This window comes from Lepisosteus oculatus, chromosome 6 (assembly GCF_040954835.1).
Source record: "Lepisosteus oculatus isolate fLepOcu1 chromosome 6, fLepOcu1.hap2, whole genome shotgun sequence".
In the NCBI taxonomy this organism is placed as follows: Eukaryota; Metazoa; Chordata; class Actinopteri; order Semionotiformes; family Lepisosteidae; genus Lepisosteus; species Lepisosteus oculatus.
In genome coordinates, this window is record NC_090701.1 from 59,089,751 (window position 1) to 59,233,929 (window position 144,179).

General features: G+C 39.6%; 3 protein-coding genes across 13 annotated transcripts; 1 reads left to right on the forward strand and 2 right to left on the reverse strand.

Moving 5' to 3' along the window:
* Window positions 1-8,227: 8,227 nt before the first annotated feature.
* On the reverse strand, window positions 8,228-73,263 carry LOC102684937 (transcription initiation factor TFIID subunit 4). Of its 4 annotated transcripts, XM_069191648.1 has the most exons (16): window positions 73,139-73,263; window positions 71,297-72,602; window positions 69,080-69,222; window positions 68,632-68,742; window positions 68,066-68,218; window positions 65,667-65,789; window positions 64,638-64,727; window positions 64,233-64,382; window positions 59,591-59,729; window positions 53,699-53,804; window positions 53,221-53,390; window positions 27,415-27,545; window positions 25,085-25,207; window positions 24,592-24,648; window positions 22,130-22,249; window positions 8,228-9,693 (listed from the first exon to the last, which is right to left on the reverse strand). In XM_069191648.1, exons 2-16 carry the CDS (start codon window positions 72,561-72,563, stop codon window positions 9,550-9,552), a joined length of 3,027 nt encoding a protein of 1,008 aa, XP_069047749.1. In that variant the 5' UTR covers window positions 72,564-72,602; window positions 73,139-73,263; the 3' UTR covers window positions 8,228-9,549. The 4 variants fall into 4 exon arrangements, with proteins under 4 accessions (XP_069047749.1, XP_069047753.1, XP_069047750.1 ...); XM_069191652.1 differs by lacking the exons at window positions 8,228-9,693; window positions 22,130-22,249; window positions 24,592-24,648; window positions 27,415-27,545 and having other exon boundaries at window positions 25,118-25,207; XM_069191649.1 differs by lacking the exons at window positions 8,228-9,693; window positions 22,130-22,249; window positions 24,592-24,648; window positions 25,085-25,207; window positions 27,415-27,545 and adding an exon at window positions 50,045-50,547.
* Window positions 73,264-75,640: 2,377 nt separating this feature from the next.
* LOC102683736 (proteasome 20S subunit alpha 8) lies at window positions 75,641-84,022 on the reverse strand. Its single transcript, XM_006634040.3, has 7 exons — window positions 83,796-84,022; window positions 81,846-81,972; window positions 80,037-80,161; window positions 78,809-78,931; window positions 77,335-77,454; window positions 77,162-77,224; window positions 75,641-76,018 (listed from the first exon to the last, which is right to left on the reverse strand). Exons 1-7 carry the CDS (start codon window positions 83,895-83,897, stop codon window positions 75,923-75,925), a joined length of 756 nt encoding a protein of 251 aa, XP_006634103.1. The 5' UTR covers window positions 83,898-84,022; the 3' UTR covers window positions 75,641-75,922.
* Window positions 84,023-84,931: 909 nt separating this feature from the next.
* On the forward strand, window positions 84,932-107,994 carry ss18 (SS18 subunit of BAF chromatin remodeling complex). 8 transcript variants are annotated; one of them, XM_015353826.2, is made up of 13 exons: window positions 84,932-85,026; window positions 85,126-85,204; window positions 88,512-88,588; window positions 89,753-89,837; window positions 94,151-94,186; window positions 95,849-96,002; window positions 98,871-99,092; window positions 99,420-99,578; window positions 100,600-100,677; window positions 102,121-102,213; window positions 102,919-103,044; window positions 104,492-104,622; window positions 105,991-107,994. In XM_015353826.2, the coding sequence occupies exons 2-13, from the start codon at window positions 85,136-85,138 to the stop codon at window positions 106,015-106,017; spliced, it is 1,257 nt and encodes a 418-aa protein (XP_015209312.1). In that variant the 5' UTR covers window positions 84,932-85,026; window positions 85,126-85,135; the 3' UTR covers window positions 106,018-107,994. The 8 variants fall into 8 exon arrangements, with proteins under 8 accessions (XP_015209312.1, XP_015209311.1, XP_015209314.1 ...); XM_015353825.2 differs by having other exon boundaries at window positions 84,934-85,031; XM_015353828.2 differs by lacking the exon at window positions 84,932-85,026 and adding an exon at window positions 105,079-105,140 and having other exon boundaries at window positions 85,038-85,204.
* Window positions 107,995-144,179: the final 36,185 nt, after the last annotated feature.

The following is a 144,179-nucleotide window of genomic DNA, read 5'->3' on the forward strand; positions in this document are numbered from 1 at the left end:
TTGAAATTTTAGGCAGTGACTGTAGTTGCTTCAGGCATCTTTGTATTTAGCTTGGAGTGAGTCATTTATTTTTTATTCTTAGGTAATAGAATAATATAAAACTGGGAAACAGCTGAAACATTTCTCAGTACAGCTTCGAGCATAAATAAGAGTTGTCTCTGTAGGGTCTTTTCTGTTTCTGTATTTTTTAACCATTTCTGTGTGATTATGCAAACATTATTGATACCCTTCTCAAAAGTAATGAATTTTCAAAGAAGAATAAATTATACAGAGCTCTACTACAATACAATGTACAGTCTTCATCATAATTTAGAAATACTGTGTACTTAACAAGTAACAGCAGCACCCAAGAATTAAACGTGAAAAATGTTGGTAATTACAAATTTAAAATAGCATTTAAATGGGCATAGTTATCTCAGGCTATTGCATTCTTTTAGGTGAGGCATGTTTATTATTATTTTATTTTCCTAAGACAAATTAAATGACAATATGACAGAAATACAGTGATGTACTATAAGTAAAGGCATTTATCAGCGTTTATGGGCTAGAAGGACTGAATGGCCTCTTGTCTAAGGATGTTTAAGTTCTTAGGTTTTTACTGCCAATGGTTTGCCCTGCTCTGCAGTTGTTGGAGCAGTGTCTGAACGCCCCAGTGTTTGGGGACTTTCCCTTAGGCAAAGGGATGACTATGCCTAAAGGTCCCTTTCTGTCCCAGCAGGAAGCCGCCCTCATACAAGGAATAAAGATGAAGTCTGTGGGGCGAGATCCCAATACCCAGAGGGGAAACAGCTGGAAACACTGGGAGAGAAACAAGAGGCCTAACAAGGATCAGAGCTCAGTGTTATTTTACATTTGAGCATGTGAGTTGTTTTTCTTCAGAATGTTATTAGGATGTGCTGCTTCCTTCTGATATTAAGGCATGGGGGCAAACTAAACTATTTTTTTAAACATCAGTATCTTTATTGGTCTGAGTTCTGATGAAAGACATCTGCATTGCTGATTGAAAGGCCTGACATCAGCAACATCATTCACAAATGGGCATTGTCTAACCAGCAAAACCCTGTGCTTCATTTCTGGCTTAATGCTTTTTAGGCGTTCATTTTAAAAGTAACTATCTGTCCCTGTGATAAGCCAGGGGTTAATAAAACGTGGAGGACAGACACAGTTCGAGGCAATACGGTGTACAATAGAAGTCTTTCAATAAAACTATAAATACATTATTGGTTGGACCTGCTCTCCTCAGGCGTGTTGTGCTTTGTTTTCGCTCCAGGCAGGCATCACTTATGTTAAGCTATGCACTTGCCTCAGGCTAGAGCACAGGCTTAGTCGAATGCAATACTTCATCTATTCAAGCTCAGCCATGTGAATCAAAAAGGTGTTTCATTTTTTTCAATAAAGGGATAGATACAGTAGAATCTTGAAACTAGATATTATGAAAAAGGATTTCTAATTATTTAAATTATTTTGTGGTCAGGTACATGTACCTAAAAGTAAGCTTTTCATACAACAGCTCATCACAAGCCTATTGGCTTTAGTCTACATTTTAATGGTGTAAGACATTTGTAACGTCTCTACTGTATTATACTAAAAGCTGTAAATTACAAAGGGAAAATATATCAATTTTAACTGATTTATTTACTTGTAATTCTTAATTTAAAATAAAAAAGCAGAAGTAGTAGAAGACATCCAAATCTAGGTTTCGTTGGAAATCTAACACTTCTAAAAGGTTAATACCTGGAGTTCATAACCCTTCAATATGTGGATGAAATTCACCCACCTGATGATGAGTAATGTTCTTTAAATATCAGTAGTACCCAGAAGGGCTGGTTACTGCAGAGAATATGCATAGCCCGTTATTTTGTGATGTCTGCAATAGGGTCCTACAGTGGGTGCTTTAAAATGAGCTTCTGTTGCACGATTATCACAGAGATAAATAATGCATTTCAATTAACTCTAAGACAAAAACAGAAAAAACATTATATTTGTCTCTCTAGTTTCATAATCTGAAGTGTTTGGTGTGCATCAAATATCCTTGTTTTGATTAAATGTGACAAGGGAACATTAGTCTGGCCTTCTGGAATACTACGTTGTCGTGGTAGTAGCCTTACTCTTTACATTCCATTTTTCTGGATTAACACCTCACCTTGATTAATTCTATCAAATTCTTAGTTTTACAAATCAGAGAAAGATCTCCTGAAGGAGCTAGTAAATTGTAAAATCAACATACTGTAACAAAATCAGTTATAACACCAACACACTATTTTAAGTAGTAAGGAGCTACAATATTTTAAATCCTATGGGTAGTTAAAAAGTAGAACCAATAAGGCAGTGGATATATTTGTAACATTATAAAATGTAGGCACTGTTCTGTATTCTAACATATAATTTATCTATAAATAAACATGTAAATTAAACTACTGTTTAAGAGTAGCATACTTTGCACAAACTAAAATATAGAGTGGGATAATCAACACTCAAACATTTACAATCCTCAGTAGTCCAGAATATGCCAAGAATTTACACAAGTAGAAATATTGATTATGCTTTGGTATTGGATTGCATCTCTACATTCTGGAGCCCTTGCTCTGACGGGAAATCATGAGCTCCAACATGTACTAGGACATTCTGGCCTAAAACATACTCACCTGTGCCAAAAGGCTCAGGTTTCGTGGACATTCCAGAAGACAACAATAGACATCCCCACATACTTTATGCATATGTTACCCTGCCGTAATGCTTCCCAATACCAAGCAGTAGTGCTAGAATATCTTGACTTCCCCTGCTCATGGATTTACATAAATCGGTGAGAGCTTGGTACTGAAACCGAGTAGTAGTTTGCGATGCTGCATTGCCTAAAAGAACTACACTTTCCATAAACCTACTGGACAACGTCCTGAAGCACGTTTATGTTAGCCCTGGTGGCTTTACCGGTAATGGCCTATTGTGTCAGGAACGGGCTGAGAATCAACATCAAACTTATTTAAAGGTTTCTTTTCTAAAATGAGAAAATATAATGGGAGGGTTTCCACGCATTTTCTCAGGATGGTGCGGACACAGGTACCATTCCCCATATGTCACATTCTCCAGTTTGCAAACTTTCACATATACTATAATGCACAAGATCTTGACATAAAACAATTAATTATGACATTACAATTATATTACACTCGACTCGCATCAAATACTATCAACCTGACACCTTAACATAACAAACCAACGGAGTTCAACGTTCACATGTGACCCCCTCCACAGCCTCCCATCTGTATGTTTTTCACATTCAAAGCACATATAAACACTTAAACCTTAACCGGTGAACCAGTGGCATTGCCAAACAAAACTACAGACGTAAACAACTGGGCCTGAAGAAACGCTCAGAAATTTTCCCTCAGAAGTGTGAAAGATTCATCCTACATGAAGCACAGTATCTTGTCAGGGTAATCGATGGAAGGAGGATTCACAAAATACAAAGTACAGGAGTATGAATAGAAATTGTCCCTTGTGTTTTCTGGACTTTATGACAGATAAGATACTTTGCTCTGTTGCTCTGTAATCCAATTAACATTTCTGTATAACATATTACCTGATCTATATATCTTTATGATATGGTATTTTATATCTGTTTAATTAGTGGTATGAATATATTTGTAGGGCACTACTTTTATACCTACATACAATATATGTCACTGATACAAAATCACTGCTCTCTTGCTCTATTTAAAAAATAACTGAGAGGTGCTTAAGCAATGGTGGCAGATATTTTTATCCATAAAGTTCATGAGTTTGGTTCTAATTTTGACAAAATACAGATTTCAAAAGCTGAGCTAAAGGAGAGTTGGTTTAGAATATCTAGAATATCTCACAGGAACCAAGAGAGAAAGTGTGCATAGCATAAAATGAATGAGAAGTATAGATGATGAGGTTTGAGCTTGTATGAATGACTAAGGATATACAGCGTTTTGGAGGAAGACCGATGGAAAAATGAAGTCAATGACAAGCATGTATGATGCAAATCATGGATAAAAGTTAGCATTAACAGTTGCTAGCTTGTGATAGGAACTCTGTGGTGGGCTGCAGAAGAGAAACAGAAGAGGAGCCAGACATGGGATTAAGAAGAAAAGGGTAGAGAGTTACTGCTTGCTGAAGTTGAATTGAATGGATGAGGATGTATTACAAGCAGAATCACCACAGAAAGAAAACAAAATCAGCAGCATTTGCAGGTGGAAACTTTGTTAGGGGATAAAGTTGAGGGCTACCACTGTACCAGTCGGACACCAACCAACTAAAAGGATGAGGGGAGAACCCATCACTGTTGCAGGCACAACAGCAGCTGCAATTTAGCACCAAGGGAAGCAGAAAATAATAAAAATTGATACTACTTAATGGTAAGGCCACAGGACCAGATAACATCTGTCCCAGAGTTCTGAGGGCCTGTGCTGATCAGCTGAGCGGAGTGTTCCAGCGACTGTTCAACCTGAGCCTGCACTTGGAGAGAGTCCGGGTGCTCTGGAAGACATCATGCCTGGTCCCGGTACCAAAGAAAGGGCGCCCCTCTGTCCTCAACGACTACAGACCAGTTGCACTGACTTCTCACGTCATGAAGACACTGGAGAGGCTGGTCTTATCCCACCTGAGACCCCTGGTCAGCTCATCACTGGACACCCTACAGTTTGCCTACCAGCCCAGTGTTGGTGTGGAGGATGCGATCATCTACATGCTGCAAAGGGCCTACTCACACCTGGACAGGGCTGGCAACACTGTAAGGATTAACACTGACTTCTCCAGTGCCTTCAATACCATCCAGCCCTTACTTCTAAGGAGGAAGCTGGAGGAGATGCAAGTCAGTGCCTCCATGACCTCATGGATCACTGACTACCTGACAGGCAGACCACAGTCTGTGAGACTTCAGAACTGTGTGTCTGAACAGGTAGTGAGTAACACAGGGGCACCTCAAGGGACAGTTCTTTCTCCATTCCTCTTCACCCTCTATACTTCAGACTAAGTACAACTCAAAGTCATGCCACCTGCAGAAGTTCTCAGATGACTCTGCAATTGTGGGATGTATCAAGGGTGAGCAGGAGGAGGAGTACAGAGGACTGGTCAGCAGCTTCGTGGAGTGGTGTGGGGTGAACCACTTGGAACTGAATGTAACAAAGACAAAGGAACTGGTGGTAGATTTCAGGAGGAAAAAGGTCAAACTTACTCCTGTCTACATCCATGGAAGGAGATGGTGGACTCGTACAAATACCTGGTAGTGCACATCGACGATAGACTGGAATGGTCTAAGAACATCGAGGTCATCTATAAGAAGGGACAGAGCCGACTTTACTTCTTGAGGAGGCTCAGGTCCTTCAATGTGTGTAGTAAGATGCTACATATGTTCTATCAGTCGGTGGTAGCGAGTGCCATTTCCTATGCAGTGGTGTGCTGGGGCTCTGGGATTAGAGCAGTGGATTCTAAAAGGCTGAACAAGGAGAGCAAGCTCTGTCATTGGGTCTGACCTGGACCCCTTGGAGGTAGTGGCTGAGAGGAGAATGGTGTCCAAACTAGAGGCCGTCATGGACAACATCTCCCATACCCTCTATGACAGGCTTGCAGAAATGAAGAGCACGTTCAGCAATAGACTGATTCATCCACGGTGCGACAGAGAGCGCTACAGGAGGTCATTCTTGCCTTCTGCCATAAGACTGTACAACGCATCCACCTTGCGTCTGGGCAGAGGCAACATTGATAGTGACCTGTTTCTGGACTGAACGCATCTACTGCTACATCTGTTCTCTTTCTTTTTCTTTTCCCGTGTACAACCGTTTTTTGTGCAATATATGCCAGGGACCAGCGCAATACATCTACATCTATATTTATATTCATATGTGCGATACGATTTTTCTGTGTACTGTTCTGTTCTAGTCCGTTCTTTGTGTGTCCGGACTGTGAGTAACTCTTGTATTGTATGTATTGTACTATTATTATATAATTTGTTACACTGTGGCTGTGTTGTGTGTGTTAAGCTGCTGTTGCACTGCAATTTCCCTAACGGGATCAATAAAGTATCTATCTATGAAACAAACACGACCAGGAGGATTAGGATTGAAGTGACAAACCACAAAGTTTTCAGTTTACAGTTCTAACTGGCCAGGTTGTAGATTTTTAGGTGTTTCAGGCATATAAGAAGTTTCCTTATTCAGGAAACTTCTCATATGTATGCTCACTGTTTTGTTCCAGAAACTCGTGTATATTTAACCAAATAAATTCAGTATTGTATTCATTGTGATGCCATGGGGGTAGCGGTCACTACTGTGGGCAGGAACAGGCGTGTCACATGTGGCCACATACTCGGAGATCTCCGACTCATCCATGCCAGCATCCTCTATAATCTCCTCCAATATCATCATGCAGGTCCCTCACTTCACCAACCCCTTCGCTTGTGAATTCCAGGGCTTGACAAACTTTACTTTCAACTCTTGATCTTACCCTTCAGGCCCTTTTGGGGAGATGGCCCTCTCTTGCTAAGAGCCTCCCTGCTCTCACTCACCTGTAGCCGTCTGCTCTCCCGCTGTCACACACCACAAGGGCTACGGCCACTATGCTCAGTCAGGCCTCAGACTTTCAAGGTCCTTCTCCAGTCGCCGACGTTGCACCTGATGCCACCAGGCCGGGTGGTGTCTCACAATCACCAGTCTCCCGTGCCTCCCACCTGCACAGACTTGAACTCACTCAACACCAAGCCTCACGTAGCACCTCTGTGCAGAGACTCAAAATACTTTCCCTATTAAAACTGCTCACACAACTGCTCCGACTTCTCACTCATGTGACCTAGATTGCGTACTCACAGGCACTGGTGCATCGTTTCCTTGTGCCTGATCAACACTGCGCTTCACCACCACACCATACAGCATCAGTAGCACCCTTGCTGTTGCCACAGCACACTCACCACCAGAGGTTAGCAGCTAGACCGACCCTACTCTCTCCCCCCGTACCTCTGCTGCATCTCACACTCTGGTACTTACGCTAAAACACATGAACACTCATTCAGCAGACTTCCTGCACAGCCACTCAAAACAGGCTGCCCATCCCTTTAAATAAATGGATCCTAAGCTAAGCCCCTCTCTGAAGGCTCTCCTCCACAATCCGCTCCGGGACTCCGCAGTAGCCCCTTTTCAGGGATTAGCTGCAGCCACTACTCTGCCTTCTCCTTCACTTTCATAAGGCAAACGCTCACCTTAAACTTGCATCTCAGCAGCGTCACATGCCCACTGCTAACCAAAATCCAGCAGGGCGCTCTCACTTCTGAGCCTGTCTGCGGGAGACCTTATTGCATGTCTGCTCTCCCCTGCAGCCAACTCAGGACTGATGTCCTGGCTTGAGCTCCTCTGTGGGAAGTTTTGGTCTGCTCTTAAAGTCCTCCCACAGCTGAGCTGAGGCTCATCAGCACTCACTCCTCTCAGGTGTGGTTGCCAAGGCAATGTGTTGCTCTATCGAGAGCTCCACCTCCACACCAAACGCACCTTGTGCGGTTCCACAACATCAATGTCCCATAGGAGAGGCTATATTAGGACATCAAAAAATACACCTGTTTTAAAAATAATAACTGTTATAAAAGCAATTCAAATTTTAACTTTTCTAAAAAGCTTCTCATCAGAAAGTGTACACAGTGCCTCTGTTTTATAAAAGGTAAAAATTGTGGGAAGTAGAGAAAGACGCAAGTAAAAACTTGCAAATTTGTAAATTTTAGTACCACTGTTGCATTAAAAACAAAAGAATTTGATTATGTGTAATTCTGTTTCATGAACTATCCACACAAATACCGGCATTAAATCATTCTTAAATTACTCTGTGCTGAAAAACAGTGACCTAAAAATAAAATTATAGCTTAGATTAATAAAATCCTTTATTTTAATACAATATAAAACCATTTTAAGCCCATATGCTAGGCATATTTTACAAGTACCAAAATTGTCATAGCTTAAGTGTAAAAACTTAAAAATTAATTCAGAAACACAATGTATTGTATTATTTCCAGTTGCTAGTAAAAGATTTTCACTTACAACACTGCAAAGTTCCAGCAACCTTGACCTCCTTTATGTAAATATAAAAATATATTCAAGACTATTAATACAAATCAATATATTACTTTGATTTTGTACTTAAACTATGAAAATGGAACAGAAAAGCATCATGATGATGTGCAGTACAGTTGTCTGTAGCAAAGGCAATATCTCTTGTAAACAAATCTTAGAAAACAGTTTATTCAACAAATTTTAAATCCCAAAATAGATTTCAAGTGCATACTTCAGTAATTGATCAACTGAAATTCATAAGACTAACAAAAAACAGTTGAATTAACAGTCAACAGCATAAACACCACCACTCCTGCATACAAAGACATACAAGAGTAGTCTTCCCTGACATGGAAGAAAAAACAACAAATACAGTCTAGAAACACCCAGATTTGGTTTAAATAATTGTCAAAGTCTAGATATCATTTCAGGAAGTTTCTTAACATCTTAACATAACATTGCTAAACGTCAAGCTAACTTTTAACATCAATGTTAACTTTTAACACGTTAAATGACGTCATTCATAGTAATTAACTATGTTAATTTCACCTGGGTGAAAGTCTTTTCAAATATTTCTGCAGCACTTTCTCATGTGAGAAAAATAGGAACAAATTCAAATTAATTAAATCGCCACTGAAACGTTTTTTGTTCTCGTACCTTATGCGTATCCCTTATGGAAACACAAATAATTTGTCTTCCACTGGCCAAACAGGAGCCGGAATTCAGAAATAATCTTAACCATCATATAATCTCTATTTAACAGTGGGTCAAAATAAAAAAATGATTAAAATGCAAAAAAATCATGGGAAACAATCCTACAATTTATTATGAAATCAGTATCATTTTCTTTACAGTATATATGTAGTCTACTAATACTATGCAGGCACTGCCAAATTTCTTATTTTCTTTGACTCACAATACTTTTAAATTGTAAAAATGGACAAAAATATTAACACTGATTTTAAAATCCTCCTTAAAGATATGTTCAGAAACAAAGGTTCAGATTATGACAGGAATCCTGATCATCCTGAACAAAGATCTAGACAATTTAAAAAAAATCAAATCTGAGATTCGAAATATTGATGGTCTTGTAGAGCAAATTCCCCACTGCCAAAAGCACAAATTCTTTTCAAAAATCAGTGTTGCCTCCTCCTTATTTTACGACTGAAAACAAAAAAAGTATTTGAGTATTTGTAGAAAAGCTAATCTTATACTTGCAAAATACCGAATGGACTTGCTCTTCTGCATAGAGCAGATACAATCTTGGTTAAAAAAAAGCTTTTTATCAAGTTACATGAATAGTATAGAAAACAAAGTGAAGTCATCTTGTACTTGAGACATATTCAAGATGGCAAAAGAACAACAGAAAAACAGCTGCAGACACTGTGCATATATTGCATGTAAACATTGTACAGCATATAAAATAACAACTGGAACTCGGAATAGTGCAACCCAGCTGTTTAGCTTCGTTGGCAGCAGCTGTGCTTGAAAGTTGCTACTTGAGCAAGGCACGGTAGAGGGCGAGTGAGTGCCGCAGTGATGGCTGCTGCTCCATGCAGAACAGGAGATCCCTGAGACTGGCCCTTGTGGTTCGCTGAAGGAGCCAAGACTTTGGAACGGCAGACAGCCCGGAGGAGCCCTGGAGAGAGAGCAGACACAGACAGGAGAACATTCAACCAGGCGTAACGAAATGTGATTTGGACTCAAAACAAAAAAAGTGACTGATCATGAAAAACAAAACCCATTATACCACTGAACTGAGCTACCTTATCCATTAGCAAATTCGAGCATCATCAGCAGACATTGCTTTCTTTCAACTCAATGCTCCACGCTATTCAATTATTATAACCAATGGAGACTCTTCCCCCTGAGAGCAGATGTTTGGTGAGTGTACTGGTGCACTCTGGCTGCCATCGCATCATCCAGGTGGGGCTGCACATTGGTGGCTGTGAAGGCATTTTCCATTACCTGTAAAGTGCTTTAAGTGGAGTGTCCAGAAAAGCTCTATATAAGTATAACATTTCAGCAATACTTTAACAAATAGTCTTCTGGTTGCTTTCACTGAGTAAGTGAACGTTCAAAGAAATCTTTCTTCTTGGACTCATTCATTATTCATCAATGTAGAGAACCGACTACCCTGAACGGTCAAGATCCAGACAAGAATTAGAAAACACCGCCAGATGAGATGCAAGAAATGTCACACATGGAAGTACATAAGGCTTTATCTTTATATGTTGTGTACAGTATACATTAATATAGCCTCTCATAAAAAATTAATTACCAACTTGTACACTTCCAAAGCGTCTCAGTTTGTCCATGTATCATTTATCAGTAAAAATGAAAGCCCACAGCAGCTGTGCTCGTTTCGTGGCGTATTGAAATAGAATATCACATGGCTAGTTACACTCTCTCAGGAGTAGTTTAGCATTCATACAAATTATTTCTTTAAAAAAAAACTAATATTAAATGATGTATATGACAAAGCAATAATTATATAATAATGTCGGCCCACCCGTTAGTGTCCTGGTCCGAATTTTTCACACATTCCGAATCGACAACTGTTACGGGACATTATGATACGGGACATGGACAGGGTCAGCTGACCTCCGGCTTTGTCCCAATGGAGCATGCAATGAAGATGATCCCGAGACAGTACCGTACTAGCTAGTACTCAGCTTCGTATGCAGCTCTGTACGAAATCGTAAAGTTCTTTGCAATTGACTCATTTCATTTTAATTATGCTTCAAAGACAAATATCGTACAGCTATTTCTTAACTCGAGACACAGTGCAGTATGCCTCAGTCATCTTTTTTCTTCATCTTAGTGACAAAACCACATCGGTCGAGAGCAATACAGAACCTGCAGCTACCTCTTTCAAACTTTCAAACTGGCAGCACTTTCCGAGACCAGACTACCACCTTCCTGATGGCAGCAATGGATGCAGTTGTAACTCTCCGCTGCGAGAGGACGGGGCCCAAAGTGCTCCTCCTGCCTGCAGTCAGGCCTCTCACGCCTGCTCTGTCACAGGCTGAAGCCCAGCCCGCAGCCTTCTGGGAAACGCATGCTTTAGCCTTCAGCACAAAAAAACGTTTGGGCACAAGTACTGCAAAGCCATCTGGGTAATCTTTTCAAAGGCTTTGGGTAATATTTGCAGTTTATATAGGCAAAAAGTAGTACTTAATTTCCATACCTACAAGCCTCAAGGAAATTTAAACCCTTAATTAGAAACTAATTAAACTAAACTAATACAGAAAATTACACATTTTTCTGCTTTTGTTTTCTTTACTCTTCAGATGCTTGATTTTTTTTTCCTCCTATACATCACTGTCATAAATAATTTAAACCCGTATGGAAACAAATTAGCTTGCGTATGTTTTCTGGCTATCACAAATGCAAGAAATCCCAGTGAGAGGATTAAAAAGACAAACTGAATTCAATACAAAGAGTTAAGAAGAACAGCTGTGTTTATTGAAAAGGTAGCTTATTATTTGTAGGCTCCCAAAGTTGTTTAACTTTTTTTTCAGAAATTAGTTTTACCAGTTTTGGACACCCAGCAGCAATATGCAATAAAGACCATTCACACTTAGAGCCAATCATGGTAGAAACTGCATCAAATAATCAGTTATAAAAATTGCTCAAATTAATACCAAAAACCAGTGAACCCCTTATATATGTAGTACTTCCATTTCCGATTCACTTATAAACTAATGTTTGTTCTTCATTTTGTTCCAAGTATTATCATGTGCCGACAGATTAAACCATTTTAATAATCACAGACCGTCTTGTAAAAGAGAAAGTAAAATGAGAATCTTGCACTGCAGAAGTGCTGGAAATGTACAAGCATCACCTTGTGATGCAATTAAGGACAGCCACAGAAGGCATATCCATGCAGCTCTAAGTGCATTTACATGTGCAGGAGAGAAAGACAAGGCATTCGAGTTCCAGATAAATATTCCACAGAAGGAGAACTTGAGTCGTTCTTTCTTAACCAAGCATGCCATCTTGATGGTTGCTTCCTTGATGCCTGAGGCTCCGTCTGATCATCCCTGCTGTGTACAAATGTGTCAAGACAAACCTGATCTGATCTAAGATCCTGACAGGCCATTCCAAGCTTCCCCTTGCCTTTTAAAACTGCTCACAAGGGACTGAAATATACAATTGAAAAGGCTTCACGTGTATTAATATTTCAATGTCAATGTTCAAATCCTTCTGTGTTTTCATTGGAAGCATGTCATGTATTCAAACACTAAGAGTCGATACACTGAAGACACCACGTAGAAATAAAACAAAAGCACACTAAAAACTGATTTACATTAAATATATATATATATGCAAAACATAAAAATAAAAGTATCTAGATTCAGACAAATGGTCAGAATTACAACTGTCAGATTACATAATTGGAAAATGTGGAAAAAGCGGTTTCTGAAGGTTGCTGTTTTCTTATTGCATTCTACAAATAAATACTTCTCGGTGCACAAATTACATTCTTTGGCTGTGCCTAAATGGTGCAATACTCTCGCAGTGAACATAAACACATTATACAGCACTCGGTACTGTCTCCCCAACAGACACACATGCAGAAAACACATCCCTCCAGGGGCTGGGGGAAGGGGTTGCACACCGAAAGATGGGAACATTTCAGAGGGGATTAGAGCCACTTGGATGTGCCTTGTGTGCCGAGTGCTTCATTACACCCTTAAGGGCATATCTCACGATAACCTAACCCGTTCCTGCCCTACTGCAAAAAACAATCCGTGTTAACGTGTAGGTTTTGCCTCTACCCATTCTTGCCCAATCGGAAATGTCAATCTTAAATTGTCTTTTGACACACGGTCCCCTTTGCATTGTTTATTTACTTCAGAAACGAACTAGCCCGATGGAAGAATACATCCCTGGAATTCAGCAGAGAATTATTCACTTTATTAATTAACCCAAGTGGGGTTGCTGTGAAGATACACAACACCTAGGAGTAACAATGTTTCTCTAAAGACAAGATACCAAAAGGGGGAAACATGAGAAAATGATGGTGCCTGTACTTTGACGTTTTCAGCTCTAAACCCACAAGCAATAACAAAGACATCAACCTTAATCCATGAACCAAACCATCAACCTTGGCTTAAATGTATGAGTAAAGACTCTAAAACATAGTTTATTAATACCACAATACCTTCCAAGATTCCTTCCAAGATTTCAAACATAATCCTATGATCTATGATTCCTATACTAACATTTGTAACCTTGTCTACAAACTTTAGCAGTACAGAAAGCAAACATTTCCCCCATGTTCAACCTTTTAAAGTGATGAGCTTTGATTATTTAGAAAAAACGTTACCTAGAAAAAATGTAGCATCTACATAAGCGGTTTTATGGCTTAATAAAATAAACCTTTATTTAACAAATTTAAGAACAAATTCTCATTTACAAAGATGGCCCGAATGCTACCCATGTAGAAAACAATTCTGTTTGGGGCATCAGAGTAATGTAGCCTGCAGAAGGACAGTACTGCCCTACCTACAATTTGAACCAACACCCTAGCAGTGTGGATTCAGGGTTTATTCAATGATAAATCTTAAATTTCCAAATTTGTGCTACCAGATATGTTCGGGTGTTTAACCAGAATGACTATTAAACCAAAGTGCATGAACTACAGTATTTGCATCTATTATTAAAAGCATCAAAAATAAATCTCTGAAGCTTCACCAGGTGCTGTATTCTATAACTGCAATGGCTAATGTCAGCAATATCACTTCACCACCTGACTAAAGAAAAGTACCACAGGACCTCTTTGAGAATGTGAACAATGTAGTTAAAGATATATCTACTGCATAAATGAAGATTTCCATCAAGCTACAAAACAAAAATAAAAATCCATTGGCTTTTCGAAGGTTAACTCTGTGCTGGTGTGAAGACCACAAGAGAAGAGAGAAAACTTAATTTCAGAAATAAACTTTATAAGAGTATTGTTCCTATGGATGCATCTTGCCCGTGGCCTAGTTTCCACGGCCCAGGTCCACACGGCGGTTCCAAAGGCCCGCGGCCCGCGGCCTCCAGCCTCAGTGTGCCTGATCCGAGCAGGTTCTCTGGGTTTCAGCTGAACCATCATGGGAGTCCAGTTCACATCGTCCTATGTCTGGCTCCTCACCTACCACCAATTTTATTGAGGGTAACCCTACCAGGAGCACAAAGCCCCCTGCATCTCTCTCTCAGCTGGCCTGAGGGCTCCTGGGAGTCCCTCAGGAGAAGCTGGAGGAAGGGAAGTCAGGTCCGTGCTGCTCAGCCCATTACCACCGAAACCCTCTGGTTCGAAAATGAATAGATGGGTGTTTCTAGTTACTATATAACGTATTTCAATAGGATGCATATAATGAAGAAAGTCAATAATTCAGTTGTGCGCTTGGAGCCTGCTATCATCTCCAACACCATCTGAAACTCACCTTCTGGATGAAACTCTTAATACATGGTGTATGAGAATCTGTGACTGTCGTGTGATTCCTCATCATAGACTAACCATTATAAACAAATCAATGCAGAAAGCTGGCTCAAGTGCCCGAGCGCCAGGTTGCAATACCTCATCAAGCAGAGGAAGCGATTTTCTGTTTTCTGTCTGACCTCTTAATCCAGCCCCCTCACATAAATATTTGCTCTAATAACCCTCTTACACAATTGGAGAAAAAAAAGGATCTGCTGCAGACCAACTGGAATAAAGCCCTCAGCCAGCCACTGATGTGTGACTTCACTGCCCTCCGGAGGTACAGAGGACCTGTTTGCTTCCATAGAGAACAGCCTTCTGTCTATTATCTGCAATTAAATCCCTAGGCAATAGCTTTTATTCTTCTCTTCTTCATAGGAAAATATCCAGTTTCATCAGCTCAAACACAGGTACACTGCAAAGGCAACTTCTGATAAAAAAACACTCATTATGGAGGAAGAATCACTACTAATGTAATCTGAGAAGGAAGGATGGCGGCACTTAATTTCTCACTCATTAAAATCAAAAATAAAAACTGAGAGGCAATAAATTAAAAGACCAGAATGAATAATGTCTTTCACTCAAGACATCCAAGTAACAATTAACAATCGAAGGCCACAACCCTTTTTGCTTTCACAGGCCAGTAATGGTTTTGCACGACAGACTGAGGCCCTGTTGCCAAAGTAAAAAATAAACGGCAAGAAAAAACAGGCGAAGCCGCATCTTCACCCCCTCCCGGCTCCGCGCAGAGAAAAGGGCAGTTTGTGTCCCGGTCCTGCACGGCAGGTCAGAGTTCCTGAGAGTCACATGGCCGGCCCGCAGGGCCTGGGGGGGAGAGGAGAAGGCTGCTCCGCAGTGCAGCTGCCAGCTCTGAGTTGAAAAGGAGGTCAATTCAACAGGATGCAATGGAAGGGCCTGAGGCCATGTTCTAAATGAAACAAACCCCTGGGGACTCGCAGTAACCCAGCAGCGACGTCCTTTATAATTCGCAGGAACTTGCGGGAGGTGAAAGTATGCCTTTTATGTAGTCATTAGCCTAGGAACCTTTTATAAAAAAAAATAAATAACTCAGGAAAAAAATCCCCTCTAGCGGTGTTCAGTACTAAAATCCTTCACCTTCGTCTCTCAGAAATAAAAAGAACCTTCTATCCTTCCTTCCCTTTTAATGAAGCACTTTATGGCTTGTCAAAAGGAGCTGATGCGCGGATACAAACTAGCAAGTTTACTTTTCATTTTTACATCATCATAAAAAAGTTTTTTTTTTATATACTGACTCCACGGAGAAAAAAAAAAAAGAGCCAACGTCCGCAAGTAACGGCAGAACAGCTCATTAAACAAAAAATAACCTTAAACGAAGTCCCTTTAGGAAAAAAAAAACTTCATTAACAGGTTTTGAGTCTGTCTTTCAATGTTAAAACTGCCAGAAAGTGTTCTATTAACACTTGCCCCCTTTCTTAAACAAAGCAAGGAGGAGCCCATCTGTTATACTATAATATACATTTCACAGCATGTCTGCATTAAGTGAAAATATAAGCAGGCTTATAAACATTATGAAATGTGGCTGTGCAGATGATAAGATCAGGCCTTGTGATTAGAAGAACCAGAAAAACCACAAATGAGAGGGGAGATTTGGCTGGTTTACAATAGGCAAGTAGGTAAACATGCAGCTATCACGTTGGTATGTACAGATCACAAAGTTAATTAAAAAATCACCTATCAATGCAGTACATGGACCTTATTTCACTTATCTGCACTAAAACATGACAGTTATTAACAAAGCAACTTGATGTATTTCTTCTTCTAAAGCGTAAAATACCAGATGTAAATAATGGGGGTAACCATATCCTATTAGTATTATAACAATGTAATCAACACTTATTAGGCAGGCTCAGGAAATATATTTAAAATGCAGCTGTTATTGTTGTTTTAATTTGTTTACAGATATGTGCCAAATGAGAACAATTGCATAACAAGTATTTTCAATACCTTAAGACTTTATATGGTTTTAGTTACCATGATTACTCAATTACTGTTCTAGCACATAATCAACACTTTATAGTAGAATAAATGGAGTGTGTGTTTCTGGGTTTTTCTCCATAAATGTGTTGCAGACCACTTTCTTTAAAAAAAAAAGCAAATATGGCACAACTAAGTGACAATGATAGTATATATTCTATTTAAGGGACAAGATATTACAGTAGATGAGGTAAAAACATATTCCAACAGCTGTGGTTACAGATTCTGGTGAACATTATACATACAGCAATAAAGGCTAATGGTGATTATTCACACCAAGGAAAGGCTAAATTCTAGTTTATAGAAAATGTAATGCTGTAATAACACACAGTGTCTAATGCTTGGTAACATGCCTGTGCCTATTCTTATCACAAGTCTTTACATTTAAGATATGAACTCACTACACAATTTCTAGAGAACAGTGTCCATGCAGGGGTGTGTCAGACAGAGTAACCTTGAGGACATCAGAGCTGCTGGATAAGCTACAACTACATGTGCTTCAATCAAGGTTCAGAGAAAGGCCATTTACTCAGGCTGCTGCCAGCCATATCAGACAGACATCAGCCTCAAAGACAGCATGAATTCACAATTATATCTAGAGTCAGGTGTGATAAGCTTACAGATTCAAGAACTTGCCTGGGTACAGACAATGAAATGAAAAACCAAAACCACTACTTCAGTAGTTAGATACATCAGTCTGGTTCTTTTTGGAACCTGGGTATTTGTTCTGAAGAACAGTAGCATCCATCTGCTTTTGGATGACACCTTCTGAGGAGCAAATCAAAAAGCAACTCACTGACACAGAAACTCAGGGACATAAGCTCTCACCAGACACACACATTAAAAGTAAAGAACAACACATTACCTTCATTGCAAATATCACTCAAGGACTGCATATGAAACGCACAGAACACAAGGACTTTCATGCGTAAATTTAGGAGCCTCATTTGAACGCTACCTAAAATCAAAGAAGTTATGTTGTAAAACCATTTTTCTATCACAGGTTGAAAATTCTGCACAATCTTGGATGCATTTTCTTACTTCTCTGCTTTCTTAAACTCAGATATAAGGTTATCACTTCAGAATTTAAACACAGTGAAAGCTTAGCTATGATTATCTTATTCTTGTGTAGAAAGGTTTACTCTGTGTCTTTAGATCACATACTTAATCTTTTCCTCAAGGATACATGAAAATAAGAGTGCTGTACCCTGGAATCTTGTGTTTTTTAGCATTAAACCTGTCTGGCCTTCAGCATTGTTCTAAACAAATCAGCTACACTTATCTATGGCTCATGTCTTCACAACTTATTCTGCATCTTCAGCTGAGATTAAAAATGTTAAGCCTAGAGTCACAGTATGTCATTTATTTTGCTTCAGCTTTTTTCACACAATTACCTCTGCAATTAAACAAATATTTTTGCTTGTAATCATGTATGGCAAATAACTGCCATCATTATACTTTAATTTGTCAAGTTAGGAGGAGACAGAGCAAAAATAACTTTGTCAGTGCATTCACAATTAAACAACATACATTTCTTAATTTCTTGGCAAATTGTAGCCTATTAGTCTTGAAACAATTTTAATAGGATCTTTTTTTAGGATTTTTCAGGTATCATGCATTGTAACATGCACTGTAAATTACAGACACTGCAGAATATATTTCAGGGATACAAACACTATTTACTGCTATTAAAATAAGCAAGGATACTCAGTGCAGTAGATGCAAAAAATGCAACTGAAAACTGTAATCAATATACCCTACATACACACAGTATCTGCAAATGTTCAACACATTACTTTGACAACTGATCAAATTTATCAATCATAAATTTACAAAAATATACTGTATTTAACAGTATAATAAGGATTACAAACAAGAGTAGGCCATTTGACTTATTTAGGTTGTACGTTGGTTAGTATATAATTAATCCAAGGATCTCATTTCCTGAAAGAAGGAAGGGTACAATCTTCAACAGTAAGACTGTGCAGCTTGTTACCTACCCCTACAACTGTTTGGGGATAAGAGTGTCTCCTGTTCTCAGTTTCAAATGAACTTTTACATTTTGTTCTGTGGTTTCCTATTTAACCTGAGTAGGAGATCACTTTATTATCCATATACAATTTCTTGCATTATTAATCTGTCTTTTCACATACCCCAGCTTGGTCTCCATGAGACACACACAGACAGGGAGAGAAGCTTGGGGTCAGAGCGCAGGGTCAGCCATTGTACAGCGCCCCTGGAGCAGCTGGTGTTAAGGGCCTTGCTCAGGGGCCCAACAGAGTAGGATTCCTCTGCTGGCTGTGGGATCTGAACCGGCAACCTTCAAGCCACAGGCACAGATCCTTAGCCAAAGTGCCATCGCTCCTACCTCCAAAAAATATGGAACGCTTCACGAATTTGCGGTGTTTGTCGAAAGCCGAGAGAGCCCAGGTCTGTTCTTCTCGCTCGAAACTCAGCGGCACTCAGAACGGTCTCAGTCACAGTCGGCTCGTGACATGGCCCAGGATCGAGTGCACAACGCAGGGATTGTGGCAAGTGTCTTTACTGGCTGAGTCACTCTGCAGGCCTCTCATACCTCTCTGGCTCCAACCCTGCTTGCTTACCGATGACCACAGCACATGCGCTTACATCTTTTAGAATACGTCTCTTATCCAGTATTGCTGCTCCCGCAACAACTAGAAATGCATGTGGCATTTTTAAAGACACGTTACTTCTATATTTTAAATGGGTGACAGTTATGTGTTTTTACATTGTCAAAAGAGTGTATTGTGAAATAAAAGCATTTTTTAAAATTTTAACTAAACTAATAAGATAGTTGCATTAAAAACATAACCTCTTATGTCTTACCAATGCTTTAATTCTATTACCAAGTCAATTAGGGAAGAAACACACATCTGTTATGAAGATGGAATTTTCTTGTTTCAAAGCTAACATTTACTTCTATATCTTCCAGATGTAAGTGAACAAACCTATCACATTTACACAAAGAGCATGGGATAAAGATTTACACAATTTCCTGTAGGTCCAAATGCAACAAATCAAATCAGATACAGCAAACACCTGCACACCTCAGACTCTGACCAGCTAGTGCTTGTTGCGTGTACTGCCACAGCTGCTTCCTTCTCAAACCCAATGAGTAACAAAAATTTAAGCACCAGACTTCAAAAAATATAAATGTTGAATATCTGCTCTTCATCTGAGGAGAAATTTAAGAACATTGGATTTTTAATTTAAAACAAACTAAGGTCTACTGTGAAGTCAATTCCATTTTGTTTTAACTACAGCAAGCACTCGAACGATATAAAATTATTTCTGACGTTTCAAAAACTGAAGTATTAAATACTAGCCGATGTACAGTAAAAATCAAAGAATCCCGTTTTGTGGCACAACTTTAAAAAAAAACTATCCTTTAAAATGATGCTTAGAACACCACCTCTTTATCTCAAAGGAAACTATTATCTCGAGTCTCTCTTGAGTCCTTGGTTAGGGCCAGAACTTCCAGTTCCCCACTGCTTGTTGTGCAGAAATGGAGTGGTGCCAATATGTAAAACTCAACACCTGTGAGCTCCCATTTTCAGTCCAAGTCTTGTCTTTCCAGAAGGTGGCACTGAGCGGTATTAAGTTTACAGCCGCAGGCAGCTCATTGGATAGGCATGGCTCAAAACAAAGGGGAAATTCAGTGTAATTGATGTGTTCTTCTTTTTCTTCTGCCACAAGTCCAGGGTTGCCAAAAGGACTGACAAAGCAATTGGTACAGGTATTACAATAAGACATTACAACAATAACAACTGTAATAATAATTCCTAGGGTTTATACAGTTGTCTTTCAATACAAACGGATAACATAAAAAATATTTTCATTAATCAGTACTGTGAATATTTCTATTTTTCCATCACTGACTGAAAACATTCAAAATGTTATGCTAGTTCCAATGCCTCTGGCATACAAAAGAAGTTTGTAATTTTTACTTTGCAAATAAAACAATGACACCCAAAGAATAAGAGCTATATTACTAATCTACAGTAAAGTACGTTAAAAACTACACTGTTAACCAAACCAGTGGACTTGCTGCTTCCCTTGGTCCTGTCTTAGCTCTATGTATGTAACTGCAACCAATTAAAGCAGCTATATGCAAAATTTCCTATCTAGACATCTCAAAGCTCTTTACATTCGTAATGAATCATTAGAAATCGGGTAGAAAGAACATGCTGAGATGAAGAAAAAAGCAGTACTTCTGTATTAAAAGTTAGGAAAGGCTAGTCTGACGAAATGTGTTGTTAAATAGTTTGTGAAGTCATACAATCTTTCTCCTCATCTAATAGAAATAAATGCTAACTGTCTATATAAACAGAGTAGTGCAGAATAAGCTGACTCTTCAGTGAACTATCACGTTAGAGATGCAAAGAACTACTGCATGAACCAAGTAAGCAGATGGGGATACAGCAATGTCCTTGAGGATTAGGGGGGGAATGAAAAATGCAAGTGGAAAGGGGAGGTTAATCAGACTAACGTGAACAGAACCCCATTACCAAAACACAGGGCTCCTGAGATCCAGCCCAACTGGCTCGTGCCACACAGATTTAAATACCAGCAGCACGTAAGACAGCAGAGCTGCACAAGAGGCACGCATGAGTAGGTCTGAACTAAAATGCAGAGCAGAAATGGAACAGAGGATTTAAAAACCATCTTGCTATGAAGGAAGAAAAAAAAACACTTGTTACAATGACCTACTTTAAAGGTTTCATGCTTGGAGAGTGTTTAAAGCAGACACTAACTCAGACATATAAGAAAAAAGCATCCATGCAAAACAGTACTGGCTCCTACTTTCTGCGACCTTAAAAAAGCACATCGTCCATAAGATCCACTTTGTATTAGAAAGAAAAAAGGTACAGGATTCAGACAACCATTACAGTTAAATACACTATTTTTCACACAGTAATTTTTAAAGTAGCTGTGCCAGAAGGATAAAGTATAAAACTAATTGGATATTTGTGTGACCAGTGTTTGTTTTTAAATCATACATTAAATGTATACTACAAATAAATATTTTAAGTAGAGTTCCACAGCATTACCAGCTTGTAGCCTGATCTTTTTATAACTCAAGGTAAGCAAGGCTGGCCTAGTTAGTTGCAGGATGGGAGGCTGCTGCTGCAAGAGGTGACGATAGACCAGTAGGTGCCACTCTTCCCATCGTACCAGTATTTCCAAAGCACAGGAGCGCTAATCTCAGTGACCTGCCTAAAGTCCACTTTGGGTTTGTATAGTCTGATCTACCCGAAGTTCCCCCGTTATTCAATTGATGAAAACTTCTCACTTCTCTGCCTGATCTGCTGTGTGTTGGGGACACTGGGGCCTAACGGCTGACATTTATTACTGAATAACACCAGATTCGTTTTTAGAAAAAATAAAAGGACTGAATATTAGTGGCAACTGAATATCTATGATTAGCAATTGTTTTAAATTTATTTTATTCTAAAATAAATAATTAGATAAAACGAGAGAATACTAAACAAAATCATGCAGATCCACTTAACAGTGGAAGAGACGCCGCTTTTATCAGAACAGTTCATGACGATGCATTTAGTACCTCGCTTCCAGATCCATTGACTTGAGAATCTAGGGGCCGCTTCTTCCTGGGCCCAATAGCTGCCAGTGCTGTCAGATTTGCATCTCTCTGCTGCATCTGAGCCAGTTCCAGCTGCTGCATCTGTTGTTTAAAAAACAATGTGTTAATAAGCAAAGTGTCCAGTGTTTCATGTAGGGTCTTTTCATTGGTTGCAAAGCTGAATACTGAGATCATGCAGCAGAGGCTTAACCACAGCCTGTACAAGCAGACTTACTTCTGACCTGTCAATATATATATTATACAAATATCTTTAACTTACAGACTTACAAACACATATTACTGACCAAAATTATTAAAAAGCATGCTGTTAAAGATCACCTAAATATTTTCTTTTCAGAAATGCTAAAATCCTAATGAAAATACATAGCTTAAGGAAAGAGTGGTTTATTAATGCTAGAAATACTGAGCTAGTGTCATAGCCACAGCTGTGTTTGTTACCCTCCTGTAGTTTCTAAGCATATGTGTGTTTCCAAAGCATTCTTCGCCACTGTTCCAACAATCCTGTAATACAGTCTGAGGTCTCTTCTCCGATCTTTTGTTTATAGTTATCAACGTGACATCACATACACAGAGCTGCCATCTGAGAGAGCCGCTCCAGGAACACAAACATTCCTGATCCTTTTACACTTGTAAGATATCTAAGAGAACTGAGTCCAGTCCAGGGTGTGCCCTGCTTGTGCCTGCTGCTCACCAAAATAAGGCCCAGCTTCCCCATGACCTTGAATTGAATGAAGCGTTTAAAATAAAATGGATGGAGGTGTTATTCACATTTATGAAGATAAAATAAGAATTTTAAATGTAGATATTTACCTACAAACTATTATCAGCTTCAATTAATCTTGAAAGAAGATTTACAAAATCCTAAGGTTAACAGACAATAGGAAATTACTGGACCAACGTAGGTCGCCTGGTTTTGGGTACATAATTGACCCAAGGATGTTCAGTCACTCCTTGACAGAAGTGATGGAAACAGCTTCCTGGCTGAGCACCTTGTTCCATGCTCCCACCATCTTCTTACTCCTGACTCCTCCTCTTTCAAACCCTTATTTTGGATTGTGCACAGTGAACAGTCATTATTCTGAAGTTCAGAGATCAGAATAAAATAAACATTTTATATGTGCAACAGCATAAGTGCACATCACAAAGGAGTAAACATGAAATAGGTTTATTCCATGCTGAAAAAAAGAAGAAAGAAAACAACGTTCCGGTCATGGAGCCTTCTTCAGGTAATCCTTCTCCATGGCCGAAACGTTGTGTTTTCTTTCTTCTTTTTTTCAGCATGGAATAAACCTATTACTTGTTCCTTTGCAGCCTATGCATGCTGACGCAGCTACCCACCTGAACTAAAGAGTAAACATGTTGGGTATTGAGTAATCATTATTTCGAGATTTGCCTTTCGTATACATTCGTATAGAAATATACCATTGCATAAGTTTAACACAAGAAAACAGGACCTCAGAAGTGCAGTACATGTAACTCTACAGTTGCATACTGTATAGCCTTCATCTGTTACTGCATTTGATCAATTTCATTAGTTTTCAGTGGTAAGGAGAATAAATACCACAGATCCACAGCAACATGTCAATAAAATACAGACAAATCTAGTCTCGCAATAACATATGCTTTTCTCCTATGCAGCACACTCACACCACCCAATCTTACTCAGACGCGCGCACACACACACATCCAACCTCAGGTGCTTTCATTTGATTCTATTCCCCATTTGCCAAGGGGCCCAGCTCTAGCTAGCTCCAATATTAGGCTCAATTAAAATAAGCTCCAATTAGTGGAGCTTTTTCTCTAAGGCAAAGAAAGTCAGGAAATGGATATTGGGAAATGTAAAAGTCAGCTACTGTGAGGAGGCAGTCGACGTAAATGAACTTATTTGTTGATTTCTACAGTTGCTATGTGGAGACCTCTGGGAGTTAAAGCTTAACTAGTCTAAGCTATAAAATAAAAAGCCCCCGAGCTAAACATGAACTGTGTGAAAACAAGGGCTCCATCACAGAACAGAAAACTGCTGGGCCCAGAAAATTAAAAGCCAGAGGCATTTTCCATTTACAACTAAATCCCAGTACCACCTTGAAGCCAAAGAATTATAAGCAGTATCAGATTTACAAAATGAACAATTATCCTGAAAAATTGTAGCCTATTGTAGAATCCCCAAATACTATACCTCAAAGTTTTAATAAAAACTTAAATGTATTTGCTACCAACATATACATCTTGAATTTATTGAGCTGTTGCCGAAGATGAAACCGTGTCGAGGACTGCCCTTGCCGGGAGCAGTCCACGTCCTTCCCCTGGGCGACTGCAAATGATATGCGATAGCAAAGCAAACCTTGACCTAATTGCCAGGAGACTGCACCCATGCCCAGGAATAAAACAAAGGAAGCTGCAGTGTTGTCGTGCTTCATCCCTACCTCTTTGGCTTTCTGTTTCAGCCTCAGCTGCTCTGGATCTTCTTTATTGGACCGACTCTGTCAAAGAAAGAAGACGCAAATCCTATAAATATTGCAGGTTTTGCTAAACACTTATTATAAATAACAGCCTCTGAAGTATTGCTTTTGAAAGTCTTTGGAAGTGGACATGGACGCAAGCTTTTAGCTTCCCGGCTTTGTTCAGCTGTCTGACTGGCCTTGAGGAAAGCGGCACCTAAAAGAGTCGTCCACGTTATCAGCCAGGTCAAGCCACTGAACTACGCCTCTTGGGTCATCTCTCCAAATGACAAATCGTGGAGCTGTTGAATACAACTGCGCTTTTTTTTTTACCAAGCAAAATTAAAGTTTGGCTCATTATGGAGGGCACAGCCACTCCAAGGCATGAAGCACACAGCAGAGGCATGACCGTGCAACCTTTCATCCAGCAGACAGACAAGCCACCTGAATTCCCCCAGCCGTGAAACGGAGGCCTTACTCTTGCAGCTCGTAAGAGCACTTCTCTTTCCTCCTCATCTCTCTTTTGTTTCTCCAAACGGTCCAGGTGCCCGAGAAACTTCAGCTGAGAACGAGTGTCACTCTGTTGTACATATCCGTCATCCTAGAAAAAAAAAGGTTACTATCAATGAAGGAAAATGTATTGAAAGAAAGGATCCATCCAGTTTCGGACAAATTCACAATCCATACACAATGAGAAGGAAATGGGTGCAGACTAGGATTAGAGGCTATAAGATCGAAATTAATTAATTAAAGCTAGGAGGCAGAAAGGTAGATGATCAAATTAACTCAACAGAATCTGACTTTTAGGAAAATTCAGAATGTCCACCAATAATCCAGAACACATAAGGGGTAAAATTCACAAAGACAATGACAGGTCTATAGGTTTTATAAGCAATAAACAATCTTTAGTCATTTGTCTAAAAACGAAGGTGCTCCTTGCTTGTACCCCAAAAAGCAGTGTTCACTGTACACATCTCCCATGCAAATAACCCATCTGTGTGTTTTTATTAAGAAGAGAGAAAAAGATAGCTTGTGGTTTCTTCCTCAAGTGTATTTTTGACATGAACATCAAATTGTGGAGAGAAATCTATGTACTGCTAGTGTTTAGAAATAGTTGACTGCTGTCACAGTGCAGTGTGTGAACAAATTGAGAAATTAAAGAAGGCTTTTATTGAGCAAAGACACAAAAGTAGACAGAAAGAACTTGGCAGCTGCTGAATGCCATATAAACAAACACCTGAATTATGTAAACTGGAAAGAGGTTTTCTCTAGGACTTGATGTAGAAAGTTTCCAAGCTGTAAAAAGGTTAAGTTTTACAGTGAAAAAATATTCTGTGCATCTGGTTATTTCTTAATATACTGAGTATTTCCTTACATAATCTGTGAAAAATAATACATTATCTGTGAAATAGCCATGATTTTTTGTAAAAAATCTGGAACTCTGCTTCTCTTGAACGGTTTTACCTTTTCCTGGCAATGCCAAAGAAGATTTAAAAAATACACAACTAGTTATATTATGTTTTTATTAAGTTTATTCAAATTCTGTTCAGGTCTTAAAATACAGACCTTTCAAAACGCTATATTATTTATCTTTGTTTTTATGCCAGGTGTGATGTTTAAAGTCTGCAGCATTTGGTAAGTTTGAACAGCAGACAAACATTTCTATGCCACTCCAAATAAAATACTTTCCACTAGTGTTTGTCTGTCAGTAAAGCAAATATAAGCCAAATGCTAATGCACCGCAAATGTGCTAGGAAAATATCCGTACAATTGACCCACACATGAAACCAAGTTTTCTACTTGTGCACAGTACAAAAGAGTTTAGAGAACTTCATCCACTGTCTCTCTTTTCAAAAGAGAAAGGCTGCCATAAATCTACACATGTAAAGGATTGCACATTAAAGCAAATGCTTCCCGAACATTGAATGACTTACAAATAAACAACCAAATGCACTTTAGTTTTCCCCAGTTAAGTTACAATGATTCAGAGAAAGTCTGTGTCATCAAAAACCTCATTTAGAGTTTCTGATTTGTATTTTAAGTATACGTTAGACAAGGACAAATGAGAAGGGTATTTTAAGGCAATAATCTGTTGTATTCTCATAGGTATCATTAACCTTCCTAGGCTTTCACCTTAATTTCCTTACCATTTGCAAATTATATTTTCAAGCATGTTGCCCTGTAATATTTTAGAGCAAAGCTTCACATGATCATTGAGAAACCTGAGCAAAACAAGAAATATGTCATATTTACCTATGGTAACATCAGGCTTAGGATCATAACCACTTTAGTCAAATATTATAAACACATGCATTAGAATTAACACAAAAATAGAGATTTTATCTAGAATGCAATGATAATATTGAAAATGTTAAAAATTAAAAAATAATGTGAATATTTAAATTCAGCCTATTGTGATTATGTCTTAGTTCTCTAATTCATAATGCTTTTAAATAAAAAAGGAAGTAGAAGGTGGTTATAAAAATGTTATTTAATTAGACATTTTGGTAATTAATCCATTGTAATGACAGATACTATTTATAGTAAGTATCTGTACATGAAGATCATTTCACATTGTCATAGCCTGATGGCCAAAAATACCTTTTAAACAATATTTTAAACTTCTTAACCTTTCAACTTATTTTATAATGCACAATCATAATCATAGCTATGCTCATCTTAAGGGTATTTTACCACTGATGTTACCATGAAGGTATAACTGAAGGCATTAATAAAGGAACATGAAGGTACTGATCTGGTTTTGCTTCAAGAAAACAGTACACAGGTGCAGAAAAGACGGAAAGATACCTTGTACGTTATCTTGCGATGATGTGCAATGACTGTCAGCTTTTCTATCAGCTCCCTCAGGTGCTCCTGTGCGGCATGGGAGACAAGACTCACAACATCCAACGTGACATCCGAAATGCCATATTTCTTACCTGAAAAAAACAACGAAATCAATAATCCATATCTGAGAGGTAGCACATCAATGAAATAATTAGCACAGCAGGTATTCTGTTCCCCTGGAAGTCATACACATTAATGAACAAAGGTAAGGAAATTAGGATTTTTCTCATAAAATCACAACTTCAAAGATCTCAGGCATTACATTAATAAAACCTTGCCTGCAGCATCAGAAAATATAGACACCATTTCATTTAGCCCCCGGAACTCCTTACTCTTTCTGAGGTCATTCTTAGGACAAAGACAACAGGACCACAAATCAATGAAAGAGTCCAGAGCAAGAAAAACAAAACTAGAATTTGTATGAATACCACAGACTATTAATATTTATTAAAACATTTATTACATTATTAAGTGATAAAAAATGTACTTCAGCTGAAATGCAGCACATTCTTTCATAATGTATATAGCCTTTAAAATGTTTCCCAAGAGGCTATTTCAGGGAAAATTATTGGAATAATATGTAAACTCACTTGGACTGTCTCATAAAAACCTGTAATGCAGCTGATGAAAATGCTCAAGCAAAATCTCCAAATCTCAATTTTTGCAAGCCTAATTATTGCTGATGAGCACTGCTTTGCACTTTCAACAAGCAAGAATTCTGGGCTTGTATTTCCATTTGCATTAAAAAGATGAAGTCATGATTATATCTCAACAGGAAGTTAAACCATTTCAATAGTTAAATATAACATTTTAAAGCCTATCCACCCTAAAAAACACAATGACCAAAATTCTAGAAGGGCAGAAATGTATTCATTCGTGCCACTCTTCAAGGTTTACACTGATTTATTTAAACAGCAATCAAGATTTTAAGATGCGACTGAAGGTGGAGGAAGTGGAGCCTTTTTCAACATTCTATTTATCCACTGAAAGACTAATCAAACTCTTGGCCTAAAAATTCAAGCACCTGATCAACAAAAACTGTGTAATATCGAGCACAATTTCCTAATGCTCCACGTGCTTTTTTGCTCGTTTAACTAGCAAACCTAATCTTCTCTCCTATTAATCCACTAGTACCCTAACCAAATTATTCTGTCAATTTTCCATAAGGCATCAAAACACATACACAGCTGGTTGTGTAACAATGGAGGTGGAAATAAGTCTCAAACTTCTTTCGTCAGACCTCATGTTTGAGACTTTTGCATAAGCCCAATTAGTTGTATTACACAAACTATTTCTAAACGTAAAAAAACACTATGACTGCTTGAATAGTATGTCACACTTTCTAAAGATCCACAATTTGGCCTGTAAAATCAGGTTCCCGTCAACTTGGGCATGTACAAAAACAACATATTTTAAAATGCATAAATCAAATGTGCATGCATTTAAGACTGAAAAGCTACATATTTTGCTAATCAAGGATCACACATTTTTAAATACTTAACCAGGGAGGCAGGCAGAGTGCAGGGCACAAAGGTGAGAAGAACACTGGACCTCCACCAGATTGATCTACATATTTCTTTATTTAGAAACACAAACTATTTTAAATAGGCAGGCTACCATTTTTTCAGTTTTGAATCGTAAAATTGTAGTAAATTATGAATTTATATCACAGTTCGCAGCACCTTCTCATTCTGCCATTTCTCATTCCAGGTTCCCAGAACTCCTGACACGCAGGCAGGTTTCTTTAACTAACTCGTCTATTCATTTTACGACGCACTGCAGGCTTAGCAGTGATGTGCAAGAGCTTCTGCCAAACTGAGGGCTGCTACATGCCCACCAGCATCACCTCAAGGCTGCGGGCACAGGACCATGATGTGCCTGCAGTCAAGGCAGTCCTGACCGAATCATCCAAACCCAAATTCTCGTGGTGCCAATTCTTCACTGCTGCTCAAGGAATAAGGCCTATATATTTTTTGTGATATCTAAAGTTAGGGCTTCAGAAAAAAAAATTGTTGTAATGACAAAGCTTTACAATTCCTCCGTGTTCATATATCTTACAAAATTACTGGAAGCTGGAAATGTCCTTGAACTGTTTCACTTTCAGAAACTGCTTCACAAGAAGCTCATAATTCACTACTCCTTTTATATAAGAGATTCTGTCAATAACCATCTGTTTTTAGCGTGAGGTGGAAAAAAAATAACACTGAGCAAGAAAACAGTGAGGTATTAGTGAGGCATAAATCTAAACCTCAATAGCAGGCTTGGACTACAACATAGAATTACAGGGCTCAAATGCTGAATTAACAATAGACCTGGACTGGTAGAATTTTTACTTTTGTACATTTCCAATACGCGTGACCAATTTAGCCTGCGGGTTATAAAGGCCCTGCAGCCTCAGACTGTCCTACAGCCACACCAGCTGGAGAAGGCTGTGGTGGCACATGTGTCTCCTGTTCTCCCAGCCGGGGATCCTCGGAGCCGAGACTGAATCGCCAGCCTGCCTCACTGGGGCCCACGACGTTTCTTGTGCTCGGTCTAAACTCGGTACTTAACTCACAGGAAGCTTTCAGAAATGTGCAACTAACATCAAAAACCGACAACTGAACTTTAGTCACAGCAGATAAGAGATGTTGTTAACAAGTCCTTTGCTATCAGATGTCTTCTGTGTACTTTTATCACGCACACCTCTGGAAAAGAATGTAACAAAGAAAAGTGCTTCAATTCGCTTCAGACCTTAGTGATACTTCAGGTGAAGGCCTAAAAAAATAATCTACGAAAACAGAAAAAGGCACGAAGGAACAATAAAAAGATTTCCAAAACTCATTACAGTATAATCTTGGCCCCTTAAAATAGGCACTGTTAGTATTTCTATTTTTTAAAGTAACAATGCATTTATGAATTTCAATTTTTACAAAGATAAGCAAGAATTTACTCTTTCATTTCAACAATGCCACTACTGTGTTTAGTGGGTCCCCAAGTCCACCCTCTGGTCTTCACCACGTCGACTAACACTGTGTAATGTACGGTTAGCACTGACAGTGAAGTGACTGATGACAGAAGCTGTAGCAAGAGGACACTTTCAGTCTCCTCGGTTTAGATCCTGTTAGCTCAAGGCCATCTTCTTTCAAGGTGTGTGGAAGCTAACATGCAAAGGCTTCTCCACAGTTAAAGATACCTAGCGCTGGCATCTTCCATCCCCAGCATGTTCTCCAAGACCTCCTGTAACCAGCTAAGGGACAGAAAGTGTCACAAAGCTTCAAAAAGTGGGCGTAAAAGTGATGGCTGGATGCTCCTTCGCATGATCTGATAGAAGCAACTGTTAGAAGACGGGCATCAATTATCTGGGTTGAGGTTAAGTGCATTTTAGCACCAGGGTGCGCTTTTTAGGATTAATTTTGCTCAGACCTCTTGGGGTGGGAGTTAGAAAACCACCTCTAAACCTAACCTGCTTGATTGGATAACTGTGTCAGGAAAGACCACCCTTTTTATCAAGTAAAAAAACGAGTGTATTTCAAATTGGTTTCTCGGCTTGAGAAATTGAGAAATTGGACATCCTTTTTGACACCCTGCATCAAAACACAACAAACTGGAGAAAGGAACTCAAACAAAATATATACTTTCTTTTAAAATTCAGAGGGTGAACATCATAATCATGATTACGATTGTGTATTTGTTGTTTACAAATTGCCCTTAAGATTCTTCTAAAAATCAATGATTGCTTCATGACGGTCTCAACTGAACACAGTTACCAAAAATTCCTATGCAATTTTTACTCATACTCATAGTCCAGCTCAATCATATCCTTTTTGGTCGGGCTCAGAAAACTTTTGCCTCTTCCCCTACGCTCTCCTTCAGTTTGTCTGGGAAATGTTCAGCATTCACTGCTTTAACCTTCAAGGGCAAACTGTGCAGGTCAGTTAAAACATTCAAAACAACATTTATTAGACTGAAGATCCTTCTACACATTCTCAGTCCCTTAAATGTTGCACAATATTCCTATTTTTCACCAAATCAGGATCAGACTCAGCAGCACCTTATACATAGATATAAGCAGTTAAACTCTTCTTTGGTGCTTCTTGTTTCCAGGCCTATATACTACAAACCTGTACAGGTAAAGCAACTCCACGGGCACCTTCACAAGGGGCTTCTTTGCAGCTTGCCCATGAATACCACCTTTATGCAGACAACTCCGCATTGGAGATCTCCAGGTTTTGCCATTGGATTAACAGCAGCCCCCTGAACCACAACCCTTGATAGGAAAATACACCTATGTCTTCTTCCTGGCTGGGGTGCCAAGGTACAATCCAACCACCCATGTTCTCACTGCTTTATCCAATACAGTGTCACAGAGGAGCTGGAGTCTATCCTGGCAAGCAATACCAATAGTCTCAAATCTTTAAATAATGAAATAATTCTACCACGAAAAGAGGAAAACTCTGCTTTTTGCAAGTTTCTTTTAAATCTATTCCCCAAATCATGGAGATTCTTTAAACATCTGCAGAATCCAGAGGCGTCCACTGCACTTCCAAAGAACAGACTTTGTTGGATTTTATTAAAAGGAAAACTTAAAAAGTGCAAATAAATGCAAACTTCGTGTTTCCTGGAATTCAATTGTTTGACAAATATGACTTTCCTTTGTATTATATTATGTTGTTAAGATTATAATATAACAATTTCAGATATTTTTAGGCAAGACATTATCCAATCCGTAAAAATATTTTTATTTTTTTTTCATTCCCATTTCATTGTGTCCTCCTTATTTCTTCACATACTCTGACTTCAGAGACAACACCAGCTTCACGTGCCAGAGAAAGTGGAGGTTCAATATTGGTCTTGCTAGCAACCCTGTGTTCATGGAAGAGCATAATTCATTTCTGACTGCGAAAAATGGCAAAATTATGAATGCTTTAGACTGATGTATCTCATGATCAAGACGAATTATGTATACTCTCACACATCTTCCAGCAATACATTATAAATTCTTTCATGAGCACAATTCAAAACTTACAGACACTGAAGACAAAAAAAGGAATACAGAAGTACCAACGATGGGACAGTAGGAGAAAAAGCAACCTGAATACTGCCACTTTTTGGTTTTATGATGCAGGAGGAGGACCTCCCCAAATTCTCTCTACATTTAAAACAAATGATTTAAAATGACAGATGTTTAACCAGCAAAATATGACAGACAGTGATAAATGAATACAATTAAACATTGATAACCAGAACACAAAAATCGAGTGGAGGGATATCAAACAGGTTTAATAAACAGGAATGCATTATGCAACTAGGGCACATCCCTAAAACACCAAGAGCCTGTGACAGAAAACGTGATCTGGAGACACAAACTAGCACCAGGTAAAACTACAGGAGTGCTTTGTCCCCAGGGTTTTGGCAGCATTAAGTTGGGACTAGAATGATTCGGCTCCCAAGTCTTAAAGCCTAATCATTTCGCCACACTACTCCTCACAGGTTACAGTCGAAACAATAATTCATAGCCTTTCCTTTGTACTGAGCCTGACAAGCAACACAAGCGGCAATGACAAGAACATTCATCTTGAAGTATTGTGCGACTACAGTGAAAGTGTATTTACCTAGCTACATTTAACCACTGTCATTGTCAGCCATCCCTGCCTACACTGCAGAGACAGAAAGAGGGGATTTTCTCAACTTCATGCCCTCAGAAGCTGGCAGCACTCTTGGCATGTTGCTCAATGGGCAGATTTTACCATATATAGCCAGTGGAGAGAAGACCACTGAATTGGTTCTAATGAGTCTAATCAGGCTCCCGGCGAGTTAAGATGCAACTGGGCAGTCTGCAGATTACAGCACATTTCTTAGAAATTGTGAAACCGACAGCCTTGTGTAGAAAGCACTCATTCCAAGTTAAAAAGGTATATCTCTCTCCCAAGATCACACTACAATAACTAGAGCTCCTCATGTTTCTGGGTGTATAAGCATGACGTGACTAACCAGTGTTTCATTGTGAAATCAAAGGCTGTCACTCCACCCAATCCTGTTTAAATCATAGTTGAGTAGCTTTAGCAGCACTTTAACAACTAGTAAATTCTGAAATAAGACCACATAACAGGGGCTAAACAATGCAATGGAACCGTGTAACAAACTAACAAGCTTTCCCTCGTGGTTACGGGCCAAAATAAATGTTAGTCATTAATTTTACATGGGAATGACTAGAACTTCCACTTTATCTCCAATAAATTTTTAAAACTTCTATTACTAGTTCATGTGAGTAGTACCTCCAGCTCACAGTGTTGAGATCACGGGAGACCCATAAACCTCATCATGGTATATGGATCAACCGCACTGGGCTGCACGGCCTCAGAAGACCAGATGCTAGGATACCACTTATATCTACAACCTATAATCAGTCAGCATCATAGATAAGCCTAAGTTATCCTTTGGTCCCATAGCATTAACCTGCTTAATATGGAGAACTGATTGTATATTTTATTTTTTCATCATACATGTATTTTATGCATCTACCATGCACACCAATGACTCAATTTCTTAGTTTTTTGTAAATTGTGAAGATTACTGAAGCTGCTAACTCGCATGTAGCTTTATATCTTGTACCTGCTGCAAACCTATCGCCCGTCATCTGGGACAATAAAAGAACTAAGCAAGTAAGTGGAGTTTACAGCTTAATTAAAAAAAAAGGGTCTAACCTTCAATAAGCCAAAATAAAAAATAAGATCAATGGCAAATGTTAAATCTGAGCCAGTTCACATTGTACAATTAAGGACAATCCACACTGTTTCCTTTTCAAAAACATATCAATTGCTTTTACTTTCAGGTAACACTAATTTTCTAAAGCCTCTTTATCATTTCTGTTGAAACCACTGGAAGCACTTGTGCTCTGGATTTTTCAGCCTTTGCATTAAATGATCAAGATTTTGAAATACTGTGGTCAAAGATGAAACATAAAAATTACTCTTTTTTGAAAGGTTGCCAATTCTTTCAGATAGGTAAACTGATACCACCCCCTGACTGAACCTGGTAGACAACTGGGACGTAATTTCCAAGACATAACTCATACACATAATTCTGTGTGAACTGCAAAATTCACATCATTTGTACATAAAAATATTACAAATGATTACAAATCATTAACAACTACTCCATTTTACAGGACGATCCCTCCATCAGTACCCTTTTTTCGACCGCCCTATCATCTCTTCTCACCGACCACCCAATCTACATAAACTTCTTGTGCACAGCTCCCTTGACCACACTTGGCAATCATCCCCACCAGGCACCTTCCCCTGCAAGTACATATCTAACAACACGCTCATTCAGGGCCCCTCAGGTCAATTCCAGATCACCCAGATGACATCCTGTATCTCCAGAAACCTCATTTACTGTATCTCTTGCAAAAACAGCCCAGCCATCTATGTTGGGGAAACCAGAAGGAGACTAGGAGACCGCTTCAGAGAACATGTTAGGGCCGTGAAGATTAAAGATCTCCCAAGCCCATAGTTTCTCATTTCACCTCAGACGGCCCTGATCACACTGATCTCTCTGTCTCTGTTCTCAAAGAAGGGTTTCTCAACTCCCACAGCAGAAAGACAACAGAAACTAAACTCATCCTGAAACCAGGTTCACACCTTCCCCCTTCTCTGAATGACTGACTTATTTTCATGTAATCTTCTCTATTCTCATGCAGGTTTTGACTCCACACCTTTCTCCACCCCTCTCCACTTTGCACTTCCTGAGTGGCCTTTCCCCTCTCCCTCCTCCTCCACCTTTCCAGCTTTTCTTCTTCTCTGCTATTTAATCTTTGCTGTCTTCCCTGTCTGTCTTTCTCACACCCGAAGAAGGCTCCACAGCCAAAACGTTGTGTTTCCTTTCTTCTCTTTTCAGCAGGAATAAACCCACTACTTTTAGCCTATGCATGCTGATGCAGCTCCCTAGTTGAATTAATAAAAATATTACAATTATATGATTTACTTCTAACCGGTTTAACAAAGATATCCCCCCAAAAAAGCAATTACGTTGTCATTTAAGGAACTGATTTATGTGGCACCACCAAAGTAAAAGATAAAAAAAATTAAAATACTTCAAAAATAGTATTTTTAACAGCCATTGAACAACAGCAAGATTATTTAATGAAAAGTAAAAATGACAGGAAATACATAAAAATTAAAGCAGCACTGAAGTTTTCAAGAAATCCTTAAAAAGGAGGAATAATGTCTCTAACTGTAAGCACACATCCTCTTGTCATATTAGTGGCAAACAATGATCTAGTGAATTAGCAAAGAAAAGATTTCTTAAATTTAAGAGTAAAATTGTTTGTTTTTTTACCCTTTCTGTCTGTTCATTCCCTTTCATCCAATCCTTAATATGTCAATATACAATTTAATGTGTGATATTACCGACATTGATCAATTCTGTAATAAGATAATATCACAATTTTGTTGTAACAATTTTACAAAATGTCAATATTAATGAATAGACATGACATTCTGGAAATGTTCCAATGACTCTATTGATCTGAAAAACTAATGTATTACATGTCATTAAATTTTAGCCAAAGGGATTAAAAGTATTCTCTTGTTATACAGTATTACTAACAAGCCACTGAAAACAGGCAATGAACACTTAATATTCTAAATCAACATCCAAGTATCGGACAAGGCTATTGTTCAGGGTGTTTAATTAGAATATTAATTATGGAACAATGCAACATCAGCATAACATTGAAACCTTTTTAAAACGCATACATTTTTATTTGAAATAATAATATTAATAACAATGAAAGCAGCTGGGTAAACTGCAATTTCATGGCACATATGAAAGTTGTCTATCATGCACTATTGTATTAAATAAAAACATTTCTACAATCATGTCCGTTTCTTCAATTTGAGGAAGCCTCCAATAATCACATTTCTTAATTTAACGCGAAGCTGCAGGTGGGCACTGGTGTCGCCCGTAAAGTGTGGGAACATAAGAACAGTTTCATCTGGGGTGATAAAATACAAAACTGTTTTTCCACACACTAACATTATTTTACCCTAATTGGGATTGTAGCCACATATATGAAAGAATTCTTACATACAGAACTGACTCCTTTTATGCATCACAACCTGCCTGTATGAAGGTAATTGCCATCGTGCAGAGCAGTGGGCACACATCTGTCAGTTAAGTTAAAACCACAGAAAAACAAATATACACTGTAGCCTGTTTAGAAATAACACAACATATTTAATTAGAATTTTTAACCAACTACGAACCTGCTCTGACCATGAAGAATAGAAAGCTCAAATGCTTAATAGAGAGCTTTAAATGCTTTCTGCCAGATTTGTTAACTACCAGGAAGCCGTTCATCCAGTTCTATCACATTACATATACTGTGTTCTCCAGTTGTGGAGAATACACGTACGGGAGGCTGTGTGCTCTACAAATTAGCCAGCCTGTCTGCTGCCAGACATGTAAACTAGCAAACACACTACAGAGAACTGAAGACGCCTGGCGATTCCTGGATTGCGATGGTCTCGCGTCTCGTTTGTGACATCAGACACATGAATGACTGTAGGAATATCACATTTTGCTGCAGGTATGGTGAACAACTGAATTCCCAAACTATGAGGAGAGGTGCTGACAGTAAATTCGATGCAAATTCTTCATTAATAAATTTCTTTGTTACAGGATGAACAATAGAATTACTTTTGATTCATCATTATTTGCTCTTATTTTTTTGCCATGTATAGTTAATTAAAGTAATTTACTGGGGGGGACTAATTTATCATAGGCTTGTATTATTGTTAGAAAGTTGACCCAAATGTAACATACTGCAGGGGTCACACATTTACACAAACATTCAAGTTAAACTGCATTCAAATAAAAAGCATGGTTTTAACGGAGTTATTTCCAAGTATGATCGACTGGATAAAAGGCCGCTGTCGGCTGGCACGTTTGTCAGGGTGTATCCTGCCTCGTCACCCACCCACTGCCCAACGCAGGAGTAGCCCAGGTGGCAACTGATGGAGGATGGAGAGAACACTGGGGAAGACGAGGTTTACATGCCTAACAGCAAGGACAGTAGCTTTACCTACACAGCCCAGCAGGCCCACTGCACCACCTGCTCTGAAGGAGTCCCGCAGCAACTGGGAAGAGCAGAGGGCCAGTGACCGTCTCTGTGGCACTAAGACAACGTGGGCTTTTATACAGGTAGCTGCTAAAAATTGGCTTCATTACTCTGCTCTCCTCCCCACTGATAGCTGATGTGTATTGAGCGTTCTGGTGCACTATGGCTGCCGTCGCATCATCCAGGTGGAAGGTGCACATTGGTGGCGAGTGGAGTGTCCAGAAAAATGCTATATAAGTGTAAGCAATTATTATTATAATAAAAATGAGAGAGGATACAGTTTTACCAGGGAGATGCAATGGAAAGCAAAACAAAAACCAAGAGCCGGACTCCAAACTACATTCTGTAACTTCGCCTGCTTCCCACACATGAATTTATAGTTGGCAAAGAAAAAAAAGACTGTTTTAAACGCTCAACAAATATGCCAAAAAAATAACTTCATATTACTGATAAAGAAACACCGCATATACTCTTCCATTAAAGAGAACCGATTATTTGTCATTGATTTGTATTCCCTCTGATGAAGGGAGTAAATCCACTGAATTATCAGATCTTGTTTCAGTCATCCTTAAAATTTAAATAAAAATAATTTTGTAGGGGAGCAGAATGTTTGCCTTCCAGAAGACTGATTTTTTTAAGTTTACAAACGGATTGGAAAAGGAATATAATGCAGAACTGGTAATCAATAAGTGCTACATAACATTGTTTATTCAGATAACTTATTTAGGATTTTGCGATAAGTGTTTTGGATCTTTATTCTGGACTGTATAAAAATCTGTTCTAAACAAAGAAATAAGTCTTTAACATTCCACAAAGGAACCTCCAGTAAATGACAATTCATTTGTTCACTTTTGTTAGAAATTAACGTTAAAATATCTAGAAAAATGTGACAATGTAATGCTATACACGTTTAACACACTTTTTTCCAATCCAGCTAATTTTTAAAACCCTTCACAACCAACACAGGCAAAATACCACTAATCTGTGGTTTCCTTATAAAATTCATTCCCTTTCCTCAACAACTTCCATTATGAACCCATTTCCACAGGCTAGATATTTTTCAAAACTGCTGTCCCAGGTGTTTTTCTTTCTAATCACTGTTTGTTTATTAAATTGGCACTTTTGAACAGCCACAGTCATTTTAATCATGTTTCACTAACATTTTTCCTTTCCACTGAATTTAGACAGTTTTTTCCCCAGTCTCCTTTATTTACCTACTTTACTTTCTACAACATTGCTTTTTTAAACCCTCCTCTGCACTACTTTGCCCTGAAGCTGCTTTGCCTTCCTTTAGCTCGATCATCACAGCACACTGGATTCTTGCCACATTGGCAAGTTTATTCAATATTGCCTATTATTTCCATATTGCTTAACAGTACTGCATTTGTTAATATCTCTGGTCAAAGTGATGTTTTTTTGTACTGTCATCTGCAAAAAGATCCAAATGGTTAATACAATGACTTTTGCTGTCTTTTGTAAGAACAAAACATGATAATTTTAGTACTAAAGAAACCAGCATCTCAAATAATAAGCATGTGTGCCCAGGAGACAGACTCAATGGAAAAAAACGGTATGCTTTCTAAAATATGGTATCCCAGGAAAGAAAAAAAAATGGTTGCACAGCCTCTAAAACAACACGAGGATTAATCTTACTTCAGCATTAACATCAATATTAAACCTACCATCCCAATTCCTGACTTTAAGTTGACAAAGATGGGAACTATCGTATAACAAACTCCACCCCACATTTAAAATGAAATCATTTAGTTCAGAAACAGTTTTTATCATCTGTTCTCAAGCACACTGAAATTGTATTGATTATACAAATATGGATCAAGGAAGGCAATAAAAGTATGCTAAAAGCAGGGCTAAGCCTGCACACTGTTACTCACCATTTGGGATGTTCACATCAAAAACCTTCCAACTTGGCAAGACATTACAAACACAATCAATAAACAACCGTCTGGGAGTTGCGACTCCTCAACAAGACAACAGGAAAGTCCAAGCGTTAATATCTGGGCAGAAGCATACAGCTGCTTCGGAACTCCTTGTACTCATTGATGGCAAGCTGACTGCACTACATTGATCAAGTCATGATGACTTGCTGCTCATCCTGACAAGTCCTGCTGGAATTCGGATCATCTTCATGCTACTAGTACAAAAATGGCTTTTTTGCAAAATGGGAATGAGACAGTTGTATGAATGTAGTGGACACACTACTCGCCAGACCTGCGAAGCATGGAGCATCTTCAGGACATGCTGGGATGATGGGACATTGAACAGAAACGGTCTGGTGTGTTTCTGACCCATGTGACTCACAGAGGCTAAACAAGACATATCTGGAAGCTAGTGCAAGGCATGCACACAGATGTCTAGCCTGCCACACACAAAACTTGCTTAGGAGGTCCAGAGGTCTTCCACATTAGACCCAACATTTCATGAGAGATGTTCATCACCATTTTAATATTTAGAATCCTGCAAAATGTCACCTAGTAGTGACAGGTCTGTGTGACTTCGGGGAAGGTCTAATTGTTCCAACAAACATCAAAACAACTATGATGTTGAGACACTAAATGTGAATCAAAATCTCTGCACCTTTTTATAACTAAATCAGGAGATGAGGATAGAGATTTACACCTATAAATATGAACTTCTCCCTGTATCGCACCGGTGGGCTCTCCTGCAGTCAGGGTACAAGCCACAATGCCACAGAAGCTGCTAGAGCACCTCCAACAGGAATGTTTCAGCCTGCAGTTATCAGCCCAGGAGGCTGGTTGATCCCTGGGGAGTCTGTACGTAGGAGACAGATCAACCCAAACCCCCCAAAACCACCCTCTCATCATAAAAAAAAAAGGTTTCTGCTTTGTTGCCTCTGAAGCACAGAGCCCTGGAAAGGAGGATGTGGCATGAGGACAAAGGAAAGAACAATTCTGTGTCATTCCCCCCCCTAGAGGACAAGAGACACCGCAGGCCCCATTTCAACACTCCCCGCAGACATCCATGCAGATGCTTTTATTTACTTAAGCCTTTTAATTTATTTTTTATCACTTCAATCACTGCACACACATCCTTTATCAGACATTCAAAAATCACTGTGTATTTTCTCTGTAGGTTAACAAGGACATCTACATACAGAATCGAGGTTTAATATTTCATGATTTCATAAGTGGGGAATTGTTTGACTCTGCAGGAAATTGTGTATTCAGATAAATATTCCTGCCAGCTGCAGGACATATCTGTAAAGTATCTGAAAGGCATGTTTCAGGACACCCAGAAAATAAGGAAAACCATACCAATCACAATAGGCAACTCAGGTCGACTTCAGAGCTGTTTAGGTGTTGAAAAATCAAGAAAAAAAAGCTTTTTCAACCAGACAGAGAAATAAGCCTTCATGTTTTTTGCTTACTGCAAATGTTTTCAGGATAAACCAATTTAAAAAATCCCAAATCTTCAATGAAAAACAAAAAATGTTCAATATGTACAATATATGTATTAGATGTAAAGATACACAATCACTATCTGAAAAACCGCTGTAAGGGAATGACTTTGGTACCTCTGGAGGCTTAACACTAGGTTGAAGTACAATTAAAATAAAAACATTTACAATGAAACGTTCTGCACAGCCTCCATGAAAGTGAAGCGATCTGTGAATAATAAGGCACAAAATCTGCTCTACATCTGGGCCCGTGTTCTTGAGTTGAGACATCTTCTAACCAGCACAACCAACTGTGCAACGAAAGTGTTTAACAGAAGGATTATTTTTGGCACATGATGTCAGCATTTATATTCATAAATACATATGCATGCTACTGCGGAGAAACAGGACCAAGTTCTACCTTTGAATAATTATGGAAACATTTAAATAATAATAATAAACGATGAAGAAGGGTGGGGGTGGAAAATGGGAGCCGTGGGAACACAAGACTGTTGCCTGCAGGCAATCAAATGATCGCACGGACCAACGGCCTCGCCTTATGTGCTGACATTTTCATGTAACATCATCCTGCAATGTTACATGATGTCTGGGAATGTCTAATGTTCCTTCCCGGGTCCCAGGAGGGCTCTGGCTTCAGGGCCAGTATTTCATGCCCCAGAGCGTTCAAGGGCTTAGTGATTAAGTTTTCATCTTCATGTCCTTTTTCCTTTTCTGCAAGCAGAATGTTTATTGTTCGACAAGACGAGAACCATCAGGTTACTTAAGCACTGTAACTCAAACCAGTCCCTTCGTCAAATGTTTGCAGAATAAATACACAATTATACTCAAGCCGGGCTTTGCCACTAAACAAAAATGTTTTAAAATTACAGTGCAGCTCGTGTGAGTGCGCTTGCTTTCCCTGCCCAAACAGAACTCTGTTTAGTGGCTTTCAACTCGTAAAAATCTATAGGTTTGCCTGTGAAGACACACACAAGCGGATATTCTACACAATAAGGATAACGGTAATATTATATTAATAAAATTCCAATAAAGGCCAAATAAATCAATGGCTTAAATAATTTTAACCACTTCAAAAGATAACATAACTAACACCTTACAATTGCCTTTTGGGTCAGCTACTAACATGACGTTTTTAGTCTGTAGCAAAGAGCACATGTGCGAGAACATGAAACAGCCCAGCAGACCATCCGCTCAAGCAGGAGTTCCTAAGACAGACAGAAAGAAGTGGTGTAAAACCAGTCAGTCACTGTGGTACCAATGAATGAGATAAAACACGGTCTTCATTTCCACAATCACCAATTTGGGTGAAGAGATTAAATTGTTCCATTTTCAATTAAGTAACATTCCACACAGCTAGACAAATTACAATACAAAATATAATTACGTGCATTTATACAGAGAGATTGGGATGATCACATCACGTAGCCAGTACACAGGGGTTAACACCCCTACACTTAAAAAAAAAAAAAAAGAGTCCTACAGAATATTTAACGACCAACAGCAGGACCTTGGTTCCGAGGCTCATCTGTTGAAGGGCACCTTCTACAGCACACTGCCTGCTGTCACCATACTGGAGCACCAGCATGTAAAATTCTCCTTCAGTGGGAAAGTGCAGCCTTCTGGTCCACCAACACTTACAGCAGCGCCTTCCACCCTTTTCCAACCGATGCAGAGTCCCAGGGGAGCGGGAGCCTATCCCAGCAGGCAATGGGCACAAGGCAGGATACACCCTGGATGGGATGGTAGGCCATCGCAGGGCACACAGACTCAAACACACTTGCAACAGGGCCCATTTCCCCCAGAAGACAATTAACCTACCAGTATGCCTTTGGACTATGGGAGAAAAGCAGAGCACTCAGGAAAACTCACATGAACAACAGAGCACCACAGTCCAGAATTGAACCCTAGTCCTGCGAGCCAGCAAGGCTAACCACTGCGTTACTGTGCTGCCCTCGGAATGGGTAATGTTGCTCTGAAAGTAAGCCCAAAATGTGAATGAATTTGGAAAGTCACGCACTGGCTGCCTCAGTCACCTCAGCCTTAAACAGGGGGTATCAAACAACTCCTGGAGGGCCTGGCATCTCTTTCACCAAACCAAGTAGTGTATTAAACAATTAACCTAATTAGTTTCTTAGACCCATCTAGAATTTTCTTAAGGTCTTTTGCTGTTGATTACTCAGAACATTCACTTCTATAGTTAACATAACCTCTAATGAACTCAAAGACTGATTAGAAATATTCATGTTAATGACCAACTACGTTCCTAAAAGTGCAGGTGACAAAACACAGAAGACCTCCATGAACTGAGTTTGACACTTCTACACTTCTGCCTAAGCCCAGTGAAATGTTAAATAGACAGAAAAACAAGGCTGCAACCAGCATACATCCAAGGAATGCTGACCTGATGGCAAAAATAACTACAAAAGTCAACTGAAAGAATCCCCAAAACTGAAGATGGGTAATATTGAACAGTTTGTGTTGATTCTTTGCGTCTGTTTTTAGTGCAGATTTCCAGTTCCCACAGTTTTGATGGCCAGAGTAAATGGCGTTCACATTCCTATACATCAGTTAATACATGACCTGGACTACAGTGGCAGGTAATCAATCATTCATTTCATAATTTAAATACATTGTTATATTGAGGGAAGCCTTAAGCAAACCGTGTGCATGAGAAACTGTAATATAATGAAAAACATTTTTTTTTCTGTGCAGTGCTGCATTGCTGTCAAGAATTGCTGGTTAACAATGTATTATATTTTCTGAATATCTACAATACATTACATAAAATATATTTGGAAATGAGAAAAATAACCTGAGATTAACCAATATCAAAAAAGTCAACAAAAGCCAATATTTTACAGTTTTCTTCTCCAAATATACACGAGCAGAAAAGGTTTTGAAAGGGATATTATGTTATTAGTAATTAATGATCATGGGGACCAACATTAAAACATTGCTGTGGTCCTATAATGCACTTCATATACCGTGGTTTCATATTAGGGTTCTAACACACCCGGAAAACAGTCTTTGCAGCTCTGAAATTATAATTTGGAATTGTTGGTTAAATGATTAATCACAGAATACAGCTTATTACAGTAAAACTGTCATTTTTTTACAAGAAAATTACAAGAAGTACCATAATGAAACTGACTAAGGTATCAGACGAAACAATGAAATGGATGTTAACCATAACACGAAAAGAAAAAAAAACAATAGCAAATGAGACTGAAAGTGAAAAGGCCTTAATAACTCAAGCTGCTCAAGCAACAAGGAAGAACTATTGCTTGAGGCAATAAGCTGTATTTGAACAACTTTTAACAAAATTACATTGGGGAGTTAATCTTATTCCAAAAACAAAACTAACGCTTGGCTTTTCTGCTGTTTCAGATGATAAAAAAAACATAGCAACAGCAACAAATTCAGGATATAGCATGTTCTGTACTGCTTTACTGTGTTGGTTATCTATGCATGAATCACTATACTGTATTACATGTAGACAAGCCTTAAAAGAAAATGAAAGAATTGAGGTAACTATTGTTTTTATTCAACAGTGCCACCTGCTGGAACCATGCATTCATAACACATTGCTTAACCAACAACTGCACAGAAAATAACATACAAATATTTTAATAAGAAATTCATCTTGGGTGCATAACTCCAGCAAATGAACATCTGAAAAAGCAGCATATAAGTAACATCCTCCAGAGAGTTCCTTAAGTACAGCCCTTTGGTAAAGCACATTGAAATCCCACCTGATTCTTCTTATTTGAAGAATTAACCAACCGCTGATAAGAAGTTAAAAATATTTAGGCATACACGACAGTGCTGGCCAATTGCTGCTTTGTTTGATAAGGAAATTAAGTACGGCAAAATGAAAATGAACCCTTGCATTTGCCAACTTTCATCAGCTCCACACCCTTATAAATAGAAAGCATTCAGAATTCTAAAAAGCCCCGACAAAAAACAACCTTTTAGACTTCAAGACAGACAATGAAACAAAAACCAGAGAACATGGAAAGTATGGAGGAGAGCGCTTAATACCGAGAAAACTCTTATGAGAGTCTGTAACAAGCTACCCACCGATGTTGTCGAAGTCAATACTCTCGCTGCCTTGGAACAATTCCTGAGATCAATTCTCTACTAAGCAACCAAAGGTTTACTAAACCCACTCACTTCAGACTAAAGACACTCCAATCAAAAGCAAGATTTTTTTTCTGCAAAAAATGTTCTACAAAACAGAAGTAAAACAGGGAGATAAAAGAAAGTTAATATTGTAATAATTAAAAACAATCATTTTTCGGCCATTATAACGAAAAAGTTAGGTTTCAAGAGAATGTCCACACAGCCCATGTTAAGAAGCTGGTCACTCCACTTCAATAATAAACAAATGAGGGAAAACAAAGCTCATACCAATATCACCTCCCCAGTCAGTGGTTGAAAGCAAGGGGGTGGTCAAGATACACTGACAGTATTGCAGCATGTCTTCTCTTTATTGCACTAGATCCCTAACTTTTGAGCACAACAATTTGATGCGGTTGATGGAATGGAGAATGAAGATCCAGCTCATTATTCAACTTTTTTAGGATAACTCATTTCCCCCCCCAGACTCCTTTCTGCCTGAATTTGAAACCAACACTGGATTAAGCCTGAAGACCTTAGCATTCAGTTTTAAATTATTCATTTATTCTCAAGGCTAAGTGTTCTTGTACGTGAGCGACTTGGCGACTTAATGTGAACTTTCTTTCGCTTTCTCTACAGCCCTGCTTCAGAGCCTTTCCTTGGGTTGTCACCACCGGGAGCGGGCAGGGCTTTACAACACAAACCACTGCAGGTACTTTTCAAACACAGTCATGCAGTCACTCCATGAAAAGCACACCCCTGGTATGAACTGCAATCAAAATGTATAAAGATCAGATTTTGTTCAATGCTTTGCAACACTATCAGCCCACATTTCAATGTTTTGAATGTCATCTGTAGCTTGCAAAGAAATATTCCCATTTGAACAAATCTGAAATTCCACAATGCTTCCTAACAATCACAGCTGAGATTCATTTGCAGAACAGTGGATTTACAGTAATAATAAGCTTACTTATTGTTCAGAACATGCAGGCTGTCCAGAAGAGAGACAGAAAGGGGTGTGCAGTGTTTATAAATTAGTGGATTGTATTTACAGCGATAGAAACAAGATCATAATAAACACTGTGGATACTGCTTTTTAGGTTATGCTAACACAGCATATGCATATCACAGACCTGACGTCTGCACATTATTTAAAAATTAAACTGTCACCGCTGTCATTTTCAGTAATTGCTAGCAGTTTTAAGTAGTATGAATGAGCATGAAGCTGCTTCTCTCTGGACAACACCAACCAAAATGAATAACAATACAACCCCCCTAATGCTGTCAGAATGGGGTACACATGTCCAGACCAGGTCACAGATACGGAGAAGTTAACACTTTCACGTGTGTAAATTGTAATAATGAAACTCAGTCTTTACTACAGAGTTTCCACTCAGTTTGCAGTTATTCAGCTTAATACAGTCTGTAGGTAGTTTCTCGGATTCAAAGTCTATATTTTAATTACTCCATTACAATGTCGAAGTAGCTATTTAATGTCTTCATGTTAAAATGCAAAGAAACAAAGGTAAAAAACGTATTCAGAAAGTGCCACAGTTGTTAATTTACTTACTTGGGAGGAATGCAACAGACTACAGATGGAAAGTTGCTTCGTATTCAAGAACTCTTCCGACTGCATGAGAACCGGAATCTTGGCATCAGGATGAACATGACTCATTTCAACAGAATGGCTTCAAATGTCAGTGTCAGCAGTATATTGAAATAAATTATAATGAATTATATATTATAATAAAAATAAATTATATATAAATAAAACACAGCAAGTACTTAATTTGTCATCAGCAGTCCTAAAATAGCGTAATACCCTATAACAACATACAAGGGTGCAATGGGCAAAATGAAGTAGTTTGCACATTCACCATTTGGCAATGAACGTAACCTCAAAGACATGATCCCATTGGTGTGAAACAGCCAAATATATAAGTGCAAAATATACCATCCCAATTTAAAGAGCATATAGAATCAGTTGCAAATCATTAGTCGATCATTAGGAAGCAATTTCCACCTGTATATAAAATCAGAAACTGCTTGGTCTCAAGCACTCAGGTTTGGGGTAACATATCATACCCAGATCTGTCAAAAAGATCTGTCACAGTCTTAAAGAAATAATTGTTACTGCTTATCAGTCTAGGAAGTGTAACAAAGCCATTTCCAAACAATATGAAGTCCATCATTCCACTGGGAGAAAGAATCTGCAAATGGAGAAAATTCAAAACCGCAGAAGCGGCCATCCTACCAAATTCGTTCCAAGATCTGACCGTGTGACGCTCCTAGAAATCTCAAAGAGCCCCAGGGGTACATCCAGGGATCCCCAGGCCTCTGTGGTAAACTTCAGAGTTCGCAAGTCCACCACTAGGAAATGACTGAATAAAATGGCACGCATCGCAGGATACTGGAAAGAAACCCCTGGCTCTCCAAGAAGAACACTGTTGCATGACTTTCACAGAACAGCATTTGAATGAACGTGCTCTGGACAGATGTAAACCAAACAATGCCTCTGACCAGAAGAGCCATCAAGCAGGCGGGTGGTGGGCTGATGGATTGGGCCTGCTTTGCTCCCCCAGTACCTGGACACCTTGCTCTCACTTAGTCCGCCATGAATTCCAGACCGTTCAAGAGTATTCGAGAGGAAAACGCGAGACCATCTGTCCGACGGCTAAAGTGGATCATGCAACAGGACAACGAGCCGCTCTGTTCTAGATTTGCTCGTGTATTTTGGATCAAAAAGAAGAAAGTTGGGATTTGGGAAGGGCCAAGTCACAGCCCAGATCTAAACCCCATAGAGATGCTGTGACAGGACCTAAACGAAAGCCCTCAAACATCGCAGAGTTGAAGTATTTCTGTAAGGAAGAGTGGACCGGAATTCCTCCCAGGGGATGTGAGAGATTGACCAAGTCTTACAGGAAATGTTTAATTCAAGTTATTGCTGTTAAAGGGGCTGTCACAAGCTAATGAATCAAGTGGTGCACTTATTCACCACAAAGTACTGTATCCACCACTACAGACATGTTTTGCGGAAATTAAAATTAAATCCACAAATAAAGTCATAGGTACAGACAATTTAAAATATTCACAAATCTCCTCCAAATGAAATAAACGCATATTCAGATATTTCTAGAATACAAATATTCAACTTGAAATGATTCACATAATCTGACAACCTGACCATGAAGAAGGTTACTTTTGCCTTTTTGTTGAAGGAGCTTTCAAAACCAACAGGAATGGAATGGTAGAGAACACAGATCACTGAACTCAAAGGGAGAAGTACAGTAACTTCTTCTGATGTCTATCAACAAGAAGTGGAATATGCATCACACATCATGCCATTTTTTCAAGCTAAGCAGTCATGCAAGGAGGAAAATAAAATAAAAAAAATATAATTCCTTGCATTAATTTAGTGCTGGTCATCCCAAAGGATCACAGACTGCTTTCAAAATGGTTAGGACAGTCCTTGAGAAGCTAAAAGTGAATTTGAAAGATTTGCAAAGTTCTAGATCTTAGCTGCCAATCACTGTTCACATACTACAGTATCAACAACATCCTAGTTCCCACACACAGCTGGCCAGCATGGGCGAGTGGCAAGAAAGACACCTCTCCTGCAAAAGTCACCTTAAATCATGAGACGTACTGCAGACACATGACAGGAGGCGTTATGGTCGGAAGAGAAAAATTTAACTTCCTGGTTTAAAGGCACAGTGTCTTGCTGTGTTGGTGCTGCACCAGATGCATCATCTACAGTATGTCAAGCATGGTGGTGGCAGATCACGTTATGAGGAAGCTTCTCGTTGACAGGGACCAAGATATTTGTCAGGAATAAGGAAAACAAATGCACCAAATGAAATGGTGTAAAGTACAGTGAATCCTACAGGACAACCTGCTTGACCGACACAATGTAAATGTGAGCTGAAGATTTGCACCGCAAACTGACAATGACCTGAAGCACAACTCCACAGCCACGTTGCAGTAGTCTGAAAAGAATAGGGTCAATGTCCTTGAAAAGGTACAAAAGACAGGTCCTGCTTTGAAACCAATTTATTGACTATTTTAGCCTTTGTACTAATCTCTAGGGAACTTCTCAGACCTAGAGCCATTATCCCAAGAATGGGGACAACTGCAGTGTCCCACTGTACAAAGCTGGTTGAGATCTATCCACAAGTACTGGCAGCAGTAATTGCTCCAAAAGGTGCTTCCACCAAATAATTAGTTATTGGCAGCGGCTGAATACTTTTGCAAGGTACTGTATAAATTTTTTAAAAAAATAAGCGAGTGCTTATAGCATAATTCACAAATTGTAAAGGTAATTTATAATACTACTGTGAATATTTAAACTTTAAAGAAAACGTTATAGTATTTTTAGTAATCAGGAAAAGGGATTGAATTTCAGTATGATCCAAATAAGATATGTCAGGAATATACCAAGTAAAGCCTGTGTAATAGAAGAATCATAACATGCATCTTAGTAAAATCAAACAATTTATAAACAGTTTCATCACACTCTTTTAAATTTTCACATCCATTATAGCACTTTTAAAAAGCACCCAACAGCCATTGTTTGTCAGTGCTTGCGAGAAACTGCTGAAAGTTGTAAGGTTTAATTCACACACTTTCCAGTATATTGGCAACGTATTTTAAAGTAATATATTTGTGCCATTGCAGAATGTTGCAAATTTACTGAATATGCAGATACCACTATTTAATAATTAAACGTTTACATAGTAACAATAACAACTCAAAGAAGGCTGTAGCTTAAGATATTTATACAGTACTGCTGGGTGCCAATTTCACTTTCATTTGAATTTTTAGATTTGCAAAGCTGCCAAATTATTCCTGGCCTTTAAATACTGGTAACAACTTTACTGACATTTTCCAACTGGTAATTAAAAGTGTGATCAAATAACAAAACAAATCACTGATGTATTTCATCTTCACTTTATTCCTTCATATTTGTCAAATTGTACATACTTTTATTAATGCATCCTGATACAATATTTTTGAAGGTCAGATAAGGATATTGATATAGGTCTTGTATAATAAGGCGTGAATTAATTTCCCAACTCCTACATATTAATTTACTTACGTTCCCTGCTGGCTAAGCCTTAAGCCTTACTTTCTACCTGTCATGTGCTACATTGTGTTCTAATTTCTTCGGAAGGATTTCCTATGCGCCCTTAAAAGTGCACCCGGTCCCGTTGCATATTTATAGATTTCTCATCAGCCTCTCACACAATCCAACCACACTTTAAACAGATTACTCTTTCATTTTAATACTGTAGGTTGGATTCTGGACTTTTTGTCCAACAGAGCAGAGGCAGTGGGGTGAATGGTTTTATATCCGAGCAGCTTTGTTCTTCCACCAGGTCTCCTGTGTGCTGCCCCCATCCTGGACATTCTTTACACAGACAGCTGTAGAAGCCCCCTGGGGGGCAGACACATCATTATGTTTGCTGATGTAGATGTAGACTACATCTGACCATGGTCCTGTGTTATTTTGCCGAATGGTGTAAAAACTCCATACTTCCACTTAACGTGTCGAGAACCAAAGATCAGTTCAGTGACTGAAAGCTAGAAAGCAACCACTAACTGCAAAATCAACTGTCATCGAAGAACAAGAAATTGAAACTATCAACAGTCATGAATACCTCAGCACTACTATTGATTACAAGCTAACCTTTGAAAAACCGTGCAAGCTGTGAGCAAGAAGACCAACAGCTATTGTTCTTCCTGGGGAAAACTGCTCTTTTAATGCACGTCGTACAACGATGACTTTATTCTATGGAACTTTTACCAAATCTGTTCCGACATTCACCGCGGTAGCCTGGTTTAGTAGCCTTCTCACACACAATAAAAACAGACCAAGCAGAACTGTGAAGACAGCCAGCAAAGCTGTCAGTGCACAACCGCGACAGGTGACAGAAATCTATACCAAACAAATAGTGCAGAAGGCCAATATAATCACTGACTGTCATGACTGCCCCCTGTGCAGTGAATTTGAGCTCCTTCCATCAGACAACTCAGCTTTAAATGAAATAGAATTAAGTTATCCTTTATTCCCTATGACTATCAATCTGTTTAATTTGGACAAGTGATTGTATAGTTACGTAGTGGTCAGCATGGCTGCCTCACATTGCTGGGCTCAATTCCAGACCTGGGGTGCTGTCTGTGTGGAGTTTGCATGTTCTCCCTACTTTTCCACCTTGTGCCCTGGTTTCCTTCACAGTCCAAAGACACAGTGGTAAGTTAACTCACTCTTGGGATAACTGGCCCTGGTGTGAGTGCATGTGGCTGTGTGTCCTGCGATGGACTGGCGTCCTGTACAGGATGTACCCTGCCTTGCTCCTGTTGCTGGGACAGACGGGCTCCTCTGCCAGAGCCTGAACTGGAAGAAACTGTTAGAAAATGGGTGGATGGAGGGTTGGTACTTTATTTTATTTATTCATCATGCATGTATCTTATGCATCCATCTCACATACCAATAACCCAATTTCTTTGTTTTTGTTTTAATTGTAAAGATCACTTAAGCAGCTACCTTGTTCTCACATCTTATTTATGCATGTTTTATGCATGGGTACACGTTGTGCTAAAATATACTGTAATACGTCTTTCACCAGCTTGCAAAGCAGATTTCTATCTCTGGGTACAGGATATATTTATTTAATGTATTTTGGAGTTATGGATATGGATTAAGAGGTTAGTTTCATACATCATGAGCTGCTGCATCACCTGCAAATCTATATCTAGTAGCACAACTATACATGAACCCTCTGGCCACGATCATCCAGAGAGAATCGTGTGTATCCAGCAGTCTCATTTAATGCATCTCTTGGAGAAAGGGCCCTGCCATTTACTGTACATCTGAAAAACAGGCAGAAGACGGCTGACAGTTTCAGGAACATGTCAAAGCAGCGAGGATCTCTTCAAGCCCATAGCTTCCTATTACACATCTGCCAGCCACAATTGCACTGAACTTGCAGTCTGCGTCCTTTTACAGGAGCTCCACAGCTCTTATCCTAGAAAGACACCAGATGCCAAGATTATCCGTAGGTCTGCATCTCTCCTTCTACAATCTCTCGGGGATGGAAGAATTTCTTCACAGCTTCTCCATTCATCTACACATTTCCAGTTTTCACACAGCTTCCTCAATTTTCCATTCACCTGGACACTTTCTCACCTGCTGTCTCGTTCCCTGCCCTTCGTTCTCTCCCCATTTTATAAACCGACAACATTTCACTCTTACCTTCACATCTGAAGAAGGCTCAAAAGGGAAAATGAAGATTATTTTTCTATTTTACACCATGAAATTAACCTCTACTTTTTCTTTGGTGTCACTGACCGCATCAAACCATATTAGTCTTAAATTTAATGCAAAATATAACATATTAAAATGGCATTAAAAGTGCCAGACATGAGACACTTCTTCATTGTCTGAGTTTTAGTTTTTGCATTGAATAAAAATAAATTCCCAGCTAACTGCTTAATAATCTAAAAGAAACTTACTACTGTCAGCAAGAGCAACAATCAGTAACAAAGTCACTTCATGTCCTTGTCAGTGCAAATTTTCTTTATCCCTAGGCTACTAGTTAGTTCTGAAATCTGATATTCAACTCACAACCTGTATTTCAAATTCAGACTACTTCCATGAAGGGGAAAATAACGTCTGCACATGGAAATTTCTTCCAGCATGCTGTTCACTAATACTCCCGATGCAATATTTTTGAAGGTCAGATAAGAGCAGTTTTCTCTCTTTAAAGACAAAAGCCTATCAGTTTTTATTTTGTGTTTAATTTCTTTCTTTGTTACTTGCCGAGTGTCGCTGCTGAGATTGTTTATACAGAAACAAAAACAAACTTAATAGCAAGCAGGTTTTGATGATTATCAGTACTACCAAAGCCGTAATTTAGAACTGAGTGAAAAAATTACATTTTTGAAGCACCAGGCAGTTGGATTAAAAGAAAATAGAAACTGGAAATAGCAGAAGATCAATAAACCTACAAAAAAACTAATGTGTATATTTATAATTATAAAATGCAAACAATTCACAAATCACCGTGGACATCAGGTGGGTTAAAATAGTAAGTAAATGAAAAATTACCAGTCTCCAAAATCCTCTTCTGTAGGATAGCTGTTAGCAGAAAGGGCTCATCCCTGCAGGATCTTATAATCGATCCCACAAGCTCGGAATTGGTCGCTAAGATACGAGCGTTTTCCTCACTGAGGTTGACACCAGCCATTGAAGCCACATCATTAATGTCATCTTCATCCCTGAGAAGAGAAACCGATAGAGCAGCTTGAGCAACACTTCAGACCTCGGGACGACAACGGGTTAAGAGCTGTTCGGTCACATTTTGTGAAATGTGAATCTTTAATCTATCTCCCTGGGGCAGAACACGGAAACAGTACAGCATGACACTATTTTGGCTCACCAGCTAATTTTTTTCCCCCAAAATTTTCCAATTATACTGTAATTGGAAGGCTAATTCTAAACAGGTTAAGTAATTCCTGTGCCTTTTAAAGGGGGGGGGGGAGATGACCAAGCTGCTGAATGGATTGCTGTGGCGCTCAAGAGGTACCTGAAAGTGGCCGAGCTGTTCTCCTTGAAGCTGGTTTTCTGGACAAGGGAGGTCTGCACATTGATGATATTCGGTTTATGAAATAAGGCCTGTTTTACAACAGTACCTGCAGATGACCAAAAATAAATAAATAAGGTGCCCAGGAATGGAATCAGAGCAGAGACAGCTACAGACTAAGTCACAGGTAAAACATGGGAAACCACACAGATAAAAAAAAATGGAACAGCCTGCAGCCTTTATTTCCCCCCCCCAATAGCTCAAACATGTATTGTTTTATTAGTAAAAACAAACTAAAGTGCACAAATGTGTACATTAAAGCACAAAGAGTTCCAAATTATTAGTAGCATGAAAGCTCCCAGTACAGCAGTTCACAGATAAACAGACCTGATTAAAAGTCACAGAAAATTAAGAGTGCGTATATCTTGAAGATAAAAACCACTCAACTTCAGCATTCGTAACAGCTCTAGCAATAAAGGAAGACGATGCAGGAAGAGTCATGTGCAAATCGCTACTGTGTGCTTTCCGTGAAATTCTGGGTTATTATTTTGCTTAAGACATTCTAATTTGTACCTCATGTGCCTGGCAACATGCCAACTTAACAGGAACAGGATTATTTTACCTATGAGGTCTTAATAGATTCATGTATTAAAATGAGAATATTGCTTTATAAAAAAGTTAATCGTTATTCCCATAGTCACCCAGGAAGAAAGAATGCCTGAAGACATGCTTGTGACCCCCCAAGTAGAGAATAATACATCCATCGGCAGCCTCCAGCATCAGAGCATATTTGCTTGCAGAAAACATATCCTCCAGAGTTTCTCTCTCAGAACTGACCTCCAGAACAGCGATTATTTTATACATTAATGACTAGATGCATAATACGATTTGAGCAATTCACTCTGTCCTGAGGCAGATGAGGACCGATAATAAGGCATCAGACTCCCACAAGCACTTCTAATAACACCAAGAAGCTGATCAAAAATGAATTTCTTTCCCACTGATAGCAAGCAAATTCAGATAACCTCTGCCTCAAAGAGGATTACCTAACCCCAGTGTGACTCTGTAAATTTCTGAATGGCTTATTTTGGATTACTTTAATACAGTCCACCATCTCAACAGTGCAGGTATAAACTCATCTCAATAACTTAACCAGTTACAATTGGCACCAAACAAAGGTTACTGAAGTAATAATAACCTTTTTGTACCTTTAAAATCATTATATAGCAAGTTACAAGTTATTGTTCAATTTTAATTAACTGTATTTTACTTAAATTCCTTATGGATGCGTCAGGTTTCTTGAGTAGCTTAGTGTTCCAGATTACTGAATAAAAGAATGAATGGGACAGTTACTGCACAAGACCTTTAATCAACAGCCTATGAAAGACCCAACTATCTTGCATTCACCTTGGAAAGACAGAAACAGTTTTACTAATGCAAAGATTCCAGCATTAAATGCAGGACTTGTAAATATCCACTCAACCTTTTTAATTAGATTTACTGTTCCTATCGTGCCATTCCTAGAATTAAACTACAAATTACATCACTGAATTTATAAATGAATCTCTTGATAAATTAAATCTCAGAGGTAGTGACAATACAAGCCTTGAATCATCCCTAATGCATTAGGTCTGTTATGCTTTCGATGTCCTTGCGCAAGGAAATGTTTATGTTTTGGAGTAATAATTTTATCATTGTTGGAACTACATGTCTGATTTTTAAATGATTCTTTTTTACCTACTTTTGTATGCATCCACTATATGTTTATTGGGCACAAACTGTGTTTAACGTAGAACACTTTGTTATAGTTAATTTTCCTTTAAAGACCCATCCATTTTTTTTCCATTTCACTTTGTCCAATTTAGAGTTACGTTATGGGGGAGCTGGAGTTCTTCCCGGCAAACAGTGGGCGAAAGGCAGGATTCTCCGTGGATGGAACACCAGTCCATCCCAGGGCACACGTATAAATACATGCAACATGCTAATTTTCTTAGAAACTGGTTAACCTACCAGTATGTCAGGTGAAAACCAGATTATCAAATAAAACCCACGCAAACACAGGGACAATATCTGAACCCCACACAGATTGTGCTCTAGGTCCAGAACTGAACCCAGGGTCCCAGCACTGTGAGATGGCAATAATAACTACTAAGTCACTGTACAACCCTTCCTTCAAAAGTGTTTTAAAAAAATAATAAATCTTTCAAAAAACTGCTTTATTTCACATTTATGTCCACCTCTAGTCACCCTTAAGATTAAGGGCAGAGTTAATAGTAGACAAGTGTTAGTCTTAATTCTAACGTTAGAGGATGAAGACGAAACGGTCACGTGACTAAAACCAGCAGCATGGTCCTGAGAGGGCTGTGCTTCAGGGCTGAAGCCGTTAACAAAAACTCTGTTCAAATTAAAGAGAACGTAAAAGCTAGGATTACATGTAGGCGTGACAAAACTGCCCCTCAGCCTACAGTGACCTTTCTCCATGTGACTTATGCTGGCCTTGTCGCATGACTTCCTGGTGTTTGTAGGGCCTGGCGCTACCCTGACGTGTCTCCTGTTTCCACCGATATACTCTCTAACTCACAGCTCTCACACTGATCCCCCTCCAGGAAAGAAGAGACCCTTTCCTTCTCCCAGTCCTGCCACCTTCTTCTCTTACAACTCATTACCTTTCCCCCACCAGATATGTTATGTCTTGCCCACACAGGACTCTCTTCACTGTCAATCAGGAGTGCTCTCTTAATCTTTTATACTTTTTGTCTTCCCTTGGAATACCTTCTACCCTATGCAGAGCAGTACTCTAGCATCTAGCTCCCTTTCTCACAAAAAACAGCTCTCAAATGTTACAATGATATAACTTTCTGAAAATATTTCCTTTCACTCGTGAGAAGTCTCACTTGCCTCTTGCAAACAGCACTTCTCTCCTTCAGTCTGCTCTGATCCAGCAAGTCACTCCAGTTCTTCAGCAATGCATGTCTTCACCACTGGTCCTGGAAAGTGAGCTAGCATTCAGCCCACCTGTCCAATACCCATGATGCCCCACAGTGTGGCGTCCTTTTCTTTACCTTCTCAAGTACCATTAGCCAGCTCTACAAAGAGCCTCCATCTATGGAGCTCTAACTCTCTCTCTCTTCAGAGCTGATCCTGTTTGGCCAGGACACATCTCCATACCAATCCCCTAACTCCGCAGCTGGTGGCTAGGGATACCATGCAAGTTGTATCCCGAATCACTTTCGATCAGGGTTCAGGAGCAGATCCGGTGCTAGATGTCACCCTTCATCGGTACTAAAACTTAATGCAACATCAAAAACTGTAAAAGATTGCAAAAGTTCTCTTTTGACTACCTGCACTTTCATTATTCAATAGGGACATACTTGGAATTAAGTTACATGCATAGAATGAATGGTAAACAACTGATAGGACTATACTTTTGTATTAGTAGGTATTAATTAAAAGGTAGTAGTTCAGGTGGGTAGCTGCGTCAGCATGCGTAGGCTGCAAAGGAACAAGTAATAGGTTTATTCCATGCTGAAAAAAAGAAGAAAGAGAACACAACGTTTCGGCCGTGGAGCCTTCTTCAGGTGTCACACCTGAAGAAGGCTCCACGGCCGAAACGTTGTGTTCTCTTTCTTCTTTTTTTCAGCATGGAATAAACCTATTACTTATTAATTAAAAGGGACAATGAAAAAAACTGAGAACATCAGTCATGGGTGTTCAATAAGCAGGAACATATAGGTTGAGGATTTTACAATAGCAGTACTTGCTCTCCAAGCTGTGGCAATTAAAGAAAGATGTGGTCTAACGTGCCTATTATTACAACCCAACTCAAATGTCAGATGAATTGCACATGGCTGACTCCACAGCACCGTATCTTGACAGCTCCTCTCCCAAGTGTCTTTCTTTAATACACTCATTCAGCCCTGGTGCATCTAAGTCTACCCTGGATTGCTACCCTGGTTGCTGCTGGAAGAGGTGTTGGTGGGACCAGCAGGGGGTGCTCACCCTGTGGTCCATGTGGGTCCTAATGCCCCAGTGTAGTGACTATACTGTAAACAGGCACCGTCCTTCAGATGAGATGTAAAACCGAGGTCCTGACTCTCTGTGGTCATTAAAAATCCCAGGGTGTTTCTCGAAAAGAGTAGGGGTGTAACCCCGGTGTCCTGGCTAAATTCCCCATTGGCCCTTACCAATCATGGCCTCCTAATAATCCCCATCTATGAATTGGCTTCATTACTCTGCTCTCCTCACCACTGAGAGCTGATGTGTGGTGAGCTTTCTGGCGCACTATGGCTGCCATCGCATCATCCAGGTGGATGCTGCACATTGGTGGTGGTGGAGGGGAGTTCCCATTACCTGTAAAGCGCTATGAGTGGAGTGTCCAGAAAAGCGCTATATAAGTGTAAGCAATTATTATTATTATTACCCATTTTCAAGTGCTCAGCAGCCATCTTGGCTCAAAGCCACCTAATGGCCTGGGTTTGAGCCAAGATGGCGACTTGCCAAGGAAGCCTTCTCTCTCCATCACTGTAGATTCAAAAGCAGATTGTTTTTGACAGTGGAGAAAAGGAAAATAAATAGTAAAGGTACACTGCAAATGATGTAAGACACCAGTGAATGATTAGGAAGCTGCCCAATGTTGAACTGCAGATAGAATTTGAAGATATACTGTGACTGTTAGACCCATTTGCAGGTAAGTGCTCCCAATGCACATCTCGTGCTCAGAAGACCAATGAATCTTCTAATCAGCTCAGCCCGTACCCTCTACAGCACAGTCAGGCAGGATGCTGGTGCCACATTACATAGTTAACAGCAACTACCTTGTTTCCACCAGGGTATTTAACCCAGCTTCAGCAGCAATCCGTGCTCAGTTCTCACAAGTTATATCCTCGACTTGGCGCTTGTGTCTCTGCGTTTTGTTTACTCCTCTAGTTCTGACTACCTGCTTGCTGCCTCAACCCCGGATCTCCCTAATGTTTGGCTACTGTCTTTCAATCCATTTATGCTGACATAATACAATACCTGGCTCTTGCCAATGTGTTACAGCAGAAACCGGATGTTGATTTGCAGTTAAAGGTGAAATTGGTGCTTTTCTTCCTTCAAGCTCCCTCCCCTGACCTAGTGTTGATGGGTGAGTATAGATAGTAATGGATCCAGGGATGGGCTGTGGTCACCCTGGTTCATAAGAACATAAACCACTCCTCTCCGCGAACCAACTCAGTTATGGTCTCTCTGGCGCATCAGTATGACAACCACTTGGACAACTTCATCAAGTTTACCAAAGCAGCTCTGAATACCAATATAGACCAGGCTTTTAAAATCACAGAACCATGTTGAGGCTCTGGAAATATATTTGAAAGGCTGTGGGTTCAAATCCCAGATTGAGCATTGCTGTTGTACCTTCGAGCCCAGGTACTTCATTAAAACTGCATCAGTAAAGTGCTCTATTGTATAAAGGGCCAACAGACACAAAGAATTACTCATTTTAGTGGGGACCACTGAGAGTTGATACACTAAAACTCATGTTTATAAAATCAAGTAAAAATGATTGTTAGGAGAAACCGTTTTCAATTACAGCCTATGGCAAATTAATATAATTTGACAGCTCTTCTTTAGTTTTGAGGCGATTAACACTTTGGCAGGGTTAATCAAAAGCCATCAATGCAAACACTACTAAACAACCATTTCAGATCTGATACCCATAACGCAACAGAAAAAAACCTTCCGTATGTAATCGGATGAACGCAATTGTAATTTTTATCCATAATAAAGTAATCACATATAAAGGCTGAAGACCGCCTTTTACCCTCGAGACACCTTTATGAAGTACAGCATTGTCCTTTTAAAGACTTTTGGATGGTAGAGCTTTTTAGAAAACCAAAGTGCTTTTATTTCACTTACCTGTTTGTTGCAAACTTGTCTGAAATGCTGCAGTCAAAGGAGGCTTCTGGAGAACTCTAGTTTGAAGAAGTGCAGCTGACTGTGGTTGTACAGTGGCAAATGGTTGCTTTATCACAACCCCTCTAGTTTGCTGGAGCACCTGGAACACAAAATTGAAGCAGAAAAAAGCTTCAAAGCACCATTTTGGCACGGAAAATTATTAATTTCTATCAGCACCAATAAACAAGCATTTTAACAACATATTAACAACTCAAAACATACCATCCACAAAAAGATGACAAAAGCAAAAACATTGCTGATTTCCGACTAAAACAAAAGGAATATGTATATCATTGCAGTGTGAAAATTGACAAAGTGATATAGTGTGTTACTAAGCAAAAGTAACTTAGTAAATGTTTTTTTACTGGGCATTTCCTGAAAATGTTAAATGGTGAGGCATACAGTACATATCATTTAGAAATCCAAATGACTGCAATGTTACTCAATGGTCATTAGTCATCTTTCCTAAAAATCCAAATCCAATCAAAACTAGCACCGATATAAATGAAAATAACACAACACATAACCAATACCTTCAAACAACATAACACAAAACTGAACTAAGACAAGCCTGTGAAAATTCAAAACATGCAAGTTCTACTAGTGCCATTTTAAGCACAGTTTTCTTCCATCCTGTCACATTAAAAAGGTCTTTCACTACTGTTTTCTCTATCAGTCAGAACAGAGCTGTCACATAGTTAGCAAGTGGGTTATTATTAATGTAGTTTCAAGCTCATTCATCTTGGCCATAACTGTGAAAAGTTGACAAACACAGAATGACCCCCCCCCGCCGAAAACCATACTGCTGACAAACGAAAGTCATAGCTGTCACTCAGTCCCAAAATCCTGCCTTCAGGAGAGGACTCTAAATTAAGCTTTTTACATTCACCATTATGTCTCTCTTAAGAGAGCTGGAAGACCTAGAGGCAGTGCCCCACTCTAATATACTAGTTTTCAAAGAGCTCCAGATTAAAGCCAGTGAAGTTTCAACTGGTTTAAATCCAGTTGCCAGTTAAGAATCACCCCCCCCCCCCCTCCCCTTGTAATTCAGAATGAGCAGCTATAGTCTGGGGGGACAACAGAGAAAGCATCTAATTGGACTGAAATCAAACTAGACCAAAAAGGTTTACAGTCCTATTTTGAAAGTGGTGGCATAGAAATGCTAAAAAACATTAACTGAAGGCAATCAAGCTAAACACTGAGAACATGCCATTTACATTTTCAAGTTTTGTTTTTGCTTCAGAATTTTATCAATTTAAAGATTATGGCCCTGTTTTATACCTAATTTCCTAAATCTCTACTTTTCCTGGTAGTCTTGTACTCATTTCACACGCTTAGCTGGTATACGTCTTATACTTATGTGCATGTCTCGATCTCAGCATTGTTTCTAGGTCTCATCACGCAGGACCAGATGGATCCTCACTGCAGATTCTAGGGGTTGAAAACTTAAAACTTTATATTGGTACTCATCTTTCAGGTTCTGGACAAACACAGAACCTCAAAATACCTAAAAGCTTGTAAAAAAAACGTTCAATGGAAATATCAGCTTCTGACTCATCTATCTTACAACTATACATCATTAAGGTACCTACGTAGGGCTGTTGCGATTGCCTAATGATATCAGCAGTATTCTAGGATAATCTTCAGCAGAATTATACTTGACCTTTTCTGTCCAAATCACTGAAATGGAGACTATAACCATGTACCTCAAACATTAATTGTTGGACTTCGGTAGCCGACTACCTTTCTTGATCAGGAATTTAAAGACAGGCTCAACTAAAAATTGAGCGTGATGCTCATTTTTCTGTAATTTCTGGGTTTTAGGGGACTAACCTCACTCCACAAGCTACCTTCCAGCCAAGAAGAACTGGAAATGTTATTCAGTGCAAAGTCTTAAAGTAAAAGTTACTATGATTAATTTATATGCATGGTTTTATGACCTTAAGCCACTCCAGTGCTGCTTTGAAACTGTTTTTAATTAACTATTCAGGGAACAACACAGTAGCACAGTGGTCAGCATTGCTGCTTTGTAGCTCTGGAGCCTTGGGTTCTGTTCCTGGGGTGCCGTCTGTGTGGAGTTTGCATGTTCTACCTGGGTTTTCTCCAGGTGCTCCTATTTCCTGCCACAGGCCGAAGACATGCTGGTGGGTTAATTGGCTTTTAGGAAAACTGGCCCTGGTGTGAGTGTGTGTGGCTGTGTCTGCCCTGCAGTAGACTGGCGTGGACTGGACACTGGTGTGTCCTGCCTTGCGCTCACTGCTTGCTTGAATAGGTTCCCACTCCTCTGTGATGCTGTACTGGGTAAAGTGGTTGGATAACTGACAGATAAATGCATTTGGAATGCAAGAAAACAGCCTCCTATTCTTTGTACAATGGATATGGTGAACGTTTACAGTGTATGCTAAGGAGAAAGATATAAGGAAAGTGAGGGCAGAGTTTAACAACGCAAAAAAACATCAGGTTGTGGACCGATGAAATTTGGTTCACATACAAACTGAACCTGGAGAAGCATGTTCCCCATGGACAACAACAATGCACCAAAAAGCATGAACATCAACACTGTCCAAAACGGGTCCCCAGGGTAGCAATTGCTGGCACACTTGATACAGCATGCTCGGGTGTGTTCCTGAAGAACTGCAGTTGTTTGAATAGATCGTATAGCATGCATACATTGACACAAGCCCCTTGATTTTAAAAGTAATTAATGAGGTGCGACAGAACAATAACTAAGTAACAGAAAATTCAATCCAGTGCATAAATGAGTGAATTGAGGTGTTCCGTTATGGGAATAAACCCAGATTAGTGGAAATCTAAAAGATTAATGAGAGGAATGTGGTATAAATGAATTAGATTTTGCCCAGGGCGAGCTAAGTAAATTAAGACAAATATCTTAGAAAGCCTAACTAAAATTAAAGTAGCTGAGCTTATTACACTATACCATACTTTATGTAAAGCATTTCTGGACAATGGTGTTGGAATATGCTTAGAAAAAAATAATTTAAACAAATGCAACACAAACTTGTCCTGGAGAGCGACAATCTATAAGATCCTATAATATATCTATTTGTAAACTCTTGGCACGCTTTTGAACAGGTGATCTGTGCATGTAAATAATGTAGCTATCATCCGAGATAAAATATCAAGTCCTCTAACTTCTCAAGGACTACAGCTGTCCATTTCAACTCACGAAAGTGATCAAAACTCAGCAGGTCCAAGCTGTTACAAACTGAGAACTATGACCTATAAGACCTCCACAGATTCCTTTACAGCAACAAGATTAGTTTTGAACAATCACATCTCTCCAATAATTCTTAAAATAACAACTTTCTGTGTACTTAAATTATTTGTAATATTAGTATCAAACATGTACTTTTGTAGCAGTTACTAAACTGAATTTAAAATTATTAAATCGGTCTAACATTCCCTATGCATACATGAAATGGATAAAATACAAACTCTTGGTAATCTTGCAGAGGAACTGAAAAGAATAATTTCCTTTAAACTGCCTTCATGATATTTTCTTGATCCTGGTGTGCTCCTCCAAACTTTCTCACAGGCTCTATATTTTGGAGTACAAAGCCAAATCCATGTGTAATACTCCAGATATGATCTACCTAGGGAATTGTACACTTTCCCAAACCACTAAAGTTCCTTGCTCCTTCCTATGAGCTAGTGTTATGAGCATAAATTAAAAGCAGTCAATTCCAGTCTAGTTTTGAACCACTGATTCAGGGATGGAGCCAATCCTGCACTCCATATTGACAACCTTAATAAGGCATGACCACTCTGTAACTCACTGAAACATTTAAAAGACAGCGTCTGCTGAAGCAAGTGAGATCTTTCCCAAATGAACAAGTTACTGGCTTCTCCAAGTACTCCTCAATATCAATTAAAACGCGCCACATCAGCGCTGAACCAGACACTGGAGTTAAGGTCCAATATGGTTGCAGGCCTCAAATAAAACTCTGAACTCAAAGATAAAGTAAGAGAAATATTAGAAAGCTTTTTCTTGTGAATATCAGAAACATATTGCAAACTTCTGGAAAGAGAAAATCTACTTTAAATGACTTCTAAACATTCATTTTACAGTTGCTTTGGTACAAATGCTCACAAAAAGCTAAACTGACTTTAGACATCAGCACTGATTACTTACTCCTCTCCATTCTGTGCTGCAAATATGGAATCTGAATTGAAGACCCCCTTCCCCCACTCAGTTCTAAACCGCAACATCTACTGTAATATTCTTACAAATTACCTGCCTGGATACGGATACTGGTCATGCAAATGTTCCACACAACAAATTATTTAAATCCTCTTTCCTCGAAGCTGACTGTTGGAGTTGAAATAGGGTCAATCTAGTCATGTTCAAATTCAGATCTCTTGCGAGCCCACACCACTGTCCTCTTATTGCAGGCGTGCCACACGATTTCATGTGAATGCTCAGAGCTGCATAAATGTAGATGCAACACTTTTTGGTTTCCTGACCGAATCAATAAAGGAATTTAAAAAAAGAGCTTGGGCTAGCCCCAAGGAAAGCTCCTAGAGTCAGACGGAAGGTGCAGGCTGGATTCACGGGGGCCGCTCAGGCTGAAGACGTGCTCACCAACGGGGCAGGCTTGGCGGGCGTCGCAGGAGCCGGCTTCACCGCCGCTGCCGGGGGAGTGACGCTCGCCGCCTCCGGCTTCTGCTGCTCGCACTGCTGGATGAAGAGCTGCGAGCTGGGCGTCAGCTGGCGCAGGGCTGGCACACTTCGCTGGAGGAGGACGAGACGGAATCACAGGGGGCAGCTCAGGACAGTGGGTCAAAACAGCTCTGGCTCATTCACACTGAAAACCACAAGACCCTCAGCAGCCCCAAAGAAGTTCACTGATAACCAATTACTTGGTAACAGAGAATATTGGAAACCTTTTTAGACTTTTCATGTCTTGACCACTCATTTTCTTTAAAATCAGGAACTTGAATTAATCGTGTTGCACTTCAAGGCTTCGAGGGGGGGGGGAGACCATACCTTGAGAAAAGGCACTAGATATCCCTGGGGAGAAGACTTCAGCTCAGTGTACAGTCGTTCCGTGAACTCCTCCGGCTCAATTTTCCCATCCTGACAGAACAGAGCATGTTAAAGCACCGGCCACGTGGCAACTTTTCTGCTTTGGCAGTTCTGAATGGCAGCTTGTTCCAATCTTGGGTGCACAGCTCCCGCCCTGGAGAGGCGCGTCCGAGCAATATCATTCTACCCAAGTCCTCACCGTGGTGCTAGAAAGTTTGTGAACCCTTTAGGATTTTCTGCATAAATTTGACCTAAAACGTGATCAGATCTTCATCCAAGTCACAAAAATAGATAAAGAGAACCCAATGAAACAAATAACACACAAAAGGATATACTTTTTCATTCATTTATTGATCAAAATGGTCCAACATTAAATGTGTTTGTCAGAAAAGGTATGTGAACCTATGCTTTCAGTAACCAGTGTGACCCCCTTGAGCAGCAATGACGTCAACCAAACGTTTATGGTAACTATTGATTAGTCCCACACATCGGCTTGGAGGAATTTTGGCCCATTCCTCCTTACAGAACTGCTTCACCTCAGTGATGTTGGGGGGCTTTCTTGCATGAACTCCCCGCTTCGGGTCCTGCCACAACATTTCAATTGGATTGAGGTCTGGACTTTGACTATTTTTATGACTTGGATGAAGATCTGATCACATTTTAGGTCAACTTTATGCAGAAATTCAGACAATTCTAAAGGCTTCACAAACTTTTTAGCACCACTGTATCTACCTAACTGATCTGATTACTGTATTAATTGGAGATTTAATGAGCAATACAAGACCTGCATGACTGTGCCCCTCCAAGGACTGGTGCTGTGCACCCACGAGACACTAATAAGAGTAGGACAGTGAAATACAAACACCTGCAGGCACTTTTATCCACACATGTTGTACTTTAAAAAATAAAATTCAGAACACTGTACAGCAAAAAAAAAAATCACTATTCATAGTCAGGGCTGGTAAGAGCATGTTAAATTATTCATATTACCAGCAGATCTTTCACCAGCTCCTTGACATTCTGTGCCATTTCTGCAGAGCGAGCTCCACTGGAAGACAGCTTAATTAAGGTCACAAGAAAGTTCTTGCACTTCTTCACATTTTCCAGAGTCTCCTAGGAAGGGGAAAAAAATGCTCATGCACATCTCAACTTAATAACTGAAAACAAAACTAAAGCATTGTTTAGTTTTATTAGAGGCACCAAACGCTTCAGTCATATACCACATCACCACAATGCTTTGGCACAATCTGTTCTTTAATTGTTTTAATTAAATCATTTACACAACTAAGGCACTGTTTTATCAAAGAGCTGCACTGGATTAGACTGGAATCTGAGCTGTATAAAACCAAACATTTGTGCCAACTGCATTTATTTAAAATCTGCAGAACACAGGCATTGAATATTATTCCTAAAGCATGTAGCGCACATTTGTGTGTCATTTAATATTTGTTGCTACAAGAAAGTACGATTAGAGAAATTCAGTTGCCACCAAAATCTGTTTTGCAGCTTTCTTGCAGTATGGGTAACCATGCACATCTCCGTAAATACAAAAACAATGCAAAGGGATAATGAAAGTGCACCTTTTCCAACATACTGCTCTACCAAGACCCCATTTCTGCACTCTTGTGCCCACAGGTACATAGAGAGACAATGAATGTCTGGTAACTGGCTACATGTTCTTTGAGTCAAATCCAGGGTCTTCTTATGTAATTCTAATACCCTAAAGCTAAATACTGAAACCTCAGGATAAAGGGGAAGAGAATAGCTTACAAATGTTGAAATAAAAGCATTAAGATAAAGAAAACTATTTGGTAAATTTTAATGTGAAGGCTGATAACCGTCCACTACAATCTACCATCATAACTGTGTTAACAGACTATACATCAGATCTTCTTACCATCTCTCCTTGACACACCCTTTTACTACTATACAACCTGTGCACTTCAAAACCATTCAAATGAGAACTCAAAGATGAGAGTAGCAGATTAACATTGTCTGGCTTGAGCTGTAAATGTGTTGGAAGCACGAAGGATTTTAATGGATGAAGATTACTGAAAATAGTGAGAACAGTCAAGGGGCTTCTAGTTAATCTTCTGGCAGTGACTAAAAACTTCCTTCTCAATCCGAAGTCTTTTTCACATGAGGTTCAAGAAGTATTCGCTAGTAGAGTGTGGATCCAAGTTGAAAGAATAGAAAGAAATGTGTTTCAGCTGCGATGTCAGCTTCTTCCAGTGTGGATGCCCATTAAGTAGACCATTTCACCATGAAATATTGCACAGTTCATCTACAACGTTACGCCAGCCAGCACTATAGGAAAGTAGTAGTAGTTCAAAAATTAAGATTCTCAAACATTTAAGCAGACTAGATATTCTAAAATTTAGAATATTAGGGTCCCTTATAACAATACAAGCTGTCATTTTACCTGCTCAAAAAATACCATGGTAATAATAATTGCTTACACTTATACATATAGTGCTTATAGTGCTTTTCTGGACACTCCACTCAAAGTGCTTTACAGGTAATGGGGACTCCCCTCCACCAACAGCAGTGTGCAGCATCCACCTGGATGATGCACCAGTCTGCTCCGCACACACCAGCTCTCAGTGTGGAGGAGAGCAGATTGATGAAGCCAGTTCAGAGATGTGGATTAGGAGGCCATGACTGGTAAGGGCCAGTGGGAAATGTGTCGAGGATGCCGGAATAACACCACTATTCTTTTCGAGAAACGCCCTGGGATTTTAAAATGACCACAGAGTGTCAGGACCCCGTTTACATCTCATCCGAAGGACGAGTCCCCATCACTTTACTGTGGCATTAGGACCCCCACAGACTGCAGGGTGAGCACCCCCTATTGGCCCCACTAACACCACTTCCAGCAGCATCAAAGCTTTCCCAGGAGGTCTCCCCTCCTGGTACTGACCAGGCTCACACCTGCTTAGCTTCAGTGGGCTGCCAGTTGTGAGTTGCAGGGTGATATGGCTGCTGGCAATCTATTTTAAACATCCTATTTAATGCTGGAAGTGCTGCAGAACTTAAATTTAAAATCTTAGTCCATTTCAAACTTAATATAACAAGGTAAAAGTAATTAAGTGCTCTAGTTACTAAAGACATGACACAGAATCTTTCCAGTTGTTCCAATGTAAAGACCCCTCCACTATCCCACACTGGCAGAGCCTCACCGAGTCCCTGGTAAGTCTCAGCAGCTTCAATCCCAACAGCCAACACTCTGGACACTCTACTCTGGCAGGTGAAACCTAGGACTTGTTGACAAACTCATAGTATTATCTGTGGCCTCAACAATTTCCACTAACAAAGAGAAAAGAGATAAACGGAGGGAAACTAACATGGTTAAAAGCACGTCTAAAAATAAAACAATGAAGAAGCCTTACAGCCGAAAAGGTGCTCTGTGCAGCTGGGGTGGGTTTGGACAGCTCTGCTGTGAAAGGCGTGGTCGCTGGGACAGCCGGTGGGGCAGGCGGCGTGGGTGCTGTGGGCCTTATTGCCTGAACCGATGTAACAGCAGCAGCGGTGCCCCCTGTCGACTGAGACAGAAGGTGGGAGAGTGTGAAAACAAAGCATTCAGCAGTTTTGCAAGATGAAGAAGAAATCCGACGGTTTACTTGTGCTGTTAGTAAAAACTAAACCTGTATATACAGCACCTTCTAATCTTTGCTGCTTTTATTAAAAGGACTGAAATTACTTTATATTTTAGCCTCACATCCATTTCAAAACACTACGAGCAATATGTCCTCTTGAATGGAAAAAAAAAACATTCAGAAAGGATTTCAACCTGTAGCCGATTGAAACAGCTTTATCAGAAAAGTTCATAAACTTTTGGAAACAACAAAAAGTTAGGAGGTAGAGATTAGCTTTCACATGACATACGGTGAACTGGAACAGTAACTGAAGTTTTATTTGTACAATGTAAACACCATATAAAAAGCAATACTCCTACCTTTACGAGTGGAATCCTCTGTAAGGAGGTCACAGCAGCCCCACTGTGCTGAGGCTGGGCTTTGGCTACAGACGTAGTCTCCGGCTTTCTGATGATCGCCGTTACAGTGGTCTGTTCAAATAGAAACATTAGGAAAATACAATCATTTCAGATGGTTACTCATTGTACCCTTGGTCAAGAACAATAAGAATCTTGTTTTCAGAACGTGGTCATAGTAGAAATTACAAATGATTCAAAGTGGAAGAAACATAAGGGTCAATTTCAGTTAATGACTAAGGCATTTTAGGGGATTAGGAAGTAGAAAGAAAACTGTGATGGATAAACAATTGCAAGGGGAGAGAGGTTTATACAAGTCCTTCTACATAAGGTGTCCTGGGTGGCCTTTTCTGCATGACTAGCGTGCAGCGTGACCCCAGGGGAGGGGCTAGCAGCTGTAGCTGACACACACCTGAGTCGCAGGTGCCCTGGCGGTGGTGGAGCTGGTCGAGGCCGCTGTCCTGGGGAGCCCCAGCCCCTGTGCTTGAGCTTGGGCCAAGGCCTGTTGAGATACCAGCATGAGCTGCCCACCATCGCTTCTGATGAGCACCATCCCTGCGCAAAGAAACACAGAACACCAAGGGACGCCATAGTGCACTCACTCTGACTGCTCACAGGAAAGACTGCAATTTTTAATTTGGGTCCATCTTTTTCTTATTAATTGAGACCAAAGTCTCAGGAAAAGCCAAGTAAGGCCAAGTCACTAAGGAAAAATATTGGAAATATGTATAACACTTGGATAATTTTGAAAAATATCCTTATTTTGTTCCATGGATTGTTCCGATGGTCCTGGATTGAGTTCATATTTGAGTGGAATCACAAGTCTGGAATACTGCGATGTACACTGCTGTGCAAAGACTTTAGACATCTCAGAGATGATCAGGAGTTACAAGACATGTACAGGTAGCAGACAAGAGCACCAAAGTAAGTCACTTCGCAGGGCGCTGGGTCTCTATGTGTGGCCATTCCGGCCTCTATGCACTCTATCAGCGTGTGGAATTGTACAGGAGGGATGCAGCACCATTCACCCATGAACAAGTCAATTATCGTGCCGCAGATGACAGAGGAGTAAAACTCTGTCTCAGTTGTTGTTCTAGAATATCCCACGATTGTTCATTTGGGTATGTCAGGGAAGTGAAAGGTTGGAGTATATCTTTAACATCAGTGTCATGTGTCTTGCTCATCAAACCCCTGGGTGACCACACATCCTGTGAATGGGAGCACTGTCATCCTGGAAGACAGTCCTCCCAGCGGGAAGAGATGATCACCCAGTGATCATTATTAGCAATCAACCTGGCTTCTAAGACAAGGAATGCACCCAAACTATGACAGGAAAATGTGTCCCACAACATTACAGAACCACCAGAACCAAACCCTCAGGGCTAGAGCATTCCTTAGGGTGGCAGAACACATGCTCTCATCCATTTGTCAAGAACGACCATATTGCATTTCATCACTACTCGACAGTCTATTAGCTGTGCTCTTTGCACCACTGAGCTCACAAACGTGCACTGCAGGGTGTGTTGAGTGCTTTGTGTTCTGAGATCTTGGTCTTTGATTTAATGATATCACAATCCCACAACCCTGAACCATGTGCTTCTGCCCGCTGTTTCCCCTTGCTGATGACAACACCATGGAAATCCGAGGGAAAGTCATCAGCTTTGATGCCAATGCTCACGAAACATCAGCAAGGTGAGCGGTCTTGGTCACTGGAACTCCTGCCAAACTCACCCCAACAATCACCCCTCTTTCAAAGATACTGAGGCCTCCTCTTGCAGCCATGACAGTCAGAATTATAGACAACCAGGCCTGTTACTTACTTAATAAACATGACCCACACCTCTGTGGAAAGTCTTGCTTGCAATGCATTTGCTGTCCCTCTTACTGAGGTGTTTCTGTTTCTTTTGTCCACTACCTGCATGACATGAGCATCAACCATTTTCTCAATGCCTCCATTAGTGTTGTCTTCACAAGCAACACATGAAAGAGCAGTCAATACGAAGTGCTGGTAGCTTATTTTGAGGTCTTCCTTTTCCATTAACAGTCATTTCACATTCTGCACATAGCCAGAAAGAGAATACTAAGGAACAAGTACTGAAGGCCAGGAAATAAACCTTTACCTGTTCCTTTGCAGCCTACACATGCCGACAGCTCCATACTTAAACTTCTTCAATATAATACTAATACTACTTTTTATTCTAAGATCTTTCATTATTCATTTACGGTATATTAAAGTGGCTAAAATCTCAGTTACAATCAGAGAACTGTTTTTATTTTGCATGAGTATAGCAGCATACAAAAATGTGACTTTTGTACAGCACCGCACATCTGGCAGGTATATAAATCACAAAAACTATATGAATGCCTCCACTGGAGGAATTAACAACAATACAAAGGCTTCAACTATTTTCTGTAAAGTAGGGAAAAACTGAAATGACAGTTTGCAAATCCAGGAAACATTCATGTAGAGGGTAAAATAATGTCAAAGGACACCTAACTTAAAGTTAATTACAACATTGGAAGACAAACACGATCTTATTTAGACCAAAGTTCTGATCATGGCTGTTTATCCAGGGGGCAGCCCTGTGCTCTGGACCATGTGCAAGGCTGTGAAGGAAGTTGCTCCTACCTTGAGGGATCTGGAAATTGGCAGGCAGCTGGACAGTCGTGGTCTGTGGAGTCCAAGGTGCTCCATTGGCCTTCGGTGTTGCTGCTGCCCCTTTCCCTGGTGTCTGAGTGAAGGTGACAAGCCTGCTCACCTTCGAGGCAGGCGTCCCAGAGGTCACCGCGGGCAGTCCAGGGCGAGGCGCAGGCGCCCCAGAGGTCACCGCTTGCAGTCCAGGGTGAGGCGCAGGCGCCCCAGAGGTCACCGCTGGCAGTCCAGGGCGAGGCGCAGGCGCCCCAGAGGTCACCGCTGGCAGTCCAGGGCGAGGCGCAGGCGCCCCAGAGGTCACCGCTGGCAGTCCAGGGCGAGGCGCAGGCGCCCCAGAGGTCACCGCTGGCAGTCCAGGGCGAGGCGCAGGCACCCCAGAGGTCACCGCTGGCACTCCAGGGCGAGGCGCCCCAGATGTCACCACTGGCACTCCAGGGCGAGGCGCCCCAGAGGTCACCGCTGGCACTCCAGGGCGAGGCACAGGCGCCCCAGAGGTCACCGCGGGCACTCCAGGGCGAGGCGCAGGCGCACCAGAGGTCACCGCGGGCACTCCAGGGCGAGGCGCAGGCGCACCAGAGGTCACCGCGGGCACTCCAGGGCGAGGCGCAGGCGCCAAACTGATGGTCACCCTGGCCTGGCTTGGGGGGCTGACCGTAAACACGGGCTGGCTGCTTATACCTGCCACTGCAGAACTGCCTTGAATTATTTTAGTGCTTATGACAGCCGGTGAGCTCATGACAAGCTGGCTCGCACCTAGTGCCATCTTGGATGCCGTGCTGCTGAGAGGTGCTTGCACTGCTGCCGAAGGATTTATAATATTCAGAGTTACCTGACCAGGGGCAATAGCGGACTTTTGTGCAGGGGCCGAATTCACTACAGAGGCAGCAGGTGAAGGCTTGACCGCAGGCTGTGCTGTATAGGTGCTGGCGGCAAGAGTCTGGCTAGGGTTCGAGATACTTGTGACAGGCTCTGCCTCTGCAGGAGCTGATGCAGCAGCTACATGCCCATTCAAAACTCCTCGGACATCAGCAGCATCTGGGGTCATCTGGTGCGCCTGCACAAGCCCAGCTTTGAACCCGCTGACATTAACGTTTCCATTCGACTGACACGAAGCTTCATTCACTGAGATGCTAGGCGTCACGTCGCTGTCACCCTGACTTGTTTGGCGTACTTCCCCTTGGATTTTTGTTATTTCCAAATGGTTGACTGTTACATCCGAGGTTGTCATCTTCTCGTATTTCATTTGCTGAAGTAACAAGAAATCCGTTTACTCGGGTGATTACTAAATTAAAAAAAACAGATACAAATGAAGATCATTAACACATCTTACTTCATCACGACAAGTGGAGTGGTAAAAGTACATTTCAGTATAAAATGCGCATCCTAAACTCAGGTTATGGAGCGGAGTAAAAACAATTCTGGAAACGAACTACGCCATATGGCTTAGGAAATCGTTTCGACTACAGTGACTCGTCATAGAAAGTTAATATCCCTTATCTCGGGACAGTTCCGCGTTATACCACGACCTACATTACACAACGTACAGTAGCGTCTGCCCTCTAGTATATAATGAGTAAGAACAATACTGCTAGTCTGTCCAGGTCCAGTATATGGAGGAACGATTTACACCTAAATGTAGTCTAGTACTCTGCGAGCCAGCCCCTGAAAACACATGGTCATGGGAGCAACCGGTAGGTTTCAAGACCACATGACTTGACACGCTAAGCTTTATCCGAGCCCACTCGGCCGCTAGTCACAAGAAGAAACCGAGGAGTGATAGAGCAGAAGCCCACGCCGTCACAGTCGGTCAAACTTTACCTCCCGAAACCGCCTGTCCGCCACTGCCCACCCGCTGCCGGCACGGCCATGTTTATATACTGAAGCCATGTGGGAGCTGCGCAGACGCGCCGGCCCGCGGGCCCGCGCCGCGACTCCCCCGGGGGGTCCGAGGAGCCGGGCGCGCTGATTGGCAGCCCGGGCGTGCGGCAGCGCGCGGAGCCGCGTCTCGCTGGCTGGCGGGCACGCGCCCGGCCCAGGCCGCGCGCTGGCGTGCTGGCCAGGTGGAGGTGTGCGCGCTGTGCTCACCGTGTATCGCGTCTGACTTCACCTTAACAGGAAGCCAGCGGGACCCTGTTTCATTTTCAATATTGTTCTTTGCGAGACTCAAAAGAGCTGTTCAACGCCGAAGTTTATCTTGAAATTGGGAGCATGTCGTGACTGTAGTCCGAAAGAGTCTTAAATTACTCACCTAAACTTGATTATTTTTGCAAAAAACCTTTTGTTTCATTATAGTGGAGATATATATATATAAAATAAACAGACATGGGGGAATTGGTTAGTCATATACATGGTAAAAAGAGGAAACATTCTGTCACAAAAAAATATAATTTTCTTTTATATAGCACTTTTAAAAGTATCTCAAAGTGCCTTATAGGTGCAAAAAAGAACAAAACAGTTATAAGAATAACAAATTATAGAATAAGCATATACAGTAAGAAACACAAGAGGTGTGGCAGGGGATCTGTGGCTATCAGAAAATGGAGCAGACTCAGACACTAAGTTAAAAAAAACCCTTCCTGAGAAGAGCTTATCAGTCTGCACTCAGGGCAGGTATCTGTCTACTGTTCCTGGAGATGGAACTCCAGCGCTCTGGGGTGCAGCAGGAGAAGTGTAGCCAAGCCTGGGGGACAGAGAGGTGACCAGAGTCAGAGGAACGGAGATTGCGAGGGGGGCAGCAGGCAGACAGTAAGTCAGACAGGTGCTGGAGTGCCAGCTTCAAAATCCTGTAGGGAATGCAATTCCTGTACACTGGAATGTGAACATGGGCTCCAGAGTAGTGACTTTCAGGCTGATTATTTTAGGACAGCCTAGTTTGGGTTTTGCTGTGGCAAACCACACAGATCTCTCCACCTCTGCAGTATTCCCCATAGTGACCCTGGAAACAGTCTCCATAATTTCCCATAGTTACACAGCTCTGCTGGATTCCCCTTATATACTGTTTATGTAGATTTGATATATTTTAGAACAATGATGCACATAAGCGTAGCACGTCCATATTACAATACTTTACTTGTAGAAATAGGCTTTTTCCATGACTTAGTACAATAACATGACTAATATAACATACGGTATTAGTACCTATTCATCCCACTGAGCTGTAACGTTGAATGTTCACGATGGTCGGTTGCCTGGGAATTATTCTAAAAAGCAATACATTTTAAATAATATAATAACTGATACAAAGTAGTCCAGTACAGAGTACTGGTGCACTCTGGCTGCTGTCGCATCATCCAGGTGGGGCTGCACGCTGGTGGTGGAGTGGATCCCCCATTACCTGTAAAGCACTTTGAGCAGTGTTCAGAAAAGCACTATATACTGTAAGTGTAAGGAATTATTATTTTTATTATTCACTACACTTTTGTAGATAGGATTTGACCACCTATTTTATGACTTGCACTGAGTTGTCAATATTTCAGTACTACTACTATTGCCTAACTGCTGGTACCAATTTCCTCATCAAACTAATAATGTGTCCTAGAAGGGATATCAGTCAAATAAGTGTATTTTAACAGGTTTTAGTGAAGTATCCAGCCATCCATTTTCTAAGTGCTGTATCCAGTTCAGGGTCACAGCCTATCCCAGCCCCCTGTCCCTCACAGGCACACAGGCTTTCATAAATATTTGGAGATAGATTTCAAAACTGGTGAACAGAGAAGTTTCTGGTTTATGGCTGTGCTATTCCTGCAAGTATAAGGAACAATTCCATCCGTAATTAATAGCCTTATTGATTTCTTCACAAATTGTCATGAATACTTTAGCTCTACCTCTTTTTGTTAATAAGCAGTGGTTAATGATATGTTATTTTATAATTCTCTTACCAGGACACAAATCAGCAGAGTATGCAAATGCTGTATCGTAACATTATCAGAAAATTGTCACTTATGTGCAATAAATTACAGAAACGAACAGTAAGCAGGGTTTCAGACGAGAGGCCATTTGACCTGTCCAGCCTACTTGTTGATGCTGAAGAACTGCACTGGGCTAATCATGCCTAACTCTTTGATTCTTTAGGTCAAATTCAGGTCCCCCTGCAGTACAGAACATTCTCAAGAACAGAACATTTTGTGGTACCTCTTAAAAGTATTTTAAGAGGTGAAAAAACACTAGTGTGTTCTTTTGGTTTAGAGGTTTAAAGAGTAATTGCTCAAAAATAAGCCTCACATATATGCCATTATGTGTTTAGATTAACTTCAGGATGTTTTGTTTAGAAGCAATCATTAAGAAAATGCTAAAGAAACTCATTAACCACTGAAACTAAGATAATACAAACAACCAAATTCCTTTATTGGATGCAGCCTAAAGTTCCTGACATACAAAGCAGCGTAGTGTCCAAAACCACATTAAGTCATACTTAAGAATGACAAAAGGGAAAACCTATCATGGAGTCAATACAGAACTATTTGACCTTTCTTTCAGCTTATTCATCAATAACAACAATACTGTAGAAGTCTAGTAAGCCATGTATAACATGTGCAGTCCAAGGTGTAGTGTTTGTTCTTCAAAACTAAGAGCAGAGGCCTCAGAATTAACAGTCCAGGAAACTTAGGTGGCTTTCTTCTGCTTCTTTTTCTCTGCCTCTTCTTCCTTTTCTTTCTCTATTTCGGCAACCAGTGTTTCTATCTCTTTTGACTCCAGTATCTTCATTTGAAAAATCAAAAGGGAAAGACAATACATTAGATTCTTACACCACTGAGAAAATCGGTCTACTTCTTAACACAGGTACAGCCAACAAGTCCCAACAGCTATTGCTCTATATCAAACTTGCAGTTACATTAAAACATATTTCTCATTTTGTACCACCTGAGTAATCAATAATTATAAACAAACCATTTTAGTTATGGGGGAAAAAAACAAACATTTATCACAGATCACGTGAAGTATTGATACCTCAACTTGTACCGAGAAGACATGACTCTTTGCTGCAGTGGACTCATTATAAATGTCAAGGAAACTTTAAAGAAATTTTAAAACTTATCAATTCACTTACACAGCTTCCAAAAACAAAAACCCAATGTGGGTCAAAGGTTATATTGTCACCTTTCAAGGCTCCCGAGATTTCACACAGTAACCTCGCTCTGCCTGGTCATGCCAGGTGTAGCATGTAATATCAGCCCCAGCCAGCGCTACAGCAGCTCCTTTAGAACATCAGAAAGGTTCTATGTTGCTGCTGCATTGAGGCCGTTTACCTGGTCTTGTGAACTGATCCAAGGATCTTTAACCAGCTCTTAACTGAGGAGAGTCTGGGCTTCAACAGGGTAGCTGGGTAACATGTCCCAGACTCCTAAAACTATTTGTTTTTAAAAAAAGAGTGTGGTTTTGTTTTAAAAGCACTTTCCTTAGCTTCCAGTTCAGGTTTCCTCTGGTTCATGTCTCAGGACTTCAGAATCAGCAGTATGTGTTGCCTTTGTCAGAGCCTTTGAAAATGTTGAACATATGTTCAGATCTCCCTGTACGTCTCTCTTTTCTGGAACTAAACAGATTTAGTTCTTTTGGCCTGTCACGGAAGGATGTTCATTTGAGCCTGGGAAAGCACCTGGTTCCAGTAGTGCAGTGCCTCCAGAACATTGTCTTTTTGACAGGTTTGCTAGTCCGAGGACAAACGCTGATGTTTAACTCACTTGTGAGACACTGCGGAGCTCACAGTATGGAAGTGGCTCATGGAGACACATGGACACATTGGAGAAGCACGGTGCTTGCATTGACAATTACACTTTTAATGAATAAAACACTCCTTTCGCAGAAAAACACAGCAGCAACTGGTTAAATCTTCCATACTCATACCTTTAAGGGCTGATTCCTTCTGATGACAGCAAGTTCAATGTTCTTTCCACCAGACTGCACGACCTGCAAATAAAGGTAATTTATTACAAACCTGTATAAGCAAGATTACTGTGCTTTCGATAAAAAAAGCAAACTACAGAACAGCATCGCAGCACCACGCAAGGCTTGCTTACCTCAAGCAAAGCTTTGATTGCAAGCTTGATGGCATCATTGTCAGTTGCAATAGCTTCCTCAGTATAATTTTTTTCCAAGAACTCTCTCACTGTCTTTGCACTGCGGCCAATTGCGTTTGCCTATCCACAGAGGAGAGAGACGTTACAGAAAACTGTGTAAACAAATCAAAATGTTCCAGTGTTTTATTAAAAATATGAAGACAAAACACTCACAATCCACAATCACAAAACAATGAATTTTTGGAAAGTCAAATGACTATTATTGCACCATTGTTTCTTATTGTTGTATTAATTTATCTCTTCTTTTCATTGCAAGTAAATATCTCATTTCAAAGTGTCACAATTTTGTTTTCTACTTCCAGGCCTAAGCATATTTATTTTCTGACAAAATGCGTAGAAAAGAATAAATTAGGGGCATAAATGAGCCTCCTTTGATGAGGTAATTCTGCCTTGGGCCTTGATTACATGAAAACACTAATGCCTGTGAACTGCAAACACTGAAATCAATGCTCAGCACCAGCTTGCTGTTTGACAGGAAGCCACTTTCAACATCTAGGTTCTTCATATGACAGAAGTTTTGATTTAATTTGGGCATTAGCTTGGACCACATGATGTCCTGCTTTAATTACTCATCAGGGAAAACTTCTGTTATTTTCTGTTTTTTTTTTTTCCCCTCCAACTCTCCTGTTCTGCTATCTCTTCCCTCCTACCTGTGCAGGACCTAACAGGGCACAACAAAACAATCAGGGCTCAACAACCTGAACAGAATTCTTCACAACTACTTCTACATGACATCGCGAGAGTATGCCAGACTTCACATCACACCCCACGGCTCTTCAAAAAATGGCAGATATATTCAACAGTGAACGGTGTTAGAATAATTAGAAACACCATAAACAGGCTCAAATGGTAGAAGTGCTGACCTGAGCCCAGGCTGAGCTTATGATCATAGATTCAAAGCTGAGTCATGTCAGTAAGAAAGGCAACTGTGAGCCTCCAAGAGCAACAGGTGTTTAACTGCCTCTTTGGCTCAAAGTGACACAGCAACTACAGGCATGCTGTGCTGCTGGCAAAGGAGGTACCTTACTCAAGTCAGGGCGGTGTGGCCTGTGTTTGGAAAAACTAACGGCACAAAGGCGAGCTGGATGGAGCAACCTGCCTACAGTTCCTCATTTTCCTCTGTGGGGTTGTATGGTTCACGGTTACTAGCCAAGCTGTGAACAAACACAAGTGACTGGGTATAACAAGAGTAATTAAGGATATGTTTTGTCAAAATGCAAACTAGTATCCAAACCAATAGCATTTGCAGAAGTTTTTCATGCCTCTCACTACTTGTGCCACTGTGAGCTTGTCCCATAATTTACTTGTGAAATAACCTGTAAATCAAAAATCATAATATAATGCTATAGAATAGTTTAGAAATTAAGGTCACACAATGCAGAAAAAAGGTCCAAGCTGTACATGATATGCTTACCTTCCAAGCATGGTAAGTTCCTGAAGGGTCAGTCTGATACAACCTTGGAGTTCCGTCATAATCAAAGCCCACAATCAAGGCGGAGATGCCAAACGGCCTGCGTCCATTGCTCTGAGTATAGCGCTTAAATGAAAAATATTTAGTCCATTTTTGAAGACTCTTGCAAACAATACAACAGAACTTAAGTTTAAAGCAAGAACATCTTTATGTCTTTTACTTCTTGCAATAAATAAAATATTTTAATATTACACAATGAAGAAACATGAGGCCATAGTCATAAAATGTGTTCTGCAGCACAGAGGTAACTTCTTTTTTTAAAAAAAAGATGCAAAAACTCCTAATCTTGTTTTTTTTCTTTATGTTGTTTATACCAATGATTAGAAATCTGTACAAAGACTAACCTTGCTGTACAAATTAAGTTTATACCTGTTTTTGCTTAAAGGAGGTGTTTTCTCTACATAGTCCTCTGCACAGTAAAATGTATAATTGAGGCCGACTTCACTCATTCAATTTCTCTAATAAATGAATATACGGTTAACCAGGAAGTGGCAGTTGATATTTGCTAGATATTTATTACTTTCTAGATATTCAATTTATTTTGACTGCTACTTTGATTAAATCACAGGTGTGCATTAGGGAAAAACAACCTTACAAGCGAATATCAGAGAAAGAGGTAAGAAGGCCAGTTTAATTCCCAGCCTGCTGTTGAGGAGACACAGGTAAATTATTATTCTCAACTGCACAGAACTCTCCTGGAGGGGTCCAATTCTTTGAATACTTCAAGAAGTATTTTCTGGTGATCAGTATTTAACAGTATTTTATGAACAAATGTGTTAACTTGTGTTTTACTGTTATTCTTGAATACAATTATGAAAACCATGTGGAAGGAATTTAAAATTGAGAGCAGAAGACACTTCTTTACACAAAGAGGGAAAATGAAACAAGCTTTCCAGCCATGCTGTTAAAGCCAACAGCCTATTTTATTCTGAGAAACAGTTGGACATGATCCTCAGATGAATTAGCAAACCTACCACCAAACAGGCAAGATGGCTACTCATTTGTAACCTTTCTTATGCAATATTTCTCATGCAGCACATACTGCAAGTACAATTCAGTTTGTTGTGAGAACTGTACACATTATATTAAGTACAGTTATGTTCTAGGAAATAGTTAAAGTCATAGGTGGATAAAATGGTGTATTAAATGGTATAGTGAGCTTTCTGTTTACCTGTTTCAGGGTTGCTATGTAGCGAGTGATGTACTCCACTGTAACCGGATCCTCCACAGTAAGCCTGTGACTTTGGCATTCAACCCTTGCTCTGTTAATCACTATGCGCGCATCTGCTGTCAACCCTGGAGCAAAAAAAAAAACATTTAAAACAGACACTGACACCTTCCACAAAAAACATTTAGAATTAGCATTGGAGTTTTAACATGGCGAGCGTCTGAAACATTTGTCAGTGACCCGATTTTGAACAGTTTGATTGCTTTCCCCCTGCCCAAACACAACCTTTCTTATTGCACGATAAACGGCTACCCATAAGCGTTCCACAACAAGTCCAGGGAGTCTCCTGCTGTTACGTCACTGACACTTTGTGACTGTGTATGCAAAAATTCCCTGACTTTATGCCCAAAGGGCAAACTCCACTTTCAAACATTAAAGTAGAATCAGAGAGTAAAAACTGGAAAATTTATAGTAAAATCATTGCAAAATAGTGTAACAGCTATAGGTGGCTAGAAAGTATCTCTAAGAGTTTAGATAAAATGTGACCCCTGGCAGTGGAACAACACATCAGACTTCAAAGCGGGAGGGATATTTGCCGAGATATAGGGGATCCCCTGGTCAGAAATTTACCTTGGTTTAACTAGTTAATTAAGTTGTGAGCAAATGATTGTCAATGAGCAGTCCAGAAACAACCACATAAGATCACATTAAGACCACAGAAAAGGGAGACAAAGGAGAGTAGAGAGAGGAGCCCAGGGGTGTTGGAACTTGAAGTTTGCGCCAGGCAACAGCCCCTTCTTCACGATCATCCAAACAACACCCAATTGGAGCTGAGTATTTGAACCCTGCTTGAGAGAGCTTGCTATTCTATGTTTTTAGGGAATTTGGTTTCCTGAGTAAATGATACCTCAGTTAAAGATGGTCTTTCCTGCTTGTTGGTGCATTTTTAGAATAGGGAGAGAGGCTCCCATTTATTTTGTGGCATCTAGGTTTGCAGAGAGAAAGAGAATTAACTGCAGGTTGTATCACACTGATTTAGAAGGCAGTATCTCTTTTATTTTGGCCTATACATATATGATACACTTCTGCCTGAAGAAGGCTCCACGGCCGAAATGTTGCGTTTTCTTTCTTCTCTTTTCAGCATAGAATAAACCTATTACGTATGTTTAAAAATGATCATCACTCACACAAGCCCTATCTCTCTCATTATTCATTTTCAAACCCTAAGTGTTTCTAAAATGTTTCAAACAAGCTTAACCTACATTTTAATTGGTTTATTCTTCTATTTTTCAGCATGGAATAAACCAATTACTTGTTCCTTTGCAGCCTACGCATGCTGACGCAGCTACCCACCTGAACTACTACATTTTAATTGCTCAATGTGTCATTACAGTAATCATTCTAAAAACTTGAAGTACGCTACTGTAGACTTACACTGTTACAATACATGGACTCTTAAGTGCAACATATTGTTCCTGGTCCCCATGAAGCCCTATCTCCATTATTGCCTATGGGCAACAATTCCCCACTTAACATTGTTGTTTTATAGTCCCTGTCAAGGACATTAAAAGGAGACCCCCTGTATTACTTGATTTTAAATTTTCTTACAAACTTATTAGAACTGAAATAAATCAATTGCATACAGTCCTTGTGCAGGCCTGAAACACCTTTTTCTAAGTTACATGGTTTGGGAACGAGAAAGATTTTACTGTTGAGTAACAGTTTGTTAAACACAGCTTTAACTTAAATAAGCTTCTGAACACAACTGTCTCGTTAAGTTATCTTTTTAGTCAACTGTCAATGATGTCATACCTGCGAAGGCCATACAGACGTGTTCATCAAGTGCACAGATTTTGCGAACAGTTCTTTCCTCCTGCAGCTTGGCAACAGATTTCTTCTCCACGCCAAGAACAACTATGTCTCTCCCTCGAATTCCAACCTGTTAAAAAATAAAAACAGTATCACACTGCCGCATTTCAGAACATGGTGTTCTAACTTCACGCAGTTCACTCTCCAGTACATTAACTGAACACAATCACACAAGATGAAAGAAATATACAGTTTTTGAGGTATTAAGACAGGCACTCAAATATGAATTTTCTAAATATATTAAATAATATATTAAATAAAACTGGGATAATTGCAGTGTAGATTTTGATTAATCTAAATTTTCTGATGGTTACACGTATTACAATAGAGGTCACATAACACTAAGAGACATTCCTAAAGGCAGACAAAATATTCTTTCAGAGCAGTTCAAAATAAACAGTACCCTTAGGCCACAGTCCTACATGTTTTAGCTTTTAAACTAAATTCAATATATCAGATGCCTCAGACCACAAAATTGATGTTCAATTGACTCAATTAAGCTAATTCAATTAAGAAGCAAGCTAAATCAGAATGAAAACCGTTTCTTTTCAACTTCCAAAAACTGGATATAGAGCCAAGAAGTTTTTTTACAAATTAAAAAAAATCTAATGATATATCTAAAGGTCAAGAGAAAAGTACTTTTTGAAAGGTACTAATTCCCATCTTTCAGAGCGATAATAGTATATATTAGTCTTTAATCCCATACTGGGTGCACCTATCACAAACAGGATAGGTCACAAGTGGACAGATAATTAAGCAAACCTGTAACAGTCACCTCCTCCGACACTAGAAAATCTAGGGTCCCACTAAGAGCAATATCCTAAACCTCCTCAGGATTCTTAATGGTGATGAAAGAATAAATGTAAGTAAGCTTTTCACAGGGAACTTATCAGATACCAAAAGTAAGAACATCCAATTGCTCAGACCCTGCCCTTAAGATCAGGGTGTATTTGTTTGGAAGCAGGACTGGGTACACTTCGCCTGTCAGTCTGCTGTCAGGCAGGAGATCAGAAAAGTTTACGAAACCTGCAAGAACTAAACTAACAAAATCACTCTCAACAAAAAAAAAAACACTTAGTCTGTACTTCACATGACAGTCACTCACAACTGTGTAGACTAACAACAGAACAAGCCACTCGCGTCCTGGCTTCTCTCGCCAACACTAACTTCAAGGATGAGAAGATGACAGGTATAAAGCGTAACAACCTGCAGGAACTAAGCGTCTGTGCTCTGCATTTGAGTTGCTTCAAGCTAAATAAGTTTAATGCAGCCCACCACCGCCACAGAATGATACAATTTCATGTGGGTCAGAACAAAGTACTCCCTTTTCATGATACGTCATGCTCGTAACACCATCGCAAACCCCTAAAACCTCTCTCTTACACGTACCAGTATCTATTCTTTTGCTCCCAGAAAAAGAAATGCATCATTCGGCATGTGGTTATTTTATGGTTAGATACGTGAGCGATGCTAATATTAAAGGCCGTCAGCCTTTCCTCCGCTGAGCATCCAATAACGAGAGACGTTTTGCTCTCTGGGGAGTAAGTTATCGAGCGGGAAGAGGAGTAACATGTTCAATTATGTCTTTACCTACCCAGGCAAACCTGACTGCACTAGCACTGACCCAACACCTCCCCCAGTGAGCCACCAGCAAGAGCATTAGACGCACAAAGCAAAACCTCCGTCTCGGCCCGCCTGCACGTTAGGCCTCGGATCCGCCTTCCTAGCGCCTGCTGTTCCAGAAAGGCAGATTTCCACCTTTAACTAACAAGAAGTCAAAAATAACGGCCATGCGTTTTCCCGAATTGACGGGGGGGGGGTGAGTGTTGTTTTGTTTGTGGAAGTAACCCGAGAGCTGTTGCGGCGCCCCGGGCCGTTTACAGCGAAACTCACAGCGGTGGATCCCTTCTTCACGGCCTCCTGCGCGTACTCCACTTGGAAGAGGTGGCCGTCGGGAGAGAAGACCGTTATGGCTCTGTCGTACCTGGCCGCCATCCTACACTGATAAATGCGATACCGATTTTAGCAACATAAAAACCACCCACGGCCCGGCAGAAAGCGCTCTCACTCACACCGGCGACTGCTGACGACTGGCGCTGGTCAGGGCGGCGCTCCGCCCCCGTGACCCCGGGCGCTACCACTTCCCTGCGTGACCCGGGGGGAGTGAGAGAGGAGAGAGGCGGCGAAGGAAACTTTCCTGCAGCTATTCTCCACCGCGCCGTGGAGAGGCGATTGTTAAAACAAAGTATATTGGACTGTTTAAAATCAGCACGGCGCCGACTGCTTAACGATTTTCGGGATATCCCAAAACCCTCTGTGAAACATGAATATGACGTCGTCGTCCCCCCTCGTGAAACGACCCCGTAAATCCAGGCTTCCAGCCGAGCGCAGATGCCACTTGAGGGGAGAAAGTTTCGGGGACCCCCCTGTAGCATCTAGAGATTACTGTTGTTTCACAGAAACTGGGAATATACCTCGTTAAACCTAGCCTGCAAATAACTTTTAACGCTATCAGGTATTATTCTAAATAAACCATCTGATCGCGCCTTTAACCCGTAGCTACAATAACAGAAAGAAACGCAGAGGAAATAAACACTTTGCAGCGTTAGTATGATTTTAGGCGGCCCCAACGCCTGAGCTCTGCCTGTAGACACCCTGGACATGCTGCTGGCGGGACTATTCTTCCCCTCTCTGGTTTGGGTGGCTGTTGCACTAGAACAGACGTCGGATTTAATATCACAGAGGCCTTCATAATGAACGCACAACGCTGTTGTCTATTGCTCCGGCAGTGTTTAGCCCTTGCTCGGTGCAGCAGGCTGCTCACATAGTGCCCATGAACCCCCTATGGGGTCGCACCGCACTGCAACCCCCAGCCCGGGAGCACACCATTCGCACCGTCACCGGGGGGTGCGCGGTTTCTTTTAGAGAAATCAAACACTAATCGAATTCTTTTCAGTGACTTATTTCGGCGAACTCGTTTATGTAACAGTTGAACTTTAAAAATAAAATTCCGTCGGTGCTTGAAATGTCGATGGTTTCCCCACGTCCTATTTCTCGTGTAGTTGCACCCCCCCCCCGCACACGGAAGGGCGCACTGTAGAATCTCCTCCAGTTCTCCCGAGTGGTGAGGTCTGAGCTGCGCTGAATTGTTATTTTTGGGGGGGTTTCTCTCTCTCTTTCTGTTTTATTTTTTTTTACTTTTGCCCTTTTGTTTTTATTACAGGAAAATCATCATGTCGGTGGCTTTCGCAGCTCACAGGCAGCGGGGAAAGAATGATATCACGCCGGCGGCCATCCAGAAGGTAAGGCAGCGCTGTTTGGCGGGGCAGGGGGGTGGCGATGCCTGCAGGTCGAGTCGCAGGACGGAGAGAAATGGGTCATAATGTTGGTGAAGCGAGGCGCGGCGCTCGCAAGAAAAGCGCCAGCGATGGGGGGTGGATTTAAAACCAGCCTAGATGCCGCCCGGAGTGGGCCGAGGAATGAACGAATTGGGCCGGGAAGGGCGCAGGCCTAGGCGCTCAGTTGGACGCTGTCTGAGCCTTTGTTGTGAACTGCTGGCCGCGCTGTACGTGCGGACGGGAGTCGGGGGGGGTGCCCTTCTTGCCTGCTCGGGAAAATATCTGACCTCATATCGTCATATTCGCCCCCTCTTTAAAAAAATTAACCGCAAAGCTGCCACTGGGGGAAAAAATGCCTAATCTACTCAATTTAGTCTGTTCATAATAAAGTTTTAGAAAAAAAAACGATTTCCTTTCAGCGTGGAATACACCTTTACTTGTTCCTTTACAGCCAAGCAGCGAAGCTCCCACAGGTACTTGCTCGAGTTTTAAGATTGGAGACACCGCAGTACTTGGATCTCGCTGTTTTTGTATCTGTTGGTCACGAGTGTTAGGAATGGGAGGTGTTACGAATGAGACACTTGCTCAGTTCGGCGCATTTGTTTTCGAAGTAGCTAGCTGATCCGAGGACCTTTGTCTTCCACGAAGGACGCCTTGGAAATTTGGCTGGTGAGCCTCTTTGTGGAGAAGTGGCTTCTGCTGAGAAGCACTTCCTCTTACTTCCTGTTTGTGGCCCAGGTCAAGCCTTGCGATTTCGATCCTGAGTATTTCCTTTTGTTCCAGTTCCACTTGAAGGGCTTGGAGTCGTTGTTTGGGTTACCAGTTACTTTCAGAATTTTGAACGGTTTTTTCTGTTCCAATGTAAAATTCCAACCTTTTGTCCTCCTGACGCTGGTCATACCTTCCAGTCTGGTTCTTTCTCTGGGTCTTTTCTCTTGATTCTTCTCAGTAGAACGCAGTCATGTTTGAACAGTTCAAGCTCGGCTTTCCCACGTTTCTCGACCAGTCTGTTTGTCTGAGTGGCCGCTGTCGCAAGCAACACGAGCTGGCACGAGGCTGCAGGTCCTGCTCTGTAGGATTCTGTCTGGTGTCCCTCAGAGAGCTGGGACGTGTGTCTTCCTGCCTGCTGGTCTCTGAGGCCTGGCCTACCCAACGCACATCATCTCGGCTCAACCCGCACATTTTCAAAGGGGCTGAAGTCTACAGGGTAGGGCTTCCATGGAGTAAGTGTGGGATTCCCATCCGTCAATATGAGGATGTGAGTCCTGCTGGAATGTTGTCATATCCGAAGGATCCCTCAGGAAGATACCAAGTGAGCTTCTTCCAGAACCAGCTCATTGGAGCAATGAGCAGTTTTTTTGCCTTGAATCTCGAGGAGTGGGGTTCTGTACTGACTAGACACTCCTGCTCAGACTATCACACCTGGACTTGCCCATCGTTCTGTGGTCTCCCATCACCGACAGACTGGCTGTAACGTCTTGCCGGATTAGAAATTTCTGGCTGTGTACAGAGCCGAAGATGATTGCCATTGTGCTGACTTAGTGTTGCTTCCAACATCAACATATTTTCTTGATAATGGTAGGAAACATATTTGTTTCCTTTGTTGTTGTTTTTTTTATTTTCACTGGGTTTTGGCATTCAACAGGTTATGTGATTTCATGACCAGTCCACTCTCAGTAATGTTAGTATTTTCAACATTCTGGCACTGAAGTTTATTGCATGCAGAGTGGTTAGTATGATAAATTAAACATAATACCAACAATATTTAATCAATATCCAAATAAATGTAGTCGTATTTGGCTTTCATTTTTAGCTTAAATGGGGGAAGCGATAACGCTACACTGCGTGTACTCTCCCCACACACCATCTCTCAGTGGAGAGGAAAACAGAGTGATGAAGAGATTTAGAGATGGAGGTTTTTAGGAGGCCATGATGGGTAAAGGCCAGGGGGAAATTTGGTCAGGACATGGGAGTAACAACCGTACTCTTTTCGAGAAACACCCTGGGATTTTTAATGACCACAGAGAGTCGGGACATCGGTTTAACATCCCATCTGAAGGACAGCACCTTTTTACGGTGTAGTGTCCCCATCACTATACTGGGGCGTTAGAAACCACACACACCACAGAATGAGCAATGCCTACTGGCACCACTAACACCTCTTCCAGCAGCAACCTTAGTGTTTCCCAGGAGGTCTCCCATCCAGATACTGGCCAGGCTCACACCTGCTGAGCTTCAGGGGGTTGTCAGTTGTGAGTTGCATATGGCTGCTGGCATAAAGCATGAATGATATCCCTTTCTTTGCACAGCAGTATGGTGGATGTATTAAATTCTCTTCCATGTTAATGTCCTAAGAAATTGGCCCTTAGTTAATAATGCTCAACTGCTGCATGGCTATGGGAAACATAATGGATAGCAATGAGTAAGGCTGCCTTGCCCTTCATGTTGATCTGTTTAGATCACTTTAACAGATCTTGAGCTGGGTCAGTTGGCATTAGTAACCTGGTTTGATGGTCGGTTCTTCAGTAAAGAGAACCATATACTCAGTCATAAATCAACATGTGAATAATATCCATTGATGTTCGGATTGGTTGGGTATGAAACTAGTTTCCTTCTAAAGAACAAAACCTCAGTTGATGGTTACTCCTACATAACAGTGAAATGATCACCTTGAATATCTTTTTCTGTAAGATTCTACAGGTCAGGTCTGTGACAGTTTGATGGCATTCACAGTTACCTACAGAAGCCTGCTCAGTATCTCTACATTAAGAGCTCTGCATGCCCTGACTAATGTCTTATGCTTTGAGTTCTCAATCCTTTATGAAGCCTTACGTGACAGTCTTGTGCAGCATGTTTTATTATTAATCTCAGCTCAAAAAGAGTTAAGTGTTTTGTGGAATATGAAAAACAGTATTGAAAACATGTTTTTCACACCTCTGTCCTATTTCTTAACACCATTATGTTAAATTTCACATTATATTTATTGCCGACGCTGCAATAATAAAACTGAATTGCTTCCAGTTTTTGTATCTTGTTTGATTGTGATGCTCCTTGGTATCTTTACAAATCAAGCACTAATGGGGCTTTATTCAACAATTAAGAGACCTGTCTTCAATACAAAAGCATGCAACTTATTTGACCATGATCAGTTACGAACATGTTAGCTGTCAAATACTAAAACAGAACTTTAAGTTCTGTGATGTAGTATGACAAGATCATAAGCAAACTAAAAATAGATGTGTTTTTATATAGTTTTCATTTGATTTTACAGTTACTGGATGAGAACAATCATCTTATTCAGTGCATCATGGACTTCCAGAGCAAAGGAAAAACAGCAGAATGCTCACAGTAAGTATTGACATCATGGAGTGTGTAACAATATTTGCCTATCATTAAGTTTCTGTTAGTAAAAAGGTTTCACATTAATGGAGAGCTTTATGATGTTGTCTTATAACCATATATAAAGTCTTTGTGTTAAGCTGTATATTTTGCACATTTAGTTTTCACTGTGTATCCTTTGTCATTTCATTTCATAGTAAGATTGTAACTAGGCAAATGATTTGACAAACAATTAGAAGAAAGTCAATTTAATAATCTGCAAATGAAATGTATCTCAGTTATTGTAAATGTTAAAAATAATAATAATAATAATCTGAAGATGGCTTCTGAGCCCAAATATAGTGTTTCTTTGCTTTACATTTCAGCATGGAAGAAACCTTTACCCATTCCTGTGAAAAATATTCCTAATGACAAACTCTTCTTAATATGATAAAGATAAACTAACCCTTCATCTTCATGTGCCATGAGGTGAAGAGAAAATAATCATAGTCTTACCATTAATGTGTGTTGGGGAAATTGTGAAATACACACAAGAGCACACTTAGGATCATAACAGTCAAGTCTTGAGCTGTTTTGTGTGTTTTGATGTTCTCTTCCATGAGAGGTAGCTAAAAATATAAGTTAGTGTCTTTTTTTAGAGTATAGTGTCCCCATCACTATACTGGGGCATTAGGACCCACACAGATTGTAGGTTGAGCGCCTCCTACAGGCCCCACTAACACCAGCAGGAACCTTAGATCAAGTGTGATTCTCCCAGATTCCTGACTATGGCTGAGGCCTGAATAGGGAAGCCTTGATGAAAGGGGTTGAATAATGTTGCAACCAACATATTTTGATTTTAGGTGTTTATGGAGTTTGTGATGACCATTATCTTCACCCATAGAAGTGTTCAGTTTAAGCATTTAAATTCTAGTTAAAAATATTTACTTAGAAATGTGTATTAAACATGGAACATCATTGAAAGGGAGTGAATACTTTTGCAAGGCACTGTATAACTGTGTGCCAGATATCTAAGTTCTAGAGAACCATGTTTATATGTTTAAAGTATTGTAGGTGAGGAAAAAAGCCACATCTTCCTGTTATTGATGGTAATTTGGAATTATATATTAAGTATAATAGTGTGATACATTAATATGTGCACATACATAGACACTTTTTTTTCCCTCTTAACAGGTATCAGCAGATGTTGCACAGAAATTTAGTCTACCTGGCCACAATAGCAGACTCAAATCAGAATATGCAGTCTCTTCTGCCTGCTGTGAGTATTGGTGTAGAAGGAAACAACGACCTTCAGCTTTTCTTTTAAACTAGCACTGTTAAAAATATAGATGCCTGCAAACATCTTCATCTTCAGAACATGAGCTTTGTTTACTTGCTTTTATGTTTTTCTTTCAGGAGACTGAAAGAAAGTGCCCTAGGAAATTTCTGTGTCAGCATTAGTATTGATCTGGATCCAGAATAACCTGCCTGCCAGTCTGCAGTGCTATTTCACTAAGTCTGTATAACCAAAGACAGAGCCAGGCAAAAAAAAAAACGGATCCATTTTTAAAGATCTTTGCTTACCAAATCAAGGACAGTATTTTTGTCCTTTATTTTTCTGCAGGTGTGAATCAGTTCTGCAGATTCAAATGTCATGTTTTTTTCTATTTCTAATTTAATCATTTCAGTACAATAGTGAATTATAAACCATACACTTATTGTAAAATATGTTTGAGAAACTTCTGCATGTGTTTTCCGTAATTGTATCAAGTGCCAAGATTAGGATTCAGCTACGTAAAAAAGTTTACAAAACAATGAATTATTCTGCATAGAATTTCTGTAAGATTTAACACAACAAAAACTTAAATCTATAGTCTTCAGTTCATCGATATTTCTGTAGTCTTGAAATGAAAAATTGTCTGGTTAAAAATAGCGTTGAACTTGATATCATCTGAAATTTGATCAATTTTAATAGTAACAGTTCTCAACATGGCTACGGTCTTGCAGAGTGCTTAAAAGTGCACGTCAATACCAAACAAAACTGAGCAGGTAGTCTTAATGGCATATAATAGCTTGTCTTTGGGCATCGTGCAGAGCGTGACACCTATGGTGATTGAGAAGGCTGATTTTAAGACCCTGTGCAGAAAAAAACATTGGCAGGTGTACCTTCATCAGTCAATTTGTAGAATATGAGTTGCATATCTTGTACCTTAAGTTAAGTGAAACTCTGTTACAGAAGTGGGTTATTGTATTTAACATTTTGCCTTATCATTAATTTCAGTTCCACATACCTTCTCTTGAAAAAACAGTTACTTCAGACAGTAGTTTTATATGCTCAGTTCCAAAAGAATTGCAGTACAAATAAAAGCCCAGCTAACGTCCTGCAGTGTTGATTGGGATAAATATTTCAGTTATGAGGCATAAACATGTAGTAGGTTTTTAATCTCCAATTGGCATGATAGACAAAGGCAAGACCTTATTTTCTAATGGAACATTTCTATTTTGAATCTGCAATTTTTTTTTATTACCCACCCTGTTTGGGAATTGTTCAAAAGAAGTATTTCTCTGTTGAGGTTTGGAGCATATAGATATGGTCCTCCAATGCACACATGTAGAGACATTTCTCGCATTGAGATATCGGCAGTGCTTCAGTGGAGAGTTGGCACATCTCCCTCAATGGTATCCCTGCAATTCTGCAGGTACCTGGGCCTTCTCAGGAGTTCATGTTGCTCACAGTTCTGCGAAAACCCTGGCTACTCTCCTTGCCAGCTGTGCGCAGCTGTTGCTAGAATCCTAGTCAGAATCAGCACCGTGACATGACCTGGGCTTCTTGTGTAATCTGGGCCACAGCGCAGAGCTTCGGCTAGCACTTGCCCAGAGGTTTGGCTGCATGGGAGCCCTAAGGAGCCATCGCTTGTAGATACAGAGGACTGCCAGCTGTCTTTCAAAACCACAGAGCAGCATGGAGCAGACGTATCGCAGTGAGCGCTGCATTGATGAAATAATGCAGTTGTCAGGGAAAAATAACTGTCAGCGGAGTGCTTGCAGACATTTTGTGGTGCTGGGAAAAGCAACTCCCAAGAACAGCTCTCTAAACAAATACACAATCCTGCACACAATATTTCTCTCCAGAAAATCTTTATTGATTAACATATGCAATGCTTGGATTTACTGCTCTTTCTCAAGATCTGTTTGTCATTTTTTATTTTTTTCCAGCATAATAATGCAAACTGCGTCATTGTAGCATGCCCGGCACAGAGCAACGTTTGGAGTGTGAAATGGTCCACACGCCCAGACTTATATCTAGGCTGACAGTAGTTCAGTAGATACCAGCTAGGGACCAGCTGTGTCAGGAATTGTAAAGCAGTTTCATCAATATGAGACGTGCCTTTGTTAGGGACCTCTTTCAATCTCTGGATTGATTATGTGCCTTTTGTTACAGGTGGTAATGAAAGACACCAGTAATCCATAGTGTGATCTTGGAGTGATGACGGCAACTGTCGGCGCACTCTAGAGCAATTGAAACTAGCTGTGTAGTGTGTTAGTACTAATGATTTACATGACCTTGGCATTGGACAGTGAATTTTTAAAATGTAAATTTCTAAGCTATTTCTTGAATTATAACATGCAGAAAGGTATGATGGAATGGCAAAAAGGATCAAGACTTTCCTGTATCTGTCAGCCATCAGACAACACATGGCAATTTCAAAAATAGATTGTTTCTTTTGGAATTGAGTATACATTAAGAGTATACATTGCAACGTGTATGAAGTGCACAGTCATACAGCTGGCAGTAGTGAGAATGATTGTGGACGTAAAGGCAAAATTTGGGATATAATGCAAAATATACTGTACCAATAAGCTTTAGAACATATTTAATTCAGTTTTGGCCAATACTGCTGCTGAAGAGCACAGCAAGTCTTATAGGTTATCCTTAAAATCTCTTTTAAGAAGACCTGGAACATCTGAATTCTGCTCAGTGTCGTAAGTGAGTTGGTCGGGGAATGTCAGAAATGTCCAACTGGAGTGCTGGAGAGCTGCAGAGTGCTGGTGTTTTCATTTTGGATGATGTTTAAACTGCTTAATTGAACAAATCACCTACTTGAGTGGTCAAAACAAATTTCTTTTGGGTGTTTAGAAATAGCCGGGTTCAGGTGACCTGTAAGATCTGCTGGATCTAGGAAGAGATGGCATGGTGGACTGGAGGCTTCACCTACCTGGTAGCACTCAGGTCTCCCTCAGTTTTATCTTAGTACCTGACACTCTTGTCTGAGATCCACCATACTTCACTGTGGCTGTTGCACACTGTTTTACTGCTTGATACTCTGCTTTGGAAAAAACTACTGTAGATTATTGCCTAATAGCTCAAGCTTGTCTTTAAAGACCATCTTTTTCATGTTTGTTTACACTTCAGAGATGTTTTTTGAGTAGCTACAAGTCCATTGAGATCATTTTGTGTTAATGTACATCTTTTATGTTCTTTAGAAATGCTACCCCTCTGTCCTTGCAGCAGGATCATTCAACAGATCTGTATCTCCTATCAGGGAGAATGTTTACTCTGAAGAACTTGACATCAGATTTTGAGAGCTTGGATTTCCTTCCTCTGTCTCTTCTGTTCACAAGAGTACCAGTGTTGTGAATTCTGCTTGCCTTTTTACATACACAACTGGGGGAAGCATGAAGTTTGCCTGCCATCTGTTGATGAGCTTTCCCTTCATTACCTAAAGTTTACTGTTAAGCTGTGGTTTCTTTATACCTGACATGTGAGATTTCCATCTCAGAAGCCACACTCTTCAGTTTACTTAAATCTATGAAGTGTTAGCGCTGCTTAAGTATTCTTTGAGTTGGTGTAGTGGCATTCCTAACAACCAATCTCATTGTATCACGTTGGTAGAATACTGTTTATTTAACATTTTATTTTTAGAAAAAAGATAACTGATCATGAATAATTTGCATTATATTTCCTTTTTTTCTTCCTTTGTTTCCATAATTACCTCACTGCTATTATTTACCAGTGGTTGAAGTATCAGGAATGTATACAGCAAAGTTCAGTTACAGTGTAATTAAAATGAAATGGTAATTTTGAGAAATCAGAACATGTCACTAGGTAGTGGTTTACATTTGTGGTCAGTGTCAGTTTTTAGGCAATGTTTTGAAATGATTCTAGGAAAGGTAGACTGGACTTTCATGTGGGTATTATTTTTACATTTAAAAATCTAATTGAATTTAAAACGTTTTAATTTGCAATTGTAAATTGTTTTTAATGAACTAACTGTTTATTCTTGACAGCTCAAGAAAAAATAGGTTTGATTTTGTAACTTATCCAAAGTGTAATATATAATGTTTATTGAAATATTACTGTATAAAACATTTTTTAAGAGAAGGTATTTAACATATGAAATATGTAAATTTTTAAACCTCTTTTTTTAGAAAGAAGGTATGATGGAGACTTTTTAATGGCCATTTAAGATTCCAGAAATGTAAAAATCCTTCAGTGAGTGATTAAAACTAATTACATTCTAGTACAATGAGCAATGCCAGTTGTTTGTTGAAGGTTAGTCATTCATCTAGATTTTCTGTACTTGATTTCAGAGGTCTGAAACACCCACCACAGAGGTAAAGCATGAAGTGAGTATCTATATCAGGTTTAATGATGATAAAACTAAAATTTTTGACAGTAGGTACAGGACCTTCAACCACATTGGGAAACATTTTACCAACTTAATTAATGAAAAATGGATTATATGCCTGTGTACTTCATGCATGTCCTTCAGCTTTCAGCAATTCTTTAGAGCCTTTATTAAAATACTGAGAAGTTATCCTCACCATACAGGTCATTCATATATGCTGGACAGGGTTTTTGGAATAAATTGCTAGAGGGAACGAGTAAGCACTTAACAATTCATTAAGCAGGTGTATCATTTGAAAAGATGAAGATCTGTAAATTGGACATTTTAGGGTTAAGTTTATTTTAACAGTGTTTGTCTGCTTCAGCTGGGGTTCTTTTAAACCAAGGTTCCTTTCCTGTTTTATTTTTCATTTTTGGAGGTTTTGGGGATTTTGGTACATTCTCTGTGAGGATAACACTGATGAACAACTTCTCTCTACTCTTCTTACATGCCATATCATCTTTATCTTTGCAATTATTTGTGAATATTTTTCATTTGCAAATATTGAATACATCATGCAGCCCTTTGCTCCTCCAACATGGTTCATCCATTGGCTGGGTTATTTGTAGAGGGCATGTTTATATCATGTATAAACTTCACAATTCTAGTTTTCAGTGATTGTTCTTTGGAATATAGAAATCCTTGATGCATAGCTTTGAAAACAGTTTTCCATTGTCCAGTTTGCTGTTTGGTTTTCTAAAACAGAAAAGCCCTAAAGATAATTTCAAGGCAATGGGCAACTAAAGAGCTGTGTTGAGAAATGGCTGAGACATTCACCTGTTCTGAATCAAGTAGTCATTGATTCGCCTATGAACAAAGATAGATTGACAGGCATCGGCTCTGCTCTGACAAATTGACTGTCTGGACATTAGTGTCAGAATTATGCATTTCTTTTCATTTTGGGACATATGTTTGTTGCCTTCTGGTTTCCTACAGCAAAAGCATTAAAAACGCAACAGCACAGTGTTTATATGTAGGGAAAAAATCTTGAAATCTGAAGCCTCCCAGGTGGTGACGGATAAAGAAATAGCTTCTGCGCTAAACTTGTTTCAGCCCTGCCACGGTGGGTGAGAGAGAGAGAGACATGTGGCTCAATCTATGATCAGTAGTTCTGATTACGGTTGCCTTTTTATAAAATAAATAACCATCCGCCTTGAACTAATCCCGGACCACCAGATATCATTTCTCCGAAATTGAATGCAAAGTGCTGCATTGAGCAGTGTTCTGCTCCGCCCAGCTCAATCAAGTACTTGCTTCTTAATAGCTCCCTCCTGGGCCATTATTTACAGTTTTGCTCTGGTGATTACCTCTTGCTCGTAGAAACACCAAGAATTAAATGGTTCTGATAATTGAAGTGCATTCTCATTCCTTGGAGGGCGCCCCCTCAGGGCAGAGCTGAGATCTGTTGGATGATGTTTGTAGTTGCCTGTATTTCTTGACAGCATTGAACGCTGCAGCCCTGCTTGCCCTTCCACCTACATTACTCCGACCCATCATGCTCCCCCATCTTCTCTCTGGCATGTTCTCTCTTTAATAGTGCTCAAAAGTCCATTAAGTCTTCAATTCAAATGCTTTCTTTGTTTCCCTGTTGTTTCTCATTTTTGTGTGCTGCTGCTGCTAGCCCCCCTCACAGAGTATGCCCATGGGCCCAGGGGGCATGAATCAGAGTGGCGCTGCCCAGCCCCCGCATGGCCACAGCATGCCCTCAGAAGGGATGGTTGGCAGTGGGCCTCCTGCCTCTCACATGCAGAACCAGATGAATGGACAGATGCCTGGTAAGTTCCTCTCCAGCGGCTCTGATGGCATGGGGGTCGCCTAGCAACCCAGCAGCATCCTGGGCCCCAGGGGGGGCTACATTTCTGATGACAGGTCTGCTCCGAGTGTTCCTAAGGGAAGATGCGCCGTTTCTTTTTGTGTGTGTGTGTTCGCTTCAGTCCTACGTGACCCTTGCTCGCTGTTCACCAGACTGCCAGTGGGCTTTGATTTAGCTGAGACATAACATTCCTGTGATGAGCAAAACTGGCTGTAACTAGTCTGTGCACAGGCTCACAGTAGGATAGGCAGAAGAGGGTTTTTTTTTGGCAAGAATTGATGAGTCCTTGAGATAATGAATATTCAGCTGCTTTATCCTCCTGCCTAAATATATCAGAGGGCATTATAATGTTGGAATTAGCCATCAAGACTGGATGTGTCCTTTTTGGACACGATACAAGGGGAAACTTTTAATGACTTTTTCTTCCTTTTGCTTCACAGTATAGAACCTTTATCTGCATTTATGTCTTTGTTATTGAGAAGGGTAAGGTGGAAGAGTTAATGGTTGAGCGTAAATGTTAAATCTGTATGCTTAATTGTTTTACATATATCATCAACAAAAAAAATATATCCTGTGTTTTACAATGTAACAAATTGGCGGCTCTGTATTCAAAACATTTCACTGCTCAAATCTCCATCGCTTCCTATGGAGATGATAAGCACCCATGTTGTCTGAATACAGGGCTCTTTGACTTTTATTTCTGACTGTGACTTTTATCAGTCACAGATGTCGTGTGAAGAGTGCTGCTGATCTGCATACAGTAATTACATCATTTTCTTGCCATGTGTAGGAGTATTGACAGGAAGTTAAAGCAGCAAGTCAATTGCAACAGTACTGCTCGTGAGAATTCTTTCCATTCATGAAACTTCAAACAAATAAGGATTACTGGTGATGCGGCAGAATGCGCAGATTGGACATTTAAAGTGAATAAAGCATGATGTTTGAAACATCAAGTATAAGAATCGAGAGCTTAAACTTTTGTTGGAAGATGGACCTGTATTGCAACAAAATTTTCCATTTTGCTGTTAATAATTTTAGGTAAAGGGTGTTAAAAATTAGTCAGCAGTGTAGTGGGATGAGACTGTGCACTGTTATTGGCACATTATATCTGCTGTTGTAGCCATCAGCACGAGGGTCTGTGTTGAAAATTCTGACAGCGTGCTGCTGCTGCTGCTGCTGGTGTACAGATTTTAATTGGGTAATTGATTTTTTTTATCTGTCCTTGCATGGACTAGGTGGAGAGGAAATGGAGCGCAATTTAGCTATTGCTGGTGTCAGGAAAACCCAGATAAAGATGCCCATAGTCACTTTGATTTTTGTAATGATTTTTTAACACTTTTCAATAGGTAACTTTGCAGACCTGATGCCTGATTTTTTTTTTAAATGAACATTTTATTTTATATTCATCTGGTTATCCTTCTGCTAGGGCAATTGGAGTTGTTGGCTCTGGGGAATGACCAGGGAACACACTTTGAGCCTTTCACTCCCCAGTGCACCAGTGTTGTTATATTTCCATTACAAAATCATCTCATAAGGAATCTGCATTCATCCGACGTCAAGACTTTACGTGTTAAGGACTAACGTGTGGTGCTTTCTTCACATTAGGAACATTCCAAAAGGCAGTTTTCAGAATATCAGTAGCATCACTTTAACTCCTCTTGAATGTTTCTCATGCTTTGAGATTTGTATTGTAGTAAGTTCACTATACATACTATGAAAACTACCTTTGTAGTGAAGGTAAATATGCAATATATAACAGAAGGTTGCTGTTTGCACAGATGAAAAAATTGGATTAAATATGTATGCACTGCTACACCTAGATAAAGAAGGAAATTATTCAGAGTACACCAGGCTGCAGGCAGTTGAAAGCAGAGGAGTCCCTCTAGGTGTAAAGCTGCTGTAATGCTTCTTCCTTTTTGTATCATTCATTACATACCCATGTCTGTTAATTATGCATGAGCTTGAATATAACGTTTATTTATTTGAAAGTAATCCTTATCTGTTTAGTCTGCTTAAAAGGACTGATTTAATGAGGCATTTGCATATTACACCCTGTCTAAACCTGGGAATAGGTTTCTGTACTGTAGTTCAGTGGAGTAACTGGTACTCTTATGTTGGTCTATATATTTACAGAATGTCAGCTATACTGATGTAAAAGTGTGTATTGTTATGTGTGGAGGTATTTTTTTATAGGCCACTGAAAGGTCCCTTAGTTTCTGTTTATAGGAATCATGGGTATCCTTTTCAAGTTAGAAAAGAAAGTTATGCCATCTTTACATTTTTAATTAATTTACTGTGAGGCTTAGCTTTTGGGAGAAAAACCACACCTCCCAAAAAGCCAGGGCCTAGATCACAAAGGGCATGCTATTAGATAGAATCTCTGTGGGGGAGGGTTTTATGCCATTTACACCGGGGTTTTATTGATGAGGTGGAAGAGAATCTTGCTTATTTTTCATATAAAGGAAAATGGCTGAAAATGTGATGTTAACATTAACAGATCAGAGAAACACTTAAAGTTAAAAGAAGCTTAAAGTAACCTCCTTTGATTAAGATTGACACTGATTTATCTGCATGTGAAGCACCACCTGTTTATATTTAAGCCTTTATTTTCTCATTCAGCGTTTAAACAACCAGTATTTCTTTGTGCCACTGTATATGGCACCGAGCCTTCTGTCACACAAACGCAATAAAGCAGAGAAATATAAGTCCCTATATTGATTTTTACATACAAACCTTTTTAGTGCATGTCAGTAGCAACACATAAGAAATGTTTTGGGTTTTTTTCCCGGTCAAAGACAAAGCTTCTAAAGTCTGTTTGCTCTGTCTCAAGGGCCAAATCACATGGCCATGCAAGCACCTGGACCCAGCCAGCCCAGCATGGCCAACAGCTCAATAAACATGCCGCCCACCAGCCACGGATCCATGGGGGGCTACAACCACACAGTTCCTTCCTCACAGAGCATGGCCGTGCAAAGCCAGATGAGCATGAATCCGGGACAGCCGATGGGTAATTATGGCCCTCGACCCAACATGAACATGCAGCCTAGCCAAGGTACTCTCTTTGTTTTTCGGACTGAGGAAAGACTTGGGGGTTTCCTTATCCAAGAATGAAACTTGTTTAAAACCTGCTTTTGTGAAGAATGTTTTTTTTTTCTTCTAAAAAAAAGTATTGGAACTGATTCAATTTTGGGGGACTATCGGTAGTAAAAAAAAAAACTCCTTTTTAACGTTTTTTCTGTCTTTGTGATGCAAAGGCTACTGACCGCTGCTTTAGCTTGCTCAGGTAACCACGTCAAAGTGAAAGATTTTCTAGTGAACGTTAAATGCTCAGTGGATTCTCAGAGAGGTGATGGAACTGTGGTTATTTATGTGTTTCCAGGCCCCATAATGCACCAGCAGCCGCCCTCACAACAGTATAACATAGCTCAGGGAGGGGCACAGCACTATCAGGGCCAGCAGAACCCCATGACCATGATGGGCCAAGGAAACCATGTCATGGGACAGAGACCCATGCCTCCATACAGACCACCTCAGCAAGGTAAGTCTGGCAGGGGCTCTAGGTCCATTTCTGTGGGTTTACTTTCCTGTCTCTTTGCTGACTGTTTCACCATGGGCCCTCATTTCTTAGCAGCTGCTTTATACATAAAGCATCAAGTCTTATTCTTCTGTGTGCTTCGGGACAAGAGCATTCACAGTGCATCATTTATGCCTAAGGTACTAATGATATTTGTTGTAGCACACATCATATCCATGAGCACTGCACAGTGATACATCTTAGTGTGTTTCTATCCCCTTCAAAATCTGAATTGCAAACGATTTGACACTAAGATTTTTCAATGTATATGGTCTGAGTGAATGTCACTGTTATGATTTATCAATCGAGTGTATGTTACACGATTTTACATTTCTATTTTGGAATGCTAGACTTAGAAAAACATATTAAAGTGTGATATCCCTGAAATGTACATACGGGCTGTGTAGGTGGAAATATGAACCTTTTGATGAAAGTAACATTAAACCAATATTCATTTGGATTTCTAGGCACTTTATCAACAATATGTTACACAGTTGTCACAGGGCTTTTTGTCTTTTCAAAACTATTGTTTCCACGTGTTCCTTGTTTTTTCTCCCATCGAGAGCAGATCAGCTGTCTGGGACAGGGTCAGGGTGCAGGCCTGTCTCAAAGGCATGGTTACCTCTCAGGCTCATTATTACACAGCTGGTTCCCAGCAGAGGCTGTGAGGGACAACTGGGCCAGAGTGGAGGTGCAAGCAGTCCACAGAGTGCTCGGAGGGGGAAGGTGGATCTTCCTGCATGGTGTTAGGACAGGCTGCTTTCACATTTAACAGGGGGAAGGGGGGGGGGGTTTAGAAATGCAGGTGGATGGCTAATATGTCACACCGCTCTCGGTCAGCAGAAAACGTTATAAAGTTATGTAGCACTTAGTATTTGCTATTTACCTCTACCAGCTACCATTTAAGGAATGCATGTACTGCCATTATTTGAGCGATGTCCTGTTGCGCAACTTTATTATCCCCTTTACTTCACTCTGTGTGCAGGACCACCTCAGCAGTATGCCGGTCAAGAGGATTATTATGGGGAGCAGTACAGTCATGGTGGACAAGGAGCTCCAGAAGGTGTGAATGCACAGTATTACCGCAGTCATAACACAGTCATCTGTTAATTATTGAGTTGTATGTGCTTGTCTATGGAAAGTATGATCTGAATCAGTAGCATAAATTCAGATAAGTTTTTAAATTTAAAACATGCTACTAAGAAAACACTGTACTGATGCAGTGGATTACTGTTAAAGTCATTCGTATTGCCACTGGGACAGATATAGGTCAGAACAGCTTATGACTGAAAGGAATGTTTCTTAAAATCTGTTATAAAAACTCTTGGCACTAAGGACAATTCGTGTTTGAGAGAAAGTTAAAACTCACAAACTACACTATAATACGTTAATCTGGAATGTGCAATATGTAAATTGGATACCACACTATGAAATGCAAAGCTGTCAACAATGTATTTCTGATCTTTTTCAGCAGTAGTCTCTTAGTGGTGTGCCTTACAGGAAATATAGTTTAGATTGTCTCAGAGTTCCAAGAAGAATTAGACCAACTTTCATAAATGAGAACTTCATTTATGTTCCCGAGGGTGTCGAGCAATTTGAGAGACTAGAGTGGCAATGCGTATGCAGAAGAGTATTAGAAGATAGCTTAAAAGGTCAATTTTGGCTGGACTTTGTATATAGTAAGCCAAAATTAGTAGTAGTAGTGCAGTGTTTGGAGATGCAGGTGGTGATATAGATGATTCCTGTTTCTTTAGTAGAATTTTGGACCCCATGATGGATGCTTTGAAACTTTTCTTCATATGATTATATTTATTCCATTCTGATTTTTTTCACTTTGGTGGATGAGTTACTGACAGAAAATAATGGCACCTTCCTGCTGTGGGAAAAAATACAAATGAAGTTCACATTCATTGAATTTTTCTCCTGGTTATTTTGGAACTGCGGGACAAAATAAACTTCAATTGAAATTAAAGTCTTTAAATCAGGTTGCAGCACACTTATTATTTAGACTCTCCATCCCCATTCCCCCAAAAGCACGTGAAGAATTCTGATGGAAACCCTGCCATACTCCATACTTCATTTTCATTTTTTGATGTTCCAGAAACGTAAAAACAAGTCATACCTATGATCAATACTGGTAAGCAGTCGGTTTTGCATTGAGGATAAATACATCAAAGAAGTCACTAAAACATCTTTCCAGCATGCATTCCAGTTTTATATCACAAAAAGATGTAAGCAAAGAGCTTTGATCTCTAATGATGTACTTAATGGGAGACATGGAGATTTTTTTTACTTTTTAGAAAAGTTGAAAACATGAAAACAATGTTGGTGGTTACATTCACACATTGGTGTACGTTTTTGTACTCTGAAAATATAGAAATGGTGTATATTTTAATGTATACATTTTTTTTTACTTTTGACAACTATTTTTATTGAATTTTATCTTTCAACCGTTTTAGCCGAGGGCATTAACATTTCTTCCTATCTTCTTGTCAAATTGATGTAGGTCATAATGATTACGGTTATCAGCAACCATCGTATCCTGAACAAGGCTACGATAGGCCTTATGAGGATTCCTCACAACATTACTACGAAGGAGGTATCTATATACCTTCACACAAATATGCACACACACGCAAAATTGAGCATTAGATGCAAGGACATCCACTCGCAACACTGCACAGGACAACTTTTTTTTTTTGGTTTTACTACTCCTGCAGCGCTATTGTAGAATTCTAGTTGCTGGCTGTCACAAGAAATTTTGCAGCAACTTTTTTTTTCTGCCATGCTTAAAGTAGAATCCTATAACATTTCTAACCAGTAATCATTTTTAAAGCTTTAAACAGATGAAAGGACCATAAACATTAACAGATAAACACTGATTAGACCCTACTTCTTTCTCATTATCTCAACTTCTGTATGCAGCTCTGTTTAAGGAAGATGAAACAGCTTGCTGAATTTGTGTAGCTAGTTTGTGCTCATTGTCGCTGTTTTTTCCCCTCTTACGCTGTGCGTGATTTTTTTTAATGTTCAAGTTCTTGTAATGCTCGTTTGGCAGGGATGCTAAAAACGCTGCAGTTCCAACTTCCCAATAATTTAAAAGCATTTTGTGTTTTGTTGTCACTGGGCTTCACTGCAGTTTTGTTTGGCCAGGTCTCTTCTTTTCTTCCCCTCATTGTTTTGTTTGATCTGTTTTACAATGAGACCCCTGCATTGTCATTATTACTGTGTTCTTGGCTGTGCTAAGTTTTACCGTGAAGTGAGGGAATGTTTCTGGCTCATATGTTTCTGTATCGTCCTGTAGGTAATTCACAATACGGTCAGCAGCAGGATGCCTATCAGCAAGGACCACCACAGCAGCAAGGCTACCCGCCTCAGCAACAGCAGTATCCAGGGCAACAGGGATACCCAGGGCAACAGCAAGGCTATGGTAGGTGACCACATATACAAGATGCTTGCCAAAAATCTATGCATAAGTGCTTTTCCTCGAAGGATGCACAAAGATATACATGACCAAAAAAATACACTTTATGCTTTAACTTTATCCCTCATCATCGCACAGTAGTACTTTTTACAGGATCACCACTGGACCATCAGTCTTAACAATTCTGAATACAGCATGTGAATTTCTGTTAAGGCACTGTGTCTGGAATCTGCAAGTTTTACTTCTGTCACATACTGTCTTGATATGAAGGAATTGCTGTAATGTGATTGAAATGTTTTCATTTTTTCCCCTTTCCTTATTTGTTGATATCGCATGAAGTGATTGCAGTAGGTCACTGCCGGACTACGGGTCTTTCACTTTAAAAGGAGATGAAGGATAGTTGATAGGTAATGGCTCAGGGCAGTGACAGTGTGGGACTCATCTTCTTTTTTAATCCTGTCAGCTTCCCTTACATCTCGCCAGGAGCGTTTCAAGTCTCGATAATTAGGACTTTAGAAGAGTAGGACTTGTCGAATCAGCACCATCTGGTAGTGGATGTGGAGTACCCACAAGGTTAATATACACAGTTCTTGTTTTAAAGTTGGTAACTAGATCTCGGGGAGCCGGGTGAAACACTGCCTGTAAAGGTGTGTGTTTAGAAGCCAGTAAAGAATCTGATACTCCGCTTCATGCATGTCCAGAGCTGGCTTCTCTTGCCTACTGGGGATAGGAGAACACTGCACTGCCCTTTAGATGCAGCTACTGGATATGTGTGCCTAAACTTGTACAAGTTCAGTGTACTTTTTAGATAGCCTTATCCTCACTGAGATACTGATTGTCAGTAAATGTTTCAGAATATATGAATTGGTCCTTGTGTAGATATAATTGAATATACTTGCAAAAGTGTCATTGTTATATGGACAGTAACTTAGGCGTTTGATCAACACACGAGAAACTTGCTGGATTCCCCTATCCCATTTAGTAAAACCAGATTATGTTCAGGCAGTTGCATTCTTTGAGAATTTTTATTCGTGTTCTTTGTAAATTGCTGATATTCTTCATTGGGGTAGAAATTAAAGAGCATGCTACAACTGGATATTACAATGCTAAATGGTAAGATTAGAGGACCAAATCATTTTATTGTCACTTGTAATAATTTCAGCATATTTTAAACTACGAGAATGCGGTAACACTGTATTTTTAATGTCTTTACTTTTGATGTTATATATAATTTCTTATGAAATATTAATTGCAGGAAGTCACAATGAATTATTGGATTTTTTTATAACATCCCATATTATCATATTATAATTATCCCAAATTCCACAAGAATGAAACGTGAACTTTTATTGTGTGTTGTAAGCAGGCTTGGTTATTGGGAACTGGGTGTTAAGCAGCTCTAGTAATGTTGCATGCAAAAGTATTGACCCAGTTCCCCCTTTTTTCTTCCAAGGTCCCTCTCAGACTGCCCCGGGGCAGTACCCCAATTACACCCAGGGGCAGGGGCAGCAGTATGGGGGTTACAGGGCTCCACAGCCCGGCCCCCCTCAGCCACAGCAGCAGCGCACCTATGGTTATGATCAGGTAAGAGCAGCATGATAGGTAAGCAAACCAGCTAGAAATCAGTAATTGGTGTGTTAGTCTAAGGCTTACTTCAGTACTGCTGTAATAATAACTAAAATGATCAAAGCTAGAGGGTATGTCTCAGGTGGCCAATGTTGTTGGGAATCTTTCTGTGCATGCAACCTTCAGTTTATTGTTATGGAGGTGGAGTAATTAAAATGCAGCGTCTTGTTAACAGTGAATGGTCCTGCCTTTAGTGTTGCAGCCTGGAGGAAAGTAGCTCGAGGAGGTCGAGAGATCTGCCTTAACCCACGCAGTGAGTTGGCTGAGCTTAGCGTCGCTTGGCCCTTATGCCTGTGCCATGCCCACTCAAGGAAACTGGTCTCACTGGAAAAGGACAAAGTGTTGCCATGTATTCAATGTGGTCCTTAGCTGAGGCCCAGCCTTTTTTTTGATATCTTTATTTTTGAAATTCAGGCTCTCATGAGGAAATAAGGACCGGTTATTTGAACCCCTGACTATATCTTTAAGACATGAAGGTAATGGTAATCGTGAACCCCTTGAAATGAAGTCTAGTCTTTTTCTAGCCATGGTAATTAAAGAACAACAACAAATGAACAGTTTTTACATTGCTTTGTAATCAGGGGTCGAAATAATATCTTGAGGTCCTTCAAGAAGGCAGATGGCAAGGCCACTTTCCAGGCAAAGGATACTATCAAATTAAACTGTTGTGTGCTGCATAAACCAAAGGAAAAGCTGATATTGTAGCCGTTCTCCTTCGCACTTTTTAAGTGTTCAAACGGATGAAAGTATTGACTTGATAAAGAAGGCTGTTCTGTTCCTTGATGTGGCAGTTACTCTGGAAAATAACTCATTCCTGCCTTCTTTCCTCACTGGAAATTATGAAGCCACATCAGACTGGAATGACTCAGAACAAATTTAAAATGGTTGCTCTTAATTGCTTTTTTTCTATTAATTCTTGGAACTTACAAACCCACCTGGCTACCGTAGGAAACAAAGCAGTTTCGACCCCTGTTTAGAAATATACATGTAAGTGCTGAATTGTCATGCATATTTGAAAATGATGAACAATTTTTACATATCAGATAAACAGTAATTTTAATCTTGGTACCATTTGCTTTGTTTCTTTAAAAAAAAAGTGCTCACTTCCATTTGTCATGTATAGATTTTCTTTCATAGAGCCATGCTTCCATCTGCTGGTCTGTTAGAGTATAGATTTAAATATGATCTTGAAAGAATCATCTGATTTAATAACATTGACAACATCAACATGCCATTGAGGAATTTCCTACACATTTATTTTTAAAACATATAAAATGCATTAATTGAATAGACAAATTGCATTAACACGGACATTTTTCTTCACAGGGTCAATATGGGAATTACCAGCAGTGAAGTACAAAAGTTACATTCCATGTGCAAGGTCTCCTAGCAGCCACGTTCTGCCCTCAGGACTGGAATTATTTCAGTAATGAGAATCACTAATTTGCCCTTTTATGTTTTGTATCTGCATAATGGATGCTGCTGTTTGAGTCTTCGTCTGACAAAATAATAAAGAGATGGCTTTGTGCATTTATCAAGCCTTCTGTTTTCAACATGCTGCCTACAGATGGGGGTGCTGTACACAAAAAAGTGGAATGGTTTTTTTAAAATGAGAAACAATCCCAGTCTGCAGGGATTGCAGATCATTCTGTGTTTACCCCCCCTGGAGGGAAACCGAGTTAGTGAGCTCATTGTAACGTTCATTCAAGATCTGTAACGTGAATTTCAAAACTAAATCTCACCATGTCACTTTGGAAAATCTACAGTATTTGAACATGTTATGCTCATAGCAGTGATGCCTTAAATTTAGTGCAGCTGTGAATTTAGCAGATATGTCAAGACTTTGTCCCAAAGACCCTTTGCCTTATAACTTACACTTGACGTAGTCAATCATTGGCAAAAATTTGTTTTTGGAAATTATTTTTTGAAAAGTTCAAAAGTATATTCAGTTGCTCAGTCATGACCCTTCTAGTGCTAATTATTTTATAAAGCAATAATGATAAAGTTGTGGGCTGGTGAGAGAGTGGATCACCTTACAACATGGAGCAACTACATTTTGAAAGGTGATCTATTTTTATTAAGGTCAAAATATTAACTGATGTACAGATTGTATTTTATGCTTTTAAGTAGAACAACTGAATTTGTATAGTGCTTTGAATATTAGTATAGAAGATTTTGTGTCTGTTTCTTACTGAGAATGGTACCATAAAGACAGGCTTTTTAGTTGGTTGTTTGGGATGGGAGAGAGTTTGAAATGTATTGTATTCCTTGCCATTTTTATTTTCTGTATTCATAAGCTATAACCTTAACATTGCACCAGCTTGTATATCATTAGTTTGTACCCTGTACTGTTCTGCAAAAATGAATCCTTTTATGTTTCCCAAATTGTCCCACTATTCCATCTCTATAATATATATATATATTAGTCCACGGGAAAAAATAACCAAACTTTGGAAGTTAAAGTAAACGTTTCTAGTGTGGTTAAATTGTGACAAAGATGCAAAAGAGCTAATACTGTCTCCTGAACAAGATCTGTCATACCTGTTTTCTCAAGAGTGCCAGGGCTTGATCTGAGAATGTTTAGCAATTGCAGCTCAATCAGTACAAGTCTTTATGGGTACTGTACTCTTGCGCCTGGAGATCGTGGGCACCTGAGGGCCTTTTTCACAGCAGAACTCTGGAGGATGTTTCAGGGTCCTCCTGTAAAAATGTTCAGACACACTCTCTATTGCTGAAGCAGGGAGAAATAGCTTCTTCTCTTCTTTTCTTCAGTGAAACGTTGGAAAATTGAAGTTCTGATATCAACATATTGAAAGTCAGTCTCATTATAATAGGGGCGAAAAACAAAAATAAACAGAATAAAACAATTTCCGCTTGTGCCGGAGAGCCGCTGGTGTCCTTTACGATTACCTCTGTAAGTGTTATTCTGAGGCCACGGTACAGCATGTTAAGCCAGTCTGTAAGGAGGGAAAACAGGAGGGGAATGTAAAGCAGGAGGATGTTTGTAAAATATTAAAATAAAAGGTTAAATACATTTCATTATGTTTGTAAAATTCAGAAAAAAAAACAGATTTTGAAAAATATATGCAGTCCTTCTTTACTCAAGACCTTTATGATAATTTTACTGCTCTTTTGGGAGGGATGGAATCCTTTACTCTGAACTATGTGCAGTTTGGTAAACTGTATTACTGTGTATGCAGGACTGCCAGCTCTTGTAGGTGCCATGCCAGCCACAGCCACAACCACAGCCACTGTGTGTTCATTATTGCAGTACAATGTAAAGCTGTATTTCACTGGACTTCAGCAAAAAATAAATTATTGTGGTTTTCATATTGCTTTGTTGCATTTCTTTGCTTTCTAAAAAGGGACATTTTTGTCATCCATTAACACCTGGAACTCTCCATAAATATTTGAGTATTCTGCAGAAAATAGTCGTTTAATTCTTGAGAGGTCTCTTATGTTCCCATGATAATTATATAAGAATGATAATACTTTATCTTCTTTGAAAGTTGCATGACAGGATCTACAGACTCGATTATATTGTTTTCAAATGAATGTGAAATGTGTGTAAAACAGTGCATCAGTTTAAGTATTCATGTATAAATGAACTTGAGTTTCTTTCAAGTTCAGAAAACATTCTTAGTAGTGCCAAAAGAGTATAATTTTAACACTAAAATAATCTGCAGTAAACTGGTTTAAACTGGTAAAAAAGAACTTAATTAGAAGGTACTGCATGTATACATGAAACAGAAATATGAAATGTATCTCATGAGATTATAGGCTTTCAGATCCAATACATATGGGGTTTGTTTGTAACCCATCTGTGCATATCTTGTTTCTGTAGCTAATTACTTGTTAAATGTGAGCCCCTGTGCACTTTAAGAGAAAAGCTTATTGCAAAGTGGTTTTTGTATCAGCAGTGCCAGGTGCTTTCTGGCAGGGTCTTTGCGCACCAGCATGGTTCTGCGATTGGTGGCAAAAATATGTGCAAAGAAATTAGGAGTGATAACCTACTGGTAATAAACCTCAGGCTACTGCTTCCCATCTGTGCTCTAAGCGCAGACATAATGGTGTAATTATAGTAGTGTGTCCAAATCAATATGAACTGAATGGCAGAGCAACTTTGAAAAGTGTTTTTTCTTGTTAAGAAAAGAGAAGACCTTATTAAAATAGTATTTCACATGAACATTCACATGCTGTTGTGGAAAACCACGTTGCTTGATTTGTTTGGGGGTATTTGGTAGTCTCATTAACAAAATCATCTGTTTGTGATACAGCAAACATGTTTTAGGGTTGTTGGTAAATCCAGTGTTTAATGTCAGTAAAGTTCCAGTGTAACTACTGGAAACAAGTTGTAAATACATTTCAAAAGCTTATTATTTTACTGTGTCCACTGTTCAAAATCAGTTATTATTAGTTTTATTAGAAGTCTTTGTATATTTATTTATTTTGAGAAGTTGTGCACCTTGCTCTGTTGAAAGATCCTCAGTTAGATTGGCAGTGTCAGTGTCGTCTTCATCTAAATTTTTAAGCACTGTTCCTCCACAATCCAAGGAAATGCTGCATAGGTTGGGCTGTCCATGCTGTGTCCTCCCTGACTTTGATGTGTGTTCCCATTGCTGAATATGATATCAGTTGTATCTGTCATGCATGGCACATGTTGCAGACACAGACCAATTAATAAATATTTCACCACTAAAGTGTATGTAGTACTATCTTGATATGTTTACTACAAAGATTTTTCATGTATTTTTAAACACAAACATCTCAAAAGATTGTTTTAATGATGTTTTTTTAACAAGAGCTCAGCCTTGTGATGTTGCAGCTGGTAGAGGGTTAAATTCAACAGTGTGGTTCAAAGACATAACTGGCAAGAGAAAAAAACAAGGGAATGCAAGACTCAGACTTGGAGTACAAACAAGCATTTCTGCGTGCCAGAACATTAGTCCGAGAGTGTCAGAGGTCAATTCAGAGAATTGCAAATTATACTATAGTCCTTATTCCCTTACCATCTCTAGAAATACGGCTTCAGCAGGAATTCAGGTGGAGAAAAATGTAAGCTACAGAAAATTTGTATTCTGCAGCTACTGTGTTGCAGTATTTCCAACACGTTGTAAAACTTTCAGGCTTGGAGGCAGTTTGCTGGGCAGTGATCACTCTTTATGAAGCTAGGGAGTGAGCACCAGTCAGGCTGCCTCTGCAGCAGCTGCAGTGAAGGCAGATTGTCCATATTCCCGTGTCCTGAGAGTTATCTCTCTCACTAAACCAGAGCTCTCTGACTCCTTTCCTGAAGGGTCTTGTGTCCTCTGTTGTGTGTTTTAGTTGCCTATGGCGTCAGTTACTACTACTTAACTATTTTCTGAGACATACTGTATGTAAAGTCTTTTCCAATTGAGTACTCAAAGCATTCACATCATAAGAAGTGGAGTTAAATATAAAACATCTCTGAGCCTGGTTAAAAGTACTGTGAGTAATATCAGTATTTATACCAACCACAGTGCCTATAGAAAGTCTACACACCCTTTCCAATGTAATACATTTTGCAGCCTAACAGCCTGAAACCATGACACATTAAATCAGAACCATTTATTTAAACATGTGCTGTATTTTATTTTTATTTACACATTGTATCACAGCTTCCAAGTGAAAAACAGAAGCTAAAACATTCTGAAAAGTAATTACACATGAAAACCTAGAAAAATAGGTTGGATAAGTGTAGCCCCCCCTTAATAATAGCAGTTGTAAATCTGGTGTAACCAATTACCTTCCAAAGCTCACAACAAGCTGTGTTTAGTTGTTTACCTTTCTAGTTTTAACTAATCTTGTCTACAAAAAGTTCAAAAAAACAAACAAATGCAGTGTAGAATTCATTACACAAAGTGTTGTGAGAGAATGGAACAAGTCCGGCAGTGTTGTTCAAGATGACACCCTGGCTTCTTTCTAGAAATGGCTGGATGTGATCCAGTTTTCTTCAACTTTCTTTAAAAAGACCCTTCATATTACTGCTGTTCTAAGTCTGTAGTAGTTTGCACAGTACTTACAGTTTTTTTTAAATGCATTTATGTGAAATTATATTATTCAGCATTATGTTAATACCCCATTTCACTCTTCGAGGCTTTGAAATAGGTTGTGCGCTAATTAAATTAACTTATAGCTGAATCGATTAAAAAGGTATGTGGTAATTTTTTTAATGAGAAACTCCTGGATGAGGAAAGGGCACTCGCCCATGCTTGTTCACTTCAATGCTAGCCAGAAACATTACATGAAAACAAGATTAGTAGGGTGAAGCAGACTGACTACTGAGACTTGACAGATTGCCTTTCCTCTGGACAGGCTAGTTATAGGACTTCATTTGGTAACTGAAAAGGCTGTATAACAGCATGCAGTCTTTTTTGATGATCAGAAAGCTTCCTGCTTTTACAACATCATCTGATATATTGTTCCAGCGATTCATTATGCTTTCAAGGAAAACATTTCTTCTCACATCTGCTTTGTTTGTCCTTATTCAGCTTTTGGCCTCTGGCTCTGCTGTCTGTGACCTGTGAAAAATGATTACAGCAGTACAGTACGTACTCCCCTAGAAAACTTAAAATATTGGTATTTCTATAGTCTCCCCTCTGCTTCCTTATCAGTATACTATATTTTAAGCTTTATCCATTTTCAACTATTATTAGGTTGGTTCTTAACCATTCTTTTTTACTTTCAAGAATGCTTATGTCATTAATAAATCTTAATGTTTTAAAAAGACGGAATCGGTGCTACTTAATATCCAAAGATGCATATGTAATTTATTCTATATTTCATCGGGAGGAATCCTTCAGTTGGCCAAGGACATACTGTACTATAGTTAATTCAGGAGCATTTCTGCTTTGAGAACATCCTGTCTTTCCTCCTAGATATAGATACAATAACGGTGCTTCCATTTATTCTTGTACACGGGTCAGAGACTGGTTTGATAAGAACAGCTGCCATAGTGCTGGCATGCCTTATTCTAGTCAGCTTCCCAAAGAGAAACCTGTGTCTGTGTCATGTCTGTCTGCCTGCCTAACTACCTATATCTATTAAAATTGATTTAATCTCATCTATTACAACGCTGTCCTCACAACAAAAGTCTTGTCTGTCTCATCGGGTGCTCCAAAAAATAGGACTGCTTTTTGTTTGGGAAGCATTAATAATATGCTTTCTCTTTCTACAAAATTAAATACAGTATCTAGATGCAATTGGATTTATCATAGTTAATGCCACTCCCAGCTCCTTTAACCAGCTCCACTTTAGGTCTAGCCTAGTTCGCAACCACCTCTTGACTTTCCTCTCTAGTCACCAGATAAATTTAAATGTTCTAGAATACCAGCTAGAAATTCTGCACACTTTCTAATCTTGTGTTTCTAGAACCACTAATGTATTTATGTTTTATCTTTGAATCTCTTTTCATTGTTTAATTAAGATTCTTTATCTATGTATCTACTGTCTGCATTGTTTTATTTTTACTTACATACCAATTCTACCTCAGTAGCGGCTAATGATTCTCGGTCCTCCCCCCTCATGTGTGTTCTGCTGTGTTGTTCTGTGACACTGTGCTGACTGCTCCAGTGCATTGTGCACCTCGGCCCAGGAGACACTATATTTCCTTCTCTCTTGTACATCTGTATAAGAGCCGAATGATAATAAAGGGAGCTAACTGTTAATTCGTAAATTATGGGTGTGTAAGAACCAGTGTCAGAGCAACATGTAAAACTTCCGGATATGGAATTACACGAGCTACTCGGTAATCAGTAGCACAGACAGCCTGATTCCCTGTTTTTACACGACCAAATCGACAACAGTGACAAATGTAGTTACATCTCATCCATCTTCTAAACTGATGTAACCAGTTCAGGGTCGCTGGGGCAGCGGAAACCTAACCTGTCAAGAGTAAGAGAATAGAGTGTGTTTCCACTTGGGACTTTACTGGGGCTTAATAGAGGAAATTTGCAGAGCTTATGTTTCAAAGTACTTGGATTTTCATTACAGTTTTTGGCAGCAGGATTTCTTTTCTGTTTCTTTCTGTTGTTTATTGTTCTTGTTGGTCTACGATTCCCTTGAATGAAACATCACCATTGAATCGCTGAAAAGAGTTTCACCAAATGAAACAGGACTCCTTGTCAGAGCCAGCAAGCTACACAGTTGCACTGAATCCCTCTAACTTAAATTAGTTTTATTCACTCATCTACACCACTTTACTGAACACCGTATTCTGAAAAATCATTACTAAGATAAGGCGAATAGGAAATGAGATATAATGTAAAAATGATAGTTTGCATAGTTGTCAAAATATGAAATTTGAGAAAAATGATTATATTTTTGTGAAAATCCTAGAGGTAATAACATATGTAGACAGTTTAGTTGATGGGAGGGTATACTCTTTTCTTTTGCATAGAAATAAATAAGTAAAAAGTTTATAATCCATCCATCCATTTTCTCATCGCTTCAGGGCAGCGGGGTTAGTCAGTGCCTATCCCTGGAAGCCCTGGGCAGAAGTGAAATACACCCTGGACGGCATGCCAGTCCATCACAGGTGCATCATTTGATTATAAATTGTCATATTATAATTGTTGAATTATAACAGAACATTAATACTAGTTTATAGAAGTGTGCTATAAGCTTGATTTTTATTTACAGAATAAACCATGAATGGTGAGCCAAAATAATTTATTAATGGAGAACTCAGGGGAAAACTAAAACCAATAGGACGATTTTTAAACTGTTTCTGAACGCATTAAGTTATGACTTTAAACTGGATTTCTAACATCAGAAGGACGGTGGAAAACAGTGCTGTGCTGGAGAGGACTGATCCAGCCGCCTTTCCACCTGTGGCTCACTCTTCCCACCTCTTTCTCTCTAAAAACAGGGAGATCCCCCTTTCTGTGTCTTTGCCACGTGTCTGTCCGAGTGGAAGCCCATGTCTCTCTCTCTCTCTCAAGCTTTCCACAGCGACTAGCACACCCACTCTAAAATAAGGGCAACGATGCGTTAACGATGCATTAAGTGCGGCTGAAACACTCTCCTCTCCCACTCCGCACCGGTGTTGGTGTTAGTGGTGGAACAAACCGTCTCAAATAGCAGTTCGCACTCTGGGGACACAGTGGAATGACTCACTTCTCCAGACAGGCGCTGCAGGGGTGCAGTAGCGATGAGCACGTTGAACAATATGCGACCGTTTTCCTGGAGAAGGGAGTCGTGCGTTGTTCAGAACGCTCGATGTGGGGGGGTCACAAAGTCCCTCATGAGCACTGCAGCAGCTGGAGGGGAGAGCGTCTATGGCCACGGTCTGTCCAGACAGCAGACTGCACGAGCCTCTGAGGTCAAGCGAAGGGTGAGCGGTCAATGCCCAGGGAGGCCATGGAGCTCGAGTGAAGGCCTCGGCCTAACAGCGCCCCTGCCTGCGGGACGGTCCTCTGGGCAAGGCTCAAATTAGAGCCGGTCACTCCGCTGAATGGCTGGTCAGAGGAAGAGAAGGCCGTACACGCCAACCTTGAGTGTCGACGTGGAGGCCCAGAGAGTTCTGGATCGGTCGTGGGAGGACATGGCCCCTCCCCGGCAGCCTATGGCTCTGAGCTCATGAAGGGGTAGAGGTCCTCATGTGACCCTTACGGTTCCGATCGGGCTCGTGCCCTCGCCACTCAGTGACCCTCGAACCCGGGTCTTCAGCGTAACGCAACAGGGAACCAGCCACATGAGCTACAGGAGTCCTCCCCCAGCCCAGGCGGGGCTGAGGCTAAGGCAGGGCGATGACATCGACGTGTCCGAACTAGCTCCGCTGCAGTTGTCGAAGTGATGTCGCCCCTATCTGGAGAGAGCCGACACCAAGGCCCCTGCGCCACTCAGTGCGAACTTTGCCACCAGGGCGGCGACGAGGAGGAGGGAGCAACACGGGGCAGCATTATCATACAGCTGTGCTTCTTATCGCCGGTAGCTGGGAGCTGGTAGAGACTGATGGAAACAGAGAGCGGAGAGGTAAGCTTGCTTCATCCTGCCACAGACCGTAGGACAATGGTCCAAACAACCAGCCGCTTCCATTTCTGCTTTTACTGCTGCCTTTCTGCTGTCCGTTTACATGCAAGTGTTTAATCAGAAACAATTCCCAGTAATTTAGATTTTAAATTTTACATTTTAAATTTTTTTAAAAGGTGGAGTAAATGACCTATGAAAATAAGCCATTGCCTGTGCTATTCCTTAACTCAAGTAAATATTTGATTTTAATAAAAAAATGGAATCCGGACACTGCAGGACACTTTCTCTGCAGGTTGATTCCACTTAGATTCCAGACATTCAGTTTGCTTTTGGCATTTCACAGAGATGCACACTGGCTCCAGCTTTATTGCGCTGCGGCGTGGCATTTAAACAGCACTAGCTCAGCCTGTATAGCCGCAGTGAGAGATGCGCTCTGTGAAAACTGACACGATGCATAGGCTTTATGAGATTCCAGACTGCTCCCCTTTGCACATGCAGATGTAATCTGAATTACAGCTGGTCTTCCTTATATGAAGACCATATTTACACCTAAATCCCACCCCCCCTCAAAAAACAATGCTTATCACTTAAGGGACTCAAATACAGATGGCGGGCCAGATGTGCAGTGAGACCATGTGACTGGAATGTGCTTCTGGCACGAGGGGATAAGGGGAGCCCTGGCTGTTTGTGTACAGAGTCGCATGTCTCATGGCATCTCCTGCCACCACAGCCCTGCTGCTCCACAGCTGCCCTTCCACCTTGCCCAGCTGCCATGGAGGCTCCCGCGGCGCGGCTGTCTGGCAGGAGCCGGGCGGGGGGGCGCGGGCGTGCTGGGCTGCGCAGGCCCTGGCCAGCCCCGTCCCCAGCTGCCGTCCCGGGCTGCAGCACAGAAATCAGAAGAGCTCTCGGCCACCGTCCAGCCCGGCCTGCCTGTCAGCCAGCCCTCCGATGGAAACGCTGGGGGCGCAGTGTTATTTTGCCTTGTCGCCAGTGAGTGGTAGACTCTCAGCTCAGAGATGCAGGTGATGTTTTATCTGCGCAGAACTCGCTGCATCAGTTAAGTTACACTAGTATAAAATCTAACGTGAGCCTGCAGAGCCACACAACTTAACTACAGAGGTTTAGCCCAACGATTCCATTTAAACACCCCTGGAAAGCAGTACAGTTTTGTTTCAGACCCTCTCTGTAAACTGCTCTTGTGTTCACCCCAGAAATGTTTTCTGTATCTGTGACTGATTTCTATGGTGTCTCATGCCCACTATATGGCAAACTCTCCTCCGAGTCCAAAGCTTGTGTAATTTTTGCACTGGGCGATCAAATTCTCTGTGACTGTTCAGAACTGTTATAAAAAACTGATTATTCATACGCTTACATATGTTATCAGCTTCAACAAGTCAGCTTAGTCTCAGCTGGTGTTCTTACTATTACTTTTCTAACCACGTTAACCCATTCAGGGTTGCAGGGGAGAAGGATCCTATCCCAGCAAGCAATGGGCACAAGTCCACCACAGAGCAGAGACACACACACCAGGGCCAGTTTTCCTGTGGTCAATTGACCTGCCACTATGACTTTGCACTGTGGGAGAAAACCCACCAAACATGGGGAGAGCATGCAAACTCCACACAGACAGCACTCAGGTTCCAGCGCTATGAGGCAGCAATGCTGACCACTGCGACACCATGCTGCATCAGCATGCGTAGGCTGCAAAGGAACAAGTAATGGGTTTATTCCATGCTGAAAAGAGAAGAGAGAAAACACATTTCAGTTGAGGTGTGCTCAAGTGTGCTCACACCTGAAGAAGGCTTCACAGCCGGAACTTTGTGTTTTCTCTCTTCTCTTTTCAGCATGGAATAAACCCATTACTTGTTTCTTAGTCATCTTTAATTAACTTTGATCAGAATTTTAAAAATGTGATCTCAGCAACTCAACATAAATAACAAACGAAATGTTGTATTTGCTAATCCCATCACATTTACGATTCAGATTTAATTGACTAATTGTCAGGTGTTCCTCATTAACATTTGTTACTCTATACATATCCATAAAGGCTCAAACTGGCTTTTTGTTCTGCAAGTTACAAATCTGTCAAGGTTAACTGTTAGCTTGAAATCAAATGGTTAAAAATTTAGGTGAGGATTGCTATGTAATTGCTTTCCTGTAGGAAAATGGAATTAATAGTTAAAAGAGTAGAAGACGTACACCTGTGTATAGTTATAAATATTCTTGTTATTTCTAAAGAAAGAAAACATGACTTTCTCCCACATGCTTAGTTCATCAACAACTGTATCGCAGAAACTGAACATTCACTTTTTCAGGAAGTGTAAAGGCTTCTCATTTTCAAAGTCAGCTTGCAATCAAAGAAGAAATGACATTGTATTTTGCTATGAGGTGAAATGCAGGCATGGTTCTGCTAATGAGCTGATGGAATTCTTTTGGGAGGAATAAAAGGTGGTTATGGTGAAATGCACCAACTTCTGCAGTTAATTGGAGATATGACACATTAAATAAATGGTGCAAAACAAGTTAAGACCAAACCTTGAGTTTCACTCTAGGGAGATGGTGAATTTTAGTGGGCAGAAACTCCTAAGCTCAATGATGTTAGCACTGTTTTTAATTAATATTTTTCTCTTCATTAAGATTTATTAATTTTCAATTAATTTCTTATATTTTCCAGTACTTTTCCTGATTTATATCAATGCAATACGTGTTTACGAGGAAATTCTGGAAGATCCTCTGTTGCATTGTGTCATAAAATACAAACCCAAATTTTCTGGAGCTGTGTAGTCTTTAAAAAGCTTAACATCCCAATTTACTCTGATTTATACAAGTAATTTGAAAAATTAAATTAAATTTATTTCTAGAGATTAATCGAACACAGAGAACTGTAGTTCATGGAAGCTCTTATCATGTTTCTAACCATGATAAGTAAAGTATACTTACAATTTGACATAAAATAAACAGATAAAAACAAGCAGAACAACATGGACACCGATGGGGGATGCAGTCTGTTTATCTAAGATTTGACATTTGTGAGATATAGCTGCAGTGATATTTAAAATGCTCAATGTAGCTGACAGAAAAGCAGTGAATGGGTTAGAAATTAATTTCCTTTTCCACAGTTGAACAGGGTGCAGAGTGCCTCCTTGGATGTGATACAGGTACATTTCCTACAATGATGTTTAAATGCATAGGCAGATATCAGAATTCAGCAGACAGACAAATGTGTTGCAATGTGAAGTATACATGTTTAAAAACGGATTGTTCCCATTCCAATGGAAAAGTGATTTGTTTCTGCTTCATAATTACTTGCTATTCCCATTGTACTGTGCAGTTTTTCATTGAGGGGCTAGTGATAAGACAGGGAATCCCTTTATAAAGATAGGGCACATCGATAGCAATGTGTTTTCGGGTGTCAGCTTATTGTTGTCAGGTAGGACACTGACACTGGTCTGTATAGAATGCCCTACTGACAGAAAAGCATACAATGCTAGATTTGAACCTCACCCCCCCAAAAAAAATGCAAGGGCATGTCTTGTCCTTGTTTTGTGTCCGCTTAAGTGATTTATCAATGATTGGATATGAGCAAAAAGGTTATTTCTGGCACCTCGCATATCACATTCATTAAAACTATTGATTTATAACTCCCAATCCAATTGACTCAAATACAATCTTGTGATCCATGATACAGTTCACTTTCTCCCACACTAGATGACAACAAATCCATAGGATGAAAATACATAATCCCACAACATTATTTCCATCCATCTCTCAAAGTCTTTGTTTAAGTATCTTCCAACACTCTTCTCTTTTGTGGACACAAGTCTAAGAACTGTATGAACTGAAAATGCCTATGTATTGCAAAGCCAAGCAGTTATTTCCTTATTTTACCTCTTTCCAACATGAACACTAAAAACCCTTCCACTGTCTCAGCTCACATGGCTTTGTCATTTATGCAGCAATGCAACTGGTTGACATAGTCAAGCTCTTTCTGCCTTTTTTATTGACAGGCAATATCTTTTACACAGGACTCTCTCACCTGAGCCAAAAATCCTTGAAACATCAACCCCTGCCAGCAGCCAGAACTGCATTCAACTTGTCCTGTCCTTATACCCAAATACCCTCTCCATTCCAGAGGTCATCAAAGCGTCTCCAGTTTGCAAAATAACACTTCAACAGAGCACTGTGTTTTTACTTCATTACTTCATACCACTGACACAAATCCAGCAGCACACGTATACAGTATACTGCATGGACCTTCCAGACGTTTCAAGATTGCCAAAAGGGCCTCGTGCTCGTTGAGCAATCTCATTTATCGCATGTCTTGCAGAAAAAGTTGCACTTTTTGCATGACGAAACAGGTGAAAGGCTGGTCAGCTGTCAGAGCAGTGAGGGTCATAGGTCGTTGTTGCCGCCATTTTACGTCTACTGGGCCTGATTACACTGACCTTCACGGGGATTTCCATCAGAAAGTCATCAAAAGCCAAAATGATCGTGGTCCATATACTGCACTCCCGAGTGCTCAGTCTAATCTTCCTAATTCTCCATTTATCTGTAGTGTTTCCAGCATTCCCTAGAATTCACTGCACAGTTATGCATGTCTTTACCCCTCTTTGACCTTATCCTCTCTCACACTTGACATATTTCTACTTGCTGCTCTTCCCACACACCTGCAGAAGCTGAAATGTTTGCTTCTTCTCTTTTTACATGTTTAAGTGGAATTAACCACCACTTGCTCCTTGTGTAACTGCACTGCCCGAATGCCTTTGTTTTCATGTTAAAACTCACTTTTTAGCTTCATAATTGAATTGCTTATTGATAGAATTTGGCTTTGTTTTGTTTTTTTTGCTGTGTTTGGAGGAGGAGAGGCTAGAATCTAAATAGTAGTAGAATTGGCCTGCTGGGAATTAGAAGAGTAAATGCTATGCTAGATGCTAGAGGCCTGCTTCTTGTTTACAGAGATATAAACAGAGAATGCATTAAACAGAGTATATAAAAATTACCATTTGATATTGGTCACTTGATCATTAAATTTTTAGTGTTTTTTCGTTCCAGAATACCACACACAATTTAGAACGCTCAATGAGAAAACATTTTGTGTGTTAGTATCATAATCGGAAACTATATTAATTGTTTTATTGTTCCTTCATGCTGGAATACTGTTAATACAGCTTCTCTTCTCTTTGTAGATTACAATCGTCACAGTGCTCTTCAGATTTATTTGAATATTAAAATAGTTATATAGGTAAATCCTTTATTTCCAAGTAAAAGATGATATATTAATGTCTGAAAATGAAAGCAGACAACACTTTGGGTTGTTAAAACAGTTTACATGTACCCCATAAAGTTTATATCATGCATATGTATCAGCCATTATTATGTACATATTTATAATCACACACTTAAAGCATTCAAATTCCACAATCAACATGCCCTCATTCACTTACATCCAAGATTTCTTTCTCTTTTAGAAAGTTTTGAGAACCATGAAATCCTCTCTTACTTCAATTTGAAATGAGTCATATCGACATCAAGAGCACCACAATGTACGCTACAGTTTACAAAGGGTGATAACAAGGTTTTCTTTCTGAACCCCACATCATTAGTGTGCTCATTGTGTGACAGACAATGAGAATGAAATACTACAGAGTCCTAACCCACTTTGGTACATGATGCATTTTCAGGAAAAAATTACTACAATGTTCTGTGGGATTATTGCTTGAATTTTCCCTAGCCTGTTCCTAATGTGTACACAAGTACATTTTCAAAGCTCTTTGCTATTAGCCCCTAGAATCTTTAGGGATTTATTCACAGCCTAGCCAACAGCACATATTCTGTTCATTAACAACTGATTGCCAACAAACTGAGTATGCAGCTCTTACTTCTTTCTGATTGCCAGATATATCGTTGTACAGTAACAAATGAGAATTCCCGTCTTGAATCTGTCATTGTATCAATGCTCTATAATTGCACTTATCTAAGCTCAGCTGTACTCCAGATATAAGGGTTGTTACAATTCTCGAAATTAAGTTTTAGCATTGTATTAATACCACTACATTACTAAACAAAAATAAATAATCATTTTTAAGGCAAGAATTATAAGCTATAAACCCCCATCCATTCCCCAAAAGAAAAAAAAAACATTAAAATGTACAATTAATTATGGAAATATATTTTCATTAGGATATGTGCTAATAAACTCAGAATGATAACAAAAGAGAAACAGTTGCAGGCATCAGGGTTAAAGTTTTTGCACCTGCTTTAAAGGAGTATTGTTCTTTCCATTTGAACATTTCTGATTATTTTGTTGGCACAGTGGGACTGAAGCTTTGGTTTTTGTGTAGGACGAACATGCCCTACATTTATCAGGTCAACGTTCTTTTGCAATTATAAACATTTCAAAAGTTTAAAAATGCATGTTCTCAGCATAGGCTCACACTACTTTAATTTCATGCTACAACAACATTATAAAAATCAAAGATTGTTTGTTTGAAGGACAGCTGTGTCCTTCCAATACCTTTAGATACCTAGACCATGATATCAGAGCTCTGTGCTCCAAAAGAAAATTGTATCTCCATTTGCTGAGGCTGAATGTAAAAGATTAAATGTGCAAATCTAGTAAGAGAAAATGTTTTATGAAACAAATTTTTCACTTACCTTTCCAGTGACATGAGTCGTAAGCTCCCCATCCTACCCCAACAAAAGCTCCTGTCTCAATTTTGAAACAATAAAGGCCTTGTTTGTATTAATAAATTTAATGTGGCAGAGCAGGCATAGCACACAGAGGATATGAGCAGGGCCAGTGCACAGGGGTCTCTGGCTGCATATGATCAGCGGATCAGAGTTCAAATAAATACCACAGCATATTACACTCAAGCCCTCATACTTGATCATTTCCATACATTGGGGATTCATTGAAGAAGACAAGAGATCCTAAAAAACAAAACAGGATGAAAATCAGAATTATAACATTCAAGGTTTATAATAGTGTATATACACAGGTGAGCGAAGACTTTGAAACATGTCATGTTTACAATGACTTATTTACAAATGAAAATTTTCCATTTTCAATGGAAAATGTTTTGCTGTTGAAAAACGGACAAAGGTCTCCGAGGCAAATATCCAGGGGGGTTAAAGTTTGTTTCAGATAAACTAGTGGCACTGTGCACTGTGGGCCCTCAAAGTACTGCTATTGTCTTGGGGTTTTGTAAAAAGTAAATAAAAAAAACAAATTTTGCTTTTTAGTATGACCTTTACCACTATCTGTGTAGAAGTGATATCTTACTGGGTGGTAGTAAGCATTACTAAATTTACCGGGGTGATACATCTTCAGAAATAAGACAAGGCTTTCAATAAAAAAAAGGCGGAGATTAACTATTTTGAATGAATGTTATGTTTTTTAAAGTAGAGTATATGAAAAACTATTTTAGCTGTTGTTAACAAATATGAACATACAATAACTTAACAGCTTTGGAAATTTGAGAAAAAAACTTGTTATGATGTTTTTGGCATCTTCAATTAGCTTCACACTTAGGGAGTAAAGTCCCCTATGAATAACATAAATAGATTCTTCTTCGGAGATACACGCATTTCCACATGTGCACAATCAATACCACCTTAGCCCCACAGGAGGCCAGCTATATTAAAATAGTTCATGTGTTAGCCCTTGCTGGGTAGGTGTTTTATGGAAATAAAGTTATTGATCTTGCACTGTTCCCAGTAAAGTTTTAACCTAGCTGACAAATTGGAAAATGTCCATCTTGATGGTGCTTACAGTGTTCTGATATACAAATGTGAAATGTACCTGCTGCTTTAAATTATAAGTAAGCTCTGGTTGTTACCTTTAGTGGAACTGATGAGCAAGCCGGAGTACATGACTTCCATTGTCCCTATATGGACTCCTAGTTTCTGAAAACCAGATCACCGAACCTGGAGTTAATTATAGACTCTGTTAGGAGGGGACATTGGCAAACCTTCTTTTTGTCATTTTTGCCTGTTTGTATCTTTAGGAAGGCTCTCTATTTCCAATTCTGAGCTTTTTCAGCTTCAGTACAAGTTTCAGCCACTTTGCTGTAGATCTTGGCTACAAAGACATACCTTTAACAAACTTGTGATCTGATGTTCTAGTACTGTCTTCCTCATCAAGATATTTTGGGTAACAGGAACATACCGTAATGACAACAGAGTAGCTTTTTATAGCTTCAGCACTAATCTCCACAGTAACTTTTTGCCAGATTAAGTTGCTATTTTAAGACACTGAAGATTCCCTAACTTGTCATTAATTGTTCTCAGTTTATTATCTTCATCTAGTTTATATACATGTTGTACTGGAATAACTAAGTATTCTTTTCAGATGTATATCCACTTATTAGCAAAGCCTTTTGGACTGTAAGAGAGGTAAAATAAGATTTAATCGTGTCAAATACAGACTAGAAGTGGTGTAAATGGGGTGCTTGAATTTATGATTGAACTGTAAAATAAGAACTTCAATTAATAAGGGTGGAGCAGTGGCTCTGTGGCTAAGGATCTGCGCCTGTGGCAGGAAAGCTGCCCTTTCGAATCCCAAGGCCAGCAGAGGAATCCTACTCCACTGGGCCCCTGAGCAAGGCCCTTCACCCCAACTGCTCCAGGGGCGCCGTACAAATGGCTGACCCTGCGCTCTGACCCCAAGCTTCTCTCCCTGTCTGTGTGTCTCATGGAGAGCAAGCTGGGGTATGTGAAAAGATGAATCCCTAATACAAGAAATTGTATATGGCCAGTAAAGCGATCTCTTTTTCTTTCTTAATGAAAGAGAAAGTGTTGGCTTCCAGGCTATTTCATTGTGAACCACGACCACAATGTGAAGAAGGAATAATCGTAGTCTTCATTGCAAAAATGAAATGATTATATCCATCCTTCCAAACACCCACGCATCCTTATGTACAGCACCTGGCAAAGATATTCATCCGTCAGTCCATCGGGGAGCCGCAGTCTATCCCAGCAAGCAGGGCTCACCCCTGCTGGGTGTCCATTGCAGTCCATGGACTGGACTCGTAATTAACAAACACAATACAAGTAATATTTAAACAATTAAAATTATCATCTGTATTAAAAACTGTGATGATTACATTGAAAACTGCTACTGTATGTGTGAAAGAGGCAGAATGTTAGAAATACTTGTAAAGAATATATATAAAGTTAAATTTACTGATTGCATGAATATTCAGCCCTCCTGAGGCAGTACATGGTACAAGCACCATTTGCAGCAATTACTGCTGTCACTAGTCTGCTTTGCACAGTGGGATGGTGTATTTGTGCCCATATTCTTCAGCACAATTGCTTCAGTTCAAGTTCAAGGACTGCAATCATCAAGCCTCGCCTTAAGTTGGATTCAAGTCAAGATTTTGAACAGGCCCCTTAAGGACATTCACTCTCTTCTTTTTTGACCACTTCAGTGTGGATTTGGCCATCTGCTGCAGGTCATTTTCCTACTGAAATGTGAATTTTCAGTCCAATTTTAGACTCTCGGGTGAGTGAAGCAGGTTTTCCTCTAGGATTCAACTGTACTTCGCTTTCCCATAAAATGACAGTAAGATAAAAGTAGGTCTGGTGCTGACTAGGTGATGTGCTGTGTTGGGCTTGTCCAGATGTAATTCTTTGTATTTTGACCAAAAAGTTCAAATATTAGTTTTAGCTGACCATTGGACCTCTACTACATACCAGCAGTATTCAGTATCTCATACAAGAAATAAGATGAGTCTTTTTAATTAAAATCGTATTTCTTGCCACTGACCCAAACAAGTCAGCTTTGTATGGGAACAGGGATATTGATGATGTATTGTCTGCACACTGATTTGCATTCCAGATCAAGAACAGTGAAAATCTTCACAGTGGCATCACTAACCAGTCTTCTGCTTGCCCAGCTGTTAAGTCTGGGAGAACATCCTGTTCTGCGTAGTGCCTGGAAGACCCACCATACACAGAGGGGTAACAGGTGACTTTTTTGTATATGGTATCTGTTATTTTGTATAATTTAAAAACATAAAATGTATTAATCATGCACTACTGATATGAAATTGATAAAACACAGTAAAGATAAAATATGGAAGCATGGCGGGTTCGTCAAGGATGAAAGACAGGAATTCCATCCCTCTAATTAACAGCGCAAGCGCTTTATTATGGGACACACGTCTAACAGCACAACAGCAGCAAGAAAGGAGAAAACTAAAAGGAAGCAGGGTACAACACACTGAGGTCATTTGGGGTACAGGTACGTGGGTAAAGGGTGGTAAGTGGGTACAAGTATGAAAAGTGGGGTGCAAAACCGGGGAAACTATTTACATAAATCTGGGTGATCTTACAATGGTGTACACCCGTCCCACAATTGGCCAACGGCTCCCGTAGTCCCTGCCATTGCCACTACTACTCCCAACCTGCCCTTCACTGCACACACTAGCCAGCAGATCTTCAGTAGATATAGTTTGCCATTTGGTAGCTACAAAGTTAGGACATGAAAAAATAAGATGTGCACAGAAATGCAAGGATTACTGAGTGAAGTGTTATTCATATTGTCTGATATTTGAAAAGAGAAAGGGCTTTGATTTGGTGTTGGTTTCTGTATGACCACAGTCCTCACCAGGAAAATCCTACTGAAAATGGATGAATGGTTGATGTGTCTGCAATCTTTATTATTTTATTTTTTTTAGATCAAATTCTTCATTTCGATTTTAACAGGGGGCATCAGAGCAATAAGAAGATAAGCAAGAAACAGGGCAACAAACCTAACAGGTTAAGCCGATGACAAAGGGAAGGCACGCTGGCGTTGTTCCAGGTGGGTGAGGGCTGCTGCCGTTCAGTCTTCCTCCCCAGACTCAGGTCTTTCAACTGCTCTGCAGACTGTGATAGTTACAGCGTTTGTAATGACACGCCCATGGTAAAGAGCACAATTGTTATTTGTAATACCCACAAATAACATACAGTATCTTAGTAATCATGCGAGGTTCACTGAAACAAGTTTATTTTATGTAATTTTGTATCCATACTCAAAGTGCTTTCAGACTGGTGCTGAAAAACAATCAAAAAACAAATGCACCAAACTCGGCAATGGCTCCGAAACTTGTTCAACCTATTGCGTTGCAGCCGGGTTGAAAAGCTGGAAACCTTTGTGCCAGTTCTTCATGTCCTTCAGTGTTATCCCTGCAGGCTGGAGTCTGTGGGTCCTGCAGTGCACAATTTGTGCTTCTAGCAGAGCTGCTCTTCCCTCTTCCACCCCGCCTGGCTCTGGAGATCTGCCAGACACCAAGGGCTATCTGCACAAGCAGACACACGCACTGCAATAACTCAATAGCCACAAGCGCCAATGACAGGCTCATCTACCATCCCCTCCTCACAGTCTCCACACAACCCCTCCATTACCTTTCACTACCACCCAGCCCTTCTGCAATTTCTGAATTTCCAGCAACAATCGCAACCACCAAATTCAAGTGTCGTTGTCTTCCTGTTTTAGTGCCGTCATCTTGTCGTCTGTTTTCCATAAGATTATTGTTAAAGCAGGAAAAGGTCATCGTGAACAATAAATTCTGTCACTAAAACTGCGTGGCCAGCTTTCCATAGTTTCTTATTGGATTACCATGCAGTTTATTTGAAACACTATTTCAATAAAAGGCAATAGTGTTTAAAATTAATATCTTCAAAATCTTGAAATAATACCTTCAAAAAATATGGTATTAATATCCATTATAATTCTCATGATACCCAGTTTCACATTATTTTAAAGTTTTTGAATAATATTATATTAACAAATTGGTATAAATTGTTATTTAATGTCACCCCTTGGTTCACTGGTTTGTTATACTAGACATATACTGTAATATTCCTACAAATGCATGTTTTAACTGGAATAATATCTTTAACAATAATAACAGCTCCTTGCCACTGATATCACATTTTTAAGGCAGGTTGTTGATTTTTATGGTGGAGCACTTTTATTAAAACCAAGACTGGGACCAGGCCTGTCAAGATAACTGATGAGAACTGCTTGTCACTTCTATTCTTAAGTGTCCCAGGTGTACCGGCCTCAAACACAGAGCTGGGTAAACTTATCAAAGTGTTAACTACTCCAGTAGTAAGTTTCAGACACAGATCCTTCAGACCAGATCCATTGCATATGACATTTAATGCTGAAATGCTTTTTTGTTTGTTTTTAGGAATAAGTACCAGAATTTTATATGCCCTAAAAATTGAGACTGCAATTATTTGTTATCACAGTTACTGTTCTGTCCTTTGTACTACGACAGGTCTGGGGAGTAGGTGTCACTTCTGAAAACATGGCTCTGTTGGAGTCAGGCACCATTCTTTACACTGCGATCACACAGTACCAACAGGACATGAAGTAGTGATGGAAGGAGTTTGTATGGTTCTCATGGACAACAGTGCAACCTCGCAGGCACCTAGAAAGTTATTGCAGGTTACTGTTACATGACAATCTGAGGATATCCTAGTCAACTCCAGACCATTCAATGGCAGAATCCCAGTCGCAATCACATTACTCAGAGATTAAAGACTAAAGAAAGGTTTTGAAGGATTGCTATTGTTAATGGTTTTGCATCAGAGGAAAGTCTCTTCATACAGACATTGGGAAGATCTGCTGTACGACAGTGGACATAGTTCAAAGACACTGTGGTGATCGACAGTTAATATAAAGCCCATATGGTGTAACTGGAATAATCAGACGTTTTCCCCATTATTTTGATTTAGTCGTAACTTGGATGTTTTCATGCTATTCATTTTTAACCTTCCCATCTGCCTATAATGGAGATCAGGGCTGTCCAGTCGTGGCCCCACAGGGCCAGTGCACGTTCTCTAAGCCTCTTTAAAGCACCAGTCCCAGAAGAACTGAGATAAGTGGTTATATTGGTCCAAAGAAGCCAAAAAGGAGATTAATTTGTTTATTAAGAAATTAACTGGAATGAAACCAGCAGACACTCAGGCCTCTGGACCAGAATGCAGCCTGGGTGTAGGCTACCTAAAGAATGGATCCTTCTCAATCATGCTGACCATGAGGATACATAAAAAACTACAAATGAACAAGAATAAACCATACTTTCCATTTCTAACTTTTTCGATATACTGTATAAGGAAGCAATCATTTAGTCCACAATTAGAGTTTTTCTGGAAAAAAAATATAGCAGCATAATTTCCCATTCTTGCTTCATATTGTATTAGATTAAACCTTCAGAAAGATGATGTTTGAAATATTAATAAAAACAATTCAGTTTCAGTCACATGGATTAGGATCAACATTCCCCTGTGATGACAGCTCTTTCCTTCACTAACAAGTCAGCAACACTCATAAATATAATTAAAATTGATTTTCTTTACTGGATGTCAAATGTTGAAAGTGAAATTGGAGGCTGCTCTAAGTGTGATGCAAGAGAAGTTTATTATTTCTACTATTGAAAATATAATAATAAAATCATCGTTATTTTCTTTCCTCTGAAAGACAAAAAAAACATATTGGTGATCACTGGTGACAGACTACTAGATTTTGGTATTTCTTATAATGTTTTAATAATTGTCTTAGAAATAATGTGAAAATATTATAATACATAGAATAAATTTTAATCTGGTGATTTCAGCCCATGCCCAGTCAAACAGGAACTCATCAAAAACATTTGTTTTAAAGTTCATATTTTATTTAGAGTGTGTACATTGTGTAATTCATAAAATAATTAACATGGATGTTGGCCAAGAGCAAAGACAAGGATTTATTTTATAATAATTTGTCCTTGAATCAAGTAAAGTGGGAATTTATTTTTTTTTCCTTTTTGCATAGGGGATTCTGCAGATAAGAGGCTATTCCCTAAATAGCCCATAGCAAAAGGTAGCCTAATTAGCATCCTGGCTGCACACTGGCAGCAATCATTTAGACCACGAGCACTCTCAGTTACACGCTATTTGTATTTGTAGTTGATAGTGTGTGCTGTTATAATTGGAATGAGCACTTGTACCACATTTCTTTTGATCTCATGCCAGTGGTTGACTGCTGTTTCAGAATAGTACAGAACCACAGACATCATTCCCAGAGGAGATTTAAAGCGTCACAAACTACATTGACTACGTCCTGAACATACTCTGCACTTTCTACTTCAAGGTCTAATATAAGAATCTCATTACCCCTGATTTGATTTTTATAATGGCAAAAATGCAAATTAAGAATGCTATTGAAGGGTCTGGTGTATTTCTGAACACCAACCTCTTAATTAACTACCTGCAGCAGTACGACGTGCTGGTGAACAAGTAGGTGGCGCTGTTTCCACCAGCCCTGTTTCTTTCTTCTATTAATCACATCTATAGTGCAAGTACAGAAATAAATGTATTGGAAAGATTTATTTTAATGCTGGATACTGAACACTGAAAAACACAGTCAAACCCCTTACACCCCCTGACACAAGAGAACATTAATACAGTCTCCCTAACCTGACAGTCAGCCGGCCTCACTAATAGTTCATTTCATGGTTATGAGCTGAAGTCATACATGTATAATTTATTAATGCTTTATTAATGACCATTCTTAATAACAATGCTTGTTATGCAATAAGAAGTGGGATTTTCACCCCGGAAATAGAATGCATGAAGAAAGCTTAGGAAGTTCATGGGTCCCTTTCACAACTGGAAAAATCCGTTTACCAGACTGCAGTGTGATGCGACCTTCCAAAACAGAGGAGAAGGCTGTGTCAAATTCTAAACAACTCCTGAAAAGCACCCAGGAAGTACCACTGTGCACAGTGACAGCGGCTCTGTGCTCTTGGATGTAGCACAGCTGCCATCTGATCCCAGTGTTAGACGTGAGTGCAGTCAAAATTTACAAGAGTACTTTACAATGTTTGACCTTTCTTCTGGCGTAACGAAATATTTGGTAAGCTGGACATTTGCTCTGTGTAGAAGTTTCTCCTTGGTAATAATTTTTGGTGATCAATAAAAGTTACTTTTTTGCTCTTTTCTGTCCCTCTAGACGTTATCACTGCAGAAGAGCACTTCCAAAAGGTGCTGTTCTAATCTAAAGCTTTGAACTTCAACATTTCAACAGTCTTTTAAGTAGTTCTGTTATTCTCAAACAACATAACATATATATGCAATATGTTCAGAATAATTGCATTTCATGAAAATAATCTCAATGGACATACTGTACTGTATAGCCTTTTGTGAAATAGATTATTTTGATGGTCAAATACCTAAAAAACACTCTGATCCTTTCAACCAAACATTGCCTTTTTCACAATCAGCTTGATTTGATGAAGAAATATGAAGTGTTTTTTTTTTAATATGGATTTGGCTTGTTTAGTAGTCAAACCAAATGCATTGATTCATTAAAGATAGGAGACAGTGAAAAAAAATAAAGAGGATATTATAAACATTTGATGGTGAACTCTTTAATACTTTAAATTTCTCCCTGTAGGTTAGGAGTTATGATTGTCTATAAGGGATTAGAATCTGATATCTCAGCAGTTTTGTGTGGAACACTCTCTCTGAGGCAATATACTAGTTTGATGTTTATTTTCTTTTATATACCAGTGGGCAATCAAAAAAGCTAAATATTTAACTTAGCTCTAGGATATATTCAGATTGCACTGTTTCACAGTCCATGGCTGCCATTTAGGGAGCTGGTTATTTTTAGATGTTTCAAATTTATTAGTCAATACCAAATTCTACTTGTCTCTGTAATCTCAATGTCTCCATTTTTTCTTAAGCTTAGAAATACACATTGTGGAAGAAAACAATTTTTCAGATTCACAATATCATTAAGGAAATGTTTCTATTTTTAGTACTGCCTTCATGAAAGCGAACATGTTTGTCCTACACTGTTTTCAGCTTTGTCAGTCCTGAGAAGCATTTCTCTATCCCCACATTTTTTATTACATTTTGTAATCGTATTCATAATCTTACTAGAGAAGTATTTTCAGAATGTTTAGAAAACCTGTATACAGTACATCTACATTCTAATAGTATTAGAAAATATTTCTTGAGTTTCAACCTCAGCTAACATGGCAGTGCTATATTATTGTGTATCAAGCTGTCATGATTTATAGAAATACTTGTTAAGGTAACGGAAGCAAAGTAAAATAAAGACTTTGTAATGCAATGGTGTTCATTATTCATAGTGTTATAAAATGGGTCAAACTTAAAATGTAAACAATTTATGCTTGATTCCGAGTGACAGATTAATAGCATTAACAATGAGTTTGCATAGCTGAAGAAACTGCATTGCACTCACTTGGGATTTCATTTAAGTCAGTTGAGAATACCGTGATGAGCTTTTTCCACAAGGGCTTTGCCAGTAGTTAAGTACAAACACCTGCTAAAATATTGGCAATTAGAAGATAATTAGTTGCTAATGTTTTTAGAATTTAAAGCAAGGCTTACATTTGCAATAGCTCACTTTTTAATGTTCTGTGTTGTATTTTCTCTGGTTTCTTATCCCAAGAACATTATCTAAGTACCCAAGTTTCATCATATGCAAATCATTTATTAATTACACGCACATTATGCCCATAGTTAAAAGACATCAAAGGCTTGGAGCCTTCAAAAGGTCCTCCTTCTCTACAAATTCCAGGTTATAAATGCTTGTACAAGCAATTTCTGAACAACCTTTGCACCGAATTAAAAAGGCAGTGGGGCAATGCACAAAAGAAAAGAACTTTGCCATTGTTTTCTGTTTTTTTCTGATGATACTTCTGTCATAGTGAAATGCAGCATGTTGCTTAATCATTTTCATGAGCCAAATTGTGATAATGCTCGAAACACAATTAACTAATAAACCCCTTTATGACTTGTAATTAGTAAAACAGTAATGGAAAATGGTTCTTTTAAAACTCCGATTTCATTAATATAGAAGAAATACTGTATAATGTCCTTACAAAAAAATCCAGAGTAGCAAAACATTATTAATCATATCTTTATTTTTTAAACATCGTATAGCCAGGTAACACCTGATTCCAAGTTTTATTCTGTCCTGTTTGTACATCTTCACATTGATTTTTCTCAAACATGCATGTGTTTGTGTGTTTTTGTCAGCTCTCTCACTCGCTTTCCAGTGACTGCATCACAAGGCCATCTCACAATCTGACATGATTGGGGTCAGGCTAAATCAGCATTTGTTCTACATTACGGAGAGACTGGTACCTCTGGGTCAAGCCTCGGGATAGTTTGCAAAGCATTGTGGGAAAATCTGACAGTGCACTTGTCTTTGGAGCTTGTCTTCAGAGGATTGATGGATTGTGTCCTTCCTGTGTAATTGGCATTCCTTCACCAAAATATATGAAAGTGGTATCAAAATAAGTAATCTCACATCATGTTCTCAAGCCTCAGGGGAGAATGTGTCTAATTTGTTCTGCCTTATTGCCACTCTCCAGAAGCAGGTACGACTATTAATGCCACATATAATGTATATAATTAAATATCAAAAGTATTATAAATGTAACAAAGTGTCTGTCAGTTTCAGCAGAATGTACAGGCATGTGATTCTTTTTTACATCTCTGATCCTCCTTTTATTTAGTTCCTCAAAACCCCTGGCTGTATATTTCTCTTCCTAGAGAAAAAATTAGACAGCAGAGGGCAACATAACATTTACAACCACCTCAGAGTGACTTTTTCCAACTAAAATAACAAAGACGGTGTACAGTATTTATCTGCAAACAGCTTGAGCTTATTTCCTACCTACTGGTGTTTTCTTTGAATAATGCTGCTACTTTTAAAAATAGTTTGTTGATAAAACTCAGAAACACACCATACTTTATTAGCAAATAGCTAATAAGCCATTTATTCAAGGAGAACCTCTGGGCACAGCAATACAATGAACACTGATTGTGGGTGGGTCCCCTTACAGATTCATCCCAGTGAGCGCCTTTGTGCACGATAATTGTGGGATGAACAATTTCAGACATCAAGATAGAGGATTAGCCAGAATGGGCATTCCTTTATTGCACATAGCATCTCAGATTCATTTATTAATTGAAAGTAATTAGTTTTTAATTGCATCTTTAAATTGGGTATTTTGGGGCTTTCAGAAGGACAACTGCTCCTTAATTGCATCTTTACACTAGGCATTACATAATGTGTTTATTTCCAATTTTAATTAATAGGAAGGAGATGCTTGTTTCTTGGTGTAAATGTATAAATGGGGGTTTCAGAAAGGGATATGTCTCAGGTGTTCTGTGCACAATGGGTATTAATGTTGTAATTAGTAAGAGGACAAGCTTAGGTAGTCAACACAATAGTTAAGAAATATGCTTACTAGCCCAGATTTTTAACATGCATATTAGAGGCTGTTGTATGTTGGTGTTCCTGGTATAAAAAATGTTCTGTTCTCGAAGTTATCTATTTTTGATTTTGTAATCTGTGTTAAGAAATTCAGTAAAATTACAGGTATACACAGTGTAAGGTGGGTTGTATTTAGTTTTTCCCGTACTGCAATCAAATTCAGCCATCAAATAATCAGGTATCTCAAGTATTATGTTCTAATTCATTCCCAAAGTCAATAAAAAGATAAAAAATCCAAACATATAAACTGAACATTTCTACGACACATTTTTATAGATTGTTCTTAGTCTCTGAAGCAGATTGGTCTCCAACGAATATTACCCATAGGAAAAGCCACATTAGAATACAACCACTGATTAAAGTGACCAAGAGATATTCTCCAGTAATTATTCCAGTATGCTCTAGGTTGCAGAGATCTGTTCCTGGTCCAGCAGAAATCTTGGGTTATTGTCTGTGTATTTTTTTATGGGGGAATCTTCAAATTACGTCAGCTGTTGATGAGTGATGAACACAGTCCCTGGGAGCCTGACCCCTTATTTCCAATGTCTTCAGGTATTTACCAGCAGCAGAGGTTGAAAGAAGCTAACCCCCGCTTAACTCACCCAGATTTTCCCTGCATCCAAGGCTGTTCTCTTGTGATCTCACTCACTCACCTGTCCACAGCACCGGCACAGTTTTCACCCTATGGATATTTTTTTCCTTTTGCTTTTTCTACTTATAATTATGAGTTTTGTTTTCTTTTTTTGCATTTGTGATTTCAGAGTCACCATCGAAGGACCACAGTAAAATGGTAAATTTCCTGTGGTTTTATAAGGGCAGTCCATGCAGTACAAAGTTACTATTTTCATGTGCACCGCCTGAAGGTAACAGATTATGAAAGCCAATGGAGATTTAGTATTTTAGGGATGTGTGCTAGATACCTTTCCCATATAAAATCTCAGTGGATTGGGAACAGAGAATTCTGGGTCTTTACTTGGACTTTTTGTATGTTTTTAGAAATACATTCCTGTGGCTTTTAAGCTAATGCCAATACATACAGAAAGGATAGTTCTGTCATAAGCTATAGTAACTAACCTCCATGGTAACTAAATTATCTTACTACTTTGTCATTCAATCCAAATCTACCCATTTATTTTGACCAGGAGACTTATTTCAAGAACAGATATTCAGACATTACAGAAAATGTTAATGTCATATAGAAATAATGTCAAGTAATTACATTCCAACTTCCAAACTCTTGGAATTCTGAGCTGGACCACAGATAATCAGATCTGAAATCTTTCCACAAATGGTTCCAGAGTATGAAGTGGTTTCAAAGAGTGAGAATAAAAAAAACCCAAAAAGATGTCAAGAATGGTTGTTCATTGCTATTCACCATTAGGAGCTCCAGTAGAGATCTTGCAAATTGTCTTGCTGAGACTACAGGCTAACATTTGACAACTAGAAGAGTGTGCATTGAGATGGTTACATCAAAGACATGTAACGGCAAGAAACCTACTCTGGGTACCTGTTTGATTGGTTTGCTCCCTGCAAGAGGGGTTGCCAAGCAGCTGCATGATGTAAAACTAGATGATGCCAGATTTCTAGAGCTTTTGAAAACTTAGATCATTTTATATAAAACCACAATCCCTTTCCTATTACAGTACATAGCCCTTTTGTTCAGAGGCACAGCAGTAGTGCAAAGTTCATCATGTGCCTGATGTTCCTCAGAATTGTTAATATTCTCTGGGATTCAGTGAATATGGTGGTGGAACCAGAAAAAACAAGAATAATCAGCCATATACTGTATATGTGAGTTTTCAGTAACAGGGAATCTTTCATGATAAAATGACCTCAGTGATCTCTGAAGAATCATGGTACAGGATTTCCTGTTTAGCCAAAGAAACCTTTTCCTATTATTTGGGCCAGTTTAAGGAAGTATGAAGGCCATTCATTCTGTGCATGAATATATTTTTCCCTGCTTCAAATAAGCAAGACTGGCCTCTGACCTAAAAAGCCACTGATACCTTATATATATAAATAATAATATGAATATGCACATTTAAAATACATAATGTATTTAGCATGTGGTTTCTGGAAGCATTCCACATATATCAAATATTTTATTCAGTGACAAATACAAACACAAATAAATATAATACAAGCTGTACACATACATTTCAAGAATCCCATCTGTTATATTAACAACTTTGTCATTCAGAAATTAAATACTTGTGCATGATATGATTGTTACACTTGAAAATAAAGTTGAAAAAATACCTTTAATACAGAATCAAACAGTGCAAATTAAGTGTCTGATTTCCTTTCATGTGTCTGTTCTCCCATTATGTTTGAAAACACTTTTTTTAAAAGGCGTTTTATACTATAAATGGGTGAAATGTTATCTTTCAGCAACTAGGTGATATTTGAGAAACCAAACCGACACTGAAAACACTGATCTCTGGAAAGGTGTTAGGCAGAAAAAATACTCCCTTTTTAATTAAAAGGATTTCTGGCTCTTATTGCGATAAGAAATTTCATTAAAAAAAAACAACATAAAACTGAAGGGCAAGTAGGTAAGGAGGGAGTATGCTCCAAAATAGGTGTTATCTATAGGTCAGTTTAATATTAAAACATCACTCTACAATTACGGAATAATAACAATCCCTTGCATTTATATGGCATTTTTCATCCAGATGGATCACAGAGCGCTTTACATAAGGTGGGGACCCTCTTCATCCTCCATTAAAGTGCAGAGCCCACTTGGGTGACGCATGGCAGCCATTAGGTGCCAGCTGTCCCCCTACACAGCACATCAGGTACGGAAGTGAGAAAGTGCTTCACCAATTAAATTAATGACTGACATAAAGTATGCCAGATTGTGCAAACCCAGGGTGGAATTCAGCCCTGACACTGGAGCTAGCGCCCCTCCACTTACAAGCAGCACTTGTAATGACTGGCCAAGGAGTGGTTTTATAGGAGATGAAATGTTAAAACAGAGGGTCCCAGTCCTGGTCCCGGTGACCCGCACACACCTGCCTTCATCAGATACTGTAATTGAAGCCTTACTCGATCTAAGAAGTTGCTTTCATTTTTGTGTTTGCATTTAATTTGTAGTCGCAAGTTTGGAATTTTATTTCACTTAGAAAATACAAGGGCTGAAGCTCCAACGTGTTAAAGAGCTGGCAAGAAACATCCCAAATTTAATTGAATTAATATTAAGTCAATGAAGGTTTTGATTGTGTTACTGAGGGCTTGGCTGGAACACAAACCAGCAGGCGTGTGGGCAGCCAGGACCAGGACCGGGAAACACTAGGCTAATGGCCCAGCCTACAGCACAGTGCACAGTGTCCCCTACCTGCATACTGTTGCAGTGGTTTGGAAATTCTGGACCAATTAGGAGAATCATGCTACATACTGGTCCAGTAACTCTATTTAAAGGAGGTTCCTGCTTGAGCTCTTGCTTGAAGATCAGGCTAAAAGGTACAGTAGTAACAATGCTGTCAGAGCACTAAATTATGCTACATCGCAAGAGAAGCAAGAAGGAAGCCGAACCAGGCCACTCATCCCACGATTGTGGACAGCTGGTTGAGATGCTCACCAGGTCTAGGCCTAACTACGTTCTGTGGGGCCTCTTTGTGTCCTGTGGCTGGTCAGATAACTTCAAGCTTGAGGCAGAACCCTTCCTGAACAAGCCTGTTTGTATTCTGGTTGAGACCAAATCTCTACTTCTCCTTGTTCAGTACCAGAGTGAAGATATGGATTAGCAATTGGCCACTCAAACCTAATAATGTCAGCTGATATAATGTATTTAACCCATTTCCTTTCTTTAACTACAGCAGCAGGTGCATGTACACAAGTTACACATATAATTACTTAAAGCTAACCATTTTTGAAAACTGTAAATAATGCAGCAGTAATATAATAATAAAGAAAGTTAAAGGTGTAGATAAAAGCATTGACAATAAACCAGTCTAATAGTGCAATATATCTTATAAAAAGAAAAAAAAATGCTATTTTATGAGGCACAATCTTGAAAAACATAAAAATGAAAAGCTGAGCATTACACAACTTTCAGCACTCAAACTAAAAACCTTTAAGATTTAATATTTGCTTAAGATTTTCTTTAAATGGGAGGTAGGTGACAGGTGCTGGTTTGGCGCTCATTATTGTTTTCACCGATTTAAAAACAAACAGGCTTAGGGAAGGGAAAGAAACAATACTTAAATAATTTCTAACCACCACAAGGCACCTGGTGTAAAATTGTGCAAGTCTAGGCCCTGCTTTCTGACAGGAAATGCTTTTGGATCTTGGCACCAAAATCTGATGTTTTGTAGCTGTTGTTTTTAGGATTCACAGAGATGTGACAGGTGTGTACGGGTCAAGTGAGCAGTCTCTCCTGCTCTGTGTGATCACTGTTTTTCCTTTCCCATTCGGCCACTGTTGTAGAGGCTGCTGACTACAAGCTGGGCAGCTCTGTTTTCCCATCTAGCCTGGTGATAAGTGAAGTAGTGGAATGGTGTTTTTTTTAAACATAACAGGGAGGAATAGGGGCTGGTCGTGAACTCATAACTGGAAGGTCTTGGACCAGATCCAGGGCGGGGAAGGGTTTCCTTCAGCCAAGTACTTCATTCAGATTACTCCAGCATAGTGCCGTAATGTAGCAATGGAAACATTTTTCTTTTGCTTTAGATAGAAAACATCTTACAAATGCATTGACAACAGTAATAAAATTTGCCTTAAAGATTGTGTTCTCTAATTGACACCAAAACTTCTAGTGCTTTTGACAACATATATGCAGCATCTAAGAGTAGAGGTCTGCTTTCCCATGTGATCCTTTTTTATGGTAGCAAATCCACCAGATGGAGCTCCAACTTTCAATACGACACAGAGTATTTATTTCTCAACAAACAAAAATTTAAAGGAATGTGTTTACAGAAATTGTAAACTACATTCCTGAATGTTTAGAAAATGTGTATTTTTCTTTAAATAATAAAGAGAAAATGTTCACCATAAAACTGAGTCACAATGACCATGAAATATAAACTACTATTGTGAAATGAAAGCTCTTGCTACAACGCTAACATCTAAAATCAGCTGTATAAACAAAGACCCATACAGCTTATACAAATATAGTCCTTAAATTGTGTTAAATTAGTTATTAGGGATGGATTTAAATCCATTAAAAAGTTTTTAAGATTTAAAAATGATAGAAATGTAGCTTATATTCATTTAACAGGTTTTCAATATTCATTACATTTCTGTTTCAATTTTCTGCTTTTTTAATATGGAAAGATTTCAATACTTGTTGGGATGTATTATGAAGAGTTAGAATTAAAATACTTCTTGCAAAGTTATTCAAGTGATAATTTAACAATTCACAGATACCAAGTGTGATAATTTAACATCGACATGCTGTGATCTTCACAGTATTTTTAGTAGGAGTTTAATTGCAATTTAACTTTGTTACTTAAAAAATGAAGTGTGGGTAGCTTGACATTTTTATTTCAATTAGCTACTAAAACCCAAATGGGCCAAACGGACTCTTGTTTCCAGCCATTCTTATGCTATTTTGTCTACTTTTGTATGTGTCCAATTATTTTTAAAAAAAGAGATAAAATAAAGTTTACGAATAATTAAAATCACCATATTTATGCTCACGTGTATTAAGTATACTATCTAAAACAGTGGAGTGTAAGCTCACATTTTTCCATGCTGAATAACAGCAGGCAGCAGTTGTACACAAGATCAGTATGATGATAGAATTGGCCTTTGTTGCACACTCTTACAATGCGGTGATTTAAATTGGTGACAGAGGATGTCGAATTTCTAGTCTCACCTCCCAATCTTGAAAGGAAATGCTCAGTGTTAACCTGGAGGTCCTCAGTTCTCTCATTGCTGAATTTATTGAAGTCATGTGAAAAATCCGATTCCAGTAACTCATCCCTCTGTGGTAAACGCTTGTGCCAGGGGTTACTGAACTGACTGGCAACAAGCAAAATAACACCCTATGCGTAGAAGAGGGAAATTTTCAATGCAGACATTTGCCATTAAATTGAAACACAAGGGTACAATAGTGTACCCCCCACATCATAACCCAAAGATTTATGAGTTTTATTAAATCTTTTCAAAACAAACCCAGAAATAAAAGCTGAGAGCCATTGGAGGGGTTTAAAACACTTAATTGCTTATAGCAACAGGACATAGTGTCATTACAGTGACGTGAGAGCAAAATATAAAATGACATTGTGCATGATTTTTAATGCTCTAGAGAACGCTGCTAGATTTAGCTTATATTGCTTGTTAAAAACAAATAGAAAATGTTGTGCCCACAAGAATCAAAGTAGAATTATTCTAGTAAACTCATGATTCTACCTTTCCTAGACTACATAAAACTTTTTGATTGAATTTAAACAATTAAAGCAGTGGCAAACAAATATCCATGTATCAAATAATGTCACAAAAGATAGTTGGATTAAATATACAATGAAAAAGATGAGGATCGACAAACAGGCAGTCTCTCGTTTAGCGACAGTCATGCAAAAGTGGAGGGGGTTGTTAAAATTTAAAAATTCTATTTATAAAACTCACTGATAAGTTCATTAATGAGAAGCAGCTGCCGCTCTTATGAGAAACGTATCCTCAGTGACAAAAAAAGAGTGTCATTCTGGACAAAAAAGAGCTTAACACCTGAAAATAATAACATGCTTCTTAAACTCGTGCTGTAATGAGCATGTTTTTAAAAAGAAGTGGAAATGTTATTTTTGTGCAGTATGTGAAATATTTCTGTGATCATAAAGGTGACTTGGCTCTGGGAATTGACTTTGAAACAGAGGTTTTGTTGTATATTTCTTCCCAGAGCACAGCAGGAAAGTTACATTTGCTCAGAAAGAAAGATCAAGCAATATTTGGATAGACTGTTCAATGCTTGCCTCACAGGCTCTCCTGGATTAGTCCCAAAACCTTACATTCTTTTCCTGTAGTAATTCAGTAAATTGCTCACTTAGAAATTTTGGTAAGCCTGCTTTTGGGCAAGCCTGTTTCAAGACTGATCTTTTTAATTAGCTTGCAGAGCTGTCCGACTTTATTCTAGAAAAGGCTTCTCTTCCTTGTTGGCATGCAAATACTGTTGGGCCAAAGCCAGAGAATGCGTTTTCAAGTTTGTTAAATACTTTTCTATGTAAATAACTGCAAGTTACCTTGTCCATGAGCACTTATTAAATTTTGTGCTCACTAAAATGATCATGTTATTTTTCCTACAAATACACATGATCATTAATGAATGAATTATCTTACTATCATACTATTATTTACACAACAGAAGTCACAGTCACTGCCACTCACTTAATCTTAACAGCACATGCTAGCATTTCTGTGTCAACAGCCTTGAACACTGACACAAAGTGTATCCAGGAGCCCCATCAATTTGCTTTTTGTGTTGTCTTAGACAAGATCTAATTTGTACCCCTGGTTCACCTCTCTTGTGTAAGAAATCCACTGATGACATACATTGTAATTTGCATTAAGTCATGGTGAATACTCCTGAAAGGCACCTAATAGTGTTTTTATTTTGACAATTACACAACCTTACTGGCTGCAAGGGAATGACATACATTGTGTTCTGCATCTAAATATTGTAGTACACCCTCAGTTCAGTGCACTAATAGAAGGGAAAGCCTCTCCAATATTGCCAAAGTGCGTTGAATCATGAATGACATGCTTGTTGGCCCAAAAATTATATGAGAAAAATGTACACACCTTCATTATGCTTGCTGATCATTTGACTTCTTTCTAACAAAGTCAATCGACTTTTTAGTTTTAAAAAAGACCAATCCACGCAAGGCTCCTGGCCCTGATGCCATCCCTGGCCGCGTTCTGAAGGCATGTGCAGACCAGCTGGCAGATGTCTTCTCGGACATATTCAATCTCTCCCTAGCTCAGTCCATAGTTCCTTCCTGCTTTAAGAAAACCACCATTGTCCCTGTTCCTAAAAAATCCAGAGTCAGCTGCCTAAATGACTACCGCCCTGTTGCACTCATCAGTTATCATGAAGTGCTTCGAGCGGCTGGTCAAAGCATACATCACCTCCTCACTGCCTGACACACTAGACCCACTGCAATTTGCATACCGCCAGAACAGGTCAACAGAAGATGCTATTGCCTCTGCCCTCCATACTGCCCTCACACACCTGGATAAGAAAGGAACATATGTAAGAATGCTCTTTGTTGATTACAGCTCAGCATTCAATACCATAGTGCCCTCCAAACTCGTCATCAAGCTCCAGGACCTGGGACTGAACACCTCCGTCTGTAATTGGATCCTGGACTTCTAGATGGAACGTCCGCAGGTGGTGAAGGTGAGCACCAACATATCTCTACTATACTCTAAACACTGGAGCCCCCCAAGGCTGCGTGCTTAGTCCTGTCCTCTGCTCCTTATTTACCTATGACTGTGTCACTAGGCATAACTCAAACTCCATCATCAAGTTTGCGGACGATACAACAGTCATTGGCCTGATCACAGATGGTGAGGAGTCCGCATACATGGAGGAGGTTTAAACCCTGGCAGTATGGTGCCAGGAGAACAACCTCTCTCTGAACATCACTAAGACTAAGGAGATGATTGTGGACTATAGGAAACATCAGGGTGGAGACCACACACCTATTCACATCAATGGGACTGCAGTGGAGAGGGTCAGCAGCTCAAATTCCTGGGAGTTAACATCTCAGAGGATTTAACCTGGACCCACCACACCAACACCGTGGTCAAGACAGCACGGCAGCGCCTGTTCTTTCTCCGCAGGCCAAAGAAGTTCGGCATGCCATCACATATCCAGGCCAACTTCTACAGGTGCACTATTGAGAGCATCCTGACTGTTTGCATCACTGCCTGGTATGGGAGCTGCTCCGCACGGGATCGCAAAGTACTGCAGAGGGTGGTGAAGTCAGCGCAGCTTATCACCAACTGTGAGCTACCAAGCATCCAGGAGATCTACTCAGCTAGATGTCTGAAGAAGGCCAGGTCCATTCTCAAGGACCGCAGTCATCCCAGTCACAAACTGTTTTCCCTCCTACCGTCTAGTAAACGGTACCAAAGCATTCGGTCCAAGTCCAACAGACTACGGAACAGCTTCTACCTCCAGGCAATAAGACTGCTAAACAGCCAACCTGCACCTCCTTTAGCAAATCACCTGTAATGGCTAAATGGACACACAATTCTCACTATATTCAGCATAACTGCACTGTATATATTGCATACACCATGGACACATAACAGCTCTACTCACATAGAGTTTTATTCAATTTCAAAAAATGTAACCTCAATTTTGTGATTTTTGTGTTTTTGTGAATTTGTGTGATTTTTGTGATTCTTGTAATTTTTGTGAGCTCACAGAAAAAGACATTTAATTGCCAGCAACTACAGCTGCACGCCGTATTGTTGTGCATTTGATAAACTTTGATTTGATTTGACACAGTTAATGAAAATTGTTCCTATGCACTTTGTCTAAAAAACTCAAGCCCTTTATCCCATGTTGTAAATATACTGTATAAAATTCACTGAAGCATACAAAACACAAGCTACACCCATCATAATGAAGTGACCTGCCTGAAACTAAGGTTGTTAAACTGCGCTTTTAATGTAATTAATGCATTTTATTCTTTATAAATTACTGAGGGTATGCATATTCTTTTCTTCTATTAAATGGATTGAAGAAATGAAGTATTTGCATTCACCTAAATACACAGAGAGGATGCCTAAGGGGGAGCTTTGCGGACTTAAATTTTCTGGAATGGTCTGCATACAAAAGTCATGTGATACAAAAGTCATGTTCTCAATAACAAAATAATTATAGAGATTCCCACTCCTGGTCCAGCAGGTTTGCTGGTTTTCATTCTAGTAACGGAGCTTAATTACTTAACTGAAGCCTTAATCGAACTAACAAGTTGCTTGATTGGAAGAGTTGCATTTTTTTCAGCACAGAAATTTGGGATTTTATTTTACTTGCAAAACACACAACAGGCACCGAAAAAAGGCCAACTCCAACACATTTAAAAGCTGAAAAGGATTGAGCAGCTCAGATTAACCCCATCATCAAGCCCGTTAAGAGTCCAGAGTCTCACCAGGGCTGGGAGCACTGAGGAAGCCATGATGAGTGTTCCGCAGAATGTCGGGACTACAGTAGCGATGCTTGTCTACAGTCTGTGTGCCCTGCACCAAGGTGGGCCAGGTACCTCCCACCCTGTGCCCCAGGCTTGCTGGGATAGTCGCTGGCTCCCCTGGACCCTGAGTTGGATAAAGTGGTTAGAAAACAGATGGACTGATACATTTGTAAATCATGTTGATCTATTCATGTACTGCATTTGGAATCAACATAAATACAATGGCATTCTTGGTGTGTTTTATAATTTCTTCTTTTCTATTTTTTTTACAAACAATGCTCATTTTATTCATTCCATTACAAATAAAATGAAACTAATTTATTTTAATTACTAAAATAATTAGTTTTATTTAAAACTAAAATATTTTAATCTGTTTTAGAATATAATACTACTTTTTAAAGAAGAAATATTGATACAAAAAGTACTATTAAAGATGCAGATGTCCAAACTGAATAATTGTGTCTGTATGATTTTAACATTTTAACAAAAAGAATTTGGAATTAATTATTAATCAGAATTTTGAATTTGGAACACCTGTTACATTAAATTTAAATATCTGCCTACTTCTGTCTCACTTGATACTTGATTGATAATGGTATTGAAAGAAGTTGCACTGTATGCCTGTCTCCTTTGATTTAAGATATTTTAACTCGAACTAATACATACAAGCATACCTGCTTTTATATATTTTCATCATTTAAAACCAAGCAGTTTTTATTGACTAATGTGTGAGTCAATTTAATGAGAATAGAGAATACTTCATTACTTCATTGTTAGTTTCCAGAAATGTTTGTTTACGCATTGATGTTTGTTTTCAGAAACTCTTTCATATAGCCAATAATCTGTAAAAAGAGAAACCTATTTCAATTATTCAAGGCGAAAAATTACGTTGCGTTCCGGACGTCTATTTTTACTTTTTTTCACCACAAAATGACAAAATAAACAATAATAACATTCATACTTAACACCTTTAGGGTCCTTGATGAAGTCGAATATTCTGATGAAAAGTAAGAGCGCACACAACAGCGGACAGCGCACGAAGCAAGACGCAGTGAACTGTATCGCGCATGTCTTTCACGTGACCAGCGGCT

Bases quoted from the DNA above. Each gene is read 5' to 3' on its own strand.
- LOC102683736 (XM_006634040.3), bottom strand. From the start codon at position 83,897: ATGGCGGCCAGGTACGACAGAGCCATAACGGTCTTCTCTCCCGACGGC. The intron at 80,162-81,845 runs GTATGACATCAT...TTTTTGCTCCAG, and splicing joins CGTCTGTATGGCCTTCGCAG to GGTTGACAGCAGATGCGCGC. The intron at 78,932-80,036 runs GTAAACAGAAAG...TTTTCATTTAAG, and splicing joins ACATAGCAACCCTGAAACAG to CGCTATACTCAGAGCAATGG.
- ss18 (XM_015353826.2), top strand. From the start codon at position 85,136: ATGTCGGTGGCTTTCGCAGCTCACAGGCAGCGGGGAAAGAATGATATC. The intron at 94,187-95,848 runs GTGAGTATCTAT...TGCTGCTGCTAG, and splicing joins CCACAGAGGTAAAGCATGAA to CCCCCCTCACAGAGTATGCC. The intron at 100,678-102,120 runs GTGTGAATGCAC...AAATTGATGTAG, and splicing joins TGGACAAGGAGCTCCAGAAG to GTCATAATGATTACGGTTAT.
- LOC102684937 (XM_069191648.1), bottom strand. From the start codon at position 72,563: ATGAAATACGAGAAGATGACAACCTCGGATGTAACAGTCAACCATTTG. The intron at 64,728-65,666 runs GTAATATGAATA...CTGTTCTGTCAG, and splicing joins AGCTGGTGAAAGATCTGCTG to GATGGGAAAATTGAGCCGGA. The intron at 27,546-53,220 runs GTAATTTTTCAT...TGTTTTTTTCAG, and splicing joins GAAGAGGATTTTGGAGACTG to GTAAGAAATATGGCATTTCG.